Below are 114641 nucleotides of genomic sequence, written 5' to 3'. Positions count from 1 at the left end.
TGACAAATTTGACTAAAATCAGCGTTTTGACTTGGTCAAAATGCTAATTCTAGTGTTTGGTTATCAGCGGTTTGGAGCCAAACCGCTGAAACCCCAAACGCTGCAATTAGCAGCGTTTGGGGTTTGGCGTTTTGGGAAATCAAACCTTTCCCCAAAACACCCCTAACTTGTAATATAAAAAAAAAAAAAAATTATTATTCTGAAGCCTCAAGGCTTCTCAAATAGAGAAGCCTTGAGGCTTCCCTTCTTTTGTGTTTTGGCGATGTGGGACAAAGGGGAGCCTATACGCAGGCTCCCCTTAATTTGTCCTTTTTTTTTTTTTTAATTATTACTCCGTATTATATATTGTTTCTTTGTTAGTTATTATTATTATTATTATTATTATTATTATTATTATTATTATTATTATTATTATTATTATTATTATTATTGTTATTATTATTATTGTACTATTTCTATTTATTATTATTATTATTATTATTCGTGTATTGTTTCTATTTATTAATATTTTATAATTGTAATGTCCTTATTGGTCATTTTATACGTTAACCGCTAATCTAAATAGCTAATTCTACCAAACATCTTTTTATAAACCGCTGATACAATTTGCTGGTCAAACCCGCTAATATAATCCACTATTTATTAACCGCTAACCGCTAACTGCTGATTACCAAACAAGGTCATTATCTTTGTAAACCATAGATAGGGCACAATTATTGAGGTCCCCCAATCTGGTTAACTAGCTAATCCACATGACAGTACAATCAGATGTTTCCTAGTTCCAATGTTTGTTTAACTAGATAAGGTTTCTAAGTGTTAAGTCCATCTTAACAATGCATAAGGCTACATTAGAGAAGTAATATAGAAGTACCATGTTAAAACATCAGATTGTGTCAAATCATGGTGGTTCCATAGATCCCCTCTTCTTTTTCATTATACATCCAGGTGCCTGGAATGAACAATAGATTCTCTGTACCATAAGATACGTGCAGAAAAATGCATTGTTGATATGTTGGGTTTAAAATACAATACTTTTAACAAAGCTTGTGAAAAATGCATTGTAAGCCCTCCTGAAACTGAGACTAGGAAGTACACTTGTGAACCCTCATAAGATTGTGAAGTACACTTGTGAACCCTACCTCTGAAGACTGAGGAGTACACTTGTGAGTCCTCATGAGACCGAAAAGTACACTTTGTGAAACTCTCTTGAGATTGAGAAGTGCACATTTGGACCATCAAGAGGTTGGGAAGTACCACCGTGTCGTGTGTAGAATTACCCACTAGGTCGGGAAGTGCACCTTTGGGCTTATTAAACCATATGAACACGGGGAATGGATTATGTAGGGCAAGTAGGGATGTCCTATGACCCTATCAATAGTATATGGCGAATGTTATTAAACATGATTCACTTGTAATGGAATGTTTATATACATTAAATTGTGTTTCTATGAACATAAATAATGAACATTATGAACATACCATAAAGTAAATATAAATAGATAGATGTACCTTGTTTTGTTTAATAGGTTTGGGTTTCAGACAAGGCTAATTGGCTACCACCAACTTACATGATGTATGGTATTATAGAGTAAACTATTATTTTAAGTTGGTAACAAATTTTATTACCTGTTGGCTGTTACTCAATAATGTGAGAATAATTAATCTTCACAATTAGATGATGATTTCGCCGGCTGGTTCTCGAAGTGGTTGGCGGTTGGCTATAGTGCCTTGGTGATGAAATGTATCAATATTTGTTGGTGTATCTAAAAGAGCCGTAATGACCCGGTATGGAACAATAAAGTTTGGCAATCTTCCTTGATAAACATTAAGGTGGCTAATATGTTTTTGGAATGGCAGGGAGAGACAATGTTACGTACTGAAATTTAGTACGCAACGGAAGAAACCTTTCGAGCAGGCTTGGTAACTCCAAAAGAAAATAATATAACGGAAGAAAATGAAGAACTCTTCAATATAAAAGACTGGAATAACAATATATTTCTCTTCTTCTCCATCTTCATATACAATGGTCTATTTATACTAATCTACTAATACCTATAATAATTAACCTACTAAAATTATACTAACTATACAAGGTAATGATATATTGTGATTTACATAATTTCACTATACTAATTTAGTCACAATATTAACTCTCCCACTAATTAAGTTGTACCATCCTAATTATCATCCTAATTCTAGAAATATAATTAATTCTTCCTAATTAAGCTCCATAATTACAATTAAGGGCGTATCAGACAAATTTGGTAGCAAGTGACATGGCGTTTGGTTGGAGGGATTTTAAATTCCCTTCCCACTTAATTCCCACATAATTCCAAAGGCCATTAAATTCCGTAGTTTGGTTGGAGGGAATTGCAATTCCATGGAATTGCAATTCCCCCATTTTCATAGAATTAAAATCCCAAGTCCCCCCTAGTATTTTAATTCCTGGGAAAAAAAGATAGTGATGAGTCAAAATTACCCCTTCCTTTTTTAACCTAAAATTAATGTCTAACAACAATAATGGACATTTTTGACTTTATACTACTTATTCCCTTTCAATTCCCATGTATACCAAACATTGGAATTGAAATTCCCAGTAATTATATTCCTGTCAACCAAACACTGGAATTTAAATTCCCACTTTATTCCCAGTAATTCAACTCCCATGGAATTACAATTTATTTCCCACATAATTCCCCCCCCCCCCCCCCCCCCCCAACCAAACGGCCTGTGAAGGAATGCATGGATGGATTTTTAATACACTACCAGTTGCTAGCCCAGGTACTATGTGTATTTATGTGGATGCCACGGTTTTTAGTGATGATGATGATGCTTATTTTGGTGTTTTTGTGGTGGATAGTAATAGGGAATTTGTGGCAACTAAAAATGACCCTATCTAGTGTTTAAATGATTCTCACCTGGGCAAAGCTCTTGCGGTAAAGGAAGCTTTATCTTGGATTAAGGAGATGGGTTTTACCAAGATAGTCATTTATTCCGATTGCATGCAGGTTGTGTTCTTCGTGAGTGCTGGGCATTCCAACGACACTTTGAAATAGTGTCTTTTCAGTACGTTCCTAGATCACTGAATAGGTATTCTCATGCTTTGGCAAGAGCTACTCTTCGCAGACCGCTCCTTCTAGTTGGCTGATTTCGTTGTATTGAACACTTACGTTAATGAATGTAATTATTTGGTTTTAAAAAAAAAAAAAAAACTTCACAATTTGTTGGTTAAAATTTAGAAGATAAATTATCATAAAATTGATTGAGAATTATATTAGTGTTATTGAAAAAATTTAGAGAACTGGCAAATTTATGCTGTTATAAACAACATTTTGGATTAACATTTTGAGAAAAGAAACAGGGATTGAAGATGCTTTTAGGACATCCTCATTAGCCAATGTTTTTCACGATTTTATGTGCCACTCAAAAATAAAGAGGAGAAGGAAAAAAAAAGAAAAAAAAAAAGCTAACAACATATAAAAAAGTGAAAAAAAACTACAAACACTCCCCGTAGGCGCGTGCATAGCATGCCTACTGGACATGCTTCTTAGGGTATTGTCAATAGTGTGAAGATTTTGAGGAGATTTTACAAGTGTAATTATGAAAGAGAAAATGAGAGGGGAGAAAAAAAAAAAAGAAACAAAACTAAATTCTGAAAAAAAAAAAAAAAAAAAAAAGAACGCGCCCAGGTGAGCGCGAGAGTTGCGTCTCTCATGCATGAGGCGCAACTCTCCTTCTTCAATGGCGAGACCAATCACTGCGAAAATCTTCATTTTTGCAGGACAAACTCCCCCCTCTCTCTCTTTCATCCCTTTCCTCCATTTCACCCAAAATTTTTTAAAATTTGTGTAAAAATTCCCTTATTGGGGTTGCTCTTACGCTCTAGGCGCAAATTTCTTCAATTGTTTTCTTTTTCTCTCACATAGAAGAATCCACAAAATAAATCAATAATAACAAGAAAAAAAAACCAACAAAATAATAATCACCACATTTATTAAATATCAAACATAATCTTAAATCATGCCATATTAGTTTTTTCAAAAATAAAAAATAAAAAAATCATGCCCTATTAGGGGCCTTTAGAAACTATCAACAAAGGCAACAAATGACTAGTCGTGAAATTGGCATGTTCTTTCAAAAAATAAAAATTATTTAAGCGTACACGTGCCTATAAATGATAGGATGAAAGTCAGAATGTAACGTCATCGTCTTGTCCACATTTATAACATTACTGAGAAACGGATCGGATCTAAGTCCGTGAAGAGAAGCTACGGAGAGTCGGAGACTTTCGCAGGTATTCAAGTTCGCATATTTTTTTCTTTGTTCTATATTATTGTTTGCATGTATCTTTTGGATGCTTTTTGTTTTTTAAGCCTTTATTTATTTACTTTTTTGAACAATTTAGTGTATCCAACATGTTCATCGACATTAGGTTTTGATTTAGATGATTAATTAATTTTAGATTTGCGGTTAATTGGATTTATTTTTCATGTTTACGGATATAATGATTCGATTTTGCATGCATTGATGGATTTGAGCTCGACATGATTGATCTTCTCTGTGACTCTGTGCATTAGAGAGTTGATAGCTGGGATAACCGTGGGATAATTGACCTTGTTGGTGTTTTAATGTCTCGAAAATTTGAGAATTAAGGAAGTGAATTTATGTTGTATTACTTATTTTGGTGTAATTTTATTTGTTGTTTAATGTGTATTCTTGTAAGGGGGTTGCATAATGGATCGAAAACAGAAGATTACATTACTTACCCACACAATTGAGATAATATGAGGAATTTTTGTAGTTAAGGTTCTGTTGATTTTAAGAATAGCAGATTGGTACCAGGGTAAACTAAAGAAAGCAATTCATTTTAAGAATAGCAGATTTCAGTGTACAATGTCTCTTTGTTTATCTAAATTTTAATTTTTGTTGGTCTATTCTATAAAAATAGGATCTTTAAATGTTGCATTTTAATTTTGTAACTTAAAGTTGTACTCTATAATTTTCTCTAAAGGAATAGATTTTTTGTTTTGTTTTTTTTTGTTGGTTGGTTGGTTGTTTCTGGTGTGAACACTTGGACTGTTGTTCTTGGAGCAACTTTAGTTTGGTTCTGTGAGATTTGGTCTGTGTTGAATATCTGGCACTACAACATCCAACTTTGATGTATAATCTTTTACTATGATCCTTCTGATAGTTTATTCCTTTCTCTAAACTTCGAAATGCAGATTGAGCTGTAAGAGGAAAGATGGGGGGTGGTTTTAGAGTTCTCCATCTTGTTCGTCCTTTTCTTTCATTTCTGCCTGAAGTTCAAAGTGCCGACAGGAAAATTCCATTTAGAGAGAAGGTCATATATACTGTGATCTCTCTCTTCATTTTCCTTGTATGTAGTCAGCTCCCGTTGTATGGAATACACTCTACAACTGGTGCAGATCCATTCTATTGGATGCGTGTTATTCTTGCTTCAAATAGGGGTACTGTCATGGAGCTGGGAATCACCCCCATTGTGACTTCTGGACTTGTTATGCAACTCTTAGCTGGGTCAAAAATTATTGAAGTTGACAACAATGTTCGTGAGGATCGTGCACTTCTGTAAGTACCGTTGTGACACTCCAGATGCTCAACAAAATTATATTAACGTCTTGCCCTGTTATCTAGCTTTATTTATGATGACATACCTACTTGAGTCAGATTGGCAAGCTTATCAAAGTTGTTCTTTTGTTTTGTTGATGATGATAATCATTGCCTGTTTTGGTAACAGAAATGGAGCACAGAAGTTATTAGGCATTCTAATAGCTATTGGGGAGGCTGTCGCATATGTTCTCTCTGGGATGTATGGCAGTGTTAGCCAACTTGGTGTCGGCAATGCAATTCTCATTATTATCCAACTCTGCTTTGCTGGCATAATAGTTATTTGCTTGGATGAACTCCTTCAGAAAGGATATGGTTTAGGGTCTGGAATTTCACTCTTCATTGCAACCAACATTTGGTAAGCTGCTATGATACGTGCTTTGCAGATTTACCGCTTTGAATATTTGGTATTAAAAAAAAATTCCCTCTTTGATAGTGAGACAATCATTTGGAAGGCGTTTAGTCCAACTACAATCAACAGTGGACGTGGAGCTGAATTTGAAGGAGCTGTTATAGCTTTGTTCCATTTATTAATTACCCGGACAGATAAGGTCCGTGCACTTCGAGAGGCTTTCTATCGGCAAAACCTACCAAATGTAACAAACTTGCTTGCCACAGTATTGATCTTCCTCATTGTTATCTACTTCCAAGGCTTCCGAGTTGTTTTGCCTGTGAGGTCAAAGAATGCCCGTGGACAACAGGGGTCATATCCAATTAAGCTATTTTACACTTCAAATATGCCAATCATTTTGCAGTCTGCACTTGTATCGAATCTTTACTTTATCTCACAGGTATTATCTCTAGGACACACTGATTCTTATTGACTTCAAGATCCAGATGACGTGATCTAATTGAATTTGCATCTTCACAGTTGCTGTATAGGAAATACAGTGGAAATTTCCTCGTGAACCTGTTGGGGAAATGGAAAGAATCTGAATATTCTGGTCAATCTGTTCCTGTTGGTGGTCTTGCTTATTACATTACAGCACCATCAAGGTAACAGATGATTACTTGGTCTTACTGTTCTGTTGAGGGTCCATATGTCAGTTTAACTATTTATGATTTTCATGAACCTCTATGGAATATAAAATTCATTGTATCCCATGGTACTCACCATGCACTCTTTTTTGCAGTTTGGCAGATATGGCAGCCAATCCTTTTCATGCTTTATTTTATATTGTGTTTATGCTGTCAGCTTGTGCTTTGTTTTCAAAGACCTGGATTGAAGTTTCAGGATCATCAGCCCGGGATGTGGCTAAACAGTTAAAGGTATGATTATTTTGAATTCCATGTTGTTTTCTTATTTTAACAGTCAATATGTTCACTCACGTGTATGGATAGCAGTGTTGCAAAAATCGCGCCTAGACGCCGATTAGGCGCTAGGCGGTCGGCCTCCTAGGCGCCCGCCCGCCTAGGCGCTCTAGGCGGTCCCCAGGGCCTAGCGATTTTTTCAACATTAATGGATAGTGCATCTGTGTATTTAATATGGATAGTGTATTTGTGTATTCAGTATACTCGGGTCTTCATCTCCCTAATATAGATTGCCCATGCATGATTTTCAGGAACAACAAATGGTGATGCCGGGGCACAGGGAATCAAATCTGTACAAGGAACTGAACCGTTATATACCTACTGCGGCGGCTTTTGGTGGTATGTGCATTGGTGCACTGACAGTACTGGCAGATTTCATGGGTGCAATTGGTTCTGGGACGGGGATTCTGTTGGCTGTCACAATCATATACCAGTATTTCGAGACCTTCGAGAAGGAAAGAGCCAGTGAGCTGGGTTTCTTCGGATTCTAAACCCCATTTTGCAGTTGCCCTTGAACCAGTTATCGTTTTTCGTGTGCTGCAAAATTTAGGTTTTGCCCAAACCACCAATTCAGGAATATGTGATAGCTCAGTGTTAGCTTCTGACTAGGAAACTCTGCCCCAATTTGTTTGTTGGATTTGTGTATCCAGATGAGAGATTGAATTTTGCAGCTGCTGACCTTCTGGCAATGGTGATTAAGGTTTCCAAAGACCCCTATGAATTGAATCAGAAGTAGAATTTTTTATGCTTTACTAGCCTAGCCTACCCAACTGAAGTTCTTTTTATAATCTACACAGTAATTTCTGTTGTTTAGTTGAATGAAATAGAGAACTAGTTATTTATGGGTGATATAATACGATGAGAATGGGGATGTTGTTACCTTATTGCCAGATAGTAGATACTATTCATATGAGAGTGCAAACGACAACAATACTATAAACCCCTCTGGTATTTTTCCTAAAAAATTTCCTCTTGATGTGACAAATCTTATTGGTAGTTAAATTTATTTTTTAATTAGTGATGAGGTCAGTTAATTTATTGACATCTAATGTATGAAAACTAGGAGGAAAAAGTTTGAACGAAAAAATAGCATTTTCCTTTTAACAATTCTGTAAAAACATATTTGATAGTCACTATTGGTGAACATTCATATTTCATATTCTTAATAATTTCCTAATTCTAATAATAAGATAGTTGTTAAGCCATTTAAGATCATCAACCATTGTAGTTGTTAGAAGTGTGTGTTTTTCAAAATGTAGTTACAAGTATTGATCATATTTGTAGCATTATATTTTGAAAGGACATATTAATATTGACGCGAAACAAATAATTAATGTGGTATTGGCCAATTGGATATTTCTTTTTCTAAGATTTGTAACAACACAACTACCTTGTGGTCTTGATTCACCAAATTTGAGACAACAATTACCAATTGTTTAACAAGGATTGGCTACATACTTTTTCTCTTTGTTGCTTAATACTATTTGCTGATTTTGACTAATTAAATTATTATTTATGTTTAGACATATTCACTGGAGCAAATCAATGGATTAACTATGACTCTTTAGTCTTTAATACCCCTTGGCATGGTCTAAAGTTGTTCCTTTTTTTTTTTTTTTTTGGTTGAATAGTGTCAATTCTATGCGCTTTAAATTCTTATATTTTCGATTGTTTTTATTTTCCAAGTAGGTTAAAAAATTATGCTTTTTCTCCAAGTATTTGGCTTTACTTAGACACCAAGAGTTACCTTACTACTTTGGGCTCTGTTTCATATAGTTTTGAGTTTAGATTTTGTATTCTGATTCTGATGGTTGACTAACAACTTGTGACTATTTATGACTATTGAAAAGTTTACAATTTAAAAAGGAAGAGATTTAGTGCAACAACTCTTCACCATGAGTAGAGATGTTGATTAGTTTAACTAAACTTTTTTTCTTTTCTAAACATAGATTCAATAAGAAGGTTGCCCCAATAAATGTCATAATTGAGTAATTTCTTGAGCTTAGATGGAGACAAGTTACTATTTCGATTGAGTGTTAGTAAATAATTTTTTTAAATAGAACATAATGTAGAAAACAAAAATGAAAATTAGTCAACAAAAGATTGAGAACAGAAAATTGAAATAAAAAGAGAAATAGTCAAATAGGTAATCGAACATTAGTTGAAAAAAGTTAATTGGCCTCCTAAACTTTTTAAAGGTGCAATGACACTCATCAACAATTTATTTTGATGCAATGAAGCCCAAAAATCAGTTAATGACCTGCTATCACAAGTCATTAGGGTTCTGGTCTCCTTCCGATGAAATTTCAGGCAAAAAAGTGACTGGCAACCGATCCGGTCAAAGAGAAGGAGACCAAACTCGCCTTCTCTACACCACAGTGGGCACCTTCTCACCCGAAGAAGGCAACCTTGGTCTCCTTCTCTGTGACCGGCGAGGCGGTGACCCAGTGGTCGCCTTCTCTACGTAGAAGGTGACTTTCGTCTCATTCTTCGTGACCAGCTAGCGACCATTCGTCGATCACTTTTTTGTTTGAAATTTTATCGGAAGGTGGTCGGAATCCTAATGACATATGATAACATGTCATTAATAGGTTTGTGGACTTTATTACCTCAAATAAATTGTTAATGTGTTTAATTACATATTTAAAAAAAATTAAGAAACTAATTGACTTTTCAATTAAATTCGAGAGTTTATTTGACATTTTTTAAATAAAAAGTAGAGTAAATACCCAAAATGGTCCTTCGACTATAGCTAAATTCACAAATTGGTCCTCGACTTTCAATTTCAACCAATTAAGTCCTTAACTTTGCAATTTTAACACAATTTGGTCCTTTGCCTATTTGACCGTTTGTTGACTGCGCTATTTTAGGATATATATGTAATTTCATGGTCCATCGTCGATTTTTTAAGGTTCCGATTGCATTGCTAGACCGCACTGTTACATTTGAATCCACTGCTGGCGCTGTACCCCATGCCGGAGAGATTATAACTTTGAGAAAATTTCAATTTTAGTCATATGACTATAATGGCTTTGTTAATTTTAGCACATGACTTTCAAAAGTGTCAATTTAGTACCTTGAGTATGTAATTTTTGTCAATTTTGGTCACTCCGACCAAATTACTGGCCAAATCGTCAGAAAAAAAATAATTTTACCAGACTTCAAAAGACGATTTTGCCCCTCAGATTATAGACTAAATGAAGAATTAAGTTTTTTTGGCGAAATTTGACCGGAGTGACCAAAATTGATAAAAATTGCATAGTCAAGGTACTAAATTGACACTTTTGAAAGTCAGGTGCTGAAATTAACAAAGCCCCTATAGTTATATGACCAAAATTGAAATTTTCTCTTATAGCTTTTGATAGATAGATCGCCGAAGTCCATGGAGTGGCTCTTCGAGAAAGCCGTGACTCCAAGCAATGTAGGCAAGCTGAACCGGCTCGGGATCCCCAAGCAGCAAGCGGAGAAGCACTTCCCCCTCTGAAACAACAATGTCATCTCCAAGAGTGTTCTCTTGAACTTTGCACGTGAAACTACATATATATCCTCAAATATCGCGGTCAACAAACGGTCAAATAGATAAAGGATCAAATCGTGTTAAAATTGCAAAGTTAAGAACTTAATTGGTTGAAATTGAAAATCGAGAATCAATTTGTGAATTTAGCTATAGTCGATGGACCATTTTGAATATTTACTCTAAAAAGTATAAATTTCTGAAACTGGGTTTTGCCCCGTAACGGCAGAGGATGATTAGAAACGGCGTGAGGAGGGGACCACGTAAAGACTCCTAGGAATGCGTTTTTGTCCGTTAGATTACTCGACGATCGAGAAGTCTGTGTAAACTGTAACGGATATTAATGCGTCAGTTACTGGTACGCTGATATTAAAATGAATTTATTTTTGATGTATGAATGTGCAATGAATATTGGTCCAGAACGCATCTACCTCGTCCCCATCGCTTTCCGCTTCACACGTGTAAAATCACATTGTTTTGTAGGATCTTCCGCATCTCCATTCCCAGTCCGCCAGTCGCAAAAGAAAAGGCGGTGATACAATACAAACGTGTTTTGTAATTCCCACATCTTTTTTTTTTTTTTTTTTTTTTTTTTTCCTGAAAACCCCACATCTTTAGTTCTTTACTTTAATCTTCTAAGTAGCGTTGACAACGAAGAATTACATACATTTATTTACACGTATATATACACACATATATACACTTATTTATTTATTATAATAATTATTTGGAGGCGGGGCTGGGTATCTCCGTCCCCGTTGTCGTTCCCAACAGAAAATTACATACACTTTCCGTTTTTAGAAAAATTTTCTCATCTCCTTTTTCGTCTGGACGGGAATCGGGATCCCCATCAATGACGGGACAAATTGTCATCCCTACTTGTATCACACTTTTCTTTTCTATTATTATTATTTTAATCTCAACTTGCAGTTCCATAACGACTATTTGAAAATGTCTCGAATGACTTTGACATGCTCGACAAAGAGTGTGTTATCGAAAACTGAATTCGTAAAATTCTGATACGAAAATTATGCTATACTCACTTAACTACTCATTTCAGAATGATAATGTGTTAAATATGTCACTATTAATCTTAACAGAAAATTAAAGTGGAACATTTTCGATATTTAGGAACTAAATTTCGTTAATTCCAAACACAAAAACAAAAAGTTTAAAAACTCATCTTAAAAAAAAAAGTTTAAAAACTCAATAAATGATAATACCGGAATGAATCGTGCTAGGCTCCCTTCCATTTTTCTATGTATATATTTTTTTTGCTGGCATGATGTTGGAATTTTTTTTAATAAAAAATGTTTTGAGTATTCAACTTCTTAATTTTAGTAGGCCCCTTTAGCTTAGTAATATCAAGGATGGATGCTAGGGGATGAAAAATTGAAGGAAACTAAATGTCGCACGACTAGTTCAAGTGGTTACATAATGTCACCAGACTAAATTACTTGTACCAAATTGACAACTCTGTGATTTTACCTTCCTCAGCAATAGTACAGAGTACCTTATATTATTGCAAAGAGTAAAAGTATACATCATTTCATCACATTTTATGTGTTTGGTATTATAAATATTAATTTAATGTATTTACACTTTATTTTTTTGTATAATTGATTTTAATATTAGTGAATAACATTACATTAAAAGTTTATCTAAATTAAAACAAATAGAAATTGTTTAAAAATATATAAAGAAAATAAAGTTAGCTTGACAAAAAATAGTATTAAAAAGGACAATGGGGAACAAAATAGAATGAATGTATGAGACGCATCAATTTCTAATTGATTTTCTTTAAAAAAAAAAAAAATTCTAATTGATTAGTCAAACGTTCATTAATATTATTAAATTGTGATTTAACTCCTGTTGAAATTTAGACTTGCATATTAAAAAGGGAATTTTATTTGCACCACCCTAATTACTATTTACACCACTCTTTGATATGTGTATTATCTTTCATAGGTGGTGTAAATAGAAAATTTCTATTTACACCACCATTATTAAATTTAATCAAACATTATGTTTTTTATTTAAAATATTTATTATTTATTATTTATTTAAAAATTAAAACATAAAAAAAAAAAAAAAAAACAAACAAACAGACAACCCCTCGCCTTTTACATGGGTCGCCTTATTTTTTTTTAATATTTTAATTAATTAAATTTTTAATTAAAAAATTATTAATAGAATATCGTAAATCACGTTTGCCCAGGATAGTGTAAATAGTAATATTTACACCCTTATTGTTATCTACACCACTTATAAATTGTTGAATTTGTTATCATTTTTACAATTCCAATGTGATTTACACTTACTTTTCACTAGTGGGTGCCTGGGTGGTACAAATAACAACACCCTTAAAAAGATAAACGGAAAGAATTTAGGGTGTGGTTGTTTCGCACATGGGAATCGAAATTGTAATGGGTATCAAATATTTGGTAATGGTAATGAATTTTGGTAAAAGTATTTTGCATGTTTAGTAGTATGATGGAATGAGAATGATTAGGTTAAGGATGAATAATGGAATGAAACCCTTATTTTATTAGGGAATGAGTTTTTCAATTGAGGGGTAATCAACATTCATAGTAGTGTTTTAAAATCTTGTCAACTAAACAATAACAATGACTTTGATACCCATTCTGATAGCTAAACATGTCAACCAAACACACCTTTAATACTTCCAAAAATTACAATTTAAAAAAAAAAAATAAAAAATGCATTGTTGGTCTCTTGACTATTATATATGAATCACGTTTGATTCTTGACTATTAAAATATTCTCATTAAGTGCATGACTATGTAATTTGTAGTTCTGTCGTCTAATTTTTCAGCCAACTATTACCGGGAGTGCTCATTCTATAAGAAGCAAATGTAGTGCTCCTTCTGGAATGATCACTTTCGGCAATAGTTGATTGAAAAATTGAACAGTAAAATATGATACAAATTATATAATTATGTATCTAATTAAAAAATATTGAATACTTAATGACCAAATGTGATTCATGTATAATAATCAAAAATTTTTCAAATAAAATAATTAAAAATGTTGGCGAAAATAAACTGGTGATTCCGTGGGATTGATAGAGATGATGGAGCAGACTGTTCAATTTTACGAGTGGAACAGAGAAGTTTTGAAGTAGTTCTGTTAGCCAAGTGGGCCCACACAGTACAAAAGGAGTTGTTATATCATTAACTTAACAACTTATAAATTATGTATTTTTAATATTATAAATGTGAACTTTTAAAATATAAATTTGTGTTTCTAAGTCAAACATATAACAACTGTAAAGAAAATTTATGAATACAATACATTGTTATCATATTTTAATATGTTAATATTGTATAACTACAACATTTGAAAGAACTTGTGAATACAAAATAAGAAAGTCAATTACATATATATATATATTAACATTGTGTATTCGTAAAATTGTAGTATACAAATTGTAAATTTTTAAAAGTAAATTGTGAACATTTTGACTAGAATTCATCTTGTAAGATGAATCCGGCCCCACACAATAACTTGCGGTACAAGAGGATCACAACTTTTGTTGTCGCTGCTTAAAAAAAGAAATAAAAAAATAAAAAATCTCATGGTTGTATCCCAGGTGTTTGTTAAATTGTCTAGGTGAATTGATTCTTGAGATTAACTGTTGAATCAACAGTGAGTATGAACGAGCGCGTCATTTAATGGTCGATTATGAGTATTTAAATTCTTTTATTTATTTATTAATAAATACTAATAAATTTAGATAAAATTTCCTGGTAATTGGTAGCTATTGACTATAGATATTCCGTATTTGATTAGGTCGGCAGCTTCGGAAACCGGATATTCGTGCGCAGGTAATTTACATGCTTTGTTTTCTTCTCTGCTGCATAAATAATAATATTAATATTAGCAATTTGTGGTGGAACATCATTAACGCCATTCAACTTTCGACCGGTCTTTGAGCTTGGCCTTTAGATTATATTAGATTTCTTTTTTCTATCATCTTAGTTACTTACTTTTTGAATCCTTCCCTCAAATTGGATACAACAAAAAAATAAATAAAAGAAATTCCATATAACCTCGATCCTAGAATAAAGGCTCCTGCTTTTCCTTCTTGTTAAGACTTGCCACCATCATTATACTCCTTTCTTGATTCTTTTTTGATACATTAGGTTTTCAGTTCTATACAATTATTGTAACTTGAGTTACGTTGTCAAAACAGCCTCCCAGTCAGTCTCTGTCGTTTTCTTCTTCATTTGTTTTTGTTATAATTTTGGTGCAGATCAGAATATCAGATGGATTCTGTTGACTGCTCGGCGGTGACGCCAAGAAAGAGCAGATGGGGTGGGATTCTGGGCAAGGTTTTCCGCATTCGGAAACCCAAGTCGAATGAGAAGGTGAAGGTTGATGCCGGGAATAATAATGGCGATTTAGTGAAGAGAAGTGAGGATGATGATGATGATGATGATGGGGATGAGAAAATGGCGGTTGAAGCTTTTGTTGCCAAGGTGTTTGCCAGCCTCTCCGCCGTTAAAGCGGCGTATGCGGAGTTGCAGTTTGCCCATTCTCCTTACGACCCGGAGCTGATTCGTGCCGCCGATCAGATGGTGGTGTCGGAGTTGAAGCTCTTGTCGGAGCTCAAACGGTATTTTTCGAAGAAACAGATTGATCGGGATCGGGATGGGGATCGAGGTTCTTCTCCTGGGGTTACTCTGTTGTTGGCGGAAATTAAGGAGCAGAATTGCGTTCTTAGAATGTATGAATCCATGGCGAAGAAGATGGATTCCCAGGTTAAGCTTAAGGGGTCGGAGATTATGTTCTTAAAGGCGAAATTAGAGGAGGCTAATAAAGAGAATAAATTGTTGGAGAAGAGATTGAATTCCACCTCTGAGTTACAGTTACCCCTTCCCGACAACCTTCGACTCTCAACGTTGAATTACAGTCATTTTGTTAGATTTTTCCGGCAGACGGTGAGCTCAATCCGGAGTTTTGTCCGGCAGCTGTGTTGGGAGATGGAATCCGCCGGGTGGGATTTGGACGCGGCGGCCAGTGCAATCCAGCCCGATTCCGCCGCGTTGTTCAAAGTAAAAAACCGCCGATGTTTCGCGTTCGAATCCTACGTTTGTCGGGTGATGTTCGACGGTTTCGACCGCCCAAACTTCAGCCTCTCCGGCGAGGCGTTGCAAGATCCGGAGAAAAGACAGAGGCGATTCGCGGAAGTGAACGCCGTGAAGAAGGCGGCGGACTACCTGGCCCGGAAACCAAAATCGACGTTCGCGAGGTTTTGCGGCAAGAAATACAGGAGGCTGGTTCATCCCGCCATGGAAGAATCGCTGTTCGGCGGCGACTGTGATCATCGGAAAATGGTGAAATCCGGGGAGTTCCCGGCGACGGGGTTCTTCTCTTGTTTCGCGGAGATGGCGAAACGCGTGTGGTTGTTGCATTGCTTGGCTTTTTCTTTCAACCCCGAGGCTTCGATCTTCCAGGTGAGCAAGGGGGCTCGATTCTCCGACGTTTACATGGACAATGCTAACGACGAGCCGGTCTTGTCGTGGGACGGCTCGCCGGAAACACAGCCCAAAGTGGCTTTCACGGTGGTTCCCGGCTTCAGATTAGGTACCACTGTTATTCAATGTCTAGTATTCCTATGCTGATATTTTAGCCCTTTATTTTCTATCAAAATTTGAGCTTAAAATCTTTGATTAAGTGACACTTGTTTAAGTTCGTATCAACCAAAAAGCACCAAATAAGTATATCTAACCACAATATTTAAAATAATCTTGTAATCAAGTGACATTTGTTTAAAATTTTAAGTTCAAATCAACCACAGGAGAGTTTGGTTCAGGTTATATAAAATAACCAATGTTATATTTGCTTGGTAATATAAGATTCTCATGTAACTTTTTCAGGAAATATCAGATAACCTCCCCATTAAGTTTTTAGCTATTAGAAGAGAATGTGAGATACTCTCTAATTTCTTAGATAATCTCACATTCCCTTGCCTTATTATTAATGTTGAGTTTTAGACCTTTTTAAACCAAACACATCAATCTAACATTCTAGGGGCAATATAACATTTCGTGAACCAAACGCCATTAAAAGTAACAAATGAATATATCTAATGGCAATTTTTGGCCAATAATTAGTTTATCAGTCAAATTTGACCCATTTAATCACTATTAGCTGTTTGACTTGTTAAACAACCTAGATGTTTGATTAATTAATTAATTTTTTGTAATATTTTTGTAATATCTTATTACTTCAAAACGCTAAAATTTTAGCATATATCAATTTTAATTTTTAACTAGTCAAACCAACTAATACAACCCATTAATAATTATTTACCAAACACCTCACTATGAACTGATCAAGTAGTACTTGTTTAGTCCTCTAAAATTTTGTTAAGAGGTCAATTTTCGCCTTAGATATACCAACAAAAGCAACCAAAAAAAAAAAAAAAAAAAAAAGATACACCAACAAAAAAAGTACGAGATAAGTCTCTAAGGGGGCCGGCCTTTTGGAAAGGGCTGATCTGGACGCCATTGGCTTTCGTAAATGATTCTTTTTCTTGACAGCAATAGTGCTTTGGGTCTTTGTGTTTTTTGAGAGGGAAAGCGCGTGGATTATTGAGTGGAAATATCCTATTTATTTATTTATTACCTATGAATCTTTTGCATTGTGTTTTCCTGAATCATTCTCAAATTTTGTTGATATTAGACAAGTGGTTGGTGGGATTCTCATTAGCTGTATATTATATTGTATTATATGATTTCTTTGAATAAACCTATATTTTCTTCAATGTCTAAATCAATATTCATGAGTTGTTTAATCTAGTTTTATCTGTCATCAGAGCATGCTTTGCTTCTTCGAGGAACGTAACAAGTGTTAATTGTTATATTGTGGACTAAGATTGTGTGGGCCTTGTCCATTATATATATTTAATTAATATATTATATACTTATTACAATTAACATATTATATATAAAGTAGTAAATAATTAATTTATTATGTATCTGCAGTTAATATATAACATACCCTTAGTTAGTATATTAATTATTCCAAAAAGCTGAACCCCAACCCTAAGTGCCCTCCCCCCCCCCCCCCCCCACACCCCGGCCTGACAGAGCATTTAGGAGGATGTAAATCATGGTGACTCAACCGAACATGAACCATAGAGGCTAGACCGGTGCTCACTGTGCACAAGGAGCCCCCCTCACTTTGAGAGGTTACTCCCACACTGCTGATGAGACTCGATCCCTGGTCATTATTCCAAAGTTTCACCTCTATGACCAGTTGAGCTACCCATACCGTAAACTAGATCCACTGCTGCACCTTGCATTATAGATCCTCTACATAAGACCAAACCATTGGATACAAAAATTTCATGCTGATAACCTGATGCCTTGTAGAGTTTTAGCTATACCTAGACTAAGCTTACTGGCCTGTAGAGGTGGTTACCGCAAATTATGTTGTGCAAATGTGTTCACCATGCGCATGGTGAATACAGGGGTAAATCCATAACTTTTATATTGTAGATTCATTTTATTTTTTTATTTTTTTGTGAAAATGTAGATTCATAATTTTGTTTTTCATTTGTTGTTACAGATATTATGAATCTACAGTACAGAAATTATGAATCTACAGTATAGAAATTATGAATCTACAGTACAAAAATTATGAATCTACATTACAGAAATTATGAATCTACATTACAGAAATTATGAATCTACAGTATAGAAATTATGAATCTACAGTACAGAAATTATGAATCTACAGTATATATGTTATGAATCTACAGTATAGAAATTATGAATCTACAGTTTAGAAATTATGGATTTATCCCGTAAACAACAAATGAAAAACAAAATTATGAATTTATGTTTTCAAAAAAAAAAAAAAATTATGAATCTACAGTATAGAAATTATGGATCTACCCCTGTGTTCACCATGCGCATGGTGAACACGTTTCCACAGCATAACTGTTCGGTGGTTATGAGCCGGTTCAGGACCGAGCCAATCCTAAATTAGTTTGGAAAAAAACTGGGTTTGGCTTCATTGGGCCTAGGTCGGGTCTAGCCCAGATTAGGACCAGCTAGTAAAGGGTTGATTCAGGTCCTATTAAAAAAAAAGTCTGGGGCTTAGCTTGAAATTGGCCCAAGATCGAGTCCTGGCATGACTCAAGCATGGATGTGTTTGAATTAATAAATAAAATGTTTTTAATTTATTTTTAGATAATGCTTCTTTCAATACTAGATCAATAAATCATTTTCTTGAAACATTACATTTACTTGTTAATGGTCAATTATTGCACTCATGTTCTAAATTTATGTGTCCAATAAGGATATCAAACTGATCAAAGTTTGAGTGATTTTGTTGAACCAATTAAAAAATGTACTAAATGACTTAGATACAATAGAAAAAAGAAATTAATTTTAAAATATTGCGCGCACATGGTTTAAAAAAAAAAAGAAAAAAAAAAAGAAAAAAAGAAAAAAGAAAAAAAGACATTTAGTTTAGATATACCTACTTAGTGAAATTTTATATGTAAATTGTTGTATGAAATTGCTCTATATCATGAGGTAATAACTATTTTATATAATAGTAATCAAACCAATGACGCTAACATAATTACAACTATATGAATTTTGATTTCTCTAAATTATTGATGATATATATATATATATATATATATATATATATATATATATATATATGTGTGTGTGTGTGTGTGTGTGTGTGTGTGTGTGTGTGTGTGTGTGTGTGTGTGTGTGTGTGCGCATTATTGAATCAAAAAGTGGAAGTGCCCTCAATTAGATATAATTTTAATTTTTAAATATGATGTTAGTGGGTCAAATTTTATTATTTATTTAAAAACGTATAATTATTTTATATATAAAACAAATAATAATCATCACCCTAGGTCTAGCCCAGGATCGGCCCACGAGAGGCGCGGGCCTAGGCCCAGGACCAACCGGGGTGGGCCCGACATGGGATCGACCCAAGTAATTCAGGGACGATCCCAGTCTGGGCAAATTATGCTGTGGAACCGTATCCACCTTGCAAGGTGGACACGGTTCCAAAACTGTTCATAATTATGAGTATATAGTTCAAAAATTATGAACATATACTTTTATAATTATGAACATAGAGTTGTGAACATAATTATGAACGTATAGTTCTGTAATTATGAATATAGAGATTCAATAATTGCGAATATGAAGTTCAAAAATTATGAATATATAGCTTTATAATTATGAACATATAGTTCAGTAATTATGAATATAGAGTTTTGTAATTGTGAATATAGAGTTTAATAATTATGAATATGAAATTCAAAAATTATGAATTAACTTTATAATTATGAACATATAGTTCAGTAATTATGAACATAGAACTAAGGTGGACACGGTTCCACAGCGTAACGATTGCCAAGTCTGTGCTAGTCTATACTTAGGACCGGTCAAGGCCCGCACCAGTCGTTATATCGTGGACCGTGGTCAAAACGGCGCCGTTTCTTTAAGTAAAGAAATGCCGCACTGTTATTTTTAACGGAGCATTTTTTTGTATGTTAATTACCAACTGACACTATAATATATCTAAACCGACACTGCCTCACGTATTATTTTTATATATTATCAAATGAAACTACAGTTATATTCAAATGATACTGTAGCTGTGGTGAAATGAAACTGCATTGTATATAAAATGAAACTGAAATAACATTTCACATATTTGAGTGCATATTGTACAATGAAGCTGTAATTATTTCAAAATGATCATGTAGTTGTGTTTTAATAAAACTATAGTGTATATAAAATAAATCTAAATAACATTTTCACATATTTGACTCTATAAATATCGAATGAAACTGTAGTTATATCGAAATGAAACTGTTGTTGTGTTGAACCGAAACTGTAGTGTATACAAAATGAAATTGAATAACAGAGTTACTTTTTGCGGAAGGGTGCGGAACGACGATAAACGGATGCCATTTTTTTTTTTCATTAAACAAAACGACGTCGTTTTGATGTGCGGTGCATGATATAATTTGCCGGCCCGGACTTGGCAACCTCTACTTGCTCGGGAATTTTGAGTTTATTCTTAGTTTTGGGCTTACACCGGTCTATTATAGCCCATATAACTTATAACCAATAGTTATGCTGTGCAACCGAATGCACCATGCGCATGGTGCATACGATGCAAAACGACATTGTTTTGACTAAAAACGCGCGTCCCACTTAAAAAAAAAAAAATTTAGGTTTGATTCTCGGCAATAGCATTATTGTGGATATATAGTTATGAATTTCTGGATATATAGTTATGAATTTATAGATATTTAGTTCATTCATTGTGGATATTTAGTTCATTCATTGTAGATATTTACTTCATTCATTCACTGTGGATATATAGTTATGAATTTCTAGATATATAGTTATGAATTTATGGATATTTAGTTCATTCATTGTGGATATTTAGTTCAATCATTGTGGATATTTAGTTCATTCATTGTGGATATTTAGTTCATTCATTCACTGTGGATATATAGTTATGAATTTGTGGATATATAGTTATGAATTTATGGATATATAGTTATTAATTTATGTATATATAAAAATGCTATTGCCGGGAATCGAACCTGATTTCTTCTTTAAGTGGGACACGCGTTTTTTAACCAAAACGACGTCGTTTTGCATCGAATACACCATGCGCATGGTGCATTCGGTTGCACAGCATAATTTGCGACTTGTAACAATGGTATTAATACTGTCCTTATCCCTACAAGTTTATCTCATTTTAAAAAGTGACTTTTACATTACATTATCAAATTTAAAATTCCTTCACTATTTTCTTTAAACAGTCCGAATTTTACATCACATCAAAATAAAACAAAATATAAGTACAAAAGGCTGCCACAATTGTAGTTATTATAGCCTTTTCTTAAGTTTGCAAATTTGCTACTGCAACAAGTTTGCAAACTTTATAGAAAAAATGACGATTTTAGTTTATTAATTGTATCTATATGTAGACTCATTTCATGAATTATTACTATATACATATTTCCCCTTTAATTATGTGTAAAGTTCTAGTTTTAATCTATTATTAACAAATTCTATTAAATTAACATTGCACTTTAAATTCTTAAATTATTGAAGGTCTATTAATCATTTCATAGAGTTTTTTCTTTCTACTTATCTGTTCAATTTATAATCTTCGTCGTAGTGTTCTTCGTAGAATTTTTCGTCGCGGGGTGTTTCGCAAATTTGGAGAGAATGAATCAAATGTTTAGTTAATTAGGGGAAAAGCGAATAGTACAGTTTACTGGTTTAATTAGTTAATTAGGGGAAATCACTAGTTTAGTTAATTAGGGAATCTGATGGTTTATTGGTTTAGGTAATTAGGGATTTGTAAATTAAAAAAATAAATAAATAATGCGAATAGGGAAAATTAACGACTGATGAATAGGTTAAACAACAATACATATAAAATGTCCATTTTATCCTCTAATTTAACACCAACTTAATACTAAATTTAACGTAAAACCATTTTGATTTAAAATTTAATAATCGGAAGACTACTTTGAGTGCAATTAAAAGTTTAGAAATCAATTTTAAAAAATGTCATAATCAGATCACCATTTTAAGAATTAGAATTAACTCTATTCTAAATTTAATATTTTTGTATAAACTACTTTTCCATGTCTTTTATCAGAGTATACATTTCAATTACATGTAATGAAACACGTTGATGTTGACGACATCAGCCTACATAGATAGACTCATATATAATGCAAATAATTAAAGATAGGGAAACAATTCTAACTTAACAAAAATGTGACGTGTCAAACTGGCAATACACAGCTTTTCACACTAATTACCAGTATAATATCAGGACGACTAGCTAGCTAGAATTCCGATCAGCGTGGCCGGCGCCGGTGACATTGGTCGGAGCCGACTGCGAGTCCTCGTCGTCGCCTGAATGATCACCATTTTCACCGTTGCCCTTGTGACTCGGAGAAGAAGGCGGGGTGTTCCCTTTCTGGAGGTCATTCATGATCAAACTAGCATTCACAGAATGTAGGAATCTTCTTCCATTCGCCTCTAAGCTTATTAGCTTTCTTGATTCCAATGGCAATGGATGGTGGCATAATAACAACGTTAAAGCAAGCGAAACCGCCATGAATCGGGACATTATTATGTGTATATACATAGCTAGGGAATTGAAAGACTTTTGTTTGATGGCGAGATGGATCGAAACGGAAGGAGCTTAGCTTTAGATTGGGGAGAAGAGGGAAGATATATATATATATATATATATATATATATATATATATATATATATATATATATATATATATATATATATATATATATATATATATATATATATGCAGGTATTTGCATTGTAAGAGCATCTATATCAATTGGGTATTTTTCCCATTTTCTGTAAGGCCCAACATTTACCTCATCGTTCCGCTATCACATTCAATCACAAAATTTTTTTTTTCACATTAATTTAAAGTTTTTTTCCCTGTTTTTGTGGACCCACCATTTTCTATCCTATATTTTAATTATTTATTTATTTATTTGAATTATAAATTTATAATTATAAAAATTAATTAAAGTAAACATATCCATTTAATAAAAATAATAATTACAAACATTTAAATTAATTTCATTGACGAAAGATTTTGTGGTTCAATAGTACCAAGTTGAACTCCCACATAGGAGATTGTGAATTTGAGCGTCAGTGGAGCTACTGTCTCTTTATGACTGACAAAAACCAATTGTGGGGGGGGGGGGGGGGGGGGGGGGGGAGGGGGAGTTAGAATTAAGCACCACATCAGTAAATAAAACTTTAACATTGTTTTGCGCATTCATTGTTCCAAAAACTGAAAAATATGGACTACTAGGGATGTTCTAAGGGGGAAGTATTGACAGAAAAATCTTAAACATGTGATAAACTACTTGGTGAATTGAGGATAGAGACGTATAGAGTTAGCTAGGTATCACTACTAACTTTGTACTTTATTTAAAATTCAATGAATATGAAGGGTGCGACGATTGAGCCGGCCACCTTACATTGTAAACCTTAATCCAAAATGAATAATATATTATGTGCTTGTATGTAGTTAACAAATTAATTATTTACCCATAAATAAATTGAAGACACATAATAGGTTAACTGCACGCACATAATTTATTAACTGCAAACACATAATACGTAGCATATACAAAGTATATAATTGTAATATAATAGACACATAATTTATTAACTGAAAGTACATTATATGATAATTACGGGCCTGAATGTTGTTTTCTACCAGGATCCGCAATGCAAGGTGGACCATGGTCCATGGTATAACAATTGTGAGATTAAGAGGCCCAACACTACTTCGTACGTTGAGGTGACACCTGAGTGTTCTTAGTTCAAGAAAAGAGGCATAGGTTTAGAATCACTATCATATATATTGTATAAGTGTGAGTGTGAGTGTTAGTTATTATTAATTTTGTAATGCAAAATATTTTGTGCAATGGGTGGTGGAATTGAAGTTGGGTAGGTATGGAAGAACTAATTAATAAGCAGCCGCGGCCAATGCCTATGGAGTCATATATGTTGTACACTGTTGTGCTACTATACAACAGAAGAAAAGAATTTGGTTAGATTGGATATATATATTATATTATCTGCAAGGATCCAAGCTAGAATGGTGTGGTGTACCGTGTACGTACACGCAAAGTTTTCCTTTATGCATAATGCATATATGCATTGCATTATTTCTTCTCATCTCCGCCCCAAATCAGGCTAATGCTTATAGATGTGACAGATACACACACATATAGCACAAAATGATTAGGCGGGGGACTAACTCAAAATTCAAAAACATGTTTTCCGTGATATTTGAACATTCTTAATAGCTATAGATTTTAAGAAATTTTTACAGATGTTATTAGCTATAGATTTTAAGAAATTTTGACAGATGTTATTAGAAAAGGGAAGATGAGGGTGAAGGAAAAAAAAAAAATTTGAAAAGTAAACAAAAAAAAGTTTAATGCGCCCAACAAGCCGGTGCTTCTGCTCTGCTTCACGCACACTAGAGGATTCAATTGTTTTTTTTTTTTTTTTTTTTTTTTTTTGTGAGTGGAGTTCACTTTTCTTTCAAAAACTAAGTTCTCCTGCAAGCACCCAAGTTATTCTCTCTCATCTTCCTCTTTCCTCCACATAAGCAATCCAACTTTCAAAACCCATTCAAAATCTCTCTATTGGGGATGCTCTAAACTTTATTGGGTGAAAGAAGAGTTATTGGTCGTTGGAAGGTGGCCAGGCTACGTACAATATGATCATATCGATGAAGCTTTGTGACTTTTTGTTTGAAGCTGAACGATTGAGGAATAGTCCGTTTGTGCATCTAATCTGTCTATAGAACCAAGATAAGCTATCAATACCCACACAGGCTTAGTTCAATGGTTTAGTGGACAGTATTTGAGGGAAGAGATCAAGGTTCGAACCTTGACAGCAGCAGTGTGAGAATTATGTCCAAAATGGGTAGATTCCTTGTACACACTGGCATTTGACTTTGTCTACTGAACCATATTAATATTAATAAGCTATCAATACTTATTTTAGAGTTGAGGATTCAATATTTTGGGATAAGTGATCCACACTCGGCAATGAGAAAACAATATCTAGGCACGGGTCACGTTATAATTTTGGTCTCTACTATCTTTAATTAATGCTTTGAATTGCAAGCAAAGAGCTGAGTCAGTTTAGGCTGTTTGCATAATCAATCAAGTTTATTCCAAATATTTGGAAAATTTATCAAATTAGTCACCTAAGCTATCGAAATAGTGTTAAACACCTTGTACTCAGATGACATGTAGTGACCTCTCCCATGTGGGAGGTCATATGAGATCGAGCTTCAGTGGAGGCGTTATTGAGTCTTTGTGCTTTAATGCAATTTAACTCTGATTAGGTTCTCATATGTGGAATGACTTGATATAAATTAAATAATTTTGTATATTTTTTTTTAAAAAAAAAAACATTTCAGTTTAAAATTTTAATTCACATATTTTTTTCTATTTCAATTTAGGTCGCTTTTATTTGAACTGATTTGATTAAATTAATTTTCAATATATTCATAAAGTTGAAGCAATGAAGATTAAACCACCAAGATATAAAAATCCACATGCTAATATAAAAATCAATGAAATTTCATGTCATAAAGGAGTGACGAGTTCCGTATAGGGGATAGAAACATATATATGTCACATTTAGCTATTTGCCCCTCTTTGGAAAAATAATGTCTATAGGTTAATTTTGATTTATTTGACAATTATTAATTGTTTGACTTGGTTAAAAAATTAATATAAGTGTTTGATTAATTAAATTTTTATAATGTCAAAATCCTAAAATTTAAAAAGCTGCTCAAAACAACTTTTTCAATTAATTTTTTGAGAAAAGAAATTATACCAAACAGCTATAAGCTAACCGCTGATTTACCAAAAGTTTTTTTACAATCAGCTAATATTATCAACTAATTATATTCTCTAATTAACCCAATCAGCTAATAGCTCACCGCCATTTACTAAAGGACCTATATGTTAATATTGTTATCCAATTAAAAATTGTATTTCAAAAAAAAAAAAAGAAGGTACGTAGGGGGAGGGGGCAGCCCCACTGCAGCTCTAGCTCACCAACAGCACATCTCTGTAATGGGGCAAACCCACCATATCCTCTTAAAAATATATGTATATGTCATATAATCTATATTAATTTGTCCAAAACAAAAGATAAAGGCAAAAATACAAAATAAAAAAAAAATTAGACAGATCATCCCTAAAAATCAATGATCAATTGGAGTAAGAAATAAAACAAAAGTTGATGGGACAACAAATTGATTGAATTGTTAACTTGATAACTATAAGATTACAAGTTAGACTCTCAACGGACCTATTAGCCTTCTTGGTGTAAGACAATCATCTATGGAAAACATAAACTGCTTTACCTCAGTTCAACGTACTCCTTGTGATCCTTTAGTGATCAAGGTAACAAGGTGATCTGAGGTGGCGATTGTGGGTTTTTTTCATCACAAAAAAAAAAAAATAATAATAATAATAATAAAATAAACAATGAAAGTTGATGATTTGTAATTTATACAATTTATCATATCATTTTATTATGGCAACATAAACATCAATGTAATACATGGTATAAACACCTAGTAACATGCATCTATAGATTGTTTTTTTTTTATAAATATGTATACTCATCATCATATATACTATATATAGTATGTATATATGCATGGTATAGTCCTACATCAATAGATACTCTTTTTCTTTTATATATATATGTATCAAATTATGACATGGCTGGGAAATTTGTTCCGATCAAGTGTGGGTGCTGACGGCATTGGTCGGAGACTGGGAGTCTTTGCCGCCGTCGCCTGAATAATCACTGTTTCCGTTGTCGCCCCGGTGAGTCGGAGAAGAAGGCGGGACGCCGCCTTTCGGGAGGGCATTTAAAATCATTCTACCATCCACACCACCCATCTTCTTTCCCTCTGCTGACCTCAATAACATCCTTGAATCCAATGCCAATGCATAATGGGCTAATAACATGCTTAAAACAACCGAAACCATAATGAACAACCGAGACATTATATATATAGAGATATAGAGATTAGAGAGAGAGAGAGAGAGATGTATTTGATTGCTAGAGGGGAATTGAATGGAGCTTAGAATGGGGAGAAAGATGAAGGGAGCTATGTGTATTTATAAGAAGAAAATGTTGGCAGAAAGCAATATATATAATGAAAGATATGACAAACTATATATATATATGTATAGATAAACTCCACTGATCTGATCTGTTCGACTGCGGAATGCATATATGTTGTATACTGTTGTGCTACTATACATAGCTCTAAAGAAAGAATAATTTGGTTAAATGTAATATCATCATCTGCAGTGAACCAACAATGGTGTACACGCAAAGTTTTAAATTCCTTTATGCATGCATTTCTTCATATATATCCCCGGCGGCCTCAAACAGGCTAATTAATATAATGCTTATAGTGTGTGTATATAATGATTAGGTGGGACCTACACCTACTATACCTCAAAAACAAACTTTCCATGGTTATTGGGAATCAAAAATTTATAGGTTGCCAAGCAACTTATGCTCATGTGCTATCTTTGTGCTTTTGTGATTCTCATTAGGAGAAGGTCACGGGATTAAACTTTGGTGGTGTGATATATATTGATTCTTTGGGTTGCAGTAGTTAGAGAAAGTATAGAATATATATACTACCTTGTAATTGTAAATGTATTAATTCGGATATGATCTTAGCCTTGTATATATATCATTTTTTGGAAAATTAAAATAGGCTTAGTTCTAGTTTAGGAGTATTCAATTCTGTATTATACATTTCTACAACAAAATTTTCTACATATACTTCAACATTAAATCAAAGTGATTTGAATTGATTGGTGGCGCTTTAACATATTATTGGAGTGCTATTCAACCATATAAAATGCAATTCTTTCTCAATATAGCATGATTAACAATCTTGAAGATTAGATTTGGATCTTGAAAATTTTCTCTCTAGAATTATTTTTATACTAGCTTAATAGCTTTATTCTCTCTATAGATCAATACGTGCTCTAATAAAAACTTGTGAATTTATTTTGCGATGGATTAGGCATATATAATCATCAAACTAGTGTGTGGTACGGTGAATGCTAGAATGAAACGAGCTGTTTGAATTGAAGCTTTGAATATGTAGTATAAATGGATTTCTAGAAGCTGACGTATGTACAAGCTAAGATGTGTATCACAAGCTATCAGCCTAACACTTTTGTAACTTCGTTGTTCTAACCACTTGTACTCTACTCATTGGTGCTTAATTATTGGAATATGGTTTTGTTATTTGATCATCCGAGTAAGACATGGATCTCACTAATAATCAATTAAGATTGAAAATAATTGTCGGGTCATTATAGGTAGGTTTGGAGCTAGCATGATATGATATGATGATATGTGTTGCGCTCTCACACACACACATATAGGCTTAGGATTCGATATGAATTGAATGATCTGAGCTCTGAGATGAAAAATGCGGATAATTCTCAATCATTGATTCATTCAAGATCGATCAATTGCTTTTTAAAAAAATTTGTCATTTATGATCTTCAAAATGTACACCGAAAGGCACAACAATGTACATTGGAAAGCAAAAATGTGTGCACTGAAAGGAACAAATGAGATTTAAGGTTTAGGGTTTGCACTCCATACAAGTAAGGAATAAATTAAATGGGATTTGGTGTATTGTACTGCATACAATTTATTCTATTATATAAAGGATTTTATTACAGCAACATAGACATCAATGCAATACATGGTATTATGGTATATACGTATTAAATAGTAGCGCGCGGGCGCGCATACGCATATATATACTGCACACATATATGTATGGGTCCAATTGTGATACCGGGAATATTATATTATACATGTAGTTTTTTTTTTTTTATTTTTTTCAGTTTTCACAGTAAGTAATGCCCATTCGTGGAGGTGCATGGCAGGGAGTGACGTCAAATTCCGATCCGATAGATCAGGTGTGGACGCTGATGGCATTGGTCGGAGACTGAGAGTCTTTGTCGTCGCCTGAATAATCATTGGCTCCGTTGTGGCCCTGGTGAGTCGGAGAAGAAGGTGGGACGCTGCCTTTAGGCAGAGCACTCAAAATCATTGAAGCATCCACACAAGTTATCTTCTTTCCCTCTGATGACCTCAATAACATTCTTGAGTCCAATGGCAATGGATAGTGGGCTAATAATATGGCTAAAACAAGCAAAAAAACAATAAATCGAGACATTATATATAGAGCTAGAGAGAGAGAGAGAGTTCTATTTGATTACTAGAGGGGAATTGAATGGAGTTTAGAATGGGGAGAAAGGGGAAGAGGATGCATGTATTTATAAGAAGAAAAAGTTGGTAGAAAACAATAATGAAAGATATGACAAACTAACTTGAAGTGATGATAGATAAATTCTTTATTGCCCATTGATTATATATGTGTCAATTTCACATTTAATTAAAATATATAATGACACCAAACACCTTGTTCTTGCTCAAATGGTACCTCTGTAGTTCTCTTTGAAGGAATGTCACAGGATTGAATTCTGGTGGTGGGATCTCATTGAATTGGCAACCTTAAAATTGACAATGGAGAACTAAATTGCATAACAGACAATAATTGTGGTAGGGTCTTACTGAATTGGCGACCTTAAAATTGATAATGAGGAACTAAATTGCATAACAGACAATAATTGAAGGACTAAAAGTGAAATTTCTCCTAATTCAATATGAAATGATTGTTTAAAGGAATAATCACATTTTTAGTTCCTCGTTGGCTATTATGCAATTTAGTCCTTTATTTTGAATTTTAGTCAATGTGATCCTCAATTGTTTTTACTATGTTGTCATAAATTTAGTCCCCTGATGTATAAAATTGTCAATGTTTTTTTGAAAGAGAAGTTGGTATAACTTAACAATTGAGAGACTAAATAAACTATTTTACATGTTGAGAGACTAGATTTACAACACACTAAAACAATTGAAAATCATATTGACTAAAATTTAAAATGTAGACTAAATTACATAATAGCTAACAATTGAGAAATCAAAAGTGTAATCATCCTTGTTTAAATTAGTTGCAATAATGTAGTATTAATCTTACAAATCAAAAGTTTAATGGGGTCAACGTTAATTTTTACCTACAATACATATATACTAAATCATACATTAAACAAGAATTTCAAAAAAAAAAAAAAGGATGGACGAGGCCACTTAGCCCCTGGTCTTAACTTTACTCAAATCAGTTAATGGCTGGTGGAGACCCTAGAGCATTGGTCTAGTGGATAAGAAGTATTACATTTTTTTTTTTGAAATTTATCACTTAATTAAGAACTTATTTTGAGAGATAAATTAAAGTGAATGAAGGTTCGATTCCTTCCATGAATATAGGGAGTGTGAGTTGGGGTTAGGTGGTGGGGATTCAATTGGATTCCTTCCTTCTTATGCAAAAGGTTGAATCTCCAACTGCAAGTCTCCAAGGACCTCCACACTCTGGTTCCAGTATTTGTGAGAATATAAATCATAGTAACTCATCAATGACTTAGAAGACCGGTCCAAATGTCCGGTGTGCATAAGAGATATGCCCACTTTGGACATAATCTCCACAGTCCACACTGACTGAAGTTCGGACCTTAGTCTTTTCTCCCAAAACTAAGCCCGTGCAGGTCATGAACATTGGAAGTTTAATTTGGATTGGAGTTGGACAGTGGAGTTGTGATTTTTTGTGCACAGAAGTGTAGAGTTTGATATATTTAATTGAATAAAAAGAAAAAATGGCTAAGTGGAAGTTGGGTTGGTATGGAAGAACTAAATAAGCCGCCGGAGCTTATTCAGCTACACTACACATAGTGGAATATAATTCCACTCTGATCTCTTCAAATGTTTTCTACTGTTGTGCTACAGCTCCAAGAATAAGAATTTGATTATATACCATCGATCATCTACAAGCAATGGTGTACACGCAAAGTTTTCCATCATAACATATACTGTATGTATATCATATATATATGCATGCATTTCTTCCCATCCCCTGAATGAGGAGCTAATCTAATGCACTACTAATGCTTATAGATATGGCAAGATCCACTCTTTAAGTCAAACACACACCACACAAAAAGCCATTGAAAGTTAATAAAAGCAAATTATGCCATGCAACCGGTTACAAAAACGGCGTCGTTTTGACGTCCGACTTTAAAAAAAAAAATTATTTTCGATTGCCGTTAACGGCCTTATGTTGTGCATAATTTGAATTATATATCCAAAATTAATGAACTATATATCTAGAATTAGTACAGTGAACTATATATCCACACCGGTTACTGGTACTCTGTTTTGGCTTATGGCAGTTCGCTGTGTCTGTGTATTCCGAATTAATGAACTATAAATTCAGAATTAGTGAACTATATATCCAGAATTAATGAACTATATATCCAAAATTAGTGAACTATGTATCCAGAATTAATGAACTATATATCCAGAATTAGTGAACTATATATCCACACGGAAAATTATGAAAATCCCTCGATTGGAGTTTAAAAAAAATTGATTGGTGGAGTTAAACGGTGCCACTAACAGCACCATTACTCCACCATAGTGAAACGGCGTTGTTCGCAACCGTGTGCACGATGCATGGTGCACACGGTTTCACACCTTAACGATTGGGTAATAACTAGGTAGGGCGGGAAAACACCAACTTTAATTGTACTTTGTACTTCAACTAATGTTGAGAAAAGGTGCCTACAATGAAATGCAGCACGCCAAGGATTTTTATTTAATACAACTACGTACTCCATTTCACTTTTGATGTTAATGGCGGATCACCATTGATTCTCACAATTATATTGAAGAGGATAAGAAGTTATCTCTTGAGCATATCATATCCAATCTTGATCATTCATTCATTCCTAGTTATGCAGTCATAACCGAATCACAAATAAATTTTTAATGTAATAACTCAAGTTTTTGCATTCATCGAAATAGAATTGAAGAAGGTTTAAAAACCCTTGACTTCAATGGGATAGACTGATAGAGTTAATACTCAACATCCCATTATGGGAGAAGAAGAAGAAGTCCCTTAAAAAATGTAAGGGATGCTAAATAAGGATAAAGTTATAAAAAGGAAATGCAAGACATATTACAAAATAAGGAGAAAAAGATACATCAACAAGTGTAGATAAAATAGAGAAAGTGGAGCAAAGTACATGTGTTGCTATGTGATTTGTTGTTGAAAATTCATCACTATATACTAGCAACAACTTTAAGCCTAAATTTGATCATGATACAATCTGAATTTAGAAAAATTCAAAACATAATGAAAGTTGTAGGGAATTTTCTTAAATTTTAATAGTTTTAAATCACTTCAAAATACTCGATAGGGTTAAACTTGACTTGTCTCAAAATGTAAAAAAAAAAAAAAAAAAAAAAAAAAAAAAAAAAAAAAAAAAAAGTGTTGAAACTTGAAATACTCATATGGGTAGTTGAATAGTAAGTTAAAATTTACACTAATTTCGGTATCTATTTATAAATTTATAAATTTAAAAAATTATAATTGTACTATAATAGTGTTCTAGACTATTATGTCTTTATTATTTTAAACATTATGTCATTTACTTCAAGAAATTGTTCTCTGTTTTTTGTTTTTTATTTTCTGTTTTCTATTCACTTTTGTTTTTCTATTTAGAGAACTTGTTTATTAACACTCATTTTTTAAAATTTATTTTTTTAGACTAACATTATAAAATTGACACCGGTTTAATTTTGAGTGATTTTTAGACCTTATATTTAAAATATTTTTAGATATATTTATTTTAAATGTAATCAATATAATTTTTACTTTTAAGTCTAATATATGTAAGATTTTTTACATTTTATATCCAGAATCAAATTTGTATCAATATATAACATCACTAAAAATATATCTGAACGAATAACCTATTAAGTTCACATAAAATTTAGATAATATTAATATTTTCTGAGAAAATATTTAAAATATTTTTGGATATATTCATTTGAATGAAATGTATATAAATAATTTTTACTTTGAAGTCTAATATATGTGAAATTTGAATATCTAATATCGGGATCAAACTTATATTAGAATATAACATATAACTAAAAATATCCAAACCAATAATCTATTGAGTTTAATTATGATAATATGAATAATGTCTAACTTTAAGCGTAGGTAAATAAGTTATGTTTATGTAAGTAAATGCGAGTAGAAAAGATAGAAAATTGTGACCACACCCGCACGGACTTAGCTCAATGGTTTTAGTGAACAGTATTTGGAGAAGAAACCAATGTTTGAACCTCAGCTGCGGCAGTGTGGGAATTATGTCCAAAGTGGGCAGATTCCTTGTGCGCACTGGCATTTGGCCCTGTCCGCTGAACCTCGGGCCGAGGTGTAGGGACCCTTAGGGTTGGGGATTCAACCTTTTGGGAGAAGAAAATTGTGACAAGTAAATAATAATAATAATAATAATAATAATAATAATAATAATAATAATAATAATAATAATAATAATAATAAATGTAATCATAGTAATAAATAAATATGCAAGTAGATAATGCTGAGAATGTGGTTGTAGTAATTTATAGATGATAGAGATTCTATTTTCCATTTAGAAAACATATTTTGAAAGGTCTCCAATAATTTTCTAAAAAACTGAAAACTGTTTTTAGTTTTTAAAATTAAAAATTGTGCTAGCTAGTAAACATGTTTTTATTTTTCTATTCTTCAATTTTTCAAAAAATTGGAGAAATTCTCCAATTATTAAACCATATTTGCATGTGTTTACTAATTGGAGAATTTTTTTTTTAGAAAAAAAAAATAAAAATAAAAACTAAACATAAAATATATTTATTTGTGTAGTTTTTTGTTTTTTTTTTTTTTTCAATTTTAATTCAAAATAAGGAATGAAGAATTTTTTTATTTTTTAAAATGTTCATGTAAATTGCAGAATCTTGCTTAGCAGATGTAACCATTCAGTCTTAGGTTATTTTGAATGTTGGTTAATGTCTTTGTACTTGAATTTGTATAATTTATGTAAGTATAGAATTAAACGCAAATAATTAAATATAGAAACTTGGTAACACAATTCAAAGAGATTTCTCTTACGTTTGCAATGCTCTAACTCCGTGCGTGGACTGAGATCAACTCTATTTCATGTCAATACCCAGATAGTTTGCGTCTTAGTTTCTCTTCAAGTTTTGAACCCTACAATTTGAATATTTGATAGCAAGATGAGCGTTGTGATAGATGCAGGTTAGGAATTGGTTGTTTTATGGCTACATCATTTTTTTTAGACACGTGATAATTACGTTTTCTTTTCGAATAGGCATAGTTATTTTATATTATTTAAAAAAAACAATTACTAATATAGTTTTTAACAGCTAATTCTATTTTTTTTGTCTTCAATTTATAGGTGATAGTACATTAAGTCATTTTTTTTTATCAGAACATTCACTTTTGGTACTAGTATTATTGTAATATTATGATTTTTGGTCATTTATCAATAAAATAATTTAAATATTGTTAAATACAATAACATTTCGGTTTTCAATTATAGATTTTTTCAAACAAATAAATATAGCGGTTTAACATACTTTGTGTTAAAAAAAAAAATTAAAATGTCTTTGTATTTAACAATATTTCAACAATTTTACTTTACCTGATGGGAAAAAATAATAAAAATTTCACTACTTTGCCATCAAAATATATATAATTGGATTATTTCTTATCAGACTTGTTGCTTATATGGGTTGGACTGCTAATTTGTCTTTTGAATATCATTGTTTTTGGGCCTATCGGGCTATTGAGACTATACCATAAATAGTGGCAAATTATGCTGTGGACTCGTGTCTATAATGCATTGTGGACACGAGTCCAAAATGACGTCGTTTTAAGGAAAAATGCAGCCTTTTAGTTAAAAAAAAATTTTTAATTTTGTCTCGCCGTTAACGGCGTTATTCGTTTGTGACATTATGAATGTACAGTTATAGAATTATGAACATAAAGCTCTGACATTATGAACTTACAATTATGAACATATAGTGATAAAATTATGAACATAGAGCTCTAAAATTGGGAACATAGAGTTTTAAAAATTATGAATTTACAATTATTGAATTATGAATGTACAGTTACGGGATTATGAATGTACAATTATGGAATTATGAACATAGAGCTCTAACATTATGAACTTACAATTATGAACATATACTCCTATAACAAAATAGTTTGAAATTATTAATTAAAAAATGAAAAATAGCGGTGTTACTAACGGCACCGTTACCGTGTCCAACATGCATGCTGGACACGGGTCCATAGCATAACGATTGAAAAATAGTTATTGCATTTACCAATTCAAAAGATTTAAGCTTTGTTTGATAAAATAGTTAGTCTATCAATTAATTTTAATTTATTTGATCATTATTAACTATTTAACTTAGTTAAACAATTAATAAGAGTGTTTGATTAATTATTTTTTTGTAACAATTTATTGTAATAAATTACACAATAAATTATTACAAAAACTAATTAATCAAATACTCATGTTGATTGTTTAACAAAGTCAAACAACTAATAATGATCAAACAAGTTAAAATTAGTCGATAGACTAATTATGTTACCAAACATGCCATTAAAAATCTTTTGAGTCGAAAGGTCATGGGACTATGTTCTAACGCCAAGGAGTGTTGACATAAAAATTGTATAATCATCCCATAGTGCTTAAGTTAATGTTCAAGGGTAGGTGATGAAAATTAAGTGAGCAAAAGAATATATATTTATGTATGTACAAACAAATCCTTAACTAATACGATATACTACAGGAGTATAGGTACACGAGCAGTTACGCTAGCTTCTCCCTATATCAGTTAACCCGAGAAGAACTTGGACCCGTTTTTTCACTTCGTTTGTCACATTTTCTCCTGCCTGAAATTAGACAGCGCCCACCCACGATGCCACTGAGGCCTTCATTGATTTCGCGAAGAATCTCCAGTCGATCGCGCACTCTATCCACAGCATCCGAAGAATTCAAGCTTCCAGAAACATCTGCGCGGAGATCGCAGGACGATTGTTGTGTCGTCAACCATGGGAATGGAGACGCGGAAAATGGAGTCGTTGAGGAATCGGACGGCGGAGACGCCTCGTCGACTGGAGGTTCGTGGTCCAACTTGCTTCCGGAGCTGCTTGGAGAGATAATTCGGCGATTGGAGGCAAGCGAGGATCGTTGGCCTTTCCGCCAAAACGTCGTCGCTTGTGGCTGTGTGTGCAAGCGATGGAGAGAGGTCACTCTTGAAGCAGTTAAATGTTCTCTCAATGTAGGAAAGATTACCTTTCCTTCATGCCTTAAACAGGTAGAGCGATTCACCTCTCTGAAATAATCTAAGAAAAAAAAAAACAAGTTTCGATTTTATTCTTGTTTATGTTATGTACCTCTGTGTGTCACAATATAAATTTGATCTGGTAATTAGTCTATTGACTTGTTTGCAGTTTTTTTTTTTTTTTTTTTTTTTTTAAACGATTCTTGCATTAGATTTGTACATGACTTTGTGTTTTGGAGCGTTCAATATTATGCATACAGTGATTGCTCCTAAACGTGGAGAAATCTGGAACACGCCTGTTCTTTGAGGATTAATGGGGTGTTTCCATCTAGTTTCTATATTGTACAGTAATTCACAGTGAACTATTAGCTTAATTCTTATTGTGAGTGACAACTGACAATGAAACCTGCTTATGAACAAGTAAAATGGTCTCTATTTCAGAAGTATCCAATGATGTCCGACAAGGTTCTGTTGGCCTGTTGGGTGAATTGACTACATGTTACTGTTTTTAAGAAAAGAATGAGAATAAATAGATATATATCGTGTCAGGATGAGCTTAGTTGATTCCTAACTGAATGAAAATCATTTTAAGAAAAATAATTGCTGACTGAATCAGCCTATTAAAAACCTATTTTGCTTTTTGATAGGAATTGATATGATTAATCTCCCCTCTTGCATCTGAAAAAAGTAGAAAGAAAATAAAAATAAAAATTCCTCGCCTTGTTTTAACACATGGGATTATTCCACAGACAGTTTTCTTTGTCATTGAATGTATAGATTTGACAGTTTTACTCTTTAGCGGTGGGCTAAATTTGCTTTCTCAAATTTCAACTACAGCCAGGACCTCGTGACTCTCCTCTTCAATGTTTTATTAGGCGTGACAAGAAGAACTCAATGTTTTATCTATATCTTGGTCTTGCACCATGTAAGTATTTTCTTCACCCATGTTCTTCTGAATAACTTTTATGGAAAATTTACTCCAATATTAGTTTGACACTTTGACTTGATGGAATCCAGCAACCGTGATGTATGAAACTTCTGTGGATAGTTAACTAATATTGGTTCAAAATCATGCTTAGTATTAGAGCCTTATGCTGATCTTTTATTTACCAATTTATTGATCTAGTATGTCACTCTTATTTTCAGGTTTAGAACCATCTATCTATTATTCTAAAAAATCAACTTGACTTGGTCAGATGTTATTTGTGAACTTCAATATGGACGAATTAGTCATTTATTTGGTCTTATTTGTAGTATTGACTTTTTAATCAAAATATGGTGGTTGGCATGTTTACATCTAACTTTGTCATGCCACCCACTTGTCAAGATTTAAAATTTGTTGCACTTTACACTTGTTTATTCTAGGTGCAAAGTTATAAGATGGAACCTTTAGGGGGCGTTTGGTTCAAGTTATATAACATAACCAAGGGAATGTGACATTCCAGAACTCACATTCCTATGTTTGGTTCATATTATCTTAGGGAATATAAGATTCCCAAGGAATGTCACATTCCCTTCACATAGAATTTTGAAGGGAATGTGATTCCCTTCAATTTTTTAGGTTATGTAAGATAACCTTGGTTATGTTAGTTAATTTTATATATATATATATATATATATATATATATATATATATATATATATATATATATATATAATTATTTTTGTAATTATATATTTTTTATTTTTATTATGTTATGTTAGCATATAAAATAATTTTGTTTATCAAGTTCAAGATTTTAGTTAATATTTTTAAATCATGTAATTATATATGATACCATTATCTTATTTATTTATTTTAATTTTTAAATTTATTAAAATATATGAAAATATATTAAGGATATTATAGTGTGTGTATAAAAGATAACCCTAAACCAAACATGATTATATTACATACCCAATTTTAACCAAACACAGGAATCTAACATTCCTAGTAATCTAACATTCCCAGCAATCTAACATTCCCTAAGGTAATCTAACATTCCGTGAACCAAACGACCCCTTAGTTAACAGTGCTAAAATAATTGGGATCAAATTTCAAAATTCTTGAAGGTTCATAGAGTTTTGTTATACCTGTTGCACCCTCTCTTCTACCAAGTAACTGTGATGCCATACAAAGTTATTTTGGTGATCATGTTAGGACTTTAGGTAATAAATTAATGTTGTGCAAAAAGCCTCTAGCTAAAATGATGTTTAAAAAAAACAGAAAATAAATGCTCCATAACAAAAAGAATTGTTATTAGCCTATTAGAGTATTAGGTAACAAAGAAATGCCTATTTAATTTACTTTGTAAAGCTAAAAAGAAGAAATTAAAAACTGGTTTTCTAGTACAAATGTTTATTGGATCATTTTATTAGGATTTTTCATATTTAATCCAGGTTTGATTTTAGACTATCCAAAAAAAATAAAAAAATATCAAAAACTAAACATTACCTGCACATTGGCTTTTCATATATGTATGTTTGGCAGCATTCATGGATACGGGGAAATTTCTCCTAGCAGCACGAAGATGTAGAAATGGCACTCAGATTGAATACATAGTTTCTCTTGATGCTGATGATCTATCACAGAGAAGTAAAGCTTATGTCGGGAAATTGAGGTGACTACTGGCAATTCTAGCTAGTTCACTAAGTAATTTTACTTTTTGACTCCAAAAGTACAAGCTTGGTTTTTTATTTGGTCTAGAGTGTTTTAATAGTTTCTATTTCATCATCAATTACTGGCCAATTTGTTGGAAAAATCAAGCATAAATATAAGGGAAATTTTCATGTCACATGCAATACCTATTTGGGCTTGATTGTTTTACCGGAAACTTGGCCACAAATTGACCTAAGGATCTAACTGAAATTACTGCTATACACTGGTTAAACTGAAAATATTAAATCATTTGGACCAAATGGAAGCTTAGCCTTAACTTTTAGGATCAACAATAAAATTTATTTCACTTCTCCATCAATTAAGCCAAGCAAAGCAACCTTTGCCTTTTCTCTGTTCTCCTTTCCTTTTTGTCCTGTATGACTTTAGATCTCTCCAGTTATAGATTGTAGCTATAGAAGATCAAAAGGAATGTGTCAGTGGTAACTCAATGTCTGGAATCACAGTATATTTTTTAGTTTCAAATCAATTTCGGATGGGGTTGGAATTCAATCCAACTTTGTAATTCCACTTGATATTCTGCAAATAAGTATAGTGGTTACAATGATTATCTGATTATGCTCTTAATATACTTTGTAACACTTGAATCTTACTTTCACAGGTCGGACTTTTTAGGAACCAATTTCACCATATACGACAGCCAACCTCCAAACAGCAGGTCAAAGCCATCAAGCAGCAGATCTTGCCGTCGTTTTGCAAGCAAACAGATAAGTCCCCAAGTCCCGGCTGGAAATTTTGAGGTTGGACATGTTTCCTATAAGTTTAACCTCTTGAAGTCAAGGGGACCAAGAAGGATGGTATGCTCACTTAAGTACCCATCCTCCGCAGAAACTACAAAAGATCAATTTCAGGATGAAGCAAAGATGAAAAATCTTGACTCTGCTGCTACACTATGCACAGTTCTGAGAAACAAAGCTCCCAGGTGGCATGAACAGTTACAATGTTGGTGCTTGAATTTTCATGGTAGGGTGACAGTAGCTTCCGTGAAAAATTTTCAACTAGTTGCAACATTGGACCAGAGTCAACCTGGAGGAAAAGGTGATGAGGAAACTGTTATTCTCCAGTTTGGTAAGGTGGGAGATGATATGTTTACAATGGATTACAGGAAGCCTTTGTCAGCTTTCCAAGCATTCGCAATTTGCCTCACCAGTTTCGGAACAAAATTGGCGTGTGAGTAGTTTCCATTGTGTGTGTGTTTTTAATAATTTTGTTTTTTGGGTATAAGTACATTTCTATTGCTATTTATATGATAATTTCTAGGTTTATATGCTTCACCTAGAAGCTGTATAAATGGTTGTGAAACATGTCTATAAATGATGGAAGACCTATAATTAAATGGGTGAATTGGTGACTTTGTACATGTAGTTTATGAAGTCATTGGATGATATACAGGCTTAGATGTTGTTGTTGTTGTTTTTTTTTTTTTTTTTTTTTAAATTTTAAAATGAATTGAAGCACATAAGAATTTAGCTTGTTCTATGCAAGTATCTGAACATTGGCACCTAGTCAAACTACTTGACTTGAAATCCTTCAAAACCAACCAATTAAAGAGATGCTCTCACACAACCTCTTTTACATAATAACCTGGCCAACTAAAATTTGAAATGGAAAATATTAAATATACGGCCAAATTTCTTTGATATAGTCATATAGACTACTTTTCCAGAACAAGATGAAAATATTATACTTGCGATTTATGCTCAGTTGAATTATAAAAAATAAAAATAAAATAAAAATTATTGTCAAAACCGCATGGGTGCAGTGGTGCAGAATGCCTTAGAACCAAAACACTCCTGCTGCATACACAACTAAAGCATTCATATCAGTTTGGTATTATTTACGATTTTTTAAGAGCCAACAAGAAAAGAGAAGAAAGAAAAAAGAAGAAAAGAAAAGCCTGACCAGCCTCACGCAACTTTAAAAAAAAAAAAAAAAAAAAAAGTAAATGGAAATGAAAATGCGCCAACGGGCACGTGCACTGCGCTAAGTGTTGCAATGCCTTTTCTCTCACATGGTGGTCCCCACAAAAAAATTTAAAATTGTAGGAGAAAAAACTATTTCAAAAATTCATCCCCACACTTGTTAAAAACTCTTTCTTGGTCTTTTGGTATGCAAAAACTCAATAATATCCACAAGTGTGGACGCTCAAAAAGGGGTGCAAAAGATAACAGCGTTGCCTCTCATTCAAGGCAATTTATATCCTGCACCACGGCGCGCGTTGCATGGTGCGCCCAGATGTAAAACGACGTCGTTTCAGATTTTATTTCTTTTTTGAAATTTCGCTACCCAGCGTTTGGCGGTTAATTTTCCTTAAAAAAAAATCTCATGTTCAAAAATGTACATAATGTTATACATGAATGTACATAATTGTATAACAAAATATACATACTGTTTTTTAAAAGATAATACACATAATCTAACATAATACATAATAAACATAAACTTTTAACATAATACACATCAACTCTTAACATAATACACAAAAATTTCATGATTCAGATTTACATAATTGTATAAAAAAAATGTACATAATTGTATAAAAAATGTACATAATAAAAAATATACATAATTGTATGAGCAAATATACATAATTGTATGAACAAATATACATAATCACAGCAACTTCCTACCGCGCCTCCCAAAACGACGTCGTTTTGGGAGGCGCGCGGCACACAGTGCTAAGCTCGCCGTGGGGGTCGTTTTTTCGGCCAGGAGGATTTCTGACATGGGATTCGTGATAAGGAAATGTATGGGTTGGGTTACGGATAAGGGAAAGTGTCTTTCTCGTAGGCGAGATTGACTTTTGGGTATCTTGCCTTTCCCTTAGGCGAGATACGTTTTCCATTTAATTTCGGGGTAAATACAGTAAATTACCGTATTTACTCCTCCACCGTATTTAATTTTTTTGTTTTTCGAAATTCTGAAAAATGCATATTCCCAATAACTAATATTTATTTTTCTCCAAGATTTATAATGTGTTAATTTTCTTCTTAATTTTTACTGTATTTACTCCACCTACCGTATTTATTGCATCCTCTTTTAAAAAAAAAAAAAAAATCTGAAAATTGCATTGAGAGGCAAGTTCCCAATGTACACACATTCCAGCCATCATAAATAATACTCGATATTATGGTGCTTTCATATGCACGAATTCCATAAGTCTTTTTCAAATCATTTGAGCCAAACTTTCATCTCCCTTTCCTCCTTCTTCATCTTCTCAAAATTTCTTTTTATCCATTTTTTTATTATTATGGTCCCTCCCTTGTATCTCAAGAAATTCATTGAACATTGTGGTCCCAAATTTGTTGATATATTTGTAGTTTTGACTCCATTTTGGTGGGACAGATTTACTACGAAGACAGCGATTAGTGGAGTACAGAAACAAAAGTCAAGTCAGTGTAGACCATAGTATTATATTTTGGAGGTAATAATATATGTTATTTAATTTTTATTTGTTTAAAACGTGAGGATTGCTTATGCATTATTATTTTTATTTGCTTACAAGTATTGTATAGACTGTGCAGTAGTTATGTATTGAGGTTATGAAGTGTAAATCGTAGGTTTAAGATGTTATAAAAAGTTAATCTTTTTAATCTTTAAATTTACAGATTAAAAAGTGTTAGTGCTTTCGTAAAAAAATAAAAAAATGTTAGTGCTATGAATCCAAGAAATTTGTGTATGTTTTGTATTGATTGATTAATGTTTAAGGTTTGCTGTGGTTTTGGATGGTTGACACAACGTGGGGTGCATGTTTCAGAATGAAAATTTGTGTACGTTTTTTTTTTTTTTTTTTTTTTTTTTTTTTTTTTTTTTTTTTTTTTTTTTTTTTAATTCTATGTTGCTAATCATTACTTATTAATTGCATTAATCATTATCCATACTATAAAAGAAAATTAAAAAAAAATCTGTTTTACATTGTGTATAATTCTGTATATATGTATTTCATTCTGTATAATTGTACATAGATGGCTTCTTTCCCGTAATAAATAATGTTGCCTTTACCAAAGGCAACTTCTCTTTTCTTGAATCTCGCCTTCATTAAAGACAATTTCCTTGTTTTGTATCCCACTTTAGGAATTTCCCTATTTTGGAACCCGTGCACAAAAATTTCCCCGACTAGTTAATGATTCCTCGCCGTGGTGTATGGTATAACGATTGCTCATTCAACAACATAAATGTGAGGAAAAATGACTAAATTTAGTCTTTCAAGTCAAATGAATAGTACAATTTAATCTCCAAAGTATTTTTTTTTTTAAATCAGTCAAACCCCACGCACTGTCGACTGCCAAGTGCAATGGACAGTGCAACGTCGCACTTGCCATAAATGCATCCATCCTCCCTTTTATTTTCAAAAAAAAAAAAAATACTCTTTAATAAAATATCTTCTTCCTCAATTCATCTATGAGAAATACTTCTTACATCTACAAAACTCACTCAAGTTTTGTCACTCCTAATGTGGAAGTTTTGTATGGGTAGTTTTTTTTATTGCAAATATCAACTTATTAAAAATTGTCACATCATGATTTGGTTAAAAATTAAATGACTGTTTACGGAAGCTCAATATGAATACTTACGAGGCTTACGACATCAGAATGATTATTGGCGACAGCGGGCGAAGCACTTTTGGTTAAAGAAAGGGGATACGAACTCTACATACTTCCACAACACTGTGACAAGGCGAAGGCAAACAAATTCCATCAATCGCCTTAAGGATGAGAGCAGAACCTGGGTGGAGAAAAGTGTTGCCCTTAACAGTTTAATCACTTCTTACTATTGTAATCTTTTCCAATCTTACTTGGGGAATTGGAATTCTGTTCTTGATGTTATTCATTCTAAAATCACTGAGGAACATAATATGGTTCTTAGTCGTAGGGTTGAGTTACAGGAGGTTAAATTTGCCCTGTTTGATATGAAGGGTGGGAAGTCATTGGGTCCAAATGGGATGAGTCCGGGGTTCTTCCAAACACTTTTGGATACTTTAGGACCTCATCTGTTGAAATTTTGTTCTGATTGCTTTTAGTCTGGTTCCCTTCCTATGGGGGTTAATTCTACCCATATTGTTCTCATCCCTAAGAAGTCTAAACCTGAGGTTCTAGGTGATTTGAGACCCATTGCGTTATGTAATATCATGTATAAACTTGTCTAAAAAATTCTTGCTAACCGGCTAAAGCCTTTACTTGACACTCTTATTTCTGAATCACAAACAACTTTTGTCTCGGGTAGACTCATTACAGATAATGTTATGATCGCTTATGAGATTAATCACTATCTCAAAAGAAAGAGTCAGGGGAAGTCTGGTTTCGTTGGTATTAAGCTCGACCTTAGTAAAGCTTATGATAGAGTCAGTTGGGAATTCTTAAGGGGGGTGTCCTTTCCAGGTTGGGTTTCTCAAACCTCGTTGTTAATCTGATTTGGAATTTGATCTCCACTGTAGAGTATTCTATTCTTCTGGAGGGGAGGGAAATTGGTTTTGTCACTCCTAGGAGAGGTCTTCGTCAGGGAGATCCAATTTCCTCCTATCTTTTCATTCTGATTCTTGAAGTCTTTCATCTCCGGTTACAAAGGAAAGTGAGTGAGAGAAGGATTCATGGGGTGTCCATTGCTAGGGGAGCCCATGTGATAGCTAATATGTTTTTTTGCTGACGATTGTTATATTTTCTGCAAAGCTAATATCTTGGAAGCTAGTTCTATAAAGGAGATCCTTCACCAGTTTGTTGGAGCTTCTGGGCAGGCTGTAAATTATTATAAGTCTACTCTGACTTTTAGTAGAAATGTGTGTGAGGAGGATATAAGGGCTGTGAGTGGCTTTCCTTCTTTAATTGGTAGAAATAAGAGGGAAATTTTGGGTTTCATTAAAGGGGAGATTGTGGGAAGAATTAATAGTTGGACTAATAGATTTCTCTCTCGGGCTGGGAGAGAAGTCTTAATGAATTATGTCATTCAAGCGATCCCTACTTATGCTTTGAGTGTTTTCATCCCCCCTTTGGAGATGGGTAGAGAAATTGAGTGTGTTATGAATGGGTATTGGTGGGCTTGTGATAGGGAGGGAGCTAGTAGTATTCGGTGGAAGGGTTGGGATGCTTTGAGTGTGCCTAAACAGTGGAGAGGCATGTGATTTCGCCGTATTCGAAAGTTTAATATAGCTCTCTTGGGGAAACAAGCTTGGAGAATTATTCAATTCCCAGACTCTTTACTGGCAAGATTGTATAAGGCCAAATACTTTCCTAGAACCTCTTTCTTTGAAGCTCAAGTAGGGGGAAACCCCTCTTATATTTGGCGTAGTATTCTCGAATCTCAGGAGATCCTTAGAAGTAGCTATCGGTGGAGAATGGGAGATGGATCAACTATTCACATTTGGATGATCCATGGCTTCCCAATAATGTGTCACCTTATATCAGAACTCCTTTGACTGGTAATATTGAAGTTTCTAAAGTTTCTGATCTTTTAAATGAAGCTCAAACTGGATGGGACATTCCTATGATTGAAGACATCTTTGAGCCTGCTGATGTGGAGCTAATTAAGAGTATTTTCCCGTGGTTGAAGTTAAATTAGAGGATAAGATCATTTGGATGGAAGAAGAGAAAGGGCAGTACACTGTCAATAGTTGTTATAAGAAGCTTATTGGAGATATGCATGGAGTCCAAATGCCAAGCTGGACTAAAATTTGGAAACTGCAGTTGCCACCGAAAATTAAAGTCTTTTTCTGGCAGGTATGCTTTGATTCCCTCCCCACACATAATTTATTGCGAACTATGAGGGTTCAGGTTCCACCTATGTGCCAAATCTGCAACATGGAAGAAGAATCCATGCTACATATTTTCTCTAGATGTGTGTTAGCAGAAGCTGTTGGAATTATATTGGCAAAGAGTCTTATCACCATTGTGCCTCTTTCGGGGAATGACTTGATCTACAGTTTAACTCTCCTTCTGTCAATGATTTATGTTTCCTGATTGCTGTTTGTTGGAAGATCTGGGAAGCTAGGAATGAGAAAATTTGGAACAATGTTATTTTATCTACTCATGCTATTGTTTCAGGAGCCCAATCTTTCATACTAGAGTGGCAACTGGCAAACCATTCTACTGTCCAGCCTACGTCGAATTTTGTCCGGGATGCTAAATGGGAGAGACCCCCTCTGGGTTGGCTTAAGCTTAATGTTGATGCAGCCTTGGATTATGGTAACAGAAGAATGGGGCTGGGCTTTGTTTTGAGAGATGCTGAAGGAACATTTGTGGCTGCAAAGGAAATTCCCATATCTGGCTTATTTAAACCCAAGGAAGATGAAGCTATAGGAGTAAGGGAGGCTTTAAAGTGGATTAAGGATCTCCAATATGACTTCATACAGCTGCAGCTCTACTCCTCTTTTGATCTCATCATTAATGATGTTAAGGAATTAGCTAAAGACTTTTTGAATATTAACTTTTTGTTTGCTAAGCGGTCCGCGAACAAGGTTGCCCACTTACTAACTAGGGAGACCTTGTTTAAGTCTGATTGTTCGGTCTATTTTTTTATTCCGTTTCCATCTATTGTTTAATATATTAGTTCTTCATTTCTCCAAAAAAAAAAAAAAAAAAAAAATCTAACATTGTAAAAAAAAAAAAACATTGTCCCTTTTTTTTTTTTGAGAAAATAATATTTTCTCCTAAATATTTTTTTTTCTTGAATTATTCATGTATTTACATTAGCCTCAATTATTTTAAATGGTAATTTTTCTCCTTTTTATGTTAAATGGACTTTTTTTTTTATCCTTAAAAATAAGTATCTCATTTATTTTTGTTTTGTAACACATTATTGCTTATATATGAAAATTAGAATAAATGCGACAAAGAACATACCCCATCTGAAAATATTATAATTATAATTTTAAGCTAATACTAACGGACGTAAAACTTAAACACAAATAATTCATTAATACTAATTAATTATAATTATAATATTAATGTTACTGGCATTGGCTTAACAACACAGGGATGGGGATGGGGACCGGGTAGTTCCTCATCCCAGCCGGGGAACGGGGCGGGAGATAAATTCGGGGGCGAGGACAGGAACCCCATTCCCCACCCATTGCAATCCCTGTCAGGTAGCTTTTCTGCTTTATATATATAGTTTATTTAAAAAAATTATCAAATATACACTTCACAAATCTGATCAATAAACATACAGCATCAATCAATCAACCCCCCATCAAATGAACTATCTATCTATCTATCTATCTCTCAATCAATACACGCAAACACAACCAAAATGTATGCGTCCCCCAAACTCCATCCTTAATCTCTTTCTACCATCAATGACCTCCTCTTCTTTCTTTCTAACATTTCTGCTCATCTGTTTAACAACGCGAAAAATACAATACTCTACTAAAACAAATAAATTCGGGAATACAAATAAGCGGGCTCTCTTTCTCGGCCATTCACCACTACTTGAGAAGTTGCTAAACTGCATTAGAACAATTACTACAGGGATAACTAACCTCTGAAACTGCACCTCAGCTGCTAATGTTATCTCGTAAGTTTTCATTATTAGTGGACTCATTTTCAAGAGGCACTTCGCCAGTACTGCTAATGTTATCTCGTAAGTTTTCATTGTTAGTGGACTCATTTTCAAGAGGCACTTCGCCACTATTAACGTTCACAACATCCTTAATACACTCGGGGAGCTTCAACTCGTCATTAACACGGTTGTCAATGTTACTCTGCAACATAATACAACACAATGCAATATGATTCAACCACCCACATATAATCCCGGACATAACCAATCACCACTTATGAAATTAAAAAAGCGTAATAGATTAATAATGCAACATAACCCAACCTCGAGCAGTGCAGATCCAGCATCATTAGCTCCCGCGTTTTCATTATTTGCAGACCCCTTAGAGCCATCAATACTAATACTCATAAGCCCTGTATCACTACCTGGAACATTTAACCCATCTTTACCAGAGCCGATATCATTCTCCTGCCATGTCATAACAATAGATACTCATTCATATCAAATAGGTTATAGATAATGACATTCTTGGCATAACACTAGGCCCAAGTTATACAACTAATTCCAATATCTTCATATATGATTTCAGCAGTTAGCAACAATGGCCATAAGTATCAACCACACAGATTTGGATATGAAATTCAGCTTGTTAGTAGAAGTGAAGAACACCTTCAAATTATTATCTCTTTGTAGCCAAAAGCTGGAGTTAATACCCAATTTCGTCGACTATAGTCATTTTTTTTTTTTTAATTTAGTTCTAAATATCTTTTTGTACTTGGATCCTGGACTTCGATGGTTTTACCTAATTGAGTCATCCGCTATTAGAATCAATGACTAAATAAAACCGCTATAGTCGATGACTAAGGCCTTGTTTGATAACATAGTTGGCTTATCAACCAATTTTGGCTTATTTGACCACTATTAACTGTTTGACATTGTTAAACAATCAATATGAGTGTTTGATTAATTAGCTTTTTGTAACAACTTAAAATGTTAAAATTCACAACTTTTTGAGAAAGTCATTTTGCATGTAATAAGCTATACAGCTCATTTACCAAACATTTTTCTATAAACTAATGGTATCAACTAGCCAAACTCACTAACAAACAACTATCGGCTGACAGCTATTTACTATTTAGCTAACATGGCCTAATTTTGGTAAAACCACTATAGTTGATGATTAAATTAAGCTATCTAAGAGGAAAATCATCTAAGTCAAGAACTACAAAAAAGACATTTAGAATTAAATCGAGAAAAATCACTATAGTCTTGGGTATTAACTAACTCCCAAAAACTGAATACCCATAAGAAATGATAATGTAACTGGATAACACAACATTGAAATTCTCCGATGGAAGAGTAATTACCTGAGCCTCAACCAGGTTATTAGAACAAGGACGAAGCTTATTGTCCACTGAGACAATACTAGAGGGAAGGCGATTAATGTCCCATCCAAGAAGCTTACAAATGGCGTGGGCGTATGCGCGATGAGCCTGAGTACTCTTCGTCTTGGTAATAGAAATGGAATGTTGAACTAAAGCCACGCAGTCTTTATACCTCTTCCACCCTCTCTTCCCTACCGCATAACACACCAGACAGCTGAACTCTCCGCCCGCATTGTTCTTCTCATAGTATTCCCTCAACGCGCTGTCGTCCTCGAACAATTTCACGAAAAATTCCAACTTCGCTCCCCCTTCTCCCTCCGGTGTATCGTCGCCCTCTGGGTCATCTTCCTCCTCCTCGGCTTCATCTGTGCATTCATCGTCTCCGCGGCTGAGAAATTTACTTGCAGCCTTCAACGCCGCTTTCTGGGCGTGATCAGAAGCCAGCCGGGCTTGTTGTTCGGGGGTTAGCGAACGGGGTTCGGAATTAGACGGGGCGCGGAGACTTGGCCAGCCGGAATCGGTTGCCGCCGGCGACTTTGGCGGGGTTTTGCAGGGCCATTCAATGCCGGAATCTAAAGTTTCCGTCCGGGGTTTGTTCCGATACCCTAGCGGTCGGTTTCCCCTTTTCTTCTTGAAGTGGGTAGGGTTTGTGGGGTGGAGGGTAGTGAGGTTGGGTTTTGGGAAATTGGGTCTTGGCGGGCCTTTGTGCCACAGGGAGTGGAGGTAGATCACTTCTTCTCTGAGGCGCTGTTCGTAGTAGGGATCCATTGAGCCTCAAAACAATAAATAAAAAGGAACTAAAAACGATTATGGAAGAAAATGGTGAAGAAAATGGTGATGGAGAAATACAAGGGATTTTCAATTTTAGGTTTCAATTCTCTGCACTTTCCGGCAGTCGAGCTTATAAACGAAGAACTTTCTTCATAATGACGATATTTTCTTAGGGATTTCCACAATTGTATCACGGGCATTTATAAAAGGAAAGGTAAAATGGCCTTTCTAATTCTTAAATTTACTGTGTTTGATAAAATAGTTAGTTTATCAATTAATTTTAACTTATTTGATCATTACTAACTATTTAATTTTGTTAAACAATTAATATAAGTATTTGATTAATTAGTGTCTTCACTCGTGCGTTGCAATAAATAAATTTATTATAATATTTTAATAATATTTAGATCGATATACAATTTTATAAATTATAATTACGAATATTATATAGTACAATAGATAAAATGAGTTGGATCAATTATGTTTTTTAATATTATCATTACTTGAATTCGAGCAAATAATTGTTCAATTACCCATGCGATACCTATGCATGTATGATGCACGTGCGGTGTAAGAATAAAATTTTTTATTATATATTTAGATAATAAAATTAAAGATTAAAATTATAAACAATTTTAATATTTGAAAATGTTCAATTATATAAGATTAGTGCAAAATTATATATATGACTCGTTTGTCTAAAATTATGTTTAAAAAATCGATATATAATATGATTTATGTAATTATATTATTACTAAAATAAATATGAGAAAAATGAAAAATAATTTAATTATAATTACTACAAAAATAAATACGATCCATGTTTAGCTTAACAACTCCTATTCAAAAGTTAAAGTCACTGTTTACACTCAAGCTCCTCAATCTAGTAGACAATGGCAGGCAGGATTCACTTAACGAATGACCCTTGCTCTCATAGGGTACAAACACCATGGCATCTTAATTAGTATAAACTTGTTGTTAATTTGTAAAAAATGCTAATTAGAAAAATATAGATTAGCTGTTTTGTAACAATTTAAAGAAAATGACATTTTTTTTCCCTGAGTTATATTCTTATAGCAATTTTTTCCCCGTGTTATCCATGTACTCACATTTACCCATCATTTATGTTCTTAATACCATCCCCTACTACACAATGCAATCCACTTTGTTTCCCACTGGAGTTTGTGAAGAGATTGAGCGAAAAATCAGGAATTTCCTTTGGAATGGTGGAAGAGATGATAAACACATTCACTTGGTCAATTGGGACACAATTACTAAAAGCAAGGAGAAAGGAGGTTTGGGTATTTGTCGCATGAGAGACATGAACAAGGCCTTCATGGCCAAAATGGGGTGGAGGCTGCATAATGAAAGAGATAGTCTGTGGGCGAAAGTGTTGCTCAACAAATATAATAAGCAGCGGAATGAAAATTTGGACTGGAATAAGAAACATGGGTGTTCAAATATGTGGAAAGGTATCTCTATTAACCGAGAGTTGATTAAAAAAGGAAGCAACAGGAATTCCCCTTGTGCTGAAGAAGTTTCCCCGAACAGCAAAAAGGGAAAGGAAGGCAATGATTCCTTCTCCATTTTAAGAGCTTATGAGGCGGCTAGTTATAGTCAAGACTCTCCTGAAGATAAGGACTGAGCAGCCATTTGAAAACTCAAAGTTCCTAATCGCATATGTACTTTCCTATGGCTCTTGAAGCATGACAGACTCATGACAGATATGGAGAGATGTAGAAGGGGTTTCACAGCCAGGGACAATTGTGACACTGGAAAATATTCCTTCCCAGACATGAAAGGTAATGACTTGGGAAATTAAGTTTTGAGGAGTGGTTTTCTACCAATCTTAGGGGAAAGGTGGAGTCCAGAGTAAAAAGAAATTGGAATATCTTCTTTGTTATTACCATGTGGTGGTTATGAAAATGACATAATGAAGTTGCTTTCGGGGGCCAAGAGAAAGAGCTGCAACACAAGATTGAGTGGTTAAGAGTCCAGGAAATGGAGATTAACAGGGTTTTCGCTAGATTATCCAGTCCAGAAAATTTCCAAGGGAGATACGTGGAGAGACAAGTTCGTTGGAATGGACAGACCGAATCTCCTCTAATTCTCAATGTTGATGGCGCTTTTAGGGGAGTGGACACGTTAACAGGTGGAGGCGCTGTACTAAGAGACAGAAATGACAATTGGATTGAGGGTTGCTCATTCCCCTTCCAAGCTTGGAATCCGCTGGAAGCTGAACTCAGAGCGCTGGAGTTGGCACTTCGATGGATGGAATCCAAAGGAACCTTAAACTTGAAAGTTCAGACTGATTGCAAAGATGTTAAGGAGGCTCTTAATGACGCCAACGATAGCGATCACCATAAGGGAACAATAAAGAGACGGTGCAGAGATTTACTCTGTAGAGGTGGTAGCATCGAGTTAGTGCATGTCTTCGTGAACAGAATTCTGATGCGGACTTTTTGGCTACGGTAGCTGCTAACAGGAGGGAGCCTTTGTATTATTTTTGTTTTCCCTCCCCCTGACTGTGAAACTTTGGTTTGTAATGATCAAATGGGAGCTGTGAGTGATCGTCTCATGCTTGAGACGGAGTATGCTGTTTTGTTTTTCTATCCCTCAGCCTGGGGTGTCCCCCCTCCCGTTTGTAGTTTCAAAAAAAAAATGGCAGTTTTTTTCTCATTTGATATTAAATGAGCGTTTTTACCCTTAAAAATAAATATTTCATTTATTTTTATTCTACAACAAATTATTGTTTGTATGTATGAATGACCACGGTTCAGTTCGAACCTAATTGGACACTGTAGCAACCAGATCAAATGAGTAGGAACGATTTTAGTTATGATTTAGAACCGGAAAAAATAAAAATAAAAAACAAAACAATTGTTGAATTTATACTATTTTAAAAATAAGAAGTAGAATTTTCAAAAATAAATAAATAAATAAGTTTTAAACTGGCGATTCAAACCGAAATTTATTTATTTATTTTTGTAAATTCGATTTCTTATTTTTAAAATAATCTAAACTAGCGATTCAAACCGTCGATTTCATGTAACAATTAGGATTAATGGATTTTAACGTTCCATGTGGAGAAAGCAAGAACTCGTAGAGTCATTTCCTCGTAGGGGAAGGAAATTCAAAATGGATTCCAATTGGGAACAAAATTTGAATTGAGGCAAAATAAGGAATAATGTATTTCAGTTTGCCTTGTTATCCAAAAGCATAACACTCCTTTATGAGTCAAAGTCGCTTTTCCGTGTTGATATTTGTGTTGTGATTGAATAATGATTTTGTGTTGATTTACAAATGATTAATGAATAATGTAAAAATGATTACTAATTATTGGTTCATGAATTATATTATGTAATTGTATTGATTGATTATCAATGATGTATGTTGGTTTTACGACTTTGGTTGCCGGTCGGCGGGCCAACACTACCGTAAAATACTATAAACAAGAGTTTATGATGGAAAAAGAGAGAATAATGCGATATTATTTCTCTAGGGCTTCAGCCACTTGAGTGTCAAAAGAAGCCGAAGAAACGATCGATTTCCCACCTCTTACACGGTGATCCCTAGGGGATACTTATACAAGAATACAGAACCCGTACAAGGAAAGTAGGGTTGACGTAAAGCCAAAATCTACAAGGAAAGTAGGGCTGAGGCATGAGGGCGAATCAGCTATGGAAACTGACCACTATTGCGCCCTAATTGCCTAAAGTAATAAAGGAAGCTACTTGCATTAAATGCGGAAAGTAAACCTTCGTAAAAACATATTTGCAACCGCCTCTGGGGAGTACTCGGTCGGGGAGTATCTTGGTTACTGGGGAGGTGTCTCCGAGGGGCCGCCATACCCGGGCGAAGATGTCCTAACCGCATAGCCTGGTGGCCTGACTGGCTTTCTGAACGATTCCCAGCCTGGAACGCACTGTCTACGGAGCCTGGTCGCCCGCCCGAATCCTGTAAGGCGTTCGGTCGGGGACACACCGGCTGACCGACTTGCCTTTATCTGGACCGGTAGTCGGGCTCTTAGGTGGTCAATTGATGAGAATCGGCTGGCTACGACCCCCTATACTCTTTCGGGAGTCACAGGTGTTGTCCCATTTTCGCTAAGTGTTGTATCATGTTCACGCCTGACCGCCTAAATTTGTATTCTCGGCTGTATGTTCGTTTTGGGATACGGGTATCTATCAATGTATTTATTATAATATTGTAAATTGAATTCAATACCTTGGGTGTAGAGTATGGCATAGGCAGAAATACTCACCGTTTTGATCGTTTTTACATTATCCATTAATCATTTGTAAATCAATACAAAATCATTATTCAATAAGAAAACAATAAGAAAACAAACAGAAAATAATGTTAAAGCTTTTGGATAACAAGACAAACTGAAATACATTATTCTTTGGATACAAAATCATTATCCAGGACTATGTGGTCTAATGGTACCCGGGTTGGACTTCCATTTGGGAGGTTGTGAGATTGAGCGTATATGAACAGATACTACAATCTGATAGAGCTAGTAGCATTCAAAAAAAGAAATACATTATTCTTTATTTTGCCTCAATTCAAATTATGTTCCCAATAGGAATCCATTTTAAATTTTGTTCATTATTGGAGAAAGCACCCAGAATCGTAGTGTAGCTCCACCACTCCGCCGCCTACACCTCCACCGCTAAATTGGCGGGAAACCCCCTTTTCTCTCGGTACTCTACAAAAGCACAAAATCCCCGTCACTCTCTTGATGCTGCGAACCCTAACAATCTCAAGCTGTTCCCCGATTAGTCTGAACCCTAGTGTATTGCCCCTACTACTCTCCTTCTCTTCATCCTCAATGGCTACGCCGGCGAAAGTGGTGGCAGAATATGCCAAGTCCAGCAAGTCGTCCTGCAAGAAATGCTCAAAGGCGATCGCAGCGAGCTCTCTCCGGCTGGGCCTGGTAAGTAAAGCCCCGCAAGGCTTCAATATGACAAAGTGGCATCACATGGAATGTTTTCCCTTAAGCTCCGACCCCATTCCCTCTGCCAGTGCCATCTCCGGATTCTCGTCTCTTAAGGTATAAACTAAAATATACTCAGTTCTATGCATATATGCATCTATGGACTAGGTTTCCTGATTGATTTTAGAATCATTTTTTTAATATTCTATTGCAATATTCGTCAATCAACAAATAGTTAATTCGTCATTTCTTTTACCTTTTACAGAGCAGTGATCAAGAGGATTTGACGAAATTTATTAGTGAAGCTACTGTGGATAAACAGGAGGTATGTTTTAATTATTTCTGGGATCATTTTATCAGATGACATATTTCTTTCCAAGAGAAACCACGCTATGTATGAATTTCTTGACATAGAAAGGAACAACAACATTCCTTGCGTGTGCTTCAAAAAATCATTAGCACCATTCCGTAAATTTCAGCATAATTGCATAAACTAAATAAAATTGAGGGCTTTTACTTTAAAAATTGCTGATAGATAACATGCATCTCTGCTACAAGACTAGTGTTGTGAAGGGAGTATAAAAAACAACCCACATGTCTGCTGAAGTGTTGTGAGTTTATTGTTAAGAATGCAATTGGTCCCTGAACTATTTTCACGATGTTCATTTTAGTCTTTTATCTTTAATTTGGTGAATTTAATTCGTATGTGTTAAAAAGGTCACAATTAACAACAATTGCAAAATTCAATTGTGGGTGTAGTTCTTTATTTTATTTTATTTTTTAAAAAAAAAGAGAAATGACTTGGATTATACAAGTCAAAAAATGCTAAAATGTCATTATCATGTTAGTGACACATAAGCAGGTGTAACTGCTGGAAGTATTGGAATTTTCAATTGTCATCAAATTAATGACAACTCAGTAGTACAGGGATCAGTTGCGAACTTAAACCACTATATGATTAACTTAGAACAAATCTTTAACTTTCTAGGTTTTGGCACTTCAAGTGCAAGCAAAAAAGGTTGAGTGCTAGCTTTTAAGCTGCTTGCAGCTTGGGACCCGCGGGGGAGGGGGGGGGGGTGAGGGATATACTTCTCAGTTCTCACACACACATGCATATTCATGTGTGTATCTATATGTGTGTGCAGTTATGTATGCGGGTATGTAGTGTCTTTGTCTGTGTATTGTTCTTCCTTTGTCTTTTATCACAGCTTAACTTGAATTGATTTTTAACTTTATAGGTTTCAGACAAAGATGAAAGTGCCAAGAAAGAAAGCAGAAAGAGAATGATAACAGAGGTGAATGTAAATACTAACTTTCAGCTATGAATGGCAACTAGGCAGGGGCATATTCCCCACCCCGCCCCGCATGCACTAGAGGGAAAGAATTCTTTCCCATCCCATATTTTGGTTTCTCACATATTTTTCTTCTGCCTAACTGGCGGGTGGTGGCTATTTGCCACCCACCAGGCCTTTCAATTTCTCAATTTCAACAATATAAAAAAATGAAATTCCAATCCTACAATGAAATTAAACAAATCTTAAGTTAACCTTAAAAAGTTAAAATCGGTAAATCTTCATCCAACTATTACTAATAATTATATAACATTACCATAAATCTTCGTCAAACTTGCCAAGTGCTTTTTTTGGTTTCTTTTCCATGAATTTGTCCAGGAATTCAGTAAGTGAAAGATCATTTTGGGGATTTCCATGGTAAACAATTTTTGCCCCCAAAAGCAGCGTTTTTTCCATGGTAGCCACTGATAAATGCACATGCAAAGCTAGTACCACTAGTTCCCACCAACTAAAACGATTTGCATTGCTGTTAGTGCATATTATATAATAATTATTTATAATATATATGTATGTGTGTGTGAACTTTTTTTATATAAATACTATGGACAGGGATTGAAAAATAGTCCCGACCTACATTCCCCAAATTTTATCCCCATTGGGGTCAGGTGAAATTGCTATCCCTATTTTCAGCTCATGCACCTAAATGTCGTTCCTAATATCTGCCTGCCATTAGGTTCAGGAAACTGATGGAAGCGAAGGCACTGAGCTAGAAGAAGATAGGATAAAAATAGCAAAGGTAGAGAGCTGCAATTTGCCAATTTCCACCTTATCTAATTTTCTTTTGAGTGAACTATGAGATAAGAAGAAAAGCGAGGAGTGGAACTTTTTGTGAATATTAACAATTGGTGAACTGCAATCTAGTATAAAGCATTTTCTAAAACTGTGGTTCAAAGTTTCTCATCATCTGAATTTAAAATCCTTTTGCATGTACCATGCTCTTAAGGTAAAAAAATGTATAATGTATTCCTGTGATCATTAATAGATAAAAGCACAATGGTCCATGTTGTCAAGCGTTTTTAAATGCTTTTTAAACAGAGTTTCAGGTTAAGTGGATCTGTTTGTGTATTTCTCACTTGATTTCAATATTGTCTAGACATCTGCCTCAATCAAGGGACCTGAGGTGGAGATATCATTCTCTATTATTGATGTGAAGTCCCATTACAAGGTAAGATCTCTCCACAACCACAATGTCATAGTCATGAACCTGCTCTCCCACTATTTCATTCTTCATTGTAAATTTAGAAGATTACATTTTTAGTATTGGTTTTGTTCAAGCTGTTTTCATTAAAAGCTTTTGATCTATATTCCTTTTTATAGAAACTTGGATTACATTTCTATGAAACAGTGCTTTACTATTAAGTTCTTTTTGTATTAGGATGCCAAATTATTACCAAAATGGAAGGCGTTTCAGACAACAATATACCTTGAACAGGTAAGTTGTTGAACTAATATTATGTGTTTGTACTGGGACACCATTTGCTAGATACAAAGCTGTGATGGTTACCAAGATACAGTTTAAAGCTAAAATAAACTTACAGGTTTAGCACTGAGCACATGTTGACAATTGGGCCAGTTCAGAGCATTCTGTTAGGTTCTAATATCATGAAATGTGTAGTTTCAAGGATCACTTGTTTTAGGATGGCAATTTCAATTTGACCCTTGGGTATTCACTTGAATCCACCCTGCATTGATCAGGTTTTTGTGTGTGTGTATGTGTGTGTGTGTTGATAGCAGGTGGTTGGTCAAGAGTGGGTCTTAAAAAATTAAACCTTTGGCAGGTTTGGTGGGGTGCCGGTTTTATGTACAAAACCTGCATAGAACCCACCAAGCCCACCATATTATTATTATTTTATTATATATAAAAATATGTAAAATTAACTAATAAATAGTAAAATAAGTACTAATAGTTACACCGTACTTCTTAAAGTCTACAAGAAATATAACTCAATTAATTTTAATTTTAATTTTTTTTTTATAAAGTTTTAAATAATAAGTTTATTTGAAAAAAATTTACAACTTAATTATTATATCTGAATATTTTTATTATTTTTATGTTTTAATATAGCTAGTGAATGACATATGGGAAATAGTTTAAATATTATTACTTTGCAAAACTTTTAATAAGATAAAAAATGGTGGGTATCCGAATCTGGTGGGGCGAGGGTAGGTTTTGATCCATTGTAATCCCTACTTGACTTCATTCTTCTTCATTTGCAACTTAAGGGGATGGGATTTGAACCCGAACCAGAGTCCTAGGAAGTGGATTATGTACTGCTGTCTTAAACCCCAACCCCGAGCTTCTTTTTTGTACTAAATTCCGAAGTCCACCAATCATTTATATTGTACCGCTTCTGGATAAGTATTTTCATAGTACAAATGTATTTGTTTTGCCACTTTTTGACAACTGACAAATGCTGCATGTTCTCTGAAGCTAATGCAGTCCTTATTGATTGTATTCTTTGTTTTCAGGATGAAGGACTTCTTGACTCAGAAAAGATTGCTGCATTTGATTTTGATGGTTGTCTTGCAAAGACATCTGTAAAGAGGTATGTTTTATTCATGGAATGAGGTACCTTAATTCTTGTAGACACAACAGAAATGAACTGCTGGCTGATGAACTCAGTTATTGAATTATAATTGCTGACTTTTCCATTTTATGTTAAGAATTGGTGCAAATGCTTGGTCTCTTATGTACCCTTCAGTACCAGAGAAACTTCAGTGCTTGTATAATGATGGCTATAAGCTGGTTTGTATTTTAATCTCTTTGAAAGTAGTACTTTTTAATTTTACGCTCTGCATCAATCTCGTCAAAGTTGATCATATATCATATCTAGATTATTTGGAGGGGTATGTGTGATCTCAACCAATTGGCTTATACGTTAATTATACCTGGTTGTTACAAAAAGGTAATCTTTACCAATGAATCCAATATAGAGCGCTGGAAGAATAAGAGACAGACAGCTGTGGACTCTAAAATTGGTCGACTTGAAGACTTCATTAAACGCGTGAAGGTCCCAATTCAGGTGATTTGTTCCCATATTTTGTTTAGTCACATTCATCAATTTCTGGAGTAGTTGTGCCTATGTGATATACTTGCTCTGAAAGTGTTTCTTTTAGTACCTTGTGAAGCATACAAAGTACCTTTTCACCATTTTGTGAATGCAGGTCTTCATTGCATGTGGCTCAAGTACTGATCCAGCAGATCCCTTTCGTAAACCAAAGATTGGGATGTGGAATCTTCTGAAGAATCACTTCAATTCTGAACTTCCAGTTGACATGGATAAGTTAATTTCCCTCCTGGATCGATTGTTTGATCTTTAGAATAATGCAATATTTTACTATGACATCCATTGTTTAACATATTACTCATTTTCAAATTTCAACTCTAGATCCTTTTATGTCGGTGATGCTGCTGGTAGGAAGAATGATCATAGTGATGCAGACATTAAATTTGCAGAGGTAACACATATTTCGAGGTGCTTAGAGGAATATAATAGTGCATATTGATTTATTATATTCTTAGAGTCCACAATCTGAATAGTGAATAGAGGATTTGGGCAATCTTGATACTGGGCAGTAGAGTATCACTAATAGACTTGTATATTTTTCTGGAACCATTCAACTAAGCTCATTTCCCTTTTGGACTGCAGGCCATTGGACTAAAGTTTTACCTTCCTGAGGATTTCTTTTCAACTTAGAAATATTTTTCACTCAAAAGAGCAGGGGACTGTTAAGGGAAACTGCTGTAGCTTAATTATGCCTTCACCCCTTATGTATAAATTGCAAATACAGTAGTGTAGTATGGTCTAAACACTAGAGGTATTTTTCTCTGTCGCATGATGTTAGCTGCCTTTTTATTTATTACCTTGCTGAGAGTTGCTTTAATTTTCAAGCACCAGCAAGTATCATTTCCTCAACAATGACCTCATGGCACAAACTAATCTGCCATAATGCATTGAGAGCTTCTTTGAGAAATGAGCTATTATGAGCATTTGATGGAATTATTTGTGAATTTGTTGAACATCTAAATTGGCCTTTTATAGAATTTAATATTGGACATCTTACACAAAAACTTGCTGGCTTGCATAATATAACCAAAGAGAAGATGTTGTTTGTGTTTTGGTACATAGTTGTCTAACCTTATTATTACTTTTCCCTTCCAATCTCACCTTCTACTAATGCATGTCTGGTCAGAACAATTTCCTTCACCAGATTCTTGTAAGTGAATGGTCTGACAGCTGATCGCAGGAATAGCTCAGGAGGGATTTTACTTTTCTTTATCTTCTTCTTCCATGGACCAATTCCAATATACTTCCATTCTTCTGGACTAACTTTTGCCCTAACACCTCTCAATGCCAGTTCATCCCCATCGTCTTTACTAACGCCTTTAGCATCTCCATGTTTTCTACTCGCTTCATATGCTTTCATCTGTTCATCATAGTACTCATCAGTTTTCTCCATATATTTCTTTGCAAACTTCTCCATTGCTTCAGTACTAGTCATTGCCTTGTTAAACTCATCTTCCCAAAACTTAGGATCCTCTTCTGGATCCTCACCATCTTCCTCTTCCTCGGCAGAGTCCAAAATCTCATCGTCTTGATTGTCATCTTCATCGTCATCTTCACCATCTTCATTTCCGTAATCTTCAATCCAGTCCACAATCTCGACCTCCCCCTTCTTACTACCTCCTCGATAATAATCATCATCGTCTGGTGCATCGCACCCCAACTCCATCTCCTCCAACCTCGTCTTCCACTCCCTCGTGTAAGGATGCAGCAATGGAACCGGATGGTTCTGCAGCAAGAACTCCATACACTTTGATTTCTTCTCCTCGCTCAACTTCTCGTAAGCTTTCACCACATCATCCACGAACGCCTTAGGGTTCACCTTCACAATCTTACACAACCCTGCAAAATAAGTGCACAGCTCTATAGATCCATCGTCCTTGTTCAACTCGAACAAGAAATCCTGTTCAGTCTGTGGGTCGAGCAATGGCGTCAAGGCCTTGAAAAACTCGTCCTGTGGCTCAAACCTGCATTGATACACTGGCCTCTTAACGTATACTATGTCGGGCCTCATCCAAGCTGCACATCGAGTAATCGACCTTCTCGAGTAATTCCCAAGCCTTCCCATCAAACTCCATTTATCCAACCTCTGATTCCCAGCCTCAACAACAACCTCAGACACCAAAGTCCACTGCTCCCATGCCAAATCCGAGGTCTTCCACCTTGGATGCCTAACAAACACCCAAAAGTACCTGCGACCCACGTTTTCATCCATTGAATTCAATCCTTTAAGAAAATCCTGAGTCATATCAAACTGCTCAATCTTATCCCACTCTTCCTGGTCTCGAACCTCTCCCATCATCGTCACGCATTCATCTGACATTCCCCCTCGAATCGGGTCGCCCAAAACCACCCCGCGCCAGGAATACGGCCCGAATTCCCCATACTTGTACCAGTCATAAGGGTGCTTAAGATTGGGGTCGTCCTTCTCCATGAACCTCACCATTCTATCGTACCCCAACCCAATCATCTGAAGCTCCTCTTCCGAGAAGTTATTCGGGTAGTTCCCGTGCGGATTCTTGAGCCTGTAGAACAAGCTCTCCGCCATTTTCTTGCTTCTCAGGCGGGCGTTCCGCTTCGCCTCCCGCCGGACCTCGGCGTTCCCTTCGATGCGGCCCTTGGAGGGCATGCCGGGCTTCCCTTTGCTCCTGCCGGCGAAGGGTCTGATATCTCTTCCCTTGCCCGCATTTTGGGATTGGATAACTAGGGATTTTGAGGTCTTGGCGGTGGAGGAGGAGGAGGAGGGGATTGGAATAATGCCTCTAAGAAGAGGGTTTGGGAATTTGGGTAGAAATGAGGTGAATAGAACAGGAGGGTTTAGGGTTTTAGGTACAGTAAGGCTCTGAGTCTGCATTTCGGGAAGAAGGAATCTGGATATGGAATTGCGAAGGTACAAAGATCTTTATCACATGTCTTAGCAGATTAATATTCTATCTGGATCTGGATTACAAAAAAAGATAATGGTTAAATATGTCAATCAACTTTTATGAAAAAGGTAAGTAAACTATTAAACTTCATAAAAGGTTTCAGTTATTAAATTTGAAAAAATGAAATTAAACCTTGTTTACCCCGTCAAGCATCATGTGCTCAGATAACACATATGTCCTTTTTGAAGGAAGGTCACATGATCGAACTCCGATAGTGAGGTATTAACTCTTTAAGCTTCCGTACTTGAAGAAAGTATAGAACATATGCTACCTTGTAAAAAAAAACTTTGTTTACCCCTTTAAGAGGTTTCCTCAGATTACATCAAAAACCCATAATAAAGTCCAGCGGCAAGAATTGAATTTATTATTTTGTAATAAACCGAACGAAAAGGAAATTGAATTCCGAGGAAAAGAGATTTAGCCACAACCGAAATCCTCTTCTTTTTTTTTTTTTGGTCTGTCTTGGCTGAATTCTTTTCTCAACATTTTTGCAGACTACATTTACATATAGCATTTTGTAAATTCATATCTCAAAATTTCTGCAATTCATAACAAATCATCAAATGAGTACAAATTGGAATCTAAAAGGCATTTCTCAGGTAAAAATTCTTATTTTGTGAAACTACCAATCTATGTTTTCCTAGCATTTCTCAGGTAGAACACAGTTGTTGCTAGAGCAATAGCCACCAATGGCCACTTCTTCACTTTGAAGCTCTTACCCTCTGCCACCGGAATCCCGTCGGTATCCTCTAACTTCTTCTCGATCTCTAGCACTCTCTCTTTCATTTCATCCACCCTCGCCTTCGCCTCTTTCTTTGCCATCTCCAGCTCCGCTTTCTCCTTATCCCAGTCCTGGTTGATTACCACCGAAGCCTCTAACTCCGCAAGTGAATGCTTGTTATATCTGATTAGATGCTCATTTGATTCCTTTTCTACCTTCAGATTATCCCTACTAGCCTCCAATTCCTCCACTTTCAAAATCAGCAGATTCTTTTCATTCTCAATGGCTTGGATTTTAATTTCCTTCTCATTCTCACTACTTTTCAACCCAACTAAAGTTGATCTCAACAGTGACGCCTCAGAACTTGAATCTTTCAGATCATTCAATGCTTTGCTCAGATCATCCCGGAGCTGAGACACCTCGCCCTCAAGCTCAACAACTCGAGCATTTATTGATCCCAAAGCTCTAGTCTCAAACTCTGATTCATCCACCATCTTTTGCAGCTCCGCTTTCTCATTGCTGGAATCATCAATTGACTGCTTCAGCTTCTCCGCCCTCTCCTTGATGACCTCATTCTCATGAACTAGTTGGCGGTTCTCCTGCTCCAGCGCAGAAATCTTCGCGCTTAGTGCAGAGGTTTTTATTTCAGCATTATACACCTCTCCGTTGTTTCCTGAATCGTCCGCCATAACTAACACAACAGGCAAAACAACCACAACAAAAATCAAAATAACAATCACCTATCAATAAAAAAATCAGAAACTGCTAGGATTTGAGAAACAGCGAATTGCGAAACCTAACCTTTCTCTGTTTCTCAACAGTACAATGAAATGAAGAAAAAAAAGCGGAAGAAAGGAGCTTTGGTACCCGTACTTTTCCCCGGATTTGGAGGCAGAATCGGCTTTACAGATAAAGAAAGGACAGAGTGAAATAAAATGGAAAGCAAAACGACACAAGAAGCAGCGTTACCTTTGTGATTGAAAAGCTGACTGAACTTGACGGAGAAAACTGAAATGGTAAATCAGAATTAGGGTTCATGGATGGAAGATGATCTCAGTTCAGTTTTTGGACAAACGGATGCCAAGGAAGCAATCATTATTACATGGATCAGCATTATTAGCGGGATTTATCAAATATGAAATAGAGTAAATACCCAAAATGGTCCCTCGATTATAGCTAAATTCACAAATTGGTTCTCGACTTTCAATTTCAACCAATTAAGTCCTTAACTTTGCAATTTTGACACGATTTGGTCCTCCATCTGTTTGACCGTTTATTGACCGCGATCTTTGAGGATATATATGTAGTTTCACGTGCAAAGCTCAAGAGAACGCTCTTGAAGGTGACATCGTTGTTTCGGAGGGGGGAAGTGCTTCTCCGCTTGCTGCTTGGGGATCACGAGCCGGTTCAGCTTAGAGAACGCTCTTGGAGGTGACAGCGCCGTTTCGGAGGGGGGAAGTGCTTCTCCGCTTGCTGCTTGGGGACCCCGAGCCGGTTCAGCTTGCCTACATCGCTTGGAGTCACGGCTTTCTCGAAGAGCCACTCCAGGGACTTCGGCGATCTATCTATCAAAAGCTATAATCTCTCCGGCATGGGGTGCAGCGCCGGTAGTGGATTCAAATGTAACAGTGCGGTCTAAAAATGCAACCGAAACCTTAAAAACCGACGATGGACCATGAAATTACATATATATCCTAAAAAAGTACAGTCAACAAACGGTCAAATAGACAAAGGACCAAATTGTGTTAAAATTACAAAATTAAGGACTTAATTGGTTGAAATTAAAAGTCGAGGACCAATTTGTGAATTTAGCTATAGTCGAGGGACTATTTTGGGTATTTACTCTATGAAATATGAGCAAATACCAATTTTGATCCACGAGTATTAACAAAATGACAATTTTAGTCCACCTATTTAGTTCCTACCAATTTTCATCCACGACTATTACTTTAGTACCAATTTTCATCCACAACTATTATTTTAGTGCCAAAATTCATCACGCCGGTCACCCCTTCGTTTAAGACATGCCGAAATATGAAATTATTAAGGGTAGTTTCGTGCTTTTCAAATTACAATCCCTATTTGAACATGAATAAAGAGATTTAAGCCCTAAAATCTATCCCAATTCGTAATTTTCTTCCTCAAATTAAGGTAGGATGAGGAGGAGAACTGCGAATTGGAATCGGTCTTAGGGCTTAAATTCATTTATTTATGCTCAAATTAAAATCTTAAGTTGAAAAGGACAAAAATGCCCCTTAAAATTTCTAGATTTCGGGATGTCTTAAATAGATGGGTGACCAACGTGATGAATTTTGGTACTAAAATAATAGTTGTAGATTAAAATTGGTACTAAAACAATAGTCGTGGATGAAAATTGGTAGGAATTAAACATGTGGACCAAAATCGTCATTTTACTATTACTCGTAGGACCAAAATTGGTATTTGCTCTATGAAATATCAATCTATTATTTGTATGAAAATAACCATTATGGCAAACTAATTAAGAGAATAAATTGAATAATTTTTTTGGTATAAACAGAGCAGACCTGATCGTGGAAACGAGAAGCGAAAAATGCAGAGCAAGTCTATACGTTTAGGAAAAAAGAAAAATAATATGATGGCGAAAGAAGAAAAATACACAAAAAAACTAATAAAAAATTCTAGAAGAAAAAAAAAATTATGGTTTATGGCTCTAAATATCACTTATTAAAGGTCATGATGCGACATGAATAATCAAGAACGGTTAATGGTGCGAGATGACACTTTAGCCAATATTAATTGTTTGTTAAAGCAACCCACCGATTTCTTTTCATTGTAAAACAATTCTTGAAAGTTATGCAAAGTCACTCAAGCGCGATCCAGACTTCTTTTCATCGTACCCATTACTCAGAGCAACTTAGCCAGTGCAATTAGAGCAGCAGGTGGGTGCTGGGCAAAATTCGCTAGGGAAGGAAGAAGCAAAATATACAAAATATACCCTCTGAATTTTGACCGAAAACCAGAGGCGGAGACGGCACCGCGGCGGTCCGACGGAGTTGCTAACTCGTTGCTGCTTCGGAGTCCGGGCTAAGCCTGTCGCCTTGTCGTATCCTATGCTCAGTGGAGAGGGATTAGCCCTGCAACGCTACCGGCAAAAATAGGATGGGTGAAGCCCGGATAAATTCCATAGCCATCTTCAAGTATTAGAAGGGAGATGGAGCGGTGGACAGCTCAATTGCTCAGTTTTCCGCAGCGAATTTCAAGAAGATGATCGCCTCCAACTGCTGCCAATCGCCTCTGGAAAGCTTGTCGGAGTTGCATAACCTCAGGTTTCTTGGAATCAGCTGGAACATTCTCTCCGGCGGGATTTTGTCGGGGCTTGGTAAGCTCCGGAGCCTGCAGATGCTCGATCTCAGTTATAATCAATTATCTGGGAGTATTCCTCCGGCCATCGGAGCGTTGCGGCATTGTCCAACGTTATTCCGACCACTTATTGTCCACAAAATTCACTTAAATGCTTTCGGTTTACGCCTGAACCCATCCCCAGCACTTCCATGTCACACTCATGCTTCCGTCTTCGTGTACAAATTGCTGCAATGGCGAGGAGGAAGCAGAAAGCAAGAACAAATAACATTCCTTTTTTAAAAAGCTTAAAATGACCATTTTACCCTCAGGATTAAACAATTTTAAAGGAATTACGTTTTTCTGGCAACATTTGGCCGACGATTTGACAGGGAAGACCAAATGTGTTAAAAATTGCATAGTTACGGGACTAAATTGATAGTTTTTAAAGTCAAGTACTCAAATTAACAAGATCACAATAGTCACAGGACCAAAAGTCTAATTTTCTAGTACTAATAATATTATACCTTAAGTATAAAATAAGAATATTAGGCAATTATGTTAATAAATAATTAATATTTCGGTACATTAATTTTGGCTAAGAAATAATTAGGCTAGAAATAATTAATAAGAATATTAGGCAATGTCAACGTCATGCAGATGAGTTTCCGGGATCCAATTTCCAGTCTTGGGATCCTTCATCCAGGAAACATCCTTCTCCACCGCTTGCACCGCCCCCCCTCGTCAACTCCTCTGCCTCTCTCCTTATCACCGACGATGAGGCCGCTGCCTGCCCTTCACGCTCTCCGCCACAGCCGTATAAGTTCTCTTGAACAATTTTATATTGATAAGCATAATTTGTGTATATACAGATCAGTGAAGACCTTGGCATTCTCGTGGTGGTTCACGACGGCTTATCTGCTACGTCAATTAATTATTACCATAAAACAACATTGTAATATGATTTAGATAATTATATTATTATTAAAATAAATATAGAAAAAATAAATGGGAAAGAAAGAATTAGGCGGCCTTGGCGGCGTACGCGGATCCTTCGGCTTCTTGGGAAAACAGTAGGATATAACTTTCTTGTTCGAAGACTGCAACCGATATGGAAACTAGAGAACCTTTTTCAACTCATCGAACTTGATCACGATTATTTCCTGGCAAGATTTGAGTCCCAAAAAGATTACGACTATGCAAGGTTTGAAGGGTCGTAGATGATCCTCAACCACTATCTCATAGTTCAGGAATGGTCGCCAAATTTCAACCCTCGCACGAACAAAACAGAGAGGATTCTCGCTTGGATCAAACTGCCCTCTCCCCCCATCGAATATTTTGATAAAGACATACTGTTGTGAATAGGAGACAAAGTCGGACGAGCAATAAAGGATAGCACAACCAATTTGGTTTCAAGGGGTAAGTTTGCAAGGATAACCTACTACAAAGCTAGTCAAAGATGTAACATAATAATAACAATAATAATAATAATATTGCTAACACACCCCCTCAAGCACAAGGGTGGTGATCAACCACATTGAGCTTGTCACGTAGCAATGCGAACCGCGGCCCGGGCAGCGGTTTGGTGAAGAGGCCAGCTGATCCTTCGTAGATACAAAGTTGACCACCAAGTCACCAGAGGCAACCTTGTCCCGGACGAAGTGGAAGTCAATCTCAACATGCTTGGTCCGGGCGTGGAAGACGGGATTAGCACACAGGTAGGTGGCGCCCAGATTGTCACACCAGAGAATATACGCTTCGCCGGAGTGTAGAACTAGCTTAGTTCACGCAGAAGTGAGACAACCCATGTGACCTCAGCCGAGACATCTACTAGGGCTTTGTATTCGGCTTCAGTTGATGAGCGAGCGACCGTACGTTGCTTTTTGGATAGCCAAGAAATCAGATTGGTCCCAATGAAAACAACATAGCCACTTGTGCTCTTCCGATCCTGTGGGCAGCGGGCCCAATCCGAGTCCGAGAAAGAATGAATAGTGGAGGAGGCGGAGACGGAGAGGCATAAGCCCTAGTTAAGTGTGCCTTTGATGTAACGTACCATGTGCTTCAATAGAGCCCAATGATCAACTGTTGGGGAGTGCATGAACTGACACAGGCGGTTGACCGCATAGGCCAGATCTGGCCGAGTGATGGTTAAGTACTGTAGAGCTCCGATAATGCGCTGATATTGAGTCGGGTTGTCAAACAGTTGATCAGACGGGGAAACAGGTTGATTGACGGCAGCTGGAGTGGCCAGGGGTTTGCAATCAACCATGCCTGCGCGGTTCAGAATGTCCTTCATATAGAGACATTGAGAAAGCATGATCCCAGTACCAACCTTGAGGGTCTCAATGCCGAGGAAGAAACCGGGAGTGCCAAGATCACGTATCTTAAAAGTCGTGGATAGGCGGTCCAGCAGAGTAGTAATAAGAGTCGGGTCGTTCCCCATCAAAAAGCATGCAAACAACAGAAAATCATGTAATCTTTTGAACCAAGCTCGGGGAACTTGTTTAAGACCATACAACGACCGTTGAAGATGACACACATGATCCAGGTGTGCAGGATCTTCATACCCGGGAGGTTGCTTCATATAGACTGTTTCAGCCAAGTGGCCATTGAGAAAAGTGTTGTGGACATCTAGCTGTCGCAGAGCCCAACTATTCGCCACGGCTAGAGAAAACAGAAGCCGGATTGTAGTCGGTTTGACCACAGGGCTGAAAGTGTCAAAAAGTCTTCACTAGCGACTTGATTGAACCCTTTTGCAACCAGTCGGGCCTTGTACCGTTCTACTGAGCCAGCTGCAGTGTGTTTGGTGCGGAACTCCCACTTGCACCCAATGACATTCATATGCGGCTCAGCCGGAACCAGATTCCAAGTGTTATTGTGTAATAGGGCATTGAACCCCTGATCCATAGCATCATGCCTCTGTGGATGCCCAACAGCTTGTGAGTAGCAGGTTGGATCGGTAGTTGCCTTAGATCATGAAACTGCTCGCCCATGCCCCGAGTCATGTGCCTGAGTCACATAACATGCCCACGTTCCTGTGACTGAGGTTGATGAACCCGAGTCCTGACACGTCGCAGTTCAATGGGGCTTTCAATGGCCAGGGGAGGAGGGTCCTGAGCCAACGGCGTGGGACTGGGTAGATTCATAGGACCAGAGTGAGCCGGATGTACTGTAGATTGAACAGCATCCGGGAGTTGTGATATTATCGGTCCAGCTGCCTATGGCACCAAATGTGGACTGTGGGTGTTCTGGCCTGTAAAGTTAAGCCTAAAAATGGGAAAACAGAATCATCAAAACAAACATGGCGGCAGATATAGATCTTTCCACTCGTTAGGTCCATGCATCTGTAGCCCCTAAAGGATGGCAGATACCCTAAGAAGACACAGGGTGCCGAACGGTACTCTATCTTGTGCCGATTATAGGGCATGAGATAAAGGTAACACCAACCCCCAAAACCCCTTAGAAACGTGTATGGAGGTGGGGTTTTATGTAGACGAGTGTATGGGGTGTCAAATTTTAAGGTTGACGTGGGTAAGTAGTTTATTAAGTGAGTAGCTGTTTCGAAAGTATAGTCCCAATATTGTTGAGGGACTGAACCTTCGGCCAATAAGGTTAACCCTGTTTATATATATATATATATATATATATATATATATATATATATATATATATATATATATATATATATATATCAGATTTTACCCATAAGGGATAAAACCAACAGAACCGCGAGTAATCGTCTACAAAAAGCAAAAAGTATCGAAATCCACTAGCCGAAATTACAGGGGCTGGGCCCCAGATGTCGGTATATGGCAAATCTAATACATTTTCACTAGAATAAGAAACTCTATCTAATGGAAATCTGGATGCTTTTCCGGGATGACAAGAAGTGCATGATCCCATTGACTTGACTTTATTTGGTGCGACCGGACAAGACTTTAAAACGTGGTTTTGAACATGTGCATGCGGGTGGCCCAACCTGCGGTGCCAAACTGCGGGAGTTGCACGGGAAGTAAGGTAGGCAAAATGAGACTGGGATACCGGGAGCTGGTATAAGCCGCCCGACGTAGGACCCTTAAGCAGCACCTCCCTGGTGATTGAATCCTTCACAATAAAACAGTTCTTGTGAAATTTAAAAAACACGTTGTTATCATTTGAAAACCGGTGAACAGACAGTTTAGGGACATAAAACACATTAGATAAATGTAATGGTTTGGACTCGGAAGGTACAAATGCATAACCAACGCGCGAAATTATCAAACATGCGCCATTACCAACACGGAGGACATCCCCCCCCCCCCCCCCCGTTATAGTCGTCCGATTGTGTCAACATGGATGGATCCGGGGTAGCATGGGCTGACGCCCCGGTATCCAGGAACCATCCGGTGGTCGAAGCTGTCGCCGCCGCATCCTCGCCGGAGACCACGAGATTTGCATGAGCCAGCGGTTGAGGAACGTATCTCTTGTAGCAATACATTGCAGTATGACCTTGCGCCCGACAAATTTGACAACGCGGAGCTCCGCCGCAACCACCACGACCTCGGTTCTGTCCGTTCCGGCCACGACCCTGGTTGCTGTGGCCCTGACTGTTAGACCCACCTCGGCCGCCGTCACCACACGTCCCCGTCCAGCATACATCGCCGACGATGCCGCCTTGAGCTCACCATCCGAACCAGTCAGAAAATCGTCTGCATGAATAAATTCTTGTGCCTGAAGAAAATCCGATATTTGAGGGATGTTACTGGTCTACCTGCCGCCGTGAGAGAGGAAGCCATGGAGTGGAATTCCGGCCGTAGTCCCCGGAACATGAACAGGTTCTGTTCGTAGAGGGAAACGGGTCGACTAGCATGCACAAGAGCTTCCACCAAGAGCTGAGCTCGCCCCAAGTATTCTGCTGCACTAGCGTTACCCTGCAGGAGTGAGTGGAATTGGCCGAGAAGGCTGAGGCATCGGGCACGAGTGGAGCCGCCAAGAGTCGCTCCGATGGATTTCCAGATTTCCCTGGATGTGGTATTGTCGACTGCCAAGTGCATTACTTCATATGATAGTGAAGAAATGAGCAGAGGCCGGAGGGATTGATCCTGCTTGATCCAAGCTTTATAGGCCGGATTCAGCGTTGGTGCGGCGGTGGTTGCGAAGGAACCGGAATCGCCAGAGTCCAGAGTAACGTCGATCGTGGGCGGCGGGCATGGGGTATCCCAGTCGACGTAGCCAAAGAGCTCTTGGCTGCGGAGGAATAGCACTAACTAGGTTCGCCAAAACAAGAAGTTGCGGTAGGTGAGCTTTATCGAGACAAAATGATGTGCACTCGATAAAGAATTTTGGGAGGTGATCGGAGGTGTGGTGTCGTCGATAGTAACAGTGCGTTCCGACGAATTGGTAGACATGGTGGTGAATGGCCGAACGGTTTAGGGGAGATGATCGGTGAGTTTGCGGGGATGAGAGGAGAGAGAAAACACCTGGTCTATCTGATACCAAATGAAATAACTGTTTGATAATTGAATTCCAAAAGGATAGGAGTTACAATATTAAAGCTATAATAAATAATGTAAGATAATCCTATTTAACAAGAAAGCCATATAAACTAACCTACTACAAAGCTAGTCAAAGATGTAACATAATAATAACAATAATAATAATATTGCTAACAATTTCAAGTGTGGTGTTTATCGCCAGAGGCAAGAACAATGCGACCAAGATGCTAACAAACCCAAGCTAAGTCACCAAGCTTAAACTAGATGGACCTTGACAAGGGGAAGGAGATCGAAAGAGATGCGAACTATGAGCCTGCGCTGATCAAGAAAACTGTAGTGAATAGAGCACCAGCAACGAGAAGTTTGGCTCGTGGATGTTGGTGACAAGAAAGGAACGACGAGCACCAAGGAAGCCGGAGCAAAAAGGAGACCGTAATGGTCATCAAACAGTGGACAATACCTAAGAATCCAACAAACAAACGATCTATAATAACCTACTGTATAATTCTCGCTTTGGCCCACTATAAGAATTAGAGGAAGAACAACAGGGAGGAGAGCTCGCTGCCATGCCCAGAATGCATGCAGTATTGCCCATGGGGAATCTTCGAAAAATCCGACACCTAGGTACATCTCAAACGAGAACGTCCAGCTACTGCTATCACCCACAAGCGGCCCAAAGAATATCAGAACTGCTCAGAATTCTAACTTCAGGGGAAAATGAGGCAGAGTAGCTACCCCTTGCAAAGCGAAAGAAGAACTAACATACCCTTGTTAGAGGCTCATCCAGAGGGAGGGCAATCACCAAAACCACAATCCACCACCGACACAAAGACCCGGGAATGACGTCACCTCCAGTTGCAAAAATGCCCATCCTTAACGTGCCACCGGATGAGGGCCTTGACTTCTTCGATTGCGACACTCCGAAAGATGTAATGGAGGAAGACGGATGTAGGGTCACGATTGCTCAATTGAGCTTTCCTTGTTTCTCTTTTTTTTATTTTTTATTTTTTTATTTATTTTTTATTTTTTTATGAATCTTATCATTTGGAATTGCCAAGGGGTGTTGTCACAAGCGTTTCGTCGCACCCTCAAGCAATATCTCTGTTACCACAAACCTGTCATTGCATGCCTTCTTGAACCTATAGTGTCCGGAAGTCAAGCAAACGACATCTGTTTTAATCTAGACTTTGATGAATGGCTAAGGATTGAAGCCGTGGGCTTCTTTGGGGAAATCTGGATATTTTTGAAATATACCATCTTGGTGGATATCCTACACACCCATCCCTAATTCGTGGTACTTGGTATCACCGATCAAAACTCACAGTCTTGGAACCTTTTTGTTCTGCTATACAACGACTAATCAATTTCAATTACAGAATCCTTATGCTTAATGTTCATAATTGCATAACATGATGTACAAAAACGCATAACATAAGATACATCGAATCTAAAAAAAAAAAAAAAAAAAAATTGTAATGAACCCATGAACAACACAAACTCATGCAATTCAATCCAAAATAATATGTTTACCTAAAAATATGATAACATGGCAGTTACCGAATTTAAAAATAATTTTTAAATAATTTTAAATAAAAACAATTACTAAAAAACTGTAGACGGTTGTCTCTGGCCAGGAGACGAATATACCTTCTTAGTCTCTGGCCATTGAGACGAAGCCTCGTCTCCATGGCCGGAGACTAAGAAGGTATATTCGTATCCATGGCCACAGACGAGCCCCATAGATGAAGGGGTCGTCACCGGCCCTCTCTAGTTTTTTTTTTTTTTTTTTAATAAATTAAATAATTATTTTATTTAAAATTATTTTTAAATTCGGTAACCGCCACGTTAACATATTTTCAGGTAAACATGTCATCTTGGTTATATATATATATATTAAGTTCGATGACCTAATTGCAATTTAGTATGCAATTGAGTGATCTATCTGACCCTTATTACAAGCAATTAATCTACTTCAAATAATGTGCAGAGAAGGTCCAAAGTCCAAACCATGATAATGTAAACCTCCATCTTATGCAATTTATATTCTGAACTAGGGTTCACACAGCATTATGGATCTTAAATCGAAATGATGTGGTTATGATTTTTAGATTTTAAAGAATTCAACAATTTTTTTCCCCATGTTGTGAGTCTACTAATCTATTATAGGTATAGAATTTATGCACTTAAGGTACATAATTTCATAACACAAATCACAAAAAATCACAACACAATACACATGTTATATACTCCGTATTTACTTTTTTTTTTTTTAAAGGATACTCCGTATTTACTTATTTTCAAATATGATTTAAGCGCAGCATTTATGTTCAAATTTCACAACACTAGACACAAATTCATAATATAAGACACACAATATGTTATGTTACACAATTACTAATTTGTTTCAAATACAAATTTCATACTTTTACAGAATTTTATAATATAAGACAAAAAAATTAACAATACAAGACACATATACATATACCAAAATCTACAATGCTTTATGAACCCTGATCCATGGTACAAGAATCGTCCATTTTAGCGTATCTATGTTAAATGAATCTCAAAATCAATCCTATAAAGACTTGTCTTATATTCAATTATTCATATAATTCAAATGATCTCATTTTTCAAAAATAAAGATTGCTTGAAATAGGATGGAGAATTATGCCACTTTGATGCTGATTTTTATTCCTTTAATTTTTACTTTAAATTACTTATTTGGTATTTTTGAATTATTATATTAGGCTAAATTAAAGGTTAATTTTCAGTATTTTTTATTGTCTATTTCATGCGCCTCCTAAGTTATTTAAAGCCTCTTATTATACTAGTTTTAGTCTTGTAGAGGTTGACGATTTTGAAACAAAATTGAGTTTTTTCTTTCTTTTCAATTGCATCTTTTTTTAAGTTGAGTATGATGCTCTTATTGTCTCGATCTTTTCATTTAATATTCCCAGTTAAAGTGTTATTATTTGAGAATACAAAAATTTATTTGTTTATGAGTTTGAGAGTTCGATTTCCTGTTTGTGAGTTTGAGAGTTCGATTTCCACACTTCTAGGCATTTCTTTATTGTATACGTGAAAGTTTTCATACACTTCACCAAATCTACATCAAGAAGAATACAAAAGCTAAGTACATTAAGATAAATTAAAAAGTAAGCTTAAGCCTTTATTCAATAAGGTGAATTATGCTGAAAGAATGCAGAACTCCTCTATTTATGGGGAAGAGAAAAGACCCCAATCAGAACCCTAAAATGATAACAATTGGAAATTCAAATAAATTTAAAAAAGCATACATTTATTTAAAAAAATAATTAAACAAGGCTTCTAAAACATAAATAAATTTCAAAAATAAAAATAAAACTAGTCCTACTTGGTCAATTTGGGTTCTTTTCTAATAATTATTTACTTCAATAAAAAACCTCATATTACCAATAAAAGTGCTTATAATTTGTTTTTGCAATAAAGTCACATGAACAAAATTCAAAGTAAAAACCACCAAAAAAAATTGAATAGGATAAGAAAATTGGGCTACTTGAGCCTAATAACCCTTTCCTTCTCTAACTTTTCCTCCAATTCTTTTTTCACCTTCTCTTCCTCATCCAACAACTTCCTCAACTCCTTCCTCCGCTTATCCACATTAAACAAAATGGCACACTTCCTCAATACAGCTCTGAACTCCTTCTGTTTTGCTTCAACCTCAGACCTGAGATCATTCTCAGTGCTCTCCAGGTTAGTCAATTTTGTAATAAGCATATTCTTTTCCCCTTCAACCGTCTCAAGTTTCGATCTCTTCTCTTCCTCCCTGGTTTTTGACCCCTCCAAAACCGTTTTCAATTGTGACACCTCATAATTTGTTTCTGCCAAATCATACGTAGCGTTGATCAGATTATGCTGCAGCCAAACCAACTCTCCCTCAAGTTCAGAAGCTCGAGCAGCCAGCGATCCCAAAGCCCTATTCTCCAACCCCGGCTTCTCCACCTTCTTCCGCAACTCGTCTTTCTCGTTCTCAAGCTTCTCAATTGTCTTCTTCAGCTTCTCCTCTATCTCCTTCACGACCTCGTTTTCACGAACCAACTCCCGATTCTCCTTCTCCAACGCAACAAGCTTCTGGCTCAGTGCAGAGGTCTTCGATTCCACTTTGGAGTCATCATTTGCGCCGATCTCAGCATCGTGGAATACAACTCCATTGGTTGCCGACTCATCCGCCATAATCAACACTATAAAGTCAATAAAATAAGCACACAACGATTAATCAAAAGGAAGAAAAAAAATTACTAAAATATTTTGCGTAGAGCGAATTTTTCATAAAATCTTGAAAGGGAAGAAGGACAAAGTAAGAATCACCTTTGTCCTTCTTCCCTTTCAAGATGTTCCCGAAAAATTCACTGTACGCAAAATATGACATACAAGTCACTGACTTATGTATATAAAACGTAACAAGTTCAATCCTGGTTTTCCTATGTTGTACAGAAAAAAGACCGAGTTGTGTAGCATAACATAATAACTCGGTAAAAGATTGATCTCGTAGTACTAACCAAGCAAACAAATGGCTTTAAACTGAAGTTACATTACACACAAAGACAAGATCAAATCAGCAGTCGACTAAACATTCAGCACAGTCTACTGCACAGAAAAGCAATCTTTCAGGCATTGTAAATAACAAGCACCATAATTCTCACAGTCACAGAGCATTATTGCACCAGAGAAGAAAATGTCCAGGAAACTGAGAGTACAAGGATACTATCAAAGAAAGATGTTGCAAAGATTTAAACACAAAGGTTGTCATGTCCAGGAAACCGGGAGTTCAGGGATACTATCAAAGAAAGTCGTTGCAGAGATTCAAATGCAAAGGTTGCCATGTCCAGAAAACCGGGGAGTTCAGAGATAATATATAGATGATTAACTCCTAATCAAATACAATATATATTCATATCATTAGTTAATCATTTGCAAATTATTTTCGACAAAATTGGAGAAATCTGAAAATATACAGAGATAATATATAGATGATTAACTCCTAATCAATTAACAAGACTCTTGTTAACTAAAAAGTAGCAGCAGATGCACACATTAACTACAGTGTTAATCTGTGAAGACACTGCCCACTGGGAAGAACAATGTTAATATAGTCTTGATATAGATTACTACACTGTTAATCTGTTATATCTCCTTTCTTTCCCCAAGAATCACACACATTAACTAATTTAGAATCCTAATTTCATATTCATTAGGTATAATATATCATTTATCATTTACAGTCTAAGTGGTACTTGTGGACTATCATTATATCAAACTCTAAATCTGATTGCACACGGGAAGGAAATGATTTGCTGAGAAATAACTTTAAAAATGACACTCAATCAGATAAAGCAGCATTCTCACATTCTCAGGATGTGAAATTGGCTAATTAGTAAAGAAGCATTCTCACGCATCTCAGGAAGGAAGACTTAACAGAAACTTAGAAAGTGAATTACCAAGCATCTCAGGCAATATACTTATATACATACAAATGATACAATGATACAAATACAATACGAAATAATTAAGAGAATAATTGAATAGGGAAAACTAATTATGCGAATAATTGAATAAAGTTGAAGAATAATGAAATTGGTTCGAACCTGGAATGCCGCCGTGAGTTCGTTACGGAGTGCCGCGGGACAATAGCCACCGCCGGAGACCGGAGTGCCGGGCGAGGATTGACAGAGGTGATGGCAGAGTTCTGATGGGGTGCGAATCTACGAATCTTCGAGTAAGAGTTCGTGGGGCGTGGTCGCGTTGAGCGGTGGAGGACTTCGGGATCGGAGCTGTAAGAACATCTCATAGACTCATACGGATAAGGCAAAACACCAAAATGGAAAAAAAAAAAAAAAAAAAAAAAAAAAATTGGTGCAAACCTCCTCCAACGGGTGCGCCGGGAAAAAATGGTAGGAGATGAACAGTGAAGCCCCATATTGGTGTATTAGTTTTCTTCCCATTTTGGCGCTGTACTGTTCATCATCCACCATTTTGCTGTGTTAGTTTTCTTTCTATTTTGCCTCTTTATTTTTATTCCTAATTTCATTTATGTCTTTTATTTACTTTAAATTATATCATTTGAAAGATCAAGATAATTAAAACAATACTAATATTAAACATAGATTAATTAAAAATAAAATTACATAAAACATAAGTTTAACAAAATTAAAATAAATTACATTTAAAATCACTATTAAGTATAATTTCAATAATCTTCAAAGTCTACTTTATTTCTTCTCAAATTATCAAAATATTTGTTAAACTGAATATTTGATTCTACTCCTCCAAATGGTTGACGAACTCTCTTTGCATAAATTCGTAATTGTGTATTTCTGACCCACTCACGTCTTATTGGATATGTGATAGAATTGAATATGCATCTATGCTCATGATTTTGTTCTCTTTTTAGAGTTCCGTCACCTCTAAATAAATAAAATAAACGTTTAAAGTATTCACAATTTTAATATATAGGTTTAAGTTCCAGTGCGGGTGAAGGTTTCATGTGCGGTTGTGTGAGTGATTAATGTGCGTGAGCTTTGTACTTAATGTGTGTGAGTACTGTGCTTAAGATGCGTGAGTGTGTACTTAATATGAGTTGTTGTTGAAACTTTAAAGTGCGTGAGTTTTGTGCTTAATATGCGTGAGTTTTGTATTTAATGTGCGTGACTGTGTACTTAATATGAGTTGTTATTAAAACTTAAGTGCGTGTGCTTTTGTGCTTAAGGTGCGTGAGGGTTGTGCTTAAGATGCGTGACTTTTGTGCTTAAGATGCGTGAGTTTGTATTCTGAATGTATTTTGTTTGTGTGTTTAATGTGCATGTGTTGTGTACTTAAAGTGCGCGCCAATGTAATGCTTAATGTGCGCCCACCCGCACAACCGCACGGGAAACACTACCCGCACCTGATCCATTCCCTCATATATATATATATATATATATATATATATATATATATATATATATATATATATATATATATATATATATACACACACACGCACACAAGATAATGTAAAAAGAAGACAATGGATAATGTAGTGAATATAATTAATTAATAAATTTGAACCTAAGAAATCTTTGAATTGTAGAAAATAAAGATAATATAACTAATGATATGAAATTATATCTCTTTGAGAAAAGGGTCAAATAGGCCCTTAAAGATTTCGCGAAAAGTCAATTAGTGTCACGAACTTTTAAAAAGGTCAATTAAACACATGAACACACGATTTTTAGTCAGTTGACCCCATTAGCCGGTAACTTCTCCGGTAAAAGCCAATAATTGCCCCCATGGAGCGCCACATAAGCGTTGGAGTGGGTACTTGGCTGCCACATAAGCATAAATAAAGAAATTAAATTAAAAAAATAAAAATTAGAATTACGATGAAGCATAAGCATGCATATATATATATATATATATATATATATATATATATATATATATATATATATATATAGTTGCATTCAAATACAAATCCCCCTTAAAATACAATAAACTTGAGCTCATACACACATTAACATACTTACATGCACACAGAGCGCATTGCCATCAATTTCTGGGATTAACTCGTGCATATATTAACATACTTACATGCACACAACGCGTAGGAGGAAAAATCACAATCATCCATCAAAGCTCGTGCACACATTAACATATTTACATGCACACAACGCGTAGGAAGACAAAATTACAACCATCCATCAAAGCTTGTACACACATTAACATACTTACATGCACACTGGGCACAATGCCAACAATATCTGTGATTAGCTCATGCACACATTAACATACTTACATGCACACAGTTTGTATTTTAAGAGGAGTTTATATTTGAAAATAATCCTATATATATATATATATATATAAAATAAAATAAACACAGCCACCGGCTATCAGGCGAGAACAGCCAGTGGCTGAGACGGCCATGGCTGTCTTTCATATCTGGAACGAGAGTAGGCATGGCCGCCGCCCTCTGGAACGAGGGCAATCTAGTGCTGGGCGCCGGTTTTGTAGTATTGGAACACGTCCCCGTCGATGGTGATTCCAACGGACTCAAGTTGGCTTGTGACGGTCGCGAGGAGAGCGGACTCGGTGGTGGCCACCTCTTGGTAGACTGAAATGGTGGCTGCTGGTGTACAAAGGTTTTGTGTGTTGCAGCTTTCCTGAGTGCCCTTGTAGGGTTAGTCGGACTCCGTCACTAGGTCGCCGTTGTCCTTTATGAATTCGAACACCTCTGTTCTGATTCAACCGCCGCAACCGTCGTCGTTGTTGACGTCGCAGTCAAGGAGTTGCTGCTCGGATAAGGAAATGAATTGTCCTGTTTTAATTTTTCGTTATTCCTTCCATCACCGCCGCCACAGCAAACGCCCAACAATTAACAACTTGGTATAATCCATAACAAAACTAGAAAACCATGGCTGCCGCTCGCATTGATTAAGCGAAGAGTGCTTTTGCGGTGTCTGTATGTTTTATTATATATATATATATATATATATATATATATATATATATAAACCAGTGAAACCCCCCTAGCCAGGTGAGATCGTGAGGCCACATCCTATGCGTTTATTTTTATTTTTTAACGGTTTAGATTGATTTCACTTGGATCACATGCGCTATTGATTTTAGATGAAGTCAGAGGTGTTTTTTTTTCCTTAATCACTGTATTTATTACTTTCCATTTCACTTATTTCCATGTTTATAAAGATTTCTAGCGTTATTTTTTGCCTCAATCAATTTTCAATATTTCTCTCTCTCTTACTGTCACCAGCATAACGCACTTATAAATATAACCTACTTAGCAAATACCTACGTGTTCATTCCTACGCATCCACCTACTTCATTACGTGCACACACCAGTTTAATGCACACGCCTTTATTACTGTTTTATTTTAAAATGCAATCTTACAGCGGTGTGTGCATTATTCTGGTATGGTGTGTGCGTTAATTCTTGTTGGGGGTTTTTTTAATGTATATAAACCATGATGTTTTTTTTTTTTTTTTTTTTTTTTTTTTGCACACGCCATGCCACACAAATGCACACATCAGTGTAAAAAATTGACATGATGCCTAAGTTCATTTGCCAAAAATTTACAAATGTAAAACCATACAAATGCACACACCACCGTAAAAAAAAATGACATTATGCAAAGTTCCTTTGTCACAAATTTGCACACGCCATATCACAAAAATGCATACCCCATCGTAAAAAAAAAAAAAAACAAAAAAAAAAAAACAAAACAAAACAAAAGAAAAAAAAACAAAACAAAACAAAAACAAAAACGACATGATGCAAAGTTTCAGAAATTTGCACACGCCCTACCACACATGCACACACCACCGTAACACATACAAATCTCATATTACTATTTCTTCTTGGCATGTTTCTTCTTCAAAATCTCATAATACAAAAAAAATATAATTAATTATTACCATTGATAAGATCCCTTTTATTAGATAAAGATTCTATTTTAATTATAACCAAAATTAAACACCATAATAGAATTACTCTTACACCATTCTCATTTATATTTATCCTTAAATAATTGATATTTGACTTTGAATCATATCCATCAATTGAAAATTTATTAATGGATGAGATGTGATCTCCTGTATCGTAGGAGTTGCACAAGATCCGCTGCCTATATATATATATATATATATATATATATATATATATATATATATATATATTTATAAAAACAAAAACAAAAAATATTTTAAAAGGACATGTGTCAACCATCTGAAGACTTAACCTGTTAAACAAGTCACTTTGGACTTAATTGAACAATTTTACAGGTTTAGGGGATCTAAATGAAGATTTATTTATTTATTTATTTATTTTTTAAGTTAGGGGACCCAATTGCACTATCCGGTCGACTTAGGGGACCAATTTGACAACTTAACACGTCGATTTTTGTAAACAACTGACGTGTTATGTTATTTAAAAATAAAAAACTATATATACAACGTCGGTTATGTATTAATAACCGACATTGTAAGTTATAATTAATAAACAAAAATAATAATATACTACGTCAGTTATTTATATAACCGACGTCATATATATAGTTTGTTTATAACGTCTCTTACAGTAATGTCGTTTTTTAACTGACGGTGTAGGATCCAAATAATCGATGTTAAAAGTGTTTGTTGTACTAGTGTGTTATGGTGTTAGTTTTGTAACTGAAAATTGGTAAAAAAAAAAAAAAAAGAAAAAAAGTTAAGAATAAAAAAAAAAAAAAAAATACTGCAATCCTCTTGTAAGATTGTAGATGCATATATAATTGATGTACACAATATAATATATGAAGAAAAGGACATCTCATACCTTTAGCTGAGAAGAATTATAGATAGAGAAATTCTATTCACACCACCTATTTTGCTATTTGCACCACCTATTTAATAGGTCAAATAACTTTATAGGTGGTGCAAATAGCAAAGTGTTATTTGCACCACCATCAATTAATGAGGTCAAAGAGTAATATATATTATTCATTTTTTTAACAATCAACATATTAACTATTAAAAAAAAAACAAAAAAACAAATCGTCACCTTCTCCGGTGAGAAGGCAGCCTAGTGGGGTCGCCTTCTCGCCGGAGATGGCGACCCAGGTAGAAGCCGCCATGGTGAATTAGGCCAATGGATGGCCATGGGATCAGCACCTGAACAGAGGATATTGTTCCCATGAACCAGCTTGTTCTAGAAGAATCTTCAGTTTCAAAGGGCATCTTGAACCTCAACCCCAAGCACCACTGGAGACCTATTGCGACATTCACAGATGATGCCCGAACACAAAATTCCGGTGTGTTTGCCCGTGGATAATAAACAACTTCAAACGGCTGCCCAATAGCAGCGAAATATGCAGCTTCAATAACAGATTTCGGCTTCACTTTTCCCTCAAATAAGCTGAAAATCCACCATAGCTTCCGGGGGCACCGGTGTTCCATCCAGATGGAGCGTTGAGGCCAATGTTGCCCCACCTTTTTGCCCTTCAAATTCCAACACATAGATCTCCACACCTTTTTGCCCACAGTGGGTTGCCGCCTTCTCACTACTGCCTTCTCACCGGAGAAGGTGATCGTTTCGATTTTGTTTTATTGTAATTAATTAAATATTAAATTAATAAATTATTAATTGCAAGTTTGACCAGGTGATGCAAATAGCAAAATGTACCCCCATTTGGCTATTTACGTCACCTATTAATTATTAAAAGTTTTCATTTTTTACAATTTCAAGATGTTTTATACCCACTTTTTTTTTTGGGGGTGGGGGGAGGGAGGTACCCAGCTACTCTAACCTCTACTCTCTGAAGAGGCCAATAGCTCACGGTCTGTCTTCGGAATGTCACTAATTTTTTCCGGAGGCTAGTAAACTCAACCCAATCGCAATATCTTCTCGACGCCACTATACTCACTTTTGATCAAAGAGTGGTGCAAATAGCAACACCCTTATAGATAACACTCTTGTCATCTCATAAGATTGGATTTATTAATAATTTCAAGATGCAATCATTACATTACTTGAAAACTGAATTTAAATAATTTTTTAAATTTTTAGATACATTAATTAAGCAAATAAATATATTTTTCAGGAGACATAATGGCAACCAATAGATTGAGCAGAATCCTAAGCGAGACAAAGATTAGACAAAAGTGAACATTACATTCATAAATATATTTAAAACAAATTTATATGGGTCATACATGCACCAAAATAAATAAATTTATATATTTGTATGTACATGTAGTTTTTTCTACGCGCTTTCTGTGAAAATTTGTGCTTAATCATTTTGACATAGATAAAATGTATTTGTGAAGTTGTTTTTTTTTTCTTTAGTTGCAAGAAGTTTCAAAAATATCTATGTTAGGTTTTTTTTTTTTTTTTGGGTGTATTTTAAATTAACACAAGAAATATAATTTCATTGTGATGAATATATACAACTATAATTTTAAGTAAGGGTACTACTCATCGTTGTATTGCAACTCATCTTACATAAAAGTATGTTGCTTACTGGTCCCATAAGATTTTAAAATATAAATTGCAATGTTAAAAGTATTAGAGAATTTAATTGATAGGTTTTGTTATTTGCTATATTGAACATCTAAAAATAAGTGATAATAATGGTTTTGATTGAGAAGACCAGTACGTTTACCTATATGTAAAATGACCTATTTTATGTATAAAGCATATTGATTTAAATGTATTCTTCTTTTAGTTAGAGATATGCCCCTTCTAAATTCATATTGTGATAGTGAAACCCAATAATACGTTTGAGTCATCAAATTTGTATCCAAATCTAAATAAAATTATTTATTAATTTACCATTAGCAAATATTTAAGAACATATGCAATATAAAAATTACATTTAATTAGTATTACTATACTACTTAATTTATTCACGGATATGAACTTATTGAATTAAGTAAAAGGCTAAAAGCTTGTCCTTTTGTGTAAGTTTTCCGTTGAAACTTAACAGAAGGATTAACACTATCCATTTAGAAAAAATTGAAGGACCAATCTTGGTCATTTCTAAATCTAGTAGTCAAAGTTAAAACACTTCTATATTTTAGTTTCCATAAGCATAAATACTTCATTCTAAAAAAAAAATACATCATTCTAAATATGGCATCACTAGAATAATATATATACAAGAGTGGATTATATAGATTAGTTAGTAATAAAAAATTTAATTTATAAAGAGAAGATGAATGTAAAGTAAAAATAAAAAAAAGTAAACAATTGAATGAGACAAAATAGATAGCATGGATGTGAAAAGACTAAGGCTACGTTTTGCTAATCTAGCTGAAAAGTAGCTGAAAGCTGAAAAGCTATAAGCTAGAAGCTGAAAAACGAAGAGCGGTTAAACTAGCTGATTATGCTTAAAAGTGTTTGGTAAAATTAACTTTTTGATAAGCTAATAAATGTAAAAAGACTAAAAAGTACATCTTCATAAAATTCAAATAGTTTTAAATTTTAAATAGGATTGTTTACATATTAAAATTTAACATTTTGAAGTGTAAATATTTATAAAATCTTATAAAATATTATAGAACTCATATGATTGTATAGAATTTTAGGGTGGATTTGAGAGATATAATCATAGTCATACGATCAAGTAGATCTCCACCGCCCGTTGAGGATGTTGAATAAGTATAAATAACTTCATGAGGCTCATTTTGAAACAATCCAAGTGGTCCGGTAAAGCTTATAATTAAAAAAAAATAAAAGGTCTTTTCTCCAAAATTAAATAGAGGGGAGAAAAGACCAAAATAACTAAGGACATTGTGGTTCATTAGTACTAAGTTCAAAAGGTTCTGGTAAAAGCAGTCTAGTGAACAAGATTTCAATTGTTTTTGAGTCCGAAAGGTTTACTCCACAAAGAGCACAAGTGTGGTGTATGTCGTTTTCTCTTATATGTTTTTAGGAATAACATGAAGCCCGTAGAACTATTATCTTTTGAATTCTTAAGACTGTTATAAACACATTGATTTTCAGTTAATCCTTCTATTGGAGCTGGTACCTGTTTTGCCCACGAATACAAGATCCCGAGATATGCAAAATCTTTCTGTGTATATGATACGCGGTGCTTATCTTACAAGGAATCTGAAAATGAAAAAATGCTGAAACGTTGGATGACAAACGGAGTTCGTCATGGAGAACCTGTTATACGGTTTGGTTACTGAAAAACATTATGGTTGTTTCTAGTTTCTTCACTTGTTGTTTGCTGATAAGTTTAGCACCCATGCATATTAGGGTTTTGATGATGTGGACGGTTTAAAGATTAGAATGAAGCGCAGCAATGCTGAGAATGAATACGCACCCACGGTGGCTCGACCCATCAACTTTGTGGTGTTTGTTGTCAATGCCCTTTTGGTTCTTGAACCAATGGAGGGCAAAGATCAAACAAAGAAACGCTATACTCAAGTCGTTTCTAAAGCATTCAATAGCCCGTACCTATCATTCAAAGGTATTAATATAATTTTACCACCTTTTTTGTAGCTTGTATATGTGTGTTGCTTATTATTATACCATTAGTACGGTACACAATTTGTGTTGTTGTTTTCTATTAAGATGCCATAAGGTGTTCATCTTAACAAAGTCAAAAATAAATGTTCAACGTTTTCTATTAAGATTGCTTCTCCGGAAAATCTTCATTTTAAATACTTAATTCTTGATTCTGTTGGGAGAAATCAATGTTGGGCTTCTATATGAAACCTATATATATACACAAGCCAAAAGATTCTTCAATACTAATTTGTACAAGAAGAAATTATGTAATAAAGTGTTGATTGATAATTGAAATTACTTAAAAATAATTCAAATTTAAAATAATACTAATAATGAATTGTGCAACTAAGTACCAAAAAGCCATATACCTTCTACAAAATCCTACAATAATATCCTAACCATCAGCAAGCGCACCCCAAGTGCAAAGATCCCACTACATGTTTCAAGTTAATAGTTCAGGTGATTTAGTAATATCTATATGGATGTTGAATGTCAACTGGAGCATCATTTGTATAATATACTAAACCAATAGTAAAATGACATTGGTCTAACAGTAATAATACCTAAGTCTTAATATAAAACTGTGATATAAAAAAGGGAGACATATAGAATCACTTCTAAAGAAGATCAATGAGGTACGTGTTAAAACGAATATACATTATCATTCATGGCCCATAACATTATGGATGTCAATACTCCACCAATTCAACATCTTTAATTCATCATTTTGGTGAAGTACTAATGGAAAAGAACAAACCACTTAAACCCTTACAACTTATTGACAGTGAATCAAGTTATCAATGAACCACACCAGTTTCATCAACTCAAAAGAGACCAATACTGAGCCAGAATTATTGTCTTGCAACATTAAGCAAACCCCATAACACTTCGCCAATAGTTGATTTTTTTCTTTGTGCTGCCCGATTTGATAAATTATAGAAAACACTCTTATTGTCGCCTCCTTTCTCATTTTGTAGTTAACAAAAACACGGGCCAACTATTAGATGGTATGGCAAGCCGGTATCAAATACTACCAAATTTTCAAAAACAAATAAATATATTACATAGGTAATTTCATATTATATTGATGCAAATTTTTGTATTTACATACAAATATACTATCATATCTTAAGAACCCCATATTGGCTGAAGAATAAACAAGAATCTGGATAGAAACAGTACATCCATCAATTAAGCATGCATGTATTTGTCTGCAACAATTAATCTATCTACTATACTAATAAGAGCCCAAGAGAGTTAGGCCTATAATGGGTAGAAAAAATGGCGGTCAAATTTTTTAATCAAATGAATGGCTCAAATTGATTAGATTTTAATTTTTCCAAAATTTTCTAATTTATCCTTAATGAATATGATTATCCGTTAACTTTTCCGTTAAATATTATTTTTTCTGTTAACTTCTGTTAGTTCACCGTTAACTTACTATTTTTTTCCCTTTTTTTTTTAAAAAAATTAATCCCTAAATATAACTAATAAAAGCTAGGGATATATATACGATATCAAAATTCCATCATCATAAATATAACTATTGTTTTCAATCGTCAACTTAGTTGTCCTCTCAATATAATGCTTTTTTGAAAAAAAGTCAACAGTGTGGATTGGTGGCAATAAAACATCATTGTACGATGCCAATTAAAGAATAAGACAAAATTGGTGACAAGGTTTCATATCAACCAAAAAGTTGAAGAGATAATGATATATACTAATTATTCAATGAAAATCACATCATTTTGAATCCACAAGTAAACAAAGAGGAAATAGGGTTTTCCAAAAAAAAAAGAGGAAATAGTCAACTTCTTTTCTCCAATATATCATATATGTACTCATTGTTTAAGGTCAGGAATAGTGTTTTGCTAATAATCTAACACTAGGGGTTGAAATGCTCTCTAGCCAGAAAGCGATCGAGGAGGACGATCTCCTCGAAAGGAGTACGAAGAAACCAAAGCATACTGCCAACGTACATTTGGATCGCCATCAGAGGTGAAGGAAGTGGTAGACTCACGGATGGAGGTGGAGGTCGTCAATGAAACGCCTGAGGATCAGTTGGTGGACGCCCATTCGTTATCACCGATCCAGGTAATGAGTGATCTAAACCCAAAACTATCGTTAACATGTCCTTTATCATCGCAGGTTCTCCCGCAGCCACGTCGATCTTACGCGGAGAGTGTCGCTGGCCACTCGATCCAAGCCATGCATGCAGTGCCAGAGACTGAGGAAGAGATCCCGGAAGAAGCATCGGATGATGATGAGGATGATCCACTATGCCCAACGATTCGTCTGACTAAGGCGGAAGAGGCAGCGATCCGAGAACCGTGGAGGAAGGCCCTGATTATCAAGGTGATGGGTAGAAAGGTAGGGTACGCCTTTTTGCTACGCAGACTGAACACCATGTGGAAGCCAAAGGGAAGCCTCGATCTCATAGCCATAGATAACGACTACTTCCTGGTGCGATTTGGGGCGGTTGAAGATTTGGAGTTTGCCATGTTCGAGGGACCGTGGATGGTTATGGATCACTATTTGATAGTGAAGCCATGGGTAACGGACTTTGATCCCTTTGAAGATACAACAGAGAAGGTGTTGGTGTGGGTGAGGATCCCGTGTCTACCCGCGGAGTACTACAGCACCATCTTTTTGAGAAAGCTGGGGAACAAAGTTGGCAGAACAATAAGAGTGGACCGGGCAACTAGTTTGATGTCGTGGGGGATGTTCGCCAGATTATGCATTGAAGTCGATATCAAGAAGCCTCTGGTTTCGAAATGTAATTACAAGGAACAGGTAAGATCAGTGGCTTATGAGGGGATCCACATGGTTTGCTTCACATGCGGGATTTACGGCCATTCATCTGATGATTGTCCTACTCTAAACAAGCTGGCGCCAGAATCAGAGGCTGATCACGACAAAGATGTGGGGGACAGACAACCGGATCGAGTTAGAGATGCTCCGTTTGGTCGCTGGATGATTGCACCAGGGAGAAAGCCGAGAAATGGACAAAGGCAGGCGAGCAGGTCTCTCAGGCCGACGGAGGAGCGTCGAACATGATAGAACAGCGGTGGCACCATCCAAGCTTCTAAATTTGCTCCTTTGGTGGACTACAATGACGAGGATGTGTATGGGGACAACGTGGCAGTCCCGGTAGAGCCTATTGAAGAGGCAGATGACAGTGACACCAGAAGGGAGCAACCGCAAGCTACGCAGATGCCAAGAGGGCAGGGTGGAACAGTAAGAAGACCGAATGTTGGAGTCCATGAAAAGCAGATCGCAAATGAACCCAGAGAGGAAGGAGGACCACAAGCTGTGGCAAGCGAAGTTCTGGTCAGTAGCACAAGGAGAAGAGTGACGAGTATTAGGCGTGCGGCAGAGGAGGACGAGCACGTGGTTGTGCGGGGAGAACGAGGCGGACTGATCATCCATTCTTCTCGGGTGGCGACTGGTGCGCAAGCTGATGACGTTCCGTTGCCGGTATGGCAGCACACCAATGAGCACCATTCCGACCTGCCAGAGAGATTTGATGAAGAAGGAGATGTGGTGATGGACCTTGGCGGGCGCCAAGCAATCCTGGGGATTACAGTGGCCACCTCTGGCCATTGAGCGTTTGTTTCTCTTGCTTTTTTGCCCTTTGGTCTTGTGTTTTTATCTGGTTTGCTCTGCTTGCCGCGAGTTTCTTTGTTTGCTGTTTTTCCCCTCTTCCCGTTTTATAGATTGCCTTCTCTGGAATTGCCAAGGGGCGAGTGGCAAGAGATTCCACCGCGCCCTTAAGAACCTGCTAGGCCTTTATAAGCCTTGCTTGCTGGGTCTTTTCTAACCTAAAGTTTCCGGGACCCTGGCTGATCGCATTTGCTCAAGCATAGGTTTTTCGGACTGGGTCCGAGTTGAGGCTTTAGGCTTCAGCGGGGGCATCTGGGTTTTTTGGAAGGACCCGATTAAGGCATCTGTGCTCTATACTCACCCTCAGTTCATTCTTTTACAGGTCGGTAAGGAAGGGTCCCCACCGTGGTCTTTTGCCCTAGTGTATGGTAGGCCGACGCACCAGCTCCGCAAACGCCTTTGGAAAGACTTAAGGCACTCTAGCAGGTCAATCACAGGGCCCTGGCTCGTAGTGGGGGATTTTGACTCTGTGGTGCATCGGGACGAAACTATGAACTACATCTCTTATTCCTCCCAGCGTAGCTCAGACTTTGTGAGTTGGATCCAGGAAGAGGGACTGATGGACTTGGGTTTTGATGGTCCAAACCTGACTTGGGTCAAGGACGGGTCCAGCGACAACATAAAAGGAGCCCGGCTTGATCGAGCTATGTGGAAAACAGACTGGAGGATCGGTTTCCCGGAGGCTAGAGTTTCTCACCTCCCGCGGATCGCTTCAGATCACGCGCCTTTACTTTTCCGAGTTGAAGGAAACAGGCATGTCCTTACGCATTCTCGTTTTTTCTTTCAGGCTGCCTGGCTCACACACCCAGACATCCACAAGGTGGTGGACCAGTCTTGGGACAAGACGAAAGCAATGACGGATAATATCAACAATGTCTCAACAACCCTCTCAGAATGGAATAAATCGGTGTTTGGTAGCATTTTCAAACGCAAGAAAATCTTGATTAGCCGACTGGGAGAGATTCAATCCAGACTTGCAGAGTCCTTTCATAGGGGTCTGGCCAAGCTGGAGAAAAAGCTCCGAGAGGATCTTGAAGAAGTCCTTTACCAGGAGGAGCTGTTATGGTTCCAACGTTCCAGGGAAGAATGGATTGGATCCGGAGATAGAAACACTGCATACTACCACGCATCTGCAATAGTCCAGAAATCAAGAAATACCATTAGTAGGCTTAAGAACGAGCACGGTGAGTGGATCACGGATGAGAGGGATCTACAGCAACATATCCAAGGGTATTATATGCAGTTGTTTGCCCGAGGGGATGACATGGAGGTCGATCGTATGATGGAAGCATCTTTCCCTGAAGTGTGTACCATCGATTGGCGGGTGTTTAACAGACCAGTTACAAAAGAAGAGGTCCACAATGCTCTTTTGGACATGAAGCCCTTCAAAGCTCCGGGACCTGATGGCTTCCCCGCAGCGTTTTATCAACGTATGTGGGAGGAAACAGGCGACAATGTGTTTCACATGGTCAATGAGGCTCTCACAATAGGCGGCCTTCCCGAGGGGGTGAATGATACGCTTATAGCTCTTATCTCGAAGGTGCCCAGTCTAGAGACAATTAAACAGTTCAGGCCCATCAGCTTGTGTAATGTGAATTATAAAATCATTACTAAGACTATTACTAATAGACTAAAGTGTATCCTACCTGAGTTAGTTGGCCTGTTCCAGAACTCTTTTGTCCCAGGTAGACAGATCTCGGACAATGTTATTGTGTACCAGGAGGTTATGCACACCATGCGTGGTAAACAGGGAAGGACGGGTTCGATGGCCATCAAATTGGACCTGGAGAAGGCCTATGATAGATTATCGTGGGACTTTATCCAGGACACTCTCCAGCAAGCGGGGTTCAATGACAAGTGGGTTCAAATTATTATGACATGCGTCCGGACATCAAGGCTTTCTGTCGCTTGGAATGGGGCTCAGCTACCTAAGTTTGCCCCGGGAAGAGGCATTCGTCAGGGCGACACCATGTCGCCTGCTCTTTTTGTTCTCTGCATGGAACGCCTCAGCCACTTAATTGTAACTGAAATTGGTAACAAACGTTGGAAATGTATTAAATTGGCTAACCAAGGTCCTATTTTTTCCCATCTTTGTTTTGCAGATGATATGGTTTTGTTATCTGAAGCGTCCGTTGAGCAAGTAGCAGTGATTCAAGAGTGTTTCAACAAATTTTGCAAGGCCTCCGGACAGAAAATTAGTCTGGAAAAATCGCAGGTTCACTTCTCGCGCAACACAGCCCCGGAGCTAGCTACGACAATTGCCAACACGCTGGGCATCACACAAACGACGGATTTGGGACGATATTTAGGCGTGCCATCCTTACACGGTCGAGTCACGTGCAGCACTTTTTCCGATATCCTTGATAGAATCTCGACTCGTCTGGAAGGATGGAAGACAAAGACGCTTTCTATAGCAGGAAGAGTCGTGTTAGCCAAAGCTGTTTTGAATGCCATACCTGTTTACACCATGCAGACAACATCACTACCAAAAAGTTTATGCATGGAGGTCGAGAAGAGAATCAGGAAATTTATTTGGGGTACAACGAGTGCTGGAGGAAAAAAGATGAGTCTTGTTAACTGGCAAACGGTTACTACGGCAAAGAGCTTGGGCGGCCTTGGTATGCGCAAGCTCCATGAACTTAACATTGCTTATATGATGAAGTTAGGGTGGCGACTCAGGACAGAGGAGTCTAGTCTGTGGGTAAGAACGTAACTCACCAAGTACAACAGGAGATCGTCTACTCAAGGAATCGGACAAAGCCAGCGGAAAGTATCTAACGTTTGGCGGGGAATCACGGCGGCAGAAGTTTTTTTTGGATAACAGCTTGACTCGAGTGGTGCGAAACGGTAAATCCACAAATTTTTGGATGGATAGTTGGTTAATGCCGGAACCTCTTCGAAACCAAATGACCTCCCCGCTAAGCTTGCCCGAGCTTTATGCCACGGTGGACGAGTACTGGGACAAACACAGAGGGTGGCGATGGGAGAAGATTGCCCACGCACTTCCAATTGTCGCGCAGCAACGCTTGGCGAGCATCATACTAGACGATGGGGATACTGAGGATGGCATTGGCTGGGGCCCTGATGCGCATGGGAAATTTACACTGAAATTAGCTTATGAGACAGTAGAAGGTGGTGTCAATTCGCAACCGGACACAGATTGGAAGCTCATCTGGAAATTACGGCTGCCGGGGAGGATTTGTTTCTTTCTCTGGCTGGTGAAACAGGAGCGGATACTCACTAACGAGGAACGAGTTAAACGACATCTAACAGCTGATAACACTTGTTTTCGTTGTGCAGGACAAGTCGAAGAAATTGACCACCTCTTCAAACGATGTGTAGCGGCAAAAGAGATATTGGAGACATTACTTCCAAGCAGCACCTTGGCGGTCCTTGGTGCCTTAGACTGGACAAATTGGTTGTCTGCAAATATTCGGGGAGATCGACGGAGAGGTTTCGATGAAGATTGGCCCCAGAAGTTTGGCATCTGCCTCTGGTGGCTTTGGAAATGGCGAAATGATGAAGTTTTCAACCAGGTTTCTATCCCTCTACCGCAAAGAAAGACTTGGTTGCAAAGGTATGAAGTGGAGGTGCGAAGTGCTTTTGCGAGATGTAGGACTTCTGGAATGGACCAAACGCCGGAAGTTGAGAGCTTTGTAGCTTGGGAAAAACCACATGCCGGATGGATGAAGATAAATGTAGATGGCTGTCATAAGCAGAGTGGAAAAGCTGGATGCGGAGGAATCTTGAGGGACGATCAAGGCATATGGAAAGGAGGTTTCACGCACAGCATTGGGAGATGTGGCGTAGAAGAAGCGGAGGCCTGGGCGATGTTGCAAGGCATTCGGCTGGCGCATGAGCATGGTGTTAAGAAGCTTGTTATTGAGACTGATTCGCTGACCACGGTCCAGAGTTTACGGAGTAATCTTGATCTCCATAACAACGTTCTATGGGGGTGCATTCTGGAAGCTAGGACGCTAGATGAGATCATCTACAAGCACGTTTACAGGGAGCGGAACAGAGTGGCTGATGATTTGGCTACAAGGGCCCTTTCTCATCCCATTGGGGCTCGCATTTTGTCTCAATCACCTCTAGCTGTTCGCGACATCATCATGCAGGATCAAATTGGGCTTAAGCATCGAAGACGTCAGTCAGGTGCTAGAGTTTAAGTCGAGGGTGCTTTTTAGCCACCTTGGGTAACCCCCTCATCAGTATCAAAAAAAAAAAAAAATTGTTTAAGGTCAGGAAAACATAATACATAGAGTTATTTTTCTTACCCCAATACAGTTATTTTTCTAATATTGTGAGTTGTAATCCTTTCGAATTTAAAACATGTGACTACTAGTCCCGATAATATATTAAAATGTATACTTTTGGTACATGCATCCAAGACACCCCAAAGCAGGGACGGAGTCACTATATATATAGGGGCAGCTCCCCTCTTTCCCCACCACACATATTTAATCATTTATATATATATATATATATATATATATATATATATATATATATATATATATATATATATATATATATAGCATTATAAAAAACCTATATCTATGCTTAAATTAATAATAGTTTGAGTAGTTAAGTTGGTTGAACTCCAAATTTAATATTTAAAAAGTATATGCCATATGTTCAAATCTCATTAGCAATATTTTTTCTTATTTTATCTCTTTCATTCATTCACAAGATAAATTAAATATTTTTTTCGTCTACTTTTTACGAGTCATTTAATTGACGTACTTTTTAAGTTTTTATGAATCATTTAATTAATGTAGTATACAAGTTTATATTATATTTCACTGTATCCGAATTAATTTAGAAAAACTTAAAGTTGATCTAAGTAAAAGAAATTAAAATTAAAAAGTATTTATGAATATAGTGTTATTCAAATTATTTTATCTAATTGATTATGTTTCATATTTTTGGCTTCGACCCTAATTATCATGTAATCTATCAAAAATATTATATTATAATTTATAATATATTTTGTATTTTTAATCTTATTATAATACGTTAGTTGATATTTTGTCATTGACATTTTTAACGTCGCCATTTAAATTTTATCTCCACTCAAATGATTTTGTGGATTCATCCCTGTCCAAAGGCCGGGCAGAAGACGCCTATAGCCTCACCCTCAGCATCTGAGCACCATAAACATCTAGGCGGTCAAGTGAGAGAGGATCCATGATATTAAAATGTATATTTTGTTTAGTTTAAACAAAATTAAATTATTAGTAATATTATATATTTATTATATTATATTTATCATGAGCAAAATCCACATAGGTCCAAAAGAGGGGCCAATATTTTCCTCATAGGTTCACAGTCACGGAATAACGTTTAAAAAAAATAGAAAACTGTCAATAACTCATCGATTCCTCTTTGATTTTGTAGTAGAAGAAATGGGTAATAAGGTCCCACTTCAAATGTTTTGCATCCACATAATCCAATAAAATATAATAAGGTTTCAAAAACTCCAACAACTAATGTATGAGGAACTTATTCAATAGTAAAGTTTGAGAAAACTACACATTAAACATCTATGTTTGCCCATCCAGCTGAAGTGTATTTATGGACAAAGAATCAAAGATATATGTATTAGGGTTTTTATTTATTTTGTTTTGTTTTTTGTTTTTTCTTTTTTTGTTTGTTTTGGTAATAACTGATGAGGGAAATCTGTAACCACTTCCCGTGGGTATGCACAATATAAAATCTGTCTTGTAATCGCAAGAAAGTAAATCGGTATAGGTTGTCAATAAGTGACTGGCTCAAACTAAGAAGGTTAATAGGCTGCTTCCCCTATGAACAAAACTTGGAACCTTATAGTTATCGAGCTAACCGTCCAACCAACTTGGTTAGAAATATATATATATATATATATATATATATATATATATATATATATATATATATATATATATGTATATATATATATTGTTCGTTATATCTCATGGTAAGTAAAAGAGTAAATATTTTTTATAAAAAATTTAGTTATTTTTAATAATATGTTCTAGCTAGCTACCCGGCCTATGAATTAGTTTTTTTTTTTTTTTAATCACATATCTATTATCTATTATTAAAGTATATATATCATCATTAAGTAAATAAAATAATGAGAAATCAAACTTTTGATTCCTTAATTTTATTTTCAAATTATAAATGTAGTCCCTTTCTTCTAATTATTGTAAATTTAGTCCTCCAATGTTGACCCAATTGTAAATCTGATACTTATCTTTCAATTGGTGTTAATCTAATCCTTCAATTATATTGTTGACCGAATTGGAAATTGTCCTTCAATTATTGGTCAAGTTGCAAATCTACTACTTTCAGTTAAGGACTGTCAACTAGATTAACAATTAAAGGGCTAAATTTGGAATAATTAAAACATAGGGATTATATTTGTAATATTAGATCAATAATTGAAAGATAAGGGAGTCGGGCTGCATTTGCAATTCGAGAATAATTATTATGATATCAAAAGCATAATTTTTAAATAAAATAAATAAAATAGATATATATATATATATATATATATATATATATATATATATATATATATATATATATACTTATTAATCTTTCAGTTTTGTAACTTTAACTGGCAAAAGATCACAAGAAGTTAAGATAAATTAACAGGAAGTTAAACTTGAAAGTTAATTGAAACATTGTGGTTAATTACTAAATCAACTGTCTGATGATCAACTTGGCTAAATGTTGCCCCTCACCAACTATATACTATCTATTAATAATATAGGCATATGATTGGTTCATTAATGAGTATAAGATTGTAGATGCATATATAATTGATGAACATACACAATATAATATATGAAGAAAAGGACATCTCATACCTTTAGCTGAGAAGAATTATAGATAACACTCTTGTCAGCTCATAGGATTGGATTTATTAATAATTTCAAGATGCAATAATTACATTACTTGAAAACTGAATTGAAATAATTTTTAAAATTTTTAGATACATTAATTAATTATAAGCCCATAAATAATATTTTTCAGGAGACATAATGGCAAGCAATAGATTGAGCAGAATCCTAAAAGAGACAAAGATTAGACAAAAGTGAACATTACAATCATAATAAATATATTTAAAACAAATTTATATATATGGGTCATACACCAAAATAAATAAATAAATAAGAAAAATAAAACCCCAAACCAAAACCAAAAATTATATAAATCTTTAATGTCCCTAAAAAAAGACCTTGCATTATTTATTTATATTTTTAGATCTTTTGCAGTTTACTCTCAAGAATGATAAAAGGGACATGACATATTGACACATGCAACAACATAAGTACGTACTAGGGTTTTTAAAAACTCTAGTTTAGGGTTGATTTCTTCATGACATACATTAATTAAAATTAACAATAATTTATTAAAATGCCCTCTGATCTTAAATTATTGCAAATTAATTTAAAAAAGCATGCATATTATGGCAATTTTACCATTTTGTCCTCAGAAACCCTATTCAAGAAGATTGAATCTCATTGCTTGATGGCAGCATCATATGGTCTCTTCTTCCATAGTAGTAGTAGCAGTAGTAATAGTAGTCTTCTTTTTCTTCTTCTTCTTGTATGGGATCCCTCTTGCTTTAGCCTGCATATCTCTCACCTCCCGGAGATACATCCGGATTGCGCCGTTGGCGAAGGGGTTGGTCTCCGGCGAGCCGCCGTTCTCTTCGAAGGCGGCTCTCAAGCGGCCAATGAGCGCGTCCAGGCTCCCCCAAGCTTGCCTCAGCGGGCACGTGCATGGGCCGCCCGGTTCGGCCTGCCCGAAAAACAAGCACCCTTGCAAATGCACCTTAGTCTTTCCGAACTGGTCGAGGTAGGCCATGAAATCTAGGACGTGGGTGTAGTCGCAGTGGGATAACGCCACCGGCGGCCGTTGGTTCCTCAGGTACTGTCCGAACGTGTTCCAATCCCGCCGCTTCTGCGACTCGTACCGGCTCAGTTGAACCAGTGGCTGCTGGGGAGCTTGTCGGGATGATGATGATGATGATCCTTCCCCCGACGACATCATCATATATATGGTAGTTATTAACGTTGTCTGATCTGATCTTTTAAGGTTTGAGAAGTTTTGTCAATGGCGAAGTGGGAATTATATAGGAATGGGAATGGATGATGAGATATTAATGAAATCATGGGGGAGAAATAGAAGAGATTAGAGATATATGGAATGGGGCCAAAGAAATTAAAGTGCTTTAGGTGCCCTCTTTTTCTTCCTACACCACATTATTTTCCACCTTTAATTGTACTATTAGCATTAAGTATGGCTTTTTCAAATATAATTAAAAAATTAACAATTTCCTTAATTTAATTATGCTAGCTTAGCTATCTACATCATCCCACATATATAATCAATCATTATCCAAGAGTATTAGCAAAAATAGTAACTCTGGTTGAACCCACCATCCTTAATTCCCTTAGTTAATTAGTTAGTTGGTTGAATTGTCTGAAGGTAAGTAATTAAGTAACATACACGTCTAAAAAAGTTACAAGCACAGTGAAAAAGTAAAACAAAATAAACCCGACAGCAAAACATAGTATTCATATGCCATTCTTTATAAAGTGATGGAATTTTGTCATTTGATGTAAGCAATAACATGTATTTAAGACATAATTAAAGGTGAATTTATTAAAGTTGGACACATAAAAAAACGTATGACTTGTTTAGTAATGGAGAAATTTGTCTCCTTAATGACTAGTGTAATAAGTACATGCCTTACATCGTTTAAGACAAGGTTAAAAAGCAAAGTTGTTAATTAATTATCAAATGAACATTTTACTTGCCCACAAAGATAAACATTTTACTTATTTTTATTACAAGGGAAGGGGTTACCGTACCCAAACTACTAATCACCTTCATTGAGACTCGAACCTATCATCTCCCACTTAGGGGAGCAACCATTTATATTGACTATTGAGATGATGATATTCATAAAAAGTTATCTGCATAATTATATCTAAATCCCACTTTAAAATGAGTTAATGACCAAATATGGATAGTTTATATTGGTGCTTTAGAGAAAACTCTTTCTTCTCCCCAAAAGGTTGAATCTCCAACCCCAAGGGCCCTTCACACCCCGACCTGATAGAGCATCTGGGAGAATGTAAATCATGGTAACTCAGTTGAACATAGAGGCTAAACCTTTTACTTACTGCGCACAAGGAACCCTCTCACTTTGAGAAATTGGTCTTTTAGAAGAAAACTCCTTCTTACCATTATGTGTCTTAGGCTTTTCCATTAATTGACAAATCGTCATCGCATGGGCATTTTTTTACGGCAGCAACCCCTCCCTTATGCGCACATGAAGACTAAGATTTGACCATGGGTTGATTGCGTGATTTGCGATTTATCTCAGCAGTGACTCTAGGGGCGGGGTCTTGTGGGTTTAGGATTAGTCCGGCAAAATTGGATCATCCAAATTTTTAAAAAAATAATAAAATAAAATAAAATAAACAACATGTCTTGGGTAAAAATGGAAGATGTTATATATAAAGGGGTCAATTTCCCCATTTGGAAAAATGGAATTTGTTACACCGTTACACTCGATCGCAATCAGAAAATGACAATCATTAATCAAGTAGTAATTAAGATAACGTTATTAATTAAAGCAATCCACAGATTATTAGTTTGTTACTTCTAGTTTACTATGTGTATGTAGGAATTTTTAAAATTTTATATTAAGGCCTTAAGGGTGTTTGGTTCAAATATCAAAATAGAAATGATAATTTAAAAAAAAAAAAAAAACTTAATAATTGTAATGTTTTTTAATAAATGTAGTCTTAATTAATTATAAATTGATAGCTTTACTTGTTGTTGTAGTCTAAGAGTTATACACCAAACATTTTTGGAGTACTACGCATAAAGAGTCAATACTATCCTCACCAAGGATCGAATTCATGACCTCACATTTGAGAGAATCAATTCTTGCCACGAGTAGAATTGACATTCCTTCTTCTCCAAAGAGTCAATACTATCCTCACCAAGGATCGAATCCATGACCTCACATTTGAGAGAATCAATTCTTGCCACGAGTAGAATTGACATTCCTTCTTCTCCAAGTTGAATTCCCAACTCAGATACAGATAATTCATTGGGTACAAGTATAATTGACATTCCTTCTTCTCTCAAAAAGTTGAATCCCCAACTCAGATACAGATAATTCATTGGGTGCGACAGAATTGACATTCCTTCTCCTAAAAGGTTGAATCCCCAACTTAAGAGTCCCACATTCCGACCCGACAGAGCATTTTGAAGTATGTAAAAAATCACTCACTTTGGATTATGTCCCCACACTATCCCTGTCAAAATTCAAACATTGATTTCTTCTCTCAAATACTGTCTATTAAACCAGTGAATTAAGTTTGTGCGAACAAGAATTGATGACATTCCTAATGATTAAGAAAGGGTTGGTGCCCGAGAGGGGAATATTCAGTCAAGGATGGATACAGGAAAATAGTCGGTGACTACACTAATCACATGGGTGGATTTGATAAATGGTTAAAATTGTGGAAGCTCAAAGTCCCCCCAAAGTGGAAAACATTTTTATGGAGAACTTTGAATGATATATTATCCACTATGAATAATCTACTTATGAAGAGAGTTGATATTGATCCAACTTGTGCTATGTGTGGACTCATTCATGAAGATATAGTGCATTCTCTAATCACATGTGACTATACGGCGAACATTTGGGCACAATCCCACCTTCCAATCCCCAATAGTGTCACAAATATTTTCAGTGATTGGTTTAATGATTTGTTGAATATTTTAGATGATGATGAGATTATTTATGCAGTGGCACTTCTATATTATATTTGGCGAACAAGAAATGGGGCTGTATGGGATGCATACTTACCCAGACCTCGGAAAGTAATAGCAATGGCGACCTCGGCGGTACATGCATGGAAGCTTGCCCACCCTGGACGCACGAATACGACGCCCACCACCACGGCTGTTGGAAATCGCATTGCCGTGCCACAAGAGGGAGTTCACGAACATGCTGCTGTGATTGTAGAAGAACACCAAATGCCTCCCACTGCCATGTCACATTACACACTGCCAACGGCACCAATTACTGCACTCCACGCCACTCAATTGCCCATGCGACAACAATGTTACTTCGACGCGGCATACTCCCATCAAACAAACAAAGCAGCAGTTGGGGCAGTTATTCTCGACGGACAAGGAGGTTATATCTCAGCTATGTCGGCACCAATAATAGACTGTTTTTCACCACTCATGGCGGAAGCTTTTGCGTGCAAGGAGGTTCTATCTTGGTTAAGGAGCCATGTGGTAAGATCTATCGAGCTCTTCACGGATTGTTTGACCTTGCAGCAATATCTATCATCTATGACACGATCGCCGCGATCATATCTGGGTTATGCTATTGATAGTTGCAGGACCAGTATGTTAACTTTTGGTTATTGTTCGCTTTGTTATGTTCCTAGAGTAGATAATTATTTAGCACACAATTTAGCATCTTCCGCTTTTACGCATTCAGTTATTATGTATCGGACTCTGGTCCACCAGACTCTATTTCAGCATATTTTGAATAAATGCCTAACAGGCTCCTTTCAAAAAAGAAAGGGTTGGTGCTCCTCAACAATGTCAAAGCATAGGAGCACATGTTTACCACTTAGGAAGGTCAACAGCTTAAAACTGGGGATTGTTGATGGTTGCTACATGTCACCCAACCCCGCATGGACGTATGGGAAGCTAAAGTGTCACCACGTCAGCAAAATTATTCTAATATTTCCTATTTCCTATCTACCGTTGATGATTTTCACACCGTTAGATTTGAAAAACAACTACTTCCTATTGCTGACAAATCTCACACTATACTAAGTGGGGACTAGTGATAGGGTAATACTGTCATATAATTGGTGACCTGATCGGAGAAGAACCATTCTTAGATAGGTCTACAGTCTAAAACGATGAGACTGGAAAATCCAATCATATATTAAGACTAGAAAAATATATACAAGAAATTAATCACTTTTACCGTCAATGTTACAAACGTGACCTCTAGGACAAGTACGTGCTTTGACTTACCTAGGCTCTTGTATCATAACTCTACGTAAAACTCGTCAACAGAGAAACCGCGATATGTTATCCATGCTCCGACACTATAAATAGAGACATCATTCAGCCAGTAGAAGGATTGAATTTTTTAGACTTAGTACACTGCCCAATCATTGTATGTAGAGCCTCCCAAGCTTCTTTATATTATACTTGAATTGCACTAAGAACTTTAATATTATTAATACAATACTCCGTACTTGACTACTTTGTACACCTTAATTGTATTATTATTCTTGTATCCAGAGCGTATAGCTCTTGTACTTATTAACATTATCATTAATTTATGATGGGACGGTAATTTTCAGTATAATTTTTTTTTATTGAGTGAAATCTAAGGAATATTTTTTAAAAAATAAATGTTATTTTTCATATTAAAATTACAACTTAAGCTAAGTCTGGCATGCCAGGTCACATCTATGAGTCAATCTTAAATACATTCATTAAAATTATTACTTCATTGAGTATCTAATATTTCCTAATTCATTCTAAAAATTTTTTTTTAGGGGAGTGTGAATGTATTGTGTGTTGTCAATTGATATAGACGGGGATTGAGAATGTGAATTGTGGCTATGAATTTCTTATTTGTAAATCCCCATGAGTTGTATAATTATTTAGTTCAACACACGTCACTTTTTATTTTAAAGTTGTAATATTTTATTAAGCATTTTATCAAATCTTAAATATCAAAAGAAAATTATAAATGAAAATAAATATTTATGTTAATATAGTGTTGACACCACTGAACTTAGTGGCTGGTTCCGCCACTGATTCTCTAGATATATTTCCCTCTTAAAGGGTATAAAGAAGAGACTAACGATAGTAGAATCTTAGTCTCATTTCCTTTTTTATTATTTATTTATTTTTAAATTGATTCCTCATCTCTTACATACTATCACACCATATTATTATCAGGTAGACTCCAAAAGATTTTGACGAGATCTCACGGATCTTAATTTGTGAAACGGATCGAATCTAGGCTGATAGTTTTTTTTATTTATGATATTAATTATAATACTTATTATAGAAAATTTGATACTAATTTGAAATAAATAAACTATTACTTAGAAATTGATTGTTACTAATGATAAATATTGTATTAGTTATAACTTAAATTTTGATATTTACAAAGTGTAATTCTAATGTAAATATTATGAGAAATGTTACTTATGAAAGAAATTCTAATACTTATTGTAAAAAATTTAATACTAATTTGAATTAAAAATAAGGCGTTACTTATATATGATAGATAGATTTTGTAATACTTATATGTTTAATTGAGATACTATTTGAGAGAAAATTGATTGTTACTATGATAAATATTCTAATACTTATAACTGAAATTGTGATACTTATGCATCCAGTTGTCTACAACTCGACTTGTTTCGCAGACAAAGATCTATGAGATGATTTCACATAAATTTTTGTCTTTTTCATATATGATAAATTGATGATTAAGATATCAAGCTAAAAATTTTACTATATTTTTCGAACACTTAAACATATAAATACACATGTCCTTAATTCAATAATATTATACTTTTTAAGATATAGTTTGAAATGGATGAACTCAACAATTTGGTATAGTTAGCAAGTAGATTGCTAATACAATTGCAAGAATTAAAGTTTAAATCCAACTCAAAACATTTTGCAAATGAAGTTCTCATTCACCAATTATTTATTTTAATTTGAGCTTTAATATATCAAATTTATCATCTCATCTAGAAAAATTCAAATCAATTTTAATTTGATGAAAATTAAGAGTAGACCTCACTGAAAATTATACCACAAAATTGTCATTTTAAATCATAATTAATGATTGTACTAAACTCATTAGCTCTATTAGTTTGTGCTCTCTTAGCTTCATTAACATATCAACGAACCATCTTGCTCATACTTTTTTTTAGGGCTGGGCACTTCGGGTTTCGGTTCGGTTTTTTTCGATTTCGGTTTCGGTTTTTCGGTTTTAAAAAAAATTAAACCATTCGGTTTAAAATAGAGTTCGGTTTCGGTTTCGGTTTGAAAAGTTCGGTTCGGTTCGGTTTCGGTTTCGGTTCGGTTTAGGTGAAAGTCTACTATTTGAACGTTTCTTTTTTTGCCTGACCGGTTGTTCAGTTGGCTCACTTGAAGTGCCACTTGAAGTGTTTTGTTGATGACAAAATGAAAAATCATTCATCTATAGTTAATATTTGAAAAATAAAAATTACTAAAACACCAAATGTTTGGACTTACAACTTGGAGTTGAGATTTGAGGACTTGAGGAGTTAAAATTATTAATTGTTATAATATTTATATACATAGAAATTTAATTAAAATATAATCAACAATTAAAGTAATTATATAATGATTTTAATAAAATGATAATTAAAGAATAGGAAACAGGTATCATAGTTAATTATATATATATATATATATATATATATATATATATATATATATATATATATATATATATATATATATGTGTGTGTGTGTGTGTGTGTGTGTGTGTGTGTGTGTGTGTGTGTGTGTGTGTGATAATAATGATAGAATTATGAAACTTTAGAATTAAATAGCAATGTAGAATTATGAAACTTTAGAATTAAATAGCAATGGTGTAATAACGGTATAATGATATTTTAGTCTAACAAGAATGTAGTACGGATAATTTTATTCATTATATTTGAAGTGTGCAATATTTAATGAAAAATGTATACCCTTATTAGTATACAAATGTGAATATAGATATGAATATGGGTATAGCTTATAAACTAAAGCTCTTAGTTTATAATCAAATGAGTAAGGATTCAAACCTCACCTTAAACATTTAATATAATATATATCTATTAATATATTAAAAAAAATAAAAAAAAAATAGAAAACCGATCGGGTTAGCGGTTCGGTTTGATTTTTAACCGAACCGAACCGATCGGTTTCACCTAAACTAGGACCGATCGGTCTTTCGGGTAGAAATCGAACCGAACCGATTTGCCCAGCCCTACTTTTTTTTTTGAAGGCCAACCATCTTGCTCATACTTTAGTTGGCAGCAAGTACTCAATCTGGTACTATAATTTGGGATTCTTCTTTCCTCCCCGAGTGAATTTATTCATTAATATAATATATTTCCTTCATTGTTACGTTTTTTATAAAAATATCAATTTAACTAATTTTTTCAACTAACAATAAAATCACATCAAATTAAACATTCAAAAGTTAATATTAATTAATATAATATTATCTTTTATGACAATAAAAATAGAATTTTCTCTAGACACACATAATTGAGTAGACAGTATCAGTAGCATCGCCGGCACTGCTAATGATGCTTAATGATAATATAATCCAACTGCCTTGATTCTTGTCAGTGATGTTTTTGTTTTTATTAGTAGACTTTTCTTTCTGTTTCATGTTTCACTTTCTTGATTTGTTATTTAATCTTTTTTGCAATGTTTGTTATTTGATGCTAATTTACATGAGTTTCTTGATTAATTTTACTTTTTTGTTTTTTGACATTTTATGGTTAACTGTGAAGTAACAAAGTTATATTCTTTCTAGCCATCATTAGCAACTAAGTGCGTAGTAAACGTGTGACAATCATGATATGAAATGTGAGAAATTAAAGCTAAGTAGTATCTGTTTTATATATTTTTCTTTATATGTTGCAGTTCAAATGGTCAATGTTCCATCATCGGAGTTCAATCATGTGACATTCTCTCAATGAGAGTCACGGATGTATCATCTGAGCACAAGGTGTGTGACTATTATTTTCTAATTCAAAACTAAATACTTGTAAATTAGAGCATACATATAACACATTTAAAATAAAACCTGTTATTTTTTAGTCAAAAAGATATATTTTAAAAATAAAAATTTTAAACTAAAATTTATAACTTTAAAACAAAGAACATATTTTTTAAAAATAAATCTCTTTTTCTATAATTCAAAAGTTTCAAACCCATTTCTTAGGTCCAAAAATGTCATGTGTACTTTCTTCAGTTACAACTACGTATTTAATCACCTGTACTCATATTATGTTGAGGAATTTGACCTAGAGAGAACACCAAATGATCATCTCAATTAGCGTGATAGACCTAATTGATTTTTTTTTTTTATCTTTTTTCTTTTTTTTGGAGTGATGTAGGAAACTCGCGATCACTATTTAAGGGTATGCATTAGGTAAATTTTACTTCTGTGTAATAATTCATAAATCACATAAGAAAGATAAATCATACTAAAAAGATCATAGGTGATGAGTTCGACCGAGAGAGTGCTGATAAGAATCGAATTTGTGACATTTTGTACCAAAATAAGGGATGATACTCAAGTCAAGTTTAGTTGGTTTTTAACTTTTTATTGATTTTTTATCAAATCAATATAAGTATGAGTTATAAATGAAATAGGTGCAGTAAATTTTATTTTTTATTTTTTTAAAAAAAGTAGGTGCAGTAAATCTAGTTACTTGTTTGTTTGTTTGTTTGTTTTTTTTTTTTTGTTTGGATTTAAATTCAAATTAGTTATAAAATATTATTAAACCAGCACAATGTAATTAATTACTCTATAATATAATATTACATGTCTTTATTAATTAAATTCGTTTATGAAAACAAATGGCACACTAATTATTTCATTTTTTAAGTATTATAAAACTAAAAAAAAAAAAGGTTGACTTATGATTTCCTCATCATTTGATAATGGGGTGTTTGGAATTAATATATATATAGTTGATAACTAGCTAATTGCGAATTATGTTAGCAGATAATTAATAGCATATTAGGTTAGGTATTTTGACAATTCTCGAATTGAATAGTATTAGTGGTTTGTTAAAAAAAAAAGTATTTAATAAATTAATAACATGTGAAATGACATACAAAGATATAAATTTATTATTTTATTTATTTAAATATTTCTAAATTATTATTAGTTTTACATATAAATTAAAAAATAATTATTTTTAAAAATATAATAATTCCATAATTTAAAATTTTTATTATTATTATTATTATTATTATTATTATTATTATTATTATTATTATTATTATTATTATTATTATTATAAAATTTCAGGGGTATATTAGACTTTTAATTTGAAAATAAAAGGCAATAAGATGATATCAAAACGGTACTAAGTTCTCCCCCCAGCTGCGAGCCTGCGACACCTTAGTCAGCAATGACCAGTTGGGGGCTGTTTGTTCGCGTCTCGTCTGTGAGACAGTGTAGGCTGATTTTTCTTTTTTCTTTTTTTTTTTTTGTCCCTCAGCCTTGGGTCTTCTGACTCTTCCCCCTTTCTTGTATTCCAAAAAAAAAAAAAAAAAAGAAAGTACTAAGTAGCTTTTGAATTTTTAATTTTGTGGCACCAATCAACTAAATCAAAAAACTGTTTACCATTCTTGTTAGGCCAATATCTTGTTTGTCAAGCCCGTTGTAAGGGTCTTTTTAGTGTGATTTATCTTTCATGTGTGATTTGTGTGTTATTCCTTATGAGCGGAACTTATCCAATGCATAATCTTGGGTAGTGGTTGTGGGTTTCCCTCGTTACCACAAAAAAAAAAAAAAAAAAAAAAAAATTGTTTACCAAACAATCATATTATGTGTTTGACCAAGTTAAATACTTGAAGTTAGCCAATCAAATAAGCTACTTATATATATACATACATACATTATATATATATATATATATATATATATATATATATATATATATATATATATATATATATATATATATATACATATATATATATATATATATTCAGATGTAATTTTTTTTTTTTTAAAATGTGTAACATGTGTTAAAAGTGCAAGTAAAAGTGTAAATAAAATTACTTAAAAGTGTAATTAATTTACCTTTTTAACATTGGTGTACCTAATGATAACGTCTTTTCCTAATAAAGCCACTGCAAAGGTAAATTACGAATCACGCAATCAGTCCATCGGTTAGATAATAGGGTACTTTTTTTACTAATAAGATAGTTACCAAAACACTTTCAATATTTTAATATTTTATAATAGGTTATGACTAAGTTTGAATTCTATCATCATAGTTACTCGTTAAGACAATATATAACTTAGTTTTAATATGATGGCAACATGACACTCCGATCCGTTCATCAGCTTCCAACATTTAGGTCCCTTTTGAGGACAACTTTTTCCTTCATCTTCAACCCCACCCCCCACCCCTTCTTCTTCCTTCTGTCTAATCTTTCGTTCTCTTCATGTTAATTGCGTTCCATGGCCTAGAGGATACCACTCCAAATGTCGTATATTTGATGTAACCCTCTTAATAAAATTACTTCTGAATGAGTTTGATTAAAATTTGATTAAATTAATCTCATCACGTGATGTGTAACATAAAAATTAAAAAGCTAAATAATAATGTTAGGCCAGTAAAACTTTATACTTTTTTAATAAATAAAATAAAATATATTTAAAAGACATAAAATTTTGATGAACTAAAAGGGGGTTTAATAGTAATGGAAAACTGGAAATTATGGCAACTCAAGTTTGATAAAGAAAATGGAAATTTGATTAGAAGTGTGACTGATTGAAGTGTACAAACAAATTATCTTATTGTTGGGAAAAGACCCATATGGAGCCAAAAGTCTAATAATTTTATGTCTAAGACTGTTTCTTATTATCTACTTTTTTTGTTTAATTTCTGTTTGTTACTTCTGTTTTGGCGTGTATTATAATTGCAAGTGATTAATTAGTCTGAACACCTTTTTACCAACTCATAATATATAGCAACTGTATATATGTAGACACACACTTAAATTACAATGTTTAAGACAATTATACAATATTAATTATATTCTACTATGAAAAAATCAAATAAAAAGGCAAGAATTTATTTTTTTTAAATATCAAATATCGTATTGTTTTTTTTTAAAATGATACCTTCCCCTCTAAAATTTACCTCTTGACATGGCAATATAATAAGAGTGTATTTACTAACTAGAAAAATTCTTCATTATTTCAGTGACATAAAAATTTGGAGAATGGAAAATATAGAATATGTTTACTTGTACATTTGAATTTAAAAAAAAAAAAAAAACATTGAAAATATGGAGAATGAAAAATTAGAGAAAGAATAACAAAGATTTGAAATAATTAAATTAATTCGAATAAAAAATTCTTTATATTCATTGGTCACTCATAAATTGGTCGACCTCACGACAAGTTTAAAAAAAAAATACTTATTATCAAGTGACTCTGAAATAGTCTAAATAACACAAAGCAAGAAATGTAGTGTCACTCTTTTTTAAATATCGTGATTAAATTAATTAGTAATATATTTCAAACACTAACAATTACACCTAATAAATCTAATAAAAATTCAATTATCCTTCTCAACGATAATAGGAAAGATATTATAGAACACAAATAGAAACGGTGCTTAGATGGCATGTAATGACATCTCCCATGTGAGAGGTCATGAGATCAAGCTTCACTGGAGGCATTGTTGACTTTGTGTGCTTCATTAGATTAAGAAAATATGTTTGAACAGATACTACAATGTGATAGAGTTAGTAACATTCAAAAAATATATTATATGGCCGGCCCCTACTTCCAAGTTAACATTTCCCGCTCCCCGTGCGATTTAAGTTGTTACTAGTTGATCGAACCCTGGTATTGACTCTTTAGACTGCACTACTTATAGAAAGTATAAAACAACTACTACCTTGTAATAGAGTCAATAATACTAAAAAAAAAAAGTTGTTACTAGTTAACATCATTAAACCTTAAATTGCTAATTATTTCATTAATTTAAAACACTTAACACCACAAAGATATACATATATGCATACGTGAAAAAAAAAAGTTGTTACTAGTTAACATCATTAAACCTTAAATTGCTAATTATTTCATTAATTTAAACCACTTAACACCACAAAGATATACATATATGCATACGTGTCTACTTCAGTTATAGCCACCTCGATATAATTGATCTCTTGTGTTATTAATTATTCTTATTATTGCAGTATAGGTTTTATAATTTCTAATCATGTATATTCACTTTTTTTCCCTAAATATTTTTTTTTCTATATATTAAGACTAGTAAAGGTACGCACATTGTGTTAAAAATAATATCCAACATATTTCATAAACACTAATTTGATAACTATTAATGAAATAGATTTAAAATTTAGAGAAAAAGTATCAAGTAGGTCATTAAACTTATCAAGTTTGTAAAATTTGAACCACTAAACTAAAAGTATGTGTAATTACAATATTAAATATGCAAAGAAATATGCACTTTTCATTTTTTTTAGTGACGTTTGTACCTTATTATCGTAGTTGATACACATTATTATGTTTGTTTGTCTATTTTTGTTATTTTACTATTAGATTCAAATCGTTTAGTAATCATAAAACTCATTGTCATTCTTATCCCCACTTTTGAATAATGAAATAAAAATGAGAAAGAAAAAACAAAAATAGTTCTATCCATACATTCAGGAACTTTAATATATATACACATATATTTTTTAATTTTAATTATTTATTTATTTTGATTTCAATTCCTATTTACTATAAAATAATTAAATAAATTTTTTTCATTTAAAGATATTACAATTACTAAGTATTTGATTTCAATTCTTATGTTGAAACCAAACGCCTCATAATTTTCACTTTTTCTCCACCTTCATCAAGGGCAAATTATTGTATGAACCACGGCTACAAAAAATGTCGTTAAATTGTATGAGTTAGAATAATGTACATTATGTGTTAGAATAATAAAATTTATGGGGTAAGATAATGTACTTTATGAGTTATAATAATATATATTATGCTTTAGAATAATATACATTATGAACTATAAATGTATGTTATAATGAGTCGCGTAAAAAAATTTATGCAAAATGACGTCATTTTCCGCAATAACTATTGTTCGTTGAGTATATACAACTTGAAGTAGTTTAGTTGGCAAAAGTCTCAAAGTTCAATCATTATGGTCCACACAAGTTATGTGGGCCATATTTTGTATACTGTAAAATAATGTATATTCAATACAAAAATAATGTATATTCAGTAAAAAAATAATGTACATTGTATTCAGGGGATGTACATTATTTTTGTACTGAGTGTACATTATATTATATAATATACATTCAGTACAAAAACAATGTACATTTAGTATATTAAAAATGTACTTTTAATTATGGTTCACGTAACATTGTGTAGATCATGGTCCACACAATAATTTGCCCTGCAATCATTATTGTGTGGACCATGATCCATACAAGTTATGTGGGCTATATTTTGTATACTGTAAAATAGGTTATGAACACTTAAGAAAGATGTTATGAGGGTTCAAACTTCCCAAACGTTTTAATTGAGGCCCAGCTGATAATACAAATAGCTTGCAATCGTTATGCCATGGAATTATGTTCACCATTCATGGTGAACACGGTTCCAACGGTGTTAGTACATCGTTATTTTCTTTTTTTTTTTTTTTTTTTCTTATTTAATTGCGTGATTTTTCTTCTTCATTTTCACATTTCGCGGTTTCACTTTAATTTGAGGTGAGCAATGATTTCGGATATTCATAAATTATGAATTCATGCCTGCACATTCACTTTGGAACCATGCCTACACATTCCCGTCTGAAATCACGGACATTCATAAATTATGAATCCATGCCTGCACATTCACTTTGGAACCATGCCTACACATTCACTTTGGAACCATGAGATTATGAATTTTCTGTTATAAGATTATGAATTTTCAGTTATGAGATTATGAATTTTCTGTTATGAGATTATGAATTTTCTGTTATGAGATTATGAATCTACATTACATTCATAATCTCATAACAGAAAATTCATAATCTCATAACAGAAAATTCATAATTTAATAAATATTTTACTTTTATGCGATTATGAATTTTCTGTTATGAGATTATGAATTTACATTACATTCATAATCTCATAACAGAAAATTCATAATTTGATCAAACACGCGCCGTTAACTCCACATCCGCGATTTTTTATTTTATTTTATTTTATTTTTTTACGTAAAAACGACGTCGTTTGGACTTGTATTCACTATTCACGGTGAACACGTTTCCAGGACATAATTTGCGAATAGCTTGTGGGTAGTGATGCTCAATGATGGGCTACATTACAACTGGGCCAATTCTGCCCAATACAACTACATATTGGGTTGGGTTAGACATGTTTATTGGGCTATCTAAACAATAAACTAATTGATCAATTATCACTTGACACATTATTTTTTATAAATAAAATTAAGGGAAAATGGCACTTTTCCCCCCTAAGTTATATACTTATAGTACTTTTCCCTCCTGAATTATTTAAGTGGCTCTTTTTCCCCCTGAAATGTTAAATGGACATATTTACCCTTAAAATAATTATTTCATTTATTTTTCTTCTCTAACAAATTATTACTATAATTTGGTTCAAACCAAAGAGATACTATAGCAACCAAACCAAAATATTCCAATTACAATTTAGAATCAAACGCGATATTTAGAGTTTATTAAAATCGCGAGCCGGAATAACCGATTCATGTTCCGAACTGAAAAAATAAAACACATTTTTTGTTGAATTTAGACTATTTTAAAATAAAAATAAAATTTTAAAATAAAGACGGTTCAAAATCGCGAACCGGATCCGGAACCACCGGTTCACGGTTCAGGGTCCAATTTTTTTTATTCATAAATTTAATAAATAGAAATCCAAATATTGAGTTTTAGATCTGAATCATAACCGAAAAATTTTAATTCGATTACTATAGTGTCCGGTTCAGTTCGAACCAAACCGTGGTCATCGCTACATATACACAATAATTTGTTGGAGAAGTAAAATAAATAAAATGTTTACTTTAAGGGTAGAAATGTCAATTTAATATATCAGGGGGAAAAATCACCACTTTTAAAATAATTGAGGAGGATAATGTGCTTACATAAATAATTGAGGGGGAAAAAGTGCTATAAGTATATAACTTAGGGGAAAAAAATGTCATTTTCCCTAAAATTAATTTATAAAAATATATATTGTAGAGCTAACAATATAAGCAATATTTTTTTATAAATAAAATTAATTTATAACAATATTGACCAATTAAATAATTAGGTTATGCTAATTATTTATTGTATAGCCTTTGGGTTTTGCTGGTGATCTTTTACTTCTTTGGAAACAAGGTCACATTGACCTGGAGGTTGTTGGTCACACGTCTCAAGCTACTCATGCTAGAGTGAAACAACAACCAGATAATTGCTTTATTACATTTGCTTATGTGAGGCCTAACATGTTGGCTAAGTGCAGATTCTAGGAAAATTGTAAATCCCTTGTTAGTTCCATTCAGGGTCCTTGGATTGTTATAAGGGACCTTAATAACATCTCCTCGGTTGATGAACAATGGGGTAGTGACTCCATTAATAATAACAGCCTACAGACATTTGTGGAGGCTTTTAGTGAGTGTGGCCTCATTGACCCAGGAGCTTCGGGACGTAAATTCATCTTGTGCTGGTTTGTGGGTAATATGGTGATTCAATTAAGAAGACTTGAAAAGGTTCTTTGGAATGTTAGTGCACAATTGGCGTTCCCCGAAGCTAAAACGTTGGTTCTCCCCAAATTGTACTCTGACCATAATCTGATCCTTTTTATTCAAGAGGCTAGGAACCCTCCGGTGAGAAATCTTCGCCCGAATCGTTTCGAAGCAGCATGTCTGACTAGAGATGATTATAGAGGCATCTGGGAACAAGTCACGAGTGGGGTGGTTCATAATATCGAAGAGATTATTGACACTGTGATAAAGCATAGCATCACGTGGAATCGGAACGTTTTTTGTAACATTTTTAAGCGCAAAAGACGTTTGGAAGCAAGAAACCAGGGGATCCAAAGGGCATGGAATTACAAAACTTCCGGAGAGCTCCAGAGGCTTGAGAGTTACCTCACTAACGAGCTTAATGATGTTCTTGACCAAGATGCCTTGTGGTTCCAAAAAATCAAGGATGGATTGGATTAAGGATGGTGATAGGAATACTCGCTTCTACCAAAATTCGGCATTGATTAGAAGGAATAGGAATCAGATTAGATTTCTCAAAATCCAAGGGGCTTGGACAGACGACCCCACCCTTTTATCCAACCATATTACTAACTTCTTCTCTTCCCTTTTTTGCAAGGACAATCTGGATAGTGGGATGGCGATGGTCCCATTTAATTATGCCCAAAAGATTTCCAGGTTCCAAGCTAATAGCTTGATCAGGGCAACCACATCTCTTGAAGTGAAACAAACTACTTTTGGTATTAAAAAGTTTGGTAGCCTAGGCCCAGATGGGATACCGCTGGCGTTCTATCAACATTTTTGGGGTGAGGTAAGTCCCGCCCTAACTAGCATGATGAACCAGGCCCTTACGGATGGTACCAGTGTAAGCCCTCATGACCCTCATTCCTAAAAAAAAAAAAAAAAAAAAAAAAAAAAAAAAAAAAAAAAGTTCCTGATCAGCGGCAGATTTTAGACCAATCACTCTTCTTAATGTGGCTTTTAAGGTGATCTCCAAAGTGATTGTTAACAGAATGAGACCGATCATGTGCAAACTTATTGGTCCTCATCAGAATAGTTTCCTCCCGGGGAGGTCAACCCTTAACAATGTGATCCTAACCCAAGAAGTTGTTCACACCATTCAAAGAAAGCATAGAAAGAAGGGGTTCTTGATCGTTAAGGTTGACCTCCAAAAAGTCTACGACAGTGTTGATTGAGCTTTCCTTGAAAGTACTTTAGGGGACTTTGGGTTCCCAAGACGGTTGATTGACTTGATTATGTTTTCTCTACGTGAGAGTGACATTTCTATCCGTTGGAATGGTTATTGGCTTCCCTCTTTCACCCCGGGACGCGGGCTTCGTCAAGTGGACCCTCTTGCCCCTACCTCTTTAATATTGTTATAGAGAGACTTGCTTACAAGATCCAAAGCAAAGTCGTGTCATGTACGTGGAAACCAATCCGCATAACTAGAGGAGGGATCAGTATATCTCACATGTTCTTCGCGGATGACCTTATGCTCTTCGGGGAAACCTCGGATCGTCAGGCTACAATCATGATGGATTGCCTTAAAAGTTTCAGCAGAGCATTTGGACTCAAGGTAAACCTTTCTAAATCCCTCATTTTCTACTCTCCTAACACAAATGCAGGTCTTAAAAGGAGCATCAACGAAAAAATGGGTATACCCATCTCTCCCAATGTTGGTTCCTACCTAGGTATCCCCATGCTTCAAAAACGTGGTTCTAAAGGCACGTTTACCGCCGTCAGTGATAAAATGAGAAGAAAGTTAGCTTCTTGGAAAGCTAACTCTCTTAATATGGCAGTGAGAAGAATCCTGGTG

The 114641-nt window shown here is 35.1% G+C and overlaps 10 protein-coding genes across 21 annotated transcripts; 5 read left to right on the top strand and 5 right to left on the bottom strand.

Annotated features, from left to right (window-relative positions):
* Positions 1 to 4214: 4214 nt before the first annotated feature.
* Positions 4215 to 7818, top strand: LOC109150614 (protein transport protein Sec61 subunit alpha-like). Its single transcript, XM_019298572.1, has 7 exons — positions 4215 to 4294; positions 5223 to 5586; positions 5756 to 5983; positions 6062 to 6416; positions 6497 to 6621; positions 6759 to 6894; positions 7188 to 7818. Exons 2-7 carry the CDS (start codon positions 5243 to 5245, stop codon positions 7425 to 7427), a joined length of 1428 nt encoding a protein of 475 aa, XP_019154117.1. The 5' UTR covers positions 4215 to 4294; positions 5223 to 5242; the 3' UTR covers positions 7428 to 7818.
* A 6496-nt stretch (positions 7819 to 14314) lies between these two features.
* On the top strand, positions 14315 to 16210 carry LOC109150644 (IRK-interacting protein-like). Of its 2 annotated transcripts, none has more exons than XM_019298628.1 (2): positions 14315 to 14565; positions 14696 to 16210. In XM_019298628.1, exon 2 carries the CDS (start codon positions 14740 to 14742, stop codon positions 16096 to 16098), a length of 1359 nt encoding a protein of 452 aa, XP_019154173.1. In that variant the 5' UTR covers positions 14315 to 14565; positions 14696 to 14739; the 3' UTR covers positions 16099 to 16210. The 2 variants fall into 2 exon arrangements, with proteins under 2 accessions (XP_019154173.1, XP_019154172.1); XM_019298627.1 differs by having other exon boundaries at positions 14315 to 14571; positions 14693 to 16210.
* Positions 16211 to 35924: 19714 nt separating this feature from the next.
* LOC109150659 (tubby-like F-box protein 7) lies at positions 35925 to 40481 on the top strand. The gene is made up of 4 exons (XM_019298645.1): positions 35925 to 36442; positions 37247 to 37334; positions 38880 to 39009; positions 39667 to 40481. The coding sequence occupies exons 1-4, from the start codon at positions 36044 to 36046 to the stop codon at positions 40241 to 40243; spliced, it is 1194 nt and encodes a 397-aa protein (XP_019154190.1). The 5' UTR covers positions 35925 to 36043; the 3' UTR covers positions 40244 to 40481.
* Positions 40482 to 45634: 5153 nt separating this feature from the next.
* Positions 45635 to 46596, top strand: LOC109150431. The gene is made up of 2 exons (XM_019298341.1): positions 45635 to 45775; positions 46033 to 46596. The coding sequence occupies exons 1-2, from the start codon at positions 45635 to 45637 to the stop codon at positions 46594 to 46596; spliced, it is 705 nt and encodes a 234-aa protein (XP_019153886.1).
* Positions 46597 to 47138: 542 nt separating this feature from the next.
* LOC109150341 lies at positions 47139 to 49868 on the bottom strand. 4 transcript variants are annotated; one of them, XM_019298239.1, is made up of 4 exons: positions 48923 to 49868; positions 47880 to 48023; positions 47545 to 47757; positions 47139 to 47429 (listed from the first exon to the last, which is right to left on the bottom strand). In XM_019298239.1, exons 1-3 carry the CDS (start codon positions 49706 to 49708, stop codon positions 47551 to 47553), a joined length of 1137 nt encoding a protein of 378 aa, XP_019153784.1. In that variant the 5' UTR covers positions 49709 to 49868; the 3' UTR covers positions 47139 to 47429; positions 47545 to 47550. The 4 variants fall into 4 exon arrangements, with proteins under 4 accessions (XP_019153784.1, XP_019153785.1, XP_019153782.1 ...); XM_019298240.1 differs by having other exon boundaries at positions 47139 to 47430; positions 47549 to 47757; XM_019298237.1 differs by having other exon boundaries at positions 47139 to 47409; positions 47562 to 47757.
* Positions 49869 to 52712: 2844 nt separating this feature from the next.
* On the top strand, positions 52713 to 59919 carry LOC109150619 (polynucleotide 3'-phosphatase ZDP). Of its 4 annotated transcripts, XM_019298581.1 has the most exons (14): positions 52713 to 52787; positions 54343 to 54767; positions 54916 to 54975; positions 55889 to 55945; positions 56552 to 56602; positions 56676 to 56738; positions 57096 to 57167; positions 57378 to 57434; positions 58472 to 58548; positions 58667 to 58748; positions 58909 to 59025; positions 59168 to 59286; positions 59392 to 59461; positions 59653 to 59919. In XM_019298581.1, the coding sequence occupies exons 2-14, from the start codon at positions 54456 to 54458 to the stop codon at positions 59698 to 59700; spliced, it is 1185 nt and encodes a 394-aa protein (XP_019154126.1). In that variant the 5' UTR covers positions 52713 to 52787; positions 54343 to 54455; the 3' UTR covers positions 59701 to 59919. The 4 variants fall into 4 exon arrangements, with proteins under 4 accessions (XP_019154126.1, XP_019154128.1, XP_019154127.1 ...); XM_019298583.1 differs by lacking the exon at positions 56552 to 56602 and having other exon boundaries at positions 56682 to 56738; XM_019298582.1 differs by lacking the exon at positions 56552 to 56602.
* Positions 59920 to 60063: 144 nt separating this feature from the next.
* LOC109150618 lies at positions 60064 to 62035 on the bottom strand. The gene is made up of 2 exons (XM_019298580.1): positions 61984 to 62035; positions 60064 to 61941 (listed from the first exon to the last, which is right to left on the bottom strand). Exon 2 carries the CDS (start codon positions 61919 to 61921, stop codon positions 60149 to 60151), a length of 1773 nt encoding a protein of 590 aa, XP_019154125.1. The 5' UTR covers positions 61922 to 61941; positions 61984 to 62035; the 3' UTR covers positions 60064 to 60148.
* A 528-nt stretch (positions 62036 to 62563) lies between these two features.
* Positions 62564 to 63732, bottom strand: LOC109150455 (sporulation-specific protein 15-like). Its single transcript, XM_019298367.1, has 2 exons — positions 63589 to 63732; positions 62564 to 63406 (listed from the first exon to the last, which is right to left on the bottom strand). Exon 2 carries the CDS (start codon positions 63402 to 63404, stop codon positions 62625 to 62627), a length of 780 nt encoding a protein of 259 aa, XP_019153912.1. The 5' UTR covers positions 63405 to 63406; positions 63589 to 63732; the 3' UTR covers positions 62564 to 62624.
* An 11190-nt stretch (positions 63733 to 74922) lies between these two features.
* Positions 74923 to 77422, bottom strand: LOC109150359 (peroxisomal and mitochondrial division factor 2-like). 5 transcript variants are annotated; one of them, XM_019298265.1, is made up of 3 exons: positions 77411 to 77422; positions 77135 to 77306; positions 74923 to 75730 (listed from the first exon to the last, which is right to left on the bottom strand). In XM_019298265.1, the coding sequence occupies exon 3, from the start codon at positions 75720 to 75722 to the stop codon at positions 75042 to 75044; it is 681 nt and encodes a 226-aa protein (XP_019153810.1). In that variant the 5' UTR covers positions 75723 to 75730; positions 77135 to 77306; positions 77411 to 77422; the 3' UTR covers positions 74923 to 75041. The 5 variants fall into 5 exon arrangements, 3 of the variants coding, with proteins under 3 accessions (XP_019153810.1, XP_019153809.1, XP_019153808.1); XM_019298264.1 differs by lacking the exon at positions 77411 to 77422 and adding an exon at positions 76049 to 76136 and having other exon boundaries at positions 77135 to 77397; XM_019298263.1 differs by lacking the exons at positions 77135 to 77306; positions 77411 to 77422 and adding an exon at positions 75858 to 75933.
* An 18997-nt stretch (positions 77423 to 96419) lies between these two features.
* LOC109150454 (protein LIGHT-DEPENDENT SHORT HYPOCOTYLS 10-like) lies at positions 96420 to 97477 on the bottom strand. Its single transcript, XM_019298366.1, has one exon. The coding sequence runs from the start codon at positions 97249 to 97251 to the stop codon at positions 96733 to 96735; it is 519 nt and encodes a 172-aa protein (XP_019153911.1). The 5' UTR covers positions 97252 to 97477; the 3' UTR covers positions 96420 to 96732.
* Positions 97478 to 114641: the final 17164 nt, after the last annotated feature.

Source organism: Ipomoea nil, unplaced genomic scaffold (genome assembly GCF_001879475.1).
Source record: "Ipomoea nil cultivar Tokyo-kokei standard unplaced genomic scaffold, Asagao_1.1 scaffold2279, whole genome shotgun sequence".
NCBI classification, from domain to species: Eukaryota; Viridiplantae; Streptophyta; class Magnoliopsida; order Solanales; family Convolvulaceae; genus Ipomoea; species Ipomoea nil.
Note: the sequence above shows the minus strand (reverse complement) of the source record. Positions and strands in the feature narration are given on the sequence as shown.

Coding starts and splice junctions, on each gene's coding strand:
- LOC109150614 (XM_019298572.1), top strand. CDS start 5,243: ATGGGGGGTGGTTTTAGAGTTCTCCATCTTGTTCGTCCTTTTCTTTCA. Junction 5,984..6,061: donor TTCATTGCAACCAACATTTG/GTAAGCTGCTAT, acceptor CCTCTTTGATAG/TGAGACAATCATTTGGAAGG. Junction 6,895..7,187: donor ATGTGGCTAAACAGTTAAAG/GTATGATTATTT, acceptor CATGATTTTCAG/GAACAACAAATGGTGATGCC.
- LOC109150644 (XM_019298628.1), top strand. CDS start 14,740: ATGGATTCTGTTGACTGCTCGGCGGTGACGCCAAGAAAGAGCAGATGG.
- LOC109150659 (XM_019298645.1), top strand. CDS start 36,044: ATGCCACTGAGGCCTTCATTGATTTCGCGAAGAATCTCCAGTCGATCG. Junction 36,443..37,246: donor TTCCTTCATGCCTTAAACAG/GTAGAGCGATTC, acceptor TTTCAACTACAG/CCAGGACCTCGTGACTCTCC. Junction 39,010..39,666: donor GCTTATGTCGGGAAATTGAG/GTGACTACTGGC, acceptor TTACTTTCACAG/GTCGGACTTTTTAGGAACCA.
- LOC109150431 (XM_019298341.1), top strand. CDS start 45,635: ATGGAAGAAGAGAAAGGGCAGTACACTGTCAATAGTTGTTATAAGAAG. Junction 45,776..46,032: donor TTAAAGTCTTTTTCTGGCAG/GTATGCTTTGAT, acceptor GTTTGTTGGAAG/ATCTGGGAAGCTAGGAATGA.
- LOC109150341 (XM_019298237.1), bottom strand. CDS start 49,708: ATGGATCCCTACTACGAACAGCGCCTCAGAGAAGAAGTGATCTACCTC. Junction 48,024..48,922: donor ATAACCTGGTTGAGGCTCAG/GTAATTACTCTT, acceptor ATGACATGGCAG/GAGAATGATATCGGCTCTGG. Junction 47,410..47,561: donor TGAAAACTTACGAGATAACA/TTAGCAGCTGAG, acceptor AGAGTATTGTAT/TTTTCGCGTTGTTAAACAGA.
- LOC109150619 (XM_019298581.1), top strand. CDS start 54,456: ATGCTGCGAACCCTAACAATCTCAAGCTGTTCCCCGATTAGTCTGAAC. Junction 56,603..56,675: donor CAAATTTTATCCCCATTGGG/GTCAGGTGAAAT, acceptor GCCTGCCATTAG/GTTCAGGAAACTGATGGAAG. Junction 59,287..59,391: donor CTTCCAGTTGACATGGATAA/GTTAATTTCCCT, acceptor TTTCAACTCTAG/ATCCTTTTATGTCGGTGATG.
- LOC109150618 (XM_019298580.1), bottom strand. CDS start 61,921: ATGCAGACTCAGAGCCTTACTGTACCTAAAACCCTAAACCCTCCTGTT.
- LOC109150455 (XM_019298367.1), bottom strand. CDS start 63,404: ATGGCGGACGATTCAGGAAACAACGGAGAGGTGTATAATGCTGAAATA.
- LOC109150359 (XM_019298263.1), bottom strand. CDS start 75,918: ATGTCATATTTTGCGTACAGTGAATTTTTCGGGAACATCTTGAAAGGG. Junction 75,731..75,857: donor GAAAGGGAAGAAGGACAAAG/GTGATTCTTACT, acceptor TTGACTTTATAG/TGTTGATTATGGCGGATGAG.
- LOC109150454 (XM_019298366.1), bottom strand. CDS start 97,251: ATGATGATGTCGTCGGGGGAAGGATCATCATCATCATCATCCCGACAA.